At 45.5% G+C, this 136,894-nt stretch overlaps 20 protein-coding genes, 1 non-coding gene and 1 pseudogene across 21 annotated transcripts; 11 read left to right on the top strand and 11 right to left on the bottom strand.

The window, feature by feature from the left end:
• Positions 1-758: 758 nt before the first annotated feature.
• Positions 759-3,033, top strand: LOC127767751 (trans-cinnamate:CoA ligase, peroxisomal-like). Its single transcript, XM_052293189.1, has 2 exons — positions 759-1,074; positions 1,209-3,033. The coding sequence occupies exons 1-2, from the start codon at positions 877-879 to the stop codon at positions 2,745-2,747; spliced, it is 1,737 nt and encodes a 578-aa protein (XP_052149149.1). The 5' UTR covers positions 759-876; the 3' UTR covers positions 2,748-3,033.
• A 2,965-nt stretch (positions 3,034-5,998) lies between these two features.
• On the bottom strand, positions 5,999-7,294 carry LOC127768619 (uncharacterized). Its single transcript, XM_052294236.1, is given in 4 exon segments — positions 5,999-6,232; positions 6,234-6,257; positions 6,260-6,393; positions 7,006-7,294. Coding segments are annotated over 4 exon segments (681 nt in total).
• A 1,942-nt stretch (positions 7,295-9,236) lies between these two features.
• LOC127765826 (defensin-like protein) lies at positions 9,237-9,757 on the top strand. Its single transcript, XM_052290785.1, has 2 exons — positions 9,237-9,361; positions 9,442-9,757. Exons 1-2 carry the CDS (start codon positions 9,298-9,300, stop codon positions 9,621-9,623), a joined length of 246 nt encoding a protein of 81 aa, XP_052146745.1. The 5' UTR covers positions 9,237-9,297; the 3' UTR covers positions 9,624-9,757.
• An 800-nt stretch (positions 9,758-10,557) lies between these two features.
• LOC127769112 (U1 spliceosomal RNA) lies at positions 10,558-10,717 on the bottom strand. The gene has a single exon (XR_008016681.1). It is a non-coding gene; the product is annotated as a U1 spliceosomal RNA (small nuclear RNA).
• Positions 10,718-11,254: 537 nt separating this feature from the next.
• LOC127765673 (probable adenylate kinase 1, chloroplastic) lies at positions 11,255-14,448 on the top strand. The gene is made up of 4 exons (XM_052290615.1): positions 11,255-11,662; positions 12,741-12,881; positions 13,356-13,628; positions 13,979-14,448. The coding sequence occupies exons 1-4, from the start codon at positions 11,339-11,341 to the stop codon at positions 14,120-14,122; spliced, it is 882 nt and encodes a 293-aa protein (XP_052146575.1). The 5' UTR covers positions 11,255-11,338; the 3' UTR covers positions 14,123-14,448.
• A 428-nt stretch (positions 14,449-14,876) lies between these two features.
• On the bottom strand, positions 14,877-22,632 carry LOC127765672 (uncharacterized). The gene is made up of 13 exons (XM_052290614.1): positions 22,364-22,632; positions 20,886-22,170; positions 20,371-20,589; positions 20,034-20,248; positions 18,484-18,555; positions 18,238-18,309; positions 18,008-18,106; positions 17,830-17,901; positions 17,633-17,747; positions 17,448-17,516; positions 16,624-16,927; positions 15,838-15,949; positions 14,877-15,755 (listed from the first exon to the last, which is right to left on the bottom strand). The coding sequence occupies exons 1-13, from the start codon at positions 22,490-22,492 to the stop codon at positions 15,312-15,314; spliced, it is 3,207 nt and encodes a 1,068-aa protein (XP_052146574.1). The 5' UTR covers positions 22,493-22,632; the 3' UTR covers positions 14,877-15,311.
• Positions 22,633-28,043: 5,411 nt separating this feature from the next.
• LOC127768629 (GATA transcription factor 6-like) lies at positions 28,044-28,859 on the bottom strand. The gene has a single exon (XM_052294247.1). The coding sequence runs from the start codon at positions 28,857-28,859 to the stop codon at positions 28,044-28,046; it is 816 nt and encodes a 271-aa protein (XP_052150207.1).
• A 3,177-nt stretch (positions 28,860-32,036) lies between these two features.
• LOC127767240 (uncharacterized) lies at positions 32,037-43,458 on the bottom strand (annotated as a pseudogene).
• A 2,840-nt stretch (positions 43,459-46,298) lies between these two features.
• LOC127767422 (uncharacterized) lies at positions 46,299-52,359 on the top strand. Its single transcript, XM_052292761.1, has 9 exons — positions 46,299-46,677; positions 47,277-47,364; positions 47,459-47,546; positions 47,657-47,702; positions 47,816-47,914; positions 49,491-49,559; positions 50,220-50,550; positions 50,637-50,770; positions 50,914-52,359. The coding sequence occupies exons 1-9, from the start codon at positions 46,396-46,398 to the stop codon at positions 51,763-51,765; spliced, it is 1,989 nt and encodes a 662-aa protein (XP_052148721.1). The 5' UTR covers positions 46,299-46,395; the 3' UTR covers positions 51,766-52,359.
• Positions 52,360-59,488: 7,129 nt separating this feature from the next.
• Positions 59,489-64,441, top strand: LOC127767146 (probable serine/threonine-protein kinase PBL21). Its single transcript, XM_052292386.1, has 5 exons — positions 59,489-60,339; positions 60,427-60,596; positions 60,705-60,894; positions 63,021-63,412; positions 63,753-64,441. Exons 1-5 carry the CDS (start codon positions 60,252-60,254, stop codon positions 64,056-64,058), a joined length of 1,146 nt encoding a protein of 381 aa, XP_052148346.1. The 5' UTR covers positions 59,489-60,251; the 3' UTR covers positions 64,059-64,441.
• A 2,463-nt stretch (positions 64,442-66,904) lies between these two features.
• LOC127766560 (probable serine/threonine-protein kinase PIX13) lies at positions 66,905-69,813 on the top strand. The gene is made up of 5 exons (XM_052291638.1): positions 66,905-67,413; positions 67,846-67,981; positions 68,395-68,534; positions 68,629-68,752; positions 68,908-69,813. The coding sequence occupies exons 1-5, from the start codon at positions 67,048-67,050 to the stop codon at positions 69,309-69,311; spliced, it is 1,170 nt and encodes a 389-aa protein (XP_052147598.1). The 5' UTR covers positions 66,905-67,047; the 3' UTR covers positions 69,312-69,813.
• Positions 69,814-69,973: 160 nt separating this feature from the next.
• On the bottom strand, positions 69,974-75,073 carry LOC127766559 (protein NLP1). Its single transcript, XM_052291637.1, has 6 exons — positions 74,834-75,073; positions 73,573-74,523; positions 73,303-73,350; positions 72,193-73,222; positions 70,305-71,800; positions 69,974-70,210 (listed from the first exon to the last, which is right to left on the bottom strand). The coding sequence occupies exons 2-5, from the start codon at positions 74,425-74,427 to the stop codon at positions 70,905-70,907; spliced, it is 2,829 nt and encodes a 942-aa protein (XP_052147597.1). The 5' UTR covers positions 74,428-74,523; positions 74,834-75,073; the 3' UTR covers positions 69,974-70,210; positions 70,305-70,904.
• A 5,900-nt stretch (positions 75,074-80,973) lies between these two features.
• Positions 80,974-84,055, bottom strand: LOC127767714 (catalase isozyme C). Its single transcript, XM_052293145.1, has 6 exons — positions 83,877-84,055; positions 83,684-83,780; positions 82,052-83,196; positions 81,630-81,697; positions 81,424-81,517; positions 80,974-81,300 (listed from the first exon to the last, which is right to left on the bottom strand). The coding sequence occupies exons 1-6, from the start codon at positions 83,889-83,891 to the stop codon at positions 81,241-81,243; spliced, it is 1,479 nt and encodes a 492-aa protein (XP_052149105.1). The 5' UTR covers positions 83,892-84,055; the 3' UTR covers positions 80,974-81,240.
• Positions 84,056-84,902: 847 nt separating this feature from the next.
• Positions 84,903-89,693, bottom strand: LOC127767313 (ubiquitin domain-containing protein DSK2a-like). The gene is made up of 8 exons (XM_052292602.1): positions 89,290-89,693; positions 86,962-87,702; positions 86,645-86,853; positions 86,431-86,544; positions 86,304-86,362; positions 86,104-86,132; positions 85,470-85,553; positions 84,903-85,342 (listed from the first exon to the last, which is right to left on the bottom strand). The coding sequence occupies exons 1-8, from the start codon at positions 89,510-89,512 to the stop codon at positions 85,197-85,199; spliced, it is 1,605 nt and encodes a 534-aa protein (XP_052148562.1). The 5' UTR covers positions 89,513-89,693; the 3' UTR covers positions 84,903-85,196.
• A 2,286-nt stretch (positions 89,694-91,979) lies between these two features.
• On the bottom strand, positions 91,980-97,632 carry LOC127768699 (uncharacterized). The gene is made up of 14 exons (XM_052294325.1): positions 97,497-97,632; positions 97,302-97,386; positions 96,876-96,986; positions 96,243-96,340; positions 96,062-96,148; positions 95,830-95,966; positions 95,645-95,717; positions 95,505-95,550; positions 95,324-95,433; positions 94,733-94,840; positions 94,567-94,626; positions 94,154-94,215; positions 93,095-93,407; positions 91,980-92,802 (listed from the first exon to the last, which is right to left on the bottom strand). Exons 1-14 carry the CDS (start codon positions 97,584-97,586, stop codon positions 92,506-92,508), a joined length of 1,677 nt encoding a protein of 558 aa, XP_052150285.1. The 5' UTR covers positions 97,587-97,632; the 3' UTR covers positions 91,980-92,505.
• A 136-nt stretch (positions 97,633-97,768) lies between these two features.
• Positions 97,769-100,842, top strand: LOC127765554 (thiol-disulfide oxidoreductase LTO1). The gene is made up of 7 exons (XM_052290473.1): positions 97,769-97,938; positions 98,012-98,282; positions 98,606-98,862; positions 98,952-99,064; positions 99,450-99,597; positions 99,794-99,931; positions 100,299-100,842. The coding sequence occupies exons 1-7, from the start codon at positions 97,828-97,830 to the stop codon at positions 100,374-100,376; spliced, it is 1,116 nt and encodes a 371-aa protein (XP_052146433.1). The 5' UTR covers positions 97,769-97,827; the 3' UTR covers positions 100,377-100,842.
• A 2,077-nt stretch (positions 100,843-102,919) lies between these two features.
• LOC127766570 (uncharacterized) lies at positions 102,920-104,785 on the top strand. The gene is made up of 3 exons (XM_052291649.1): positions 102,920-103,583; positions 103,937-104,056; positions 104,521-104,785. Exons 1-3 carry the CDS (start codon positions 103,017-103,019, stop codon positions 104,530-104,532), a joined length of 699 nt encoding a protein of 232 aa, XP_052147609.1. The 5' UTR covers positions 102,920-103,016; the 3' UTR covers positions 104,533-104,785.
• On the bottom strand, positions 104,632-106,634 carry LOC127766569 (probable signal recognition particle 43 kDa protein, chloroplastic). Its single transcript, XM_052291648.1, has one exon. The coding sequence runs from the start codon at positions 106,413-106,415 to the stop codon at positions 105,249-105,251; it is 1,167 nt and encodes a 388-aa protein (XP_052147608.1). The 5' UTR covers positions 106,416-106,634; the 3' UTR covers positions 104,632-105,248.
• Positions 106,635-109,790: 3,156 nt separating this feature from the next.
• Positions 109,791-113,515, top strand: LOC127766568 (4-coumarate--CoA ligase-like 4). The gene is made up of 5 exons (XM_052291646.1): positions 109,791-111,144; positions 112,507-112,652; positions 112,760-112,827; positions 112,914-113,016; positions 113,156-113,515. The coding sequence occupies exons 1-5, from the start codon at positions 109,917-109,919 to the stop codon at positions 113,267-113,269; spliced, it is 1,659 nt and encodes a 552-aa protein (XP_052147606.1). The 5' UTR covers positions 109,791-109,916; the 3' UTR covers positions 113,270-113,515.
• A 5,330-nt stretch (positions 113,516-118,845) lies between these two features.
• Positions 118,846-120,565, top strand: LOC127765104 (expansin-like A1). Its single transcript, XM_052289933.1, has 5 exons — positions 118,846-119,086; positions 119,196-119,308; positions 119,416-119,594; positions 119,872-120,004; positions 120,094-120,565. Exons 1-5 carry the CDS (start codon positions 118,921-118,923, stop codon positions 120,340-120,342), a joined length of 840 nt encoding a protein of 279 aa, XP_052145893.1. The 5' UTR covers positions 118,846-118,920; the 3' UTR covers positions 120,343-120,565.
• Positions 120,566-124,101: 3,536 nt separating this feature from the next.
• On the bottom strand, positions 124,102-127,292 carry LOC127765593 (putative HVA22-like protein g). The gene is made up of 7 exons (XM_052290529.1): positions 127,031-127,292; positions 126,227-126,273; positions 126,043-126,141; positions 125,895-125,951; positions 125,738-125,801; positions 125,455-125,664; positions 124,102-124,925 (listed from the first exon to the last, which is right to left on the bottom strand). Exons 2-7 carry the CDS (start codon positions 126,256-126,258, stop codon positions 124,521-124,523), a joined length of 867 nt encoding a protein of 288 aa, XP_052146489.1. The 5' UTR covers positions 126,259-126,273; positions 127,031-127,292; the 3' UTR covers positions 124,102-124,520.
• A 4,170-nt stretch (positions 127,293-131,462) lies between these two features.
• Positions 131,463-132,452, top strand: LOC127768634 (uncharacterized). The gene is made up of 2 exons (XM_052294252.1): positions 131,463-131,904; positions 132,019-132,452. The coding sequence occupies exons 1-2, from the start codon at positions 131,463-131,465 to the stop codon at positions 132,450-132,452; spliced, it is 876 nt and encodes a 291-aa protein (XP_052150212.1).
• Positions 132,453-136,894: the final 4,442 nt, after the last annotated feature.

The raw sequence follows: 136,894 nt of genomic DNA on the forward strand, positions 1-136,894 counted from the left end.
ATCTTTTATCTTATTTAAAAAATTATGATATTATTATTTATTTCATTTGTGATTTGCTTTATTATCAAAAGTATATAAAATATGACTTATCATTTTTTATATCTTTGCTATTTTTTTAAATAAGATGAATAGTCAAATATTATAAGTAAAAAAGTCGAAGCGACCACTAATTTAGAACGGAGGTAGTACTACCAGTAAAAGACCATGATAAAAATAATCACAGATTAATTAATTAACCAACGGCCGTGCATTCTAGAAGTCTACTGCAGCACACAGTCTACCTCACGATCCTGATCCATGCCATGCCTACATGCCCAATTGCCACCACAATGCTGCTACTGCGACTCATACCATGGGGCGTGGTCACCGGGTCCCACCACCACCTCATCCTCCACGACGAACCGGAGGCCAGCTAGTCTCGCAAGCAGAAGCAGAAGCAGAAGCAGCAGCAGCAGCAGTCAGCATCTGGTCACTCACTCCGGCCTGGTCGTCCGTTCCGTGCGCGGTGTGAAAATCGCCGAGCGAACCAGCAGGTTTTGGGTCAAGAACCCCGTGTTTTCACTTCATTTTCCTTGCAACACCCCCTGTCCGACCCAACCCCAACTTATTTCCTTTTCTTTGACACCTCTCACACTGTTTCGTTGGCCCCACTCCCCCCCCCCCACACACACACATCGAACGCACATCACGTTGCAAACCACTCCCCAACTCCTATATAAACCCCATCCACGAATCGCCTCATCACCTCCCCTCGATCATATCATCCATAATCCTTCAAGCTCTTGTTGGCTTTGCTTAATTGCAGCTGCCACTAGCTTTGTTAGGATCAATCACATCCATCTACGTGTGTAGAGCGTCGTGACAGAGAGTTTTGAGATGGAGCAGCTTCCCAAGCGCCCGGCGAACTACGTGCCACTGAGCCCTGTGGGGTTCCTGCCGCGCGCCAATGCCGTCTACGGCGACCGCACCTCCGTCATCTACGGCCGCGTCCGCTTCACCTGGAGCCAGACCTACGCCCGCTGCCGCCGCCTCGCCTCCTCCCTCCTCTCCCTCGGCGTCCGCAACCACGACGTCGTAAGTAGATCGAATCCTAGCTACGAATATGAACATACATAGCGTAAGTTCAGATTCGTAGTCGGAAGTTGGTTTCGTTTCTTGCGTGTCAAACACGTGTGTGATTGTTTGGAATCTGTGTGTTGTGTGTGTAGGTGTCGGTTTTGGCGCCGAACGTGCCGGCATTGTACGAGATGCACTTCGCGGTGCCGATGGCCGGGGCGGTGCTCAACACCATCAACACGCGGCTCGACGCGAGGGCGGTGGCGGGCATCCTGCGGCACTCCGAGGCCAAGGTGTTCTTCGTCGACTACCAGTACGTGCGCCTCGCCAGCGACGCGCTCCAGCTCGTCGCCGACGAGGGGAGGCACGTCCCGCTCGTCGCCGTCATCGACGACATTGACGTGCCCACCGGCGTCCGCCTCGGCGAGCTCGAGTACGAGGGGCTGGTCGCCCGTGGCGACCCCGCCGCCGAGCTGCCCAGCCTCGCCGACGAGTGGGACGCCGTCACGCTCAACTACACGTCGGGCACCACGTCGGCGCCCAAGGGCGTGGTGTACAGCCACCGCGGCGCGTACCTGAGCACCATGAGCTTGCTCATGTCGTGGGTCGTCGGCGACGAGCCGGTGTACCTGTGGACGCTGCCCATGTTCCACTGCAACGGGTGGACCTTCACCTGGGGCATGGCGGCGCGCGGCGGCGTCAACGTCTGCATCCGCGACGCGCGCGCCGCGGACATCTACCGCGCCATCGCGCGCCACGGCGTCACCCACCTGTGCTGCGCGCCGGTGGTGTTCAACATCCTGCTCGAGGGCGGCGAGGCGGCGGCGAAGCAGCTCGCGGCCCCGGTCCACGTGCTCACCGGCGGGGCGCCGCCGCCGGCCGCCCTCCTCGAGCGCGTCGAGCGGATCGGCTTCCGCGTGACGCACGCGTACGGGCTCACCGAGGCCACCGGCCCGGCGCTGGCGTGCGAGTGGCGCGCGCAGTGGGACCGCCTGCCGCTGCCGGAGCGCGCGCGGCTCAAGTCCCGGCAGGGCGTCAGCGTCCTGTCCCTCGCCGACGCCGACGTCAAGGACGCCAAGACGATGGCGAGCGTGCCGCGCGACGGCAAGACCGTCGGCGAGATCGTGCTCCGCGGCAGCAGCATCATGAAGGGCTACCTCAACAACCCGGAGGCGAACAGCGACGCCTTCAAGGGCGAGTGGTTCCTGACCGGCGACGTCGGCGTCGTGCACGCCGACGGCTACATCGAGATCAAGGACAGGTCCAAGGACGTGATCATCAGCGGCGGCGAGAACATCTGCAGCAAGGAGGTGGAGGAGGTGCTGTTCCAGCACCCCGCCGTCGCCGACGCGGCGGTGGTCGCCATGCCGCACCCGCACTGGGGCGAGACGCCGTGCGCGTTCGTCGTGGCGAGGGACAAGGCGGCCGGGGTGTGCGAGGACGACGTCGTCGCGTTCTGCCGCAAGCACATGGCGCGGTTCATGGTGCCCAAGAAGGTGGTCGTCTACGACGCCATCCCGAGGAACGGCAACGGCAAGGTCGAGAAGAACTTGCTCCGGGAGGCGGCCAAGAAGCTGGCGCCGGCGGCCGTGCCGGCGCAGAAGACGAAGGTGAAGACGACGACGACGACGGTCGGCGGCCGCCGCGGCGAGCACCCGGTGGCGCATGTCATGGCCGTGTCAAGGCTTTAGGGCAATCACCAAAATGTCACCAATCTTTATCGGTGAACCGGTGATATCACCTTTTGCACGTAGGAATTTGGCACTACGCCTGCCAAAAATTTACAAAAAATAAGCATGGCGTGTGTTTGGAAGAGTTTTGGTCTGTCCAGGTGTAAGAGCGAACTTGGTGTATTGCTGGGCAGTGACCACTCCGGTGTACTTTTTTTTAACCTCCTTTTTTGTTTGTTCAGATTTCGCACTTGTGTACATTGTAAAATAACAGTGTTGAAATGTGGAGGAAGTTGTTCTTCTCAAGCTCCCATGAATTAAGTTGTTTTTCCACTTCAGTGCACATGTGCAGGTTGTTCTTTGCTCCCTTCGCTCCAAATGAGTAAAAGAACGGATTTGCCCCGTTCGAAGGAAAACCAATGGCAAAATCTTATAAATTCATAGCACATATAGGGAGGTTGGATGTGACATCCTTAGTAGCGGATCCAGAAAGAAATAGAAGTGGGGTCTGAGCAAATTAGATAGAGTTACAGTCCCCCCTACCATCTACATATACTAAAAAAATTTTAGTGGGGTCTTCGTGGGGGCTCTCATAGTCTTTACGGCAGTAGTGGGGGCTCGAGACCCCGCCGCCCCTGTGCTCGATCCGCCCCTCCTGACCTAATTAAGATATGGTATATGTGGCCATTAGCACTAGTGCACTACCTTATTAGTCTAGCAATATTGGAATCAACTTTTAAGATCTTGTCTCTTCAACCATATCACTTTTGATTAACCTTTTTACATGAAACGAGCATGAAAATTCATGAAAATGTAACTAAGAAATCTTTCTTTTCTAGTCGATTTCATCGTAAAATAATGGCATCTAATTTTTCAGTTGATGTTGTATAAAGTAAAGGCTACTTTGGCTGAAATTTCACCGTATTTTCAGAACTAAAATTTTACCGTATTTTAAGAACTAGGAAAAAACAGTTTTCCTCATAATCTCGAATTCGCCATAATAGGACCATAAGCTGCAACCAAAACTTAAATCTTAAATTTTAATTCCAAAATAATTTAGGTGTTTTTTTCATTACTATATATTTCAGCCTCAGTTTCTAAACCGCTAAGTGCTAAGACTATAACTATAAAAAGCATTGCCCCGGAAAGGTTTAATTTGTTTATCCTTTCTCGGCTTATATCTTTGTTCTAGAAAAAGTTTAGTGCTAAAACTAATGCATTGTCAAATTTCGGTACAGTAGATATGCAGGACATGTTTTTGACGTGGATCAATACCATTATAAAATAATGTAAGATTCCCCATAATAGGACCATAAGCTGCAACCAAAACTTAAATCTTAAATTTTAATTTCAAATTAATTAAGGTGTTTTTTTCATTACTATATATGTCAGCCTCAGTTTCTAACTCGCTACTAGTGCTAAGACTAGAACTATAAAAAGCATTGCCCCGGAAAGGTTTGATTTGTTTATCCTTTCTCGGCTTATATCTTTGTTATAGAAAAAGTTTAGTGCTAAAAATAATGCACAGTCAAATTTCGGTACAGTAGATATGCAGGACATGTTTTTGGCGTGGATCAATACCATGATAAAATAATATAAGATGGGAGCTGAATGTTTGCTAAATCATGATAAAAATAGTCTTTGCTGGATGTTTTTTTTTCCTCTTTTCGGGCTACCAAACAAACTAGTAGCCCTATAAACTCGGTGAATTAATCCCTGCTGAAATAATTCCCTGTCGTGATTCTCATTCCGAAAATCTTTGCACCTGTAATGCGCTTTACACGATGATGGCGACCACCATGGAACACCTCACCAATTGCGTGAGCTAAACACGTTATACACTCTCCGTCACTCACAAAGCAAGCACCTACGTACGAATTGTCAATTCGTCATCAACGAGCGAGTAAGAGTGAAAATTCTCCAACATTTTTTTCACACGGAACGACTAAAGAATAATCAATGCGGCATTCCTGGAAACCAGAACGAATGTTTCCAACTTCCCTGTCAAACATGCCAAACAATGAAAACCAAGAACCGAAAAAAAAAAGACTCGGTTCATTTTGCTATCACTTCCAACGGTTCATTTTATGTTTTCTTAAATTTTAATAGGGTAACAAACTGAACATACTTTGTCATTACCACTCTATCAAAATTTAGTATTTATAGAAGTTTCTTCCCATACAAACACTATCAAATTTTAGTAAGATATAACCCCTAAATTAAACTGAACAACCTCTATAACTTATGGCGATCGATCGATGCAGGGAAAGCTCTGAGAGAACGACGCAAGTTTGTGGAGACGAGTAGACGACCCAAGTGCAGATCGAGCCCTGCAAAAGAATATCTCCACAAGGAGTCAAGGACAAGAAGTTGCCTCTGTTTATGCATCGCAATATCGCATTGGACGACACACTACTGGGGCTCTCGCTTTCGTGGTAGCGACGCTGGTATCCGGCCACCAGCCAGTCGATCGGTTTTCGTACCGCGTCGCAATTCTGTTGAAATTTCGTGAATTTTGCAAGGTCAGCGAGAGCATAGGAGAAGTTGAAAGCTGTAACATCGTGACAAGCTTTTGATGCGACAATCAGAGGCAAGACCAAGACCAAACCGCTGTGTTCGTCAAGAAGCGTACGTGCCATGTGATGTTGGTCACAATTTTGAGATATTTAACTAACTATTTGTCACTCACATGTGATAATTAAAAAATTGCCACTAGATACACATGTAATAGATATATGAGGGTTCACATATCATACACTGTGGATGACAAATTCTTAATTATCACATTTTAAAAGTGACGAATAATTAAATGCACCCTCAATTTTCGTTTCGAGATGACTATCAACTGCATGCATATGGGTGAGTTGGGCTTCACGTATGTGTGGGTCTTCCGCTCCTCGGCCCATTGGAATTGGGACTCACGCTTCAGCCGGAACCGACGAGTTTTCTTTGCTGGGTCGAGTTGATGAAAAAAGGAATAAGTTCATCTGAGGTCCCTTAACTTGTCAACAAATCCGATTTTCTTCCCTCAACCGAAAAACCAGACACAACGGGTCCTTCAACTATTAAAACCGGTGCAGATTAGGTCCCTCAGCGGTTTTGAGAGCGGTTTTGGCTAACGTGGTGCTTACGTGGCTAATTTGACTCGGTCTTGACGTGGCGATTACGTGGCAATTCAATCAAGAAAAATAATAAACCCCATAGGACCCACATATCAGTTTCACAGAAATTAATAAAAATGGCGGGGCCCACGTGGGCCCCGCATGTCATTCTCACCCTTCTACCTCGTCTTCGAGTACATGGACCACAACCTCACCGACCTCGCCGCCACGCCGGGGCTGCACTTCACGGAGCCGCAGGTCAAGTGCTTCAGGGCGCAGATCCTCGTCGGGCTCCGCAACTGCCATGAACAGGGCGTGCTGCATCGGGACATCAAGGACGCCAACCCGCTCATCGACGGCGACGGGCATGCTCAAGATCGCCAATTTCGACATCGCCACCTTCTTCGACGCCGCCAGGCCGCAGCCGCTCACCAGCCGCGTCGTCACGCTCTGGTACCACCCACTGGAGCTCCTCCTCGACGCGTCCGAGTACGGCGTCGTCGTTGACCTCTGGAGCACCAGCTGCATGCCTGCATCCTCGCCGAGCTTCTCGCCGGCAAGCCCATCTTGCCCAGCCAAACCAAGGTAAATAAATACTACATCTATATTTTAATGTATGACGCCGTTGACTTTTTGTCCAACGTTTGATCATTCGTCTTATTAAAAAAAATGTAAATTATTATTTATTTTATTATGACTTGATTTGTCATCACATGTTCTTTTAAGCATGACATAAATATTTTCATATTTGTATAAAATTTTTGAATAAAACGAATGGTCAAATGTTGGTCGAAAAGTCAACGACGTCATACATTAAAATACGGAGCGAGTAAATATTACTCGCTCCGTATTTTAATGTATGATACCATTGACTTTTCGACCAATGTTTGACCATTCGTTTTATTCAAAATTTTTGTGCAAATATGAAAATATTTATGTCATCCTTAAATAACATTTGATGACAAATTAAGTCATAATAAAATAAATGATAATTACATAAAATTTTTTGAATAAAACGAATGGTCAAACATAGGATAAAAAGTCAATGGCATCATACATTAAAATATGGAGGTAGTATAACCTCTCAACTCTCCATCTATGTATCATGATATCATTATGCGTGGATGAAATGGATCGGCATCTGATTTGCCATTGCTGATCGATGCAGATCGAGCAACTGCAGAAGATCTTCAAGCTGTGTGGGTCGCCGTCGGAATAGTATTGGGCGAAGGCGAAGCTGCCGGACATGACGCTACTCAAGCCGTAGCGGCCGTACCAGCGGAAGATCGCCGAAACATTTAGGGACTTCTCGCCGCCAGCGCTCGACCTCCTCAACACGCTGCTCGCCATCAAGCCATCCGACCAGGGCACCGCGCCACCGCCGCCGTAGCCCTCAACAGCGACGTAAGCATGCACACCTTCTCCCCTCCCTCTCCTCTCCTCCACGCTCGCATGGATCTCTGACATGTCGTGTCCTCTACTCCTGCTTAGTACTTCAGGACAAAGCCGCCTCCCGCCGCCTCCCGCTGCCCCTTCCTCTTCCGCCCACAACCGCTGGAGACGTGCCTCCGCGGCTGCGCGCCACTCCCTCCTCTCCCGCTGGCCGCCGCGCACCGCTGACTCTCGATCGTGTCCGGAGAGAGGAGAGAGAGATGAAGAGAGGGGAAATGGGGAGAGAGGAGGAAGAAGAAGAGGGGTGAGAATGACATGTGGGGACCACATAGGTCCCACCATTTTTTATTAATTTGTGTGAAACTGACATGTGGGTCTCACGGGGTTTATTATTTTTCCAGATCGAATTGCCACGTAAGCGCCACGCCATTGCCACGTCGAATGAAGACTGAGTCAAATTAGCCACGTAAGCGCCACGTCAGCAAAAACCGCCCTCAAAACCGCCGAGGGACCTAATCTGCACTGGTTTTGATAGTTGAGGAATCCGTTATATCTGGTTTTCCGGTTGAAGGACGAAAATCGGATTCGTTGACAAGTTAAGGGATCTCAGATGAACTTATTTCATGAAAAAACAATTTTGCTATATCTCACATGAAAAAAAGAAAAGGAGAGGGAGAAGAAAATTAACTTTAGAGTGCAGTTGTGGATCGTTCTGATCTCGATCCACTGCTCTGCATCAATGCATCATATTTCAGATCACTTCAGGTTATAGCTATATCTCTTCTGAAGCTGAAGCCCTGCGAAATAGGCCTTTAAACGCTTTAAGGTTACTGGATGATCATATCGGCATAAGACCGGTTTAAACATGGTTTCGCTTTGTGAATCCAATGTGAGTCACGACGTGACACATGGCACGTCCTTGGAGCTTTAGACATATCGAATCTGAGCACTGGAGTGGCCGAGTGGGTGAGCGGCCAAATCCGTTTTAGACAGATCGCACTGACACGATGTTGATCATTGATACTAATACCATTTTATCAAGCAGTAGTGTTGAAAAAAAAACTTATGGTCTCTTCAACTGTGAGATTTCATCCCGTTTCAAGATGAACAAGCCATGCATGTGAGATGTGAACAGAAGGCAGAAGACAGTGGAAAGACAGGACAAATAAGTGAAGAGGGATCAAATCAATGGGCCTGACGGTTTCTGAAAGTTGACATGGAAATCGCCGGTGATCACCGGTTTATACGTTATTTAAATCTGCGATTTCCACTTTCGTTTGCTTTCGGGGTTCCAATTTGAGTCACGCACATATTCTTCATCGTGCTTTGGATCTCAGCACCGTAGTAACTTTTGGACAAATTGCATTCGCCGACACTAATAACATGTTCTTTTTATGCTGCTTTACATATACTGCTTATCCATACCCAATCCCATGTTCTTATATTATGAGATGGAGGGAGTAAACTTTGTTAACAGCAACATTTTTTGTATTAAAGCATCAACTAATTAAAGCACAAGATACGCATGTTATCTCAATAAATCTTCCAGTGCATGTATAAAGAAGATGTCGCCGCTAACTTAGATAATTTTTGTGACTTTTATCCTGGCCGGCATAATTAATTCTTCCGGAAATTAAAAGCTAGTTTTTCCATATTCATCAGTACAGACAAGACAGCATAGTAAGCGAAGCATACCTGACGTGTTAGCTCATTGTAACTCGATCTGGAACACTCGATGCTAGATACAGACAGACACTCCTCGTGATGAACGTTAGCATTTAGCAACATACGGTGATAAAGCAGCTGGGGATCGATCCATCCATCCATCGTCTTTACACGTACTTACCTTGCTAACCGCACTGTCGACTCTTGCATGTTTGCATGTAATCCAAATGGACCCCACGTGGAACATGCTCACAGTGCTTTGCAGCTGCTTTCCAAAATGCTTTCTTTCACTTCTTCCATTCCTCTGTCCACAAAAAAAGTAGTGTGTTCTTGAGCCTATATAAGAGAGGGTCACACGCTCCAGTCGACTCACCATCGATCCATCTGACGGTTAGTTCCAAGGGAAAGAAGAAATGGAGGCTTCACGCAAGGTGTTCTCGGCCATGCTTCTCATGGTGCTGCTGCTTGCAGCCACTGGTACGTTTGATTGCTCCTATGGCTTGGGTTTTCAGGTGAGAGTTCAGTACCATTTTTGATAGTGGTTGGGTCGATTGCAGGTGAGATGGGCGGGCCGGTGATGGTGGCGGAGGCTCGGACGTGCGAGTCGCAGAGCCACCGGTTCAAGGGCCCGTGCGCCCGCAAGGCGAACTGCGCCAGCGTATGCAACACGGAGGGCTTCCCCGACGGCTACTGCCACGGCGTCCGCCGCCGCTGCATGTGCACCAAGCCCTGCCCCTGATCGATGAACCAGCAGCTAGCGCAGCAGCTTGTGCCGCCACCTCGCGCATGTGTCATCGTGTCGATCGATCGGATCCTAGCTGCCCTATGAATGAATAAAAGTGTGTGGCTCATGCGTGGTTTTCTCTTGGAGAACTTTGGCTTTTGTGGTGTTAAGTTCGATCGTTTCGTGCAACCACCATCCATCCATCCTCCCATTCTGCTTGTTCTAAGATTATACTACTACTTGAGAAGGTGATGCAAATTGTGCTCAACAGTTAACAGCTAGTCTATTAATACTTCATCCGTTTCAAAATGTTTGACACCGTTAATTTTTTAGCACGTGTTTGACAGTTTGTCTTATTAAAAAAGTAAGTAATTATTTATTCTTTTTATATCATTTCGTTCATTGTTAAATATACGAATTTAGTTTATTGTTAAATATACTTTCATGTACACATATAGTTTTATATGTTTCATAATTTTTTTAATAAGACGAACGGTAATATGTTTTATATGTTTCATAATTTTTTTAATAAGACGAACGGTAATATGTGATGTAGTAATAATTATTACTACCTGAGATGATGTTTTACCACACACGATGGGGTATGTGTTTTTACCCCCGTTGGGTTGAAGTGTTGTCTAGCGATTGATGCTGCCCGGTGACACTTGCTGACTTGCATATGATGCGTACACGTGCTGAAGCCCGGCGTTGTGCGTGTATGTATTGGAGGGGGCTGAAGACTGGCCCTTAACTCTAAAGCATTTCTTGTTAAAATGGGCCGGGCTTCATTTTAACTAGAAAACAAACTCAATGCAAAAAGCACCCAAGTCATCAAAGGTTTGTTATGGACCTATTCGTAAACAAATAGGTCCAACATAATTTAACCTTCCTAGTGAACAAGGGCTTGTTCGTAATAAACACGGGCCAAAATTTAAATTAAGGGAATTGACAGGGGCCGCGCGAACGCGTACCCCCTCTATCACACATTATGACGTCCACTCTCCCACTTGGGGAGATGGTAAACCAACGCGCTCACAAAGTGCAATGTGAGCCATTGATCTAGGCCACGGCCCTTCTTGATCGGCCGTCGACCCCGTCCAGGTAAGTATGTTGCAACGAGGCACCACCAGCCAATTATATAGCAAGCGCTCCCACCCCCATCGCGTCGATTTGTCGAGGTGGTACTAAACGAGAGCTGGCCGTGCTCGAGCAGGATTGCTATTGCGGCCACAGGGTTGGGCCTTCGTTGCGTGGGCCTTACTCTTTTTGGTGGGCTTTCGCTTCGGACTCCGCAGCGGCGTGTGGACCGGCAAGGCGGAGTGTGCACTAGACGCAAAGGCCACGCGCCTACGTGAACCCAATCAAAGCGTGGTCCACCGAGCGGTGGAATATTCCCCCGCACCCGCTTCGGAACGAGCACGAGAGATGCGGATCGGTCGGACCCCCACGGTGACTGACGTGTGGGACCACGCACCGTACGGCGAGTCATGGGCCCCGGCGTCCGCATCGCCACGAGCCGGCTCAGCGTGAACCCGTTCCACAGGAAGTTGCACACAGACAGGTGGGACCGGGATTGGGTTCAGTATGGACCGGGTCCACGCCTCACCTCGCCTCGGGCGCCTTCTTCTCCAAGCCGCCGGCGTCGTCGTCGTCGTCGTCGCATCTGGGAGCTCCTACAAATAGGAGAAACGGTCAGGGAGACCAAACCCTAAAACCCCGCATCCACTGCCATGGCGGCCGTGCAGCGACTCCTGCGGGCGTCCGCCTCCGGTGGCGCGGCGGCGGCGGCGGCGGCGGCGAGGAGGCGCATGTCCACGGCGGTGGCGCCGGAGCAGACGCCTGCGGCCGCGGCGTTCCCGTTCGCGGCGGCGGCGGGGAGGGCGAGGCAGCGGGTGGCGGAGGAGAGGAACGTGCAGTGGGTGTTCCTCGGGTGCCCCGGCGTGGGCAAGGGGACTTATGCCAGCCGCCTCTCCCGCCTCCTCGGCGTGCCCCACATCGCCACCGGGGATCTCGTCCGCGACGAGCTCGCTTCCTCCGGCCCCCTATCTGTGCAGGTTAGGCCCTACGTCCATCGCTTTTCAGCCCGGATCAGACCATCCTGCAAGTCACTGATCTGGATTTGGTTTTTTCGTTCGAGTGGATCGGTGAGCTGCGTTATCAGTTTTTAATTGGGGATATGGGGGAATTTTTGGCTCGTATAGATCGAGGATCAGTCGAGATCTGTCTGAATTGTAGGTGATCTTATTCATTACAAGTGGTTCACGCAAAATTTAGTTTAAGCTTTGAATTGGATGGAATTGATTTTGTGGGATCCAGTTTATGAGTTGGACGATTTACTACATTTTAGCAGATCGAGATGACAAGTTCTCAACACTGAGATGTTGTGAAATTTGTTGTGAACACTGCCTTACTGCTTGAACTTGGTAGGCTAGAGCTTAACATTTCAGTGCGATAATGCAATCCAATATGCTTGAATCGCAGATTTGAGCTCATAATTTGATGGAAATGTTGGGTTTTGTGGGCTTTATAGGGCTGTGGTGTTGATTTGACTCGCAAATTAAATTCACATAGTTTGATAGTGAAACTTCAATCAGCTAGGAGATTACTACAAAATTCGTGTACAGGCGCCGAAAGATGCTATGTCTGGTTAGTGATGTAGAAAGGATGTAGTTAATTGATGTTATATCTTAAATTTCTAGCATGGTGCTGACTTGAAGTTTCTGAGCAGAATAAACTTCTGCCAATTGTACATGTTGCCGTGTAAAATTTACTCTGAATTCTGAAAGGAAAAGTGCAACTGTTTATTAAAGAAACTTCTACTGTTACCTCCATTGGTGAGTGGACTGAAAGAGTGAGATATTTTAATGCAAATGCTTCTGCTTAGTTCAGCTAAGCCGTTTACTAACCTCTTTGTAAGATGCCATTTGCTGATCATTAATGTGTCGTTAATTTTTAATTGATGGCAAACATGCATGTGGCTGCCTATCTCATGGTCTCATCGATATGTAGCTAGGGGCCCCTTATTCGCTTTTATATCTTGACATAGTGACGTTCACGTTTTGCCTTTTTTTTTCCCTGCTTTTGTATCCTGACAGGTGTACTAAATGATATAGCTTTTTATCCTTTTTGCAGCTTGCTGAAATTGTTAATCAGGGGAAATTAGTTTCTGATGAAATTATCATCAATCTGTTATCTAAACGTCTTAAGAAAGGAGAAGAGCAGGGGGAATCGGGATTTATTCTGGATGGTTTTCCACGTACTGTAAAACAAGCGGTGAGGATTTTTTGCATGTCAGAAGTCAAGTCTTAATCATCTTGATGTTTTGATTAATCTTTATTCTCTGATTGTTTTCTCCTCCGACTTGACTGTGCAGTTAGTAGTGTGATATGATATAGTTCAAATAATTCAGTGGGACTCTTATGTCAGTTAAAAGTGTGCTGCAAGTATTTAAAAGAATCTATATGTTGAGGCATGATCACATTAGCAGTTACTGCTTAGCTTGGTTGATACTTTTCTGTTGATACTTCACTGTCTGCTCCTATAAAAGAAGCATTTTTTTCTGGTGTTACTTTTTCTATTGGAATTTAAATAGCTTTCCCAGTTTTTCTGCGTTATTGTAATATTGCATGCAATATATTAATTGGTGATAATGATATTTTAAGCAAAATGCTGTAATCAGATCCTTCTTTGATGCTTCCACCTGATTATGGTCCACCCTAATGGTTTATGTATTCCCACCTTTGTCAGGAAATTCTTGATGGAGTTACTGACATTGATATGGTGGTCAATCTAAAGTTGAGAGAGGATGTCCTAGTTGAGAAGTGCCTCGGCAGACGTATTTGTGGCCAATGTGGAAAGAACTTCAATTTGGCCTGCATTGATGTGAAGGGTGAAAATGGGCTGCCACCAATCTACATGGCACCACTATTGCCCCCAAATAACTGTATGTCAAAGCTTATCACCAGAGCTGATGATACCGAAGAGGTCGTGAGAAATCGTCTTCAGATATATAATGACATGGTATGTTGCCCTACTTTTCATGAATTCTAATTTCTGTTCAAAATGGTTCCTACTTCCAGTTTTTGTTCAAAATGGTTCCTACTTCCAAATTCTATTCAAAATGGTTCCTTTTTGTTAGATTTAAATGCAATGTTGTAGATGTGCAAAACTGTGGCAACGGTTGTATATACAAAAGGCTGCATAGTCTTAAGATCATCTGATCTCTTATCTTTTAGGTATTTAACGTGGTTCTTGGAAGATATAAATCCTGCACCATGTTGATTTGCTCAGTAGGGGTATTGTTGTAATAATTTGCTTTCACAGTTTGTAGAGTTGTATAATTACGCTTGTCATTTTTCTGAACTTTGCAGAGCCAACCTGTTGAGGGTTTCTACCGGCAACAGGGGAAGCTTTTAGAATTTGATTTGCCTGGAGGAATCCCTGAGTCTTGGCCAAAGCTGCTCCATGTTCTAAATCTCGAGGACCAAGAAGAGATGAAGCTGGCCACTGCGTAAGGCCATGGGGCTGGCTTTACATTGGGCCAATGAATTTACACACCGCAATTTTGAATAATGGAAAAAAGAGCAAAAACTTATTCCATAATGTGTGCGTTTGTAGAAGTAAAGTTTGACCAAAAGTGATTCATTTTCGCCGGTGTTTTGATGAGCCGGTACACTCTAACTGTCATGTTGAGATGTTAATCTTAATTTCTTGTTTTGATTTAGCCTGCTGAGAACAGGACCGCATCAGGATATGATGCGAGAGCTATATTCATGATAGATACATTGGTCAATTATGACTATATAGTAGTAATGCATTTTCACTGTACTGTTGTCTTTTACTATTCGGGCTTGTTGCAAGTTTGCCGGAATTCATTTAGGTGCTGAGAATGTTGGAAATCTGTGCCAGCAATCGGCAGAATTCATACAAGGTGCTGAAAATACGAAAGCTTGTTGTGCGTTTGTTCTTATCTGGGACTTGCCAGATTGAATTCTTGAATTGCATGTCTTGTTGTTGGATTTGGGGTGTGTTTAGTTCACACTAAAATTAGAAGTTTGGTTGAAATTAGAACAATGTAACAGAAAAGTTGAAAGTTTATTTATGTAGGAAAGTTTTGATGTGATGAAAAAGTTGGAAGTTTGAAGAAAAAATTTGGAACTAAACACGGTCGTAATGCCACCTTGCGACTGACCATAGGCAGAACTGTTCAAGCTCTCTTAAATGATACTAGGATGATGCTAAGAAACCACTCCAGTGTACAAGCCGTGATAATACAGCAGGGAAAAAAACAGACTTCGACACAACAGAAACGCCGAAGCTGATCCCAAAATGATTTTACACATACAGATCGCAAACATGCTAAATCGTCCTCAGTTTCTTACAAAATGGTGGGAGTTTAGTAAACCAACTGTAACATTTGGTATGGTACAAACCAAGAAACAAATGGCAAACAGCAGATGATCAGCAGCCGTTCCAGAGATATGATAACTATGAACAAAAACAAACTCGGTGTACTTTACAAAATACAAAGGATATACCAAAACCTGTCCCCTTTGTACCGTATAATGGACAGGAAAAACGCACAAGGTGAATGGCCAACCTCCCACTCAAAAAGGTTCCACTGCATCAACGCGTTGGAGTTTCCTCAAAAGAATTCAGCCTTGTATCGACAAATGAATTCACTAAAAATAGTACACTGGTGTATCAGAATTTGGGGGGAGACCTGCTACCTGATGCTTTAAAGGGTCCACTTGAACCAAATGGATCGGCATCATCAAAAGAATCAAACCGACCGAAATTTGTTGAGCTTTTCGGTGAATCGAATCCAGTTACATTCTCACCTTTGGAGTTGTTTATGGAGTCAAACCTGGAAAAACGACTTTCCTGAGGGAAGAATCCGCTCTCCTGGGATCTGAAGGAATCGAACCTTCCAAAGTTATATGAGGAGCTATCATCGCGGCTTTCACTGAATTTTGGTGAGAATCCAGATGTGTATGCAGGTGAACTTGGAACAGAATCATCAAAGAATGAACTTTTCTTCTTTCCATAGGTACTGGCACCACTTGGAGAGCCCACCCTAACAGGATTTACACCAAAGTCATCTGACCCAAAGAAAGAGTTGTGTGCACTTCCATGATGGTCAGACTCCTGTATCAATGCAGCTCATAAGAAACAGAAAAGGGGTTGACATGCTCAGAAACCACAACTGGAAAGAAGCTATGTAACTCACGTTGTTCATTGCATTAGATCCCCAAACAGATTCAGTGTCTTGGTCATCAAAGTTCCAGGAGGTTTCATCGGCATATTTGTCACCAAAAATGGATTCAGAACCACCATGGTCACTGTGACAGAAATAACAATAAGTGACAAGACAAAATTTAAAATTACATGGTTCAATACTATCTAAGGTATGATCACAATTGAGCATTCTACAGAATCTTTTCCACAAACGGTCAGCACATGCACTCATACAGTGTAAAGACCGTGGAGACGCATTTCTAGGAAGTACGAAACAATGCTGAATATCATGCATTCCTACTATATTTTCTTTTGTTAAAATAAGGTGAGGGAATCTGGTGTACAGAAAATCTAATGTGTGAACGACATGGCATCCAGCTACCCATCATGATCGACTGCTGCTAAAGAAACCCTATGGATAATCTTGACTCATGCAGTCATGCTAGGAACATATGGAACTAAGGAAACCCTAAGCTTCCATCCATTGGAGAAAACCTGTCACAGCCTCGCAAGATGGAAGGCTTATAGCCAGAGCAATACATGAACTATTTACAAGTGGACTAGAATAGGATACTGAAAGTGGACCCATGTTGTGGCACCAGATGGCTCAGCACTATACTGCAGAGAAACATGCTGACTTGTTTCAAATTTGTAAATACAGCCCATTCTGTTCAATTAAACTATGCCTGGCATATCTCAGTTCTAGTGATCATGTAGGTAGCAAGTCAAACATTATAGAATAAGAATTGTGCACTATCCAAAATGGGAAAACTTGTACCTGTAGGTTTCCTTTTTGCTGGGAGATGAGTCATGCATCGCAAAATTTAGAGACACAAATGGACTTCCAGATGCACTTCTTCCAGCACTGCTGGGGCTCCTTACAGATTCCTCACCAAAATCATACCCTAAGTCACTCTCAGCTGCATGATCACCAGCTCTGTAATGTCTCTCAGCCTTGATGTGACCGTTCGAAGATGCAACAGGGCTCTCATCCATATCATTCCAGAGAGATGGCACTTTCACATTTTCAGAAGCAACTGGGTTTTCAACAATTGTACCATTGTCCTTTACAAAACCAAACCCTGTTAAAATATATGATTTAGTCAGATAAACTGAAAAAAGAGAGAATTAGGTTGACCAAGTAGAAGACACTAAATCTGAACGAATGAAGCTAATGTGATTGAGATGTGTGTTATCTTTACTACCAAACATGTTTACTGCCATACCATCAATGTTCTAGTGAGAAACATTTGTTACTGAACAGATTGCCCTGCTATCCTAAATATGAGCAGTGGGTAATCAACAGAATGATAAGAATACCGAGTAAATTTTATCTACATAATTTACATTTAAAAGTTGTACCACACACTATATAATAGTCATAAACACAGTCATGCTTTATTATTTAAGATGCAAAATAGCTGCCATTAGCAACAACTCAGAGAAGATAAATGGCAGACATTTAAATCATTCAAGAATTACTTACTGGTTTGGATTGAATAAACAAAGTTTTCAACTTCAATATAATAGGAAATCAATTCATTTCAAGTATTCTTAAGCAATAACAATATCAAGCAGGATGGCATGAAAGCGTTATTTTACCTTCATCCTCAAATTTGTCCCAGTCTTCATCCCACTCAATTGCCCCCTCTTGCTTCCCAGGTTCCCAACCTAACAAACAAGGACAAACTCGCAGATTATGTATCTGAAGAATGCAGGAAGTGAAATTGCACTAGGGCAGTATTTTGTTCTACTGATAACATGCCAGGAGTTGGATAGTGTAGTACCAAAAGGAAGCTCAACTGATGCAGATGGCTTGAACTGCAGTCCAAAGTGCTTGCACCGTTCACTAAAAGCTTTCTCCATCTCCTCTAATTGGTATTGGATTCGATCAGCTCGAACCTAGGAACAGTGGAACAGTGCACAGTGTTATTCAAGAGAGATAGGTGACAACACCTAAGTACCTAACAAAGTTAGAACATACCTGAAGCAAACCATCAACACTTCCACCTTGTACCATTTTAACTAATGCATCATGCAGTTCAACTTTCCTCTCCTGAACAAAAACCAACCAACTTTGATTCAACACAGAGAGACAAGAGATAAGAAGATTGCAGCAAAAAATTCAAGTGGTAATTTTATGCGGTGCAGCGCAGAGCAACCTGAACATCACGGAAGGCATGTTCTTCAACTGCCAGTTTGGAAGCTAACTCTGCCACTTGCTTGTATTTCTCTTCATACTTCTTAGCTAATGATTCCACCTGAATTAAAATAAAAATCGCCCATCAGTGTGTTACAAATTAATGATTCCTAACACCTGCATGCTTCCAAATATTTAAAAGCAAGATCAAACGGCCCCAAAAGGGGATAAAGTAATAAGCATGTTCTGTACCTCACGTTTATCAGAGGATGCCCTTTCTGTGATTTCATTCAGCCTGTTGTCACACCGACTTTTGTACAGAACCTTCGACAAGACAAAACAAATAAAGGAATGATAACTAAATCACATTAATAAATCAATTTTCAGCAACCTAGTTATGTTCATTTAAAAAATCAGCACATGTACAAGCCAGAATTACTTTAATTAACCAAATCATTTTGCACATGAAAACTAGTAAGAGATTACAAGTGTGCTTACAAGATCTTGCATCTTTGTACGGTAGTATTCTAGTTTCTCTCTGGAATCTAGGACTTGCTTCTCCACCTCAACCTTCACAATGCAAAAGAGACAAAAGACAATTTGTTTCAAAGTTCGTAAAAGAGCAAAATATAACATATATTAAGCAATACTTACGGCTCTAACTGTCATTTATAGGAAGTTGGGATGGAAGGTACAAAAAGATAATAATATCACTTAATCAAGAGAAAAAAGCTATCCTGAACTTGCAATCGATGAGTGCCAAGAAACAGAGTATCAGCATATATCAGTCAACTTAATAATGCATGGAATGGAAACTTGTATGGCACAAAGTCAGAATTTCATAAAGACATTAGTGGGGGATGAAATAATTTCATAAGGAGTGAAGTGCATAGGCGGTCCTTAAACTTGTACGGATGTATCATCTAGGTCCCTAAACTATCAAAATGAATTTTTTGGGTCCCCAAACTTGTCATGAGTGTCATATAGGTCCAAACGGGCTCCAACCCGCTCCATGAGATGATGTGGCATGTCACAGTGACACTTACGTGTCAGTGGATCCACATGTCAGTCATATAGAAAAAAATAAATTTAAAAAGAGAGGAGAGAGAGAAGAAAAGGATGTTTTTAATTTTGAAAAAATAAATGAAAAAAGAGAGGAGAAAAAAATATGTTCTTAATTTTTTCTTGTTGTGGCTGACATATGGGTTCCACTGACATGTAGGTGCCACTATGTCATCCCACGTCAGCACACGGAGTGGGTTGGAACCCATTTGGACCTACATGACACCCGAGACAAATTGAGGGACCCAAAAATTCATGTTGAGAGTTCAGGGACCTAGTTGACACACCCACACAAGTTTAGGGACCGCCCATGCACTTTACTCTTTCATAAACAACTACCAACAGAAAGTTCATACATAACTCTGTATCATATGTGGTATTTGCCTCTTGATTTAGCTACTATGGTTAAACTAGCATCTTTCCCATGTGTCGCAGCAGATCATAATGGTTCAGAGTGCATAAATGCAAATAAATAAATAAATAAATAAATAAGTAATTATCCTGGAATCTAAAAATTGTATATGTGACTACATGATACCGATCAACCATCTGCGTGTACTCGTGTGGAAATAAGCATTTTTCTTTGTAAAAATCTTTTGAGACAGTATGCATATGCCTACATGTTTGCAATCACAAAATATCTAAGTGGGGATTGAGTGTCGAACACACCATAACCCCCAATCACCACTTTCATAAGAGTAAAGATTGCTTGCTTCTTTCTTCAACAATTGGACGATTCCTCGTGTGAACAAACCCTACCATCCGCTACAACAAAGCTATTGCTAAATTATGTATGCAAGTATTATTTGGATATATCATAGAGTTGCGGTTGCTTGAATGAATAATAAGATGTCTTTAACCATTATATATGTGCATCAGCTGCTGTTTACCATTGAAGAATTAGCCTGCTCAAAGTGGATCAGGACTGATATTTAGATCACCAGTTCAGTACAGACAGTTCAGGATTTAAGGAAGTGGTCAAATACCTTCTTAGGGGCATCCTCCTGCACAGCTGAGTTCGCTCCACTTCCGTCATCTTTATTTGCTTGAGGTGCTGCATGGTTATCCATACCAGGCATGTGAGGTCTTGGTTGCCCTGGTCTGTTAGCACCATCCATCTGTGCCTGCAAATGTGGTGGCAAAGGTTGCCGCACACCAGTAGCAGGCATCCCAGCTGCTCCAGGACCCTTGTGTGGCAGTCCTGGCCCAACATAAAATACCTTATGAGCGAAGAGAGCACAACGAGAGGTAGACACAAGATATCATGTTGTGACAAAGTTATGAAATAATAATTGAAATCTGGTAGCCAGTATTATCACTTACCTTGATTTTGTTGCCATGACGGGCCGTTGTATGCTGTTGAAGGCAAGCCTGTTGCACGCAGCAGTACCTCATCATATTTAAGAGAGTCAGGAAGTGCTGGAGGCAAAGGAGTTCCAGCTCGGTGCCTCTCCATCAAATAAAGAGCAATGCAAAACTCTCTCAAAGAAAGCATGCCATCATTATCTTGGTCAGACAGGTCCCACACTTGCTTCAGAATCTCTGAAAATTATAGAAGAACATCACTTGCATTACACGTTTGCAACAGAACTCCATCCCAAGGGGATATGTTTGACATCTTAAGAAAACTATCATAGAAATAGAATTAGTCGAAATTATAACCTACACCACAAGTATTATGGCAGTAAACATAACAAATCAGCGTAAAACAATAAGCTAAAACAGAAAATGTGTACAAGAACTTCACAAAAGAAAGGAATTAGAGTATCTTACAGACAGAAACAAGCATTTGCATACTTAGGAGTTAGAAGAATTAAATGCTAGTCATGAGATCCCACCTCTTGGAAGTCTCCAACTGAGGAACAGGGTGCGAGCTTCCGCGCCAGTTATTTTGCCATCTCTGTCCCTATCAACATCCCCAAAGACTTTAGTGTACTTCTGGATGTCAGACTGAGTAACTTTTGGCCATTGAGAAGCTGAATTAGAAACTCCAGCAGAAACACCAGATACAGTTGGTGCTGGAACACTCGGCTTTGTGATGGAATGAGTCTGTTGAGGTTGACTGCCACCAGAACTCACTGTCGGAATACCTTGTTGAGAACCAAACTGAGCTAGATTCGACAGGTTCTGGGAGCCAGATGGTGTGGACATAAAACTGGATGAATTAGGAGCCATGCTCGTCGGAAATGAAAGTGTGGATACATTCGACTTAGGCTGAGTAAGAGCAGAGAAGATGTCATTGCTTGCTCCTAAGCCACTGGCAGAGCCATTTCCAGACAGCACCAAAGCTTTCGAATCTTGAGCTGATACAGCACTGTTGCTTTGTGGTGGCATTGACGAAGGAGGCGTTCCTTGTGCCTGTTGTCCGGGAGCCATGCCCATTGTACTAGACAATGTAAGACCAAATCCACCCGGTGTTGCTTGTTGTGGAGCAGTTGCTCCTGGAGTAGCTTGCGGGAGACCTCCAACGGAACCAACATTGCCTCCTCGCCAACCAGCAGGTGCTCCCATGCTGCCTCCTCCTAGTGGTACTTGATTAATCCCGGGTGCTTGGCCTTGAAGTGATGCTGCTGGAGCTCCTGGCTGAGTTGGCCTCATGAAACCAGTACTCGAAGGAGGAGGCTGTTGATTAAACCCCATGCTAGGCGGCTGTGATTGCATTCCCCTCTGCGTTGCAAACTGAGTTGGCTGCAGAGCACCACCCTGACTTGCAGCCGGCATCATAGAATTGACCCCTTGGGGTCTTGGCACGGCTCCGGCGTTCACCTGCTGCGAACCGCCAATTTGAGCAGAGCCCGGCATCATACCACTTCCCTGAGGCCTTGGAGCACCAGCAACATTCATCTGCGGCTGCGGAGCTCCAGCCTGCCCTGGAGCAGGTGACACCGCGGCATTTACCTGCGGCCTGGGAGCGCCCGCCGCAGCCATCTGCGGGGGAGCTTGCCCGCCGCCGGCTATCTTGGGAGCTGGAATTCTAGCAGCGGCAGGGCCATACAGCGCCGACTGCACTATGTCGGGCGTGAGCTGACGCCCGCTCTGCGCCACGGTGACGAGGCGCAGCGCGTTGAAGAACTCCGGCCGGCCGAGGAAGCCGGTCTTGTTCTTGTCGGCGTGCATCCATACCTGCAACACACGAAGTCCCGACACCAACAACCATCAACTCATTCGAATTCGCGGGAGCGAGAGAGATCTACTACTGCTACTACCATCCACCACCGAGATCACGCCTAAAATCGGGCGCACTCTCTCCCCAATCGGAGAGTGGCCATTAGCAGCGGCGGGGGCGAGGGAGGAGGGGGGTGTCGTCGGGACGAACCTGGGCGAGGACTTGCTGCGGCAGGTTGACGCCCTGGAAGAAGGCGACGGCCTCCTGGCCGCTGATGCGGCCGTCCTGGTTCAAATCCGCGCGGCGGAAGTAGGCCTCGAAGGCCTCCATCCCAGCCATCGCCGGGATCCGGGCCGGAGTCCACGCCGCGCGGATCTGCGGCGGCGAGCGGCGGAGATCTCGGGAGGGGGGAGCGTGTCGCGGGCGGCTGCAGCGGCAGGCAGGAGGCGCTCTTCTCCGCTCTGTCTGCGAGGGCAGTGGTTGGGGTCCTCCTCCTCCGGGTGTCGAGATGGTGAGCGTGCCAACTTGCAAATTGCCCCCTCAAATTTTTCATATTTGTTCGAATAGGGCAACTTTAGATAAAAAAGGAAAAGCAAAATTTGTTCGGAATTATTTTTTTTCCTCGAATTTGGTTGAATTCGTTTCAGCTTTAGCTGGAAAATCGCGTGGAGCTAAACTAACTTTCTAAATTCGTGAGATCTCGCATCGGATTTATGATAGAGTTGATACTCTTTGCCGGACAATAGATCGATAACGTTGCCATCACTTAAGTGAAATGAATTCATAGCTAAATGATACAATGATTTACCACGCTTTTATCTAAACCTGGTTATGTTTTAATTAGATAACACAAATATTTCTTTTGGCCTTCACATGCACACAACTGTATTATATATGTGGATAGGAAGATTTGAAGCCTAGTTTTGTTTTTAAGAAAGTAAGCATCTATGACTTCATTTGGTTGAAAATAACATGAATGCTAGGTAACTAGATCATATCCATTGCATCCGCATGTATTATTGATGGTCTTCTCGGCTGGACTATCCTTTGGCTTCACCAAAACTAGCACATTGCTGCTCTGATTGGTCGTTTGGGAACATCATGCTCTTTCTATATGGCCTTGTTAAGCGCTCAAGCTTGTAGACACCTCGCCACTCCTCCACACACTTGTTTAGTGTCGCGTTACATCTTCATGTGCGACATTCATCATCAGCTCCCTTTCCAACCGCCAACAAGACTTGATGCTAAGGGGCAAGGAGCTTATTGGGTCGGAGGTATATGTTCCCTGCCGTGGAACATGTTGTGCTCCTTCATGGTGTCACTAATGGCTTTCTCGTTCAACATGTCCTTCGGCTCCACTAAATGCATGTGTTGCTACTTGGATTGGTTTTTGGTGCCTCCTCGAATCTTGCATATGAAATGTGCCAACAAGCATCTCTTTCCATGTCCCTGAGCAGGACCTCGCTGATGCTCTAGTGGTGCTCCTCATCCTTGGCTTCCTAGAGTTATGGCTCTCGTGGAACCACCAGATAGCCGCCCTCATCACTCGTGGTTTCCGCACATTGGCAACTGACCTCTGCAGCTATGGTGACTCTTATTGATCCCGTGACCTACACCATCCTCTAAATCGTACGAGACGTCATTGTCCCCTTCAATCGTCTTAGTCTACCCAAGGTGTTGCCTTTTTTATGCCTTACTGTTTGATTCCTAAGTTCTTGGGCGCCACTATGAGTCTAAAGGGTCCTTTGATTCATATGATTGGTAGAGAATTTTCATAGGATCCAAATCCCTATGAAAAATTTTCTATGCGTCTTTTTTGATTCATAGAAAACTTTCCATATAATTGTATTCGTACGCTTCACCTTTCTATGAAAACTAGCAAGATATACCGCTTTAGAAACTTTACATTGTTTTTTCTATGGCACTTTCAAAGGTTTCATATCCTCTTTTTTCTTATGTTTTGATTCCCGTCGGATTGGATAAGCATATAGTATTGGAGAAACACACCACTTCAATTACTGTGCTTTTTGTTTTGTTTTTTTCCTATCCCACACGCATGCTAGGGTTGGAAGGTGGTGGTGGTGATGGGTACAACTAGAGTGCACAGGTGGCGTGGCATCACTGTATATTCAGACCATACATAGCGCGCGTTATCGTCACCCTTAGAATTTCCTCCAAATGGTTGGAACATGATCAACAAAAATGTGCCAACAAGACGCCGGTAAAACTAGTATTTTAGTACTGATAGGTATTAGCTCTGTGTCACATCCTGATTTTCGTTTCAGGATTTATAAATTATTTAATAAATTATTATTAGAATTTATATTAAATGTTCATTAATTTACAAGTGAAGTTAAATGTGGGAAATAAAATTTCCTAAATATAAAGCATGGATGGATTTAATTTTTATTAAATTCTCCATGGTTAATTATACTCTCTGAAATATTCTCGGATTTTTCGGAGCTCAATTCCTAATTTTAACCATACAAAGAACATTTCAGTAATTATCCACATATTAAATTAATCATTAAATGGTTTGATTATAATTTTGTTAAGTACTTTGAGTGTCCAAGTATTTTCAGGATTTTTCTTGAAACTATTTGAGCATTGGAAGTATTTTTAACAATTCAAAGACCATTTCAGTGATTATTTTAATTGGAAAAAGTTGTTAAATCCTCTCCTAAGCCGTTGGGCTGATTCAGCCTAACATCTCTCTCCCTCGCGCGCGTGCTGTGCAGTCCAAGTCGGCCTAGCCGAGCTCCCTCTTCTCTTTCTTTCTTTCCTTTGTTTTTCAGCCAGCCCAAGACGAAAAGTCTAATATGCCTCCCCATGTACTGTTCATCTTCAAGCTTGGACAGAAGCCCGAGCTGCCGTCCTGTGCTCTAGCCGACACCGCTTCCTCCACCAAATCCGCCGCATCCCGTGCTCCGTTTGCAAAATTAGTTGAGGGTAAATATTCCTCTTATCCTCCTCTATCTTTTCCCCTAAGAATCGGACTTTATCCCGAAGAAATCAACGCGGAATCGAATTCGTTTTCGAGTTTATCTCTCCAACTAACCCTCGGTTTTTCCGGCTCAAATCCTCTCGGTTGGAGTCCGATCTCTTCAATCCAAGCCTATAAATAGCATCCCCTAGTCGTCCTCTTCCGTTTGCCCCAAGTCCCGAGCTCCCCCATCGCCCGTAGAGCCGCCGCCGCCTTGCTCTAGCCGCCGCCACTGCCGGCGATCCTCCGGCCGCGTTGCGCTGCCGCGGCAGCCGTCGCCGCTGCCGTCCGTCGCCGCCTTCGGGTGCGCACGGAGGAGAGGAACCCTGTCCGCCCCTTCGCAGCCGCCGAAGACCACCGGAGCGCCATCGCCGCCGTCAAGCCGAACCGTGCCGCCATAGAAGCTCGTCGCCGGTCGTCATCCGTCGTCGTTCGTCGCAGTGGTTAGTACCGGTGAGATCGCGTTGTTCTCCTCTACGCGTAGGTACCCTCCAAAAGTCTGGCCGAGTCTTCTAGCGCCGGCGAGGTCGTCGCTGATGTCGAGTCGACATTGATGATGTCAGCGATGACGTCATTAATCCCTTTTTCTTAGTTTTCTCTATTAGATGAAAATCGATTAAACTTCGGAAATTCATAACTAAATCATCGTAACTCGGATTCGAGTGGTTCAAGTTGCTAAATTCATCTAAAATCGAGATCTACATGTTAAAAATATCCACATGTACTGTTTATGCTTGTTTTTGTACTGTTTATTAGGTTTTTATTAGTCTTTTTCTTCGTTTTGCGTGTTAGCTTGTCGTTTCCGTCATTGCGAAGGTTCGTGAGTGCGTCGGAAGTGTTCAAGAAGATTAATTGAAGACCGATTATTGCAAGGCAAGTCACACATATCCTAAACACAATCCTTTGAGCATGTTGATCCTATATTTAAATTTTCTATTTATTTCAACTGTGCATTTATTTTCGAATGTCACCGGGTGGTGTGAACCTATTCCTTTGTTATGGCCATTTGCATAGAATACCCTATTCTTTGATACCTTGGGCAATAAATTGATTAGCTTGAACATTATATATTGGTTTGGTTCAGCTAAATGCTATATATATATAATTGCTTAGCCATGCTTAGAAACATTATCACATAATTGGGATAACTAATGTTACACTATCACTTATGGTTATATTTAATGGTAGCTCACGATGGTTAATCGTGTTATGATAATTAATTGATAACTAAAACTTGACAATGGTGGGTTGTGAGCACATGGTTTTAAAGGTCGTGCTCATGACAATTAAGGACCGGTTCGCGAGCTACTGTTGTGAAACATTAACCGTGCCAACCACAAGCTAGCGTGGGCAACGGCTTTACCTTTTGTATAGCATGATTCATTACGGGGTGCCAGACTGAGAAGCGGCGAGAAGTCCGTGGGGGTCGCTGGGGAGTCCATGCCTCTGGTTATATTTATAGAGGGGGTGATTATGATCCAGGAATGGTGCACTGTGGTGAGTTGTGTTGTGCAGGGGGTATTGTCACAGCCTCTATTCGGGTACTTTCCAGTATCGCGACGCATGGTAGACATGATGTTGAGGCTATGTCTTGTGGGTACAGTGGTACACCTCTGGCCAGAGTAAAACTATTTGAATAGCCGTGCCCGCAGTTATGGGCGGGTTGAGCAATGTTTTTCGTGATTAATCTCACACCTCTCATAATAATTATGGATGTTATAACTGGTAATAATTTGCTTAGCTCCTGGTTTGGAGTTAGATCTGTATAGCCGGGTATGGTTGTTCAGAATGGTTGGGCCTGAGCAGCATGGGCGTGTTGTTCAGTATTGATTAAAATTAATGATTAAAGTACTCTACTGTTTTATTACTCTTAAATGTTTGCTAAATGCTGCTTTTGCAAATGAACCCTATATTATGCCATCCTTTGGTATCCTTGTGCACTTGCATATTTGCTGTGTGGCTTGTTGAGTATGTCATATGCTCATCCTTGCAATAATCATCAAACCTCAGTTGAAGAAAAAGGATCCAGAAGGATAAGACGTTTGACTTATACCCCAGTTGAGCTGCCTGTGGGAGTGGAGCTGAAGCCATCGCTAGACCGTTAATTCCGCTGCTGTTTTCTTTTCTTTTGTAAGTATGTAACGTTATTATTATGATGGATTTGTATATTAAATTGTCAGTTTGTGTACCTCGGCTGATTCCTGGACGAGGATTTTATACACAAATTAGTTCGGAAATTACTAGTGAATTTTTGGGCGTGACACCCTGTTACATATGTAGCAGGTTCATCATTCACACATGTATCAGGTTTCGTACCCACTTGTGCCTTTATATCAACCTGGTATATTCAAGTTTAGTACCGTCATATCATACCATGTACCAGACACGTACTCCACTAAAATAAACCAACCTCGTGCTAGCATGTCACACATTATAGTATAATGAATTAGTACATAGAGTATATCCAGACTTGTGTCACATCCTAGTATGAAGCTATATTCAGATTCGTTGTACTATGATGTATCACATTTTAGTATAGATGTTAGTTTATCTTAGGATAAAATGTATCACATTCTAGTACGAGATTGGTTTATATTGGAACGGAGGAAATAAGTATAATACTATTTTGGCCTATATTCTTTTTGAAAGAGGGGACAAGTGAATAAAACTCCATTGATTTGTAAAATCAGAACCAATGCAAATAAATCGACTGTCATCTCCTCGTTATAACAGCATGTCACACAACTCACAACAACTGCGAAAGGGCATGTAACTCGGTGATTACATTGAACTGAGTAGTAACTCAAGATTATGAGTGGTTACATATATCCAGTTGGATATAAAGGCTGGTAAAAAAAAACTCTCTCTAGAGAAACAACTCACAACTAGCCAGATGTATGCACAGTTTCACACAGGCCCAGAAGTTAGCGCCGTTGCGGTGGCGGCCAGCATGGCCTTCTTCCTCTTCTTCTCCCTGAGCTTCACCACCTTACTGTGGCGGTTGGAGTACCCGTCGCTCCCGAAGCCGGGGCTCGTCGACGGCCGGTACTCCGGCAGCAGGTGGTCCATCCTGTACCGGATGCCGCACGCGTTGCACAGCGTGCTCGGCCCGTCCGGCCCCACCCGCCACTGCGGCGTCTCCGTCGTCTGGCAGTGGCCGCACCTCTTCTCCTCGCCGCATTTGCGCCGCCGCTTGGCGGGGCGCGAGCAGTGTTCTCCTCCTTCTCCTCCGCCGCCGCCGCCGCTGGAAACTTCGTCGCGGCTGTTGTCGACGGCGGCGGCGGCGGCGGTGGCCAGCTGGGGGGATACCAGTGACCAGACCCTCTTGCGTACGGCGGCGGGTGCGCGGCGCGGCTTCCTCGCCACAGCCGAAGCTTGGAGCCACGGAACGTCGTCGATGGTGCTCGGCGTGCCCGCCTTCTCATCGCCGCCGCCTACTGCTCTCTGCAAGTCCAGCCCGCCGCCAACGTCGGCGTGCATGTGCTCCTCGCTCCTGGAGTCCACGTCGGCGTCGGCCGCGGGCGTCGGCGGCGAGCAATCAAGCTTGAACGCCGCCAAGAAAGGGTCGTCCACCGCCGAGAGGCATCTCATGACCTCCTCAAACGGGTCGTCGGGGCAGCACAGCCCCTCGCCGTCGACGAGGTCGTCGAAGGGGACGTCGCCGTCGACGAAATCGAAGGCGACGACGTCATGGAGGGAGATGTACCGCGTCGGTTTCCGCATCGATCAGGTGCAAAAACTAATTCGAGGTTTCCGCATCGATTAGGTTAAAAAAAATTAGGGGTAATTTGCGAGGTTTAGGGCTTGCAGAGGCGTCGACGAAGAGGGAGAGAGGAGAGAGACACGGTTAGTTTCGTCTCGGGAGAAAAACTAGCGATTTGTATTTCGAAACAAACTCTGATAACAGAAGGCTTCCGGAGAGAAACACACTCAAAATCGGCTACGACTGCTATCTTGTATTGACACACGATTTCTATTCTAAACAGATACAAATTTCGTTAAATAACGCCTGAGCGGAACGGGCCGGGAGAGATATCTCGGTGGGCTTAAACGGAAAGCCAGACTTCTCATTGTAAATGGGCCGGCCGGCCTCCAGAATTCGGCCCATGTCCAATTATCCATGGCAGTATCTTTTGCCCTCGAGAACAGAAGGGGAAACAGATGAGTTGTGGGCAAGATGAAGAGTAGTATTGGGAAAGTATTTTTATCCTTAGAGAGTATTCCCTTGTTTCTTGTACATCACCTAAATAAATATTATTTTCTTCTAAAAAATAATAAGGTATATTAATATAAAATATATCACACTTCCAAGAGTTGGAAGCTGTCAAACATCACCAGGCAGTCAAGTTGTAGATATGGTGAAATGTATGGAGAAGCTGCAGTCAAGTTGCTATATTAGGTGTAACAGGTGATTTTTCATCTGAAGACCAATCCAGAAATATTGGGACAATCTGACTGAATAACTGCTAATTATAACCAACGTTTTGCTCTAAGTGTTATTGGATGTTTTCATTAGTGGTATAGGTTGCTTATGTAAGTATGTGAGTTTTCTCTAGGTGATTTCTTTGTATTTCTTTCAAACTTGATACTGTATTTGTCACTGTGAACAATGTGAATATTTTCCTTTACTGTTTAATATTGCTTGCCACTAATCATGATGTGAAAAAATAACTGAGGCAAAGAATCATGCCTTTCTGCTATGCAAAATGTAAGCTTTATTCTGCGCAAGGGCTCAAGCATTTCATACATAATGTCAGGAGCCGAAGAGCTAGAAAATATAATATGCAGCTAGCTGATTTGTTATTGTCAGCTGTATTTGAGTAGTACTTAATTTTGTTTTCTATTGCATGCATTGCAGGATCAATGGGTGCTTGGTCAAGTCAGCCTCCTGCAACTATGTCGCTGGTAATATGCTTTCCTATAGCTGATCTTTTCCCTCTTCGGTCATGTTTTGTTATGTTCTGTTCTGCTTACCACACCTCTCCTCCTCCCCAAAAAATAAAGTATGGAACATCATTATGTAGAAACTAAAATTCAAGTTGACTCAAATTAAGTAGAAAACATGCTAGAAAAAAGAAGTATCCCTCCCTCACTGCTGACAAAAGGAATGAGTGCTTCAAAAGAATTGAGAGTACAGGTAGTGGAAGAAGGAAGCATATGGAGCAATAAATTTGTCTGCCTCTACTACTATTAGAGGTAAAGCTGAAAACGATTTATAATCTCATTTGGATACAGTTAGCATAAATATGTAAGTCATAAACTTACAACTTACAGTGGTGCTGTATAAATTTTTTTTGTATGAATTTTGAATAGCAACCTGATATGACATCCACGCACATTACATTTACAGAGAGCATATGACATGCTTGCAATGATTAGACTTCCGAAGAAATGTGCGGTGTTGTCGTTATGAGCTGTGAGGCCCAGCAAGTAGAGCAGATTAGTGTGATTACTGATTCTATATGTTAAAATCGATATACTACATCATGTTTCTATGTTTTGTAGTGCAGACTGCAGACTTTTTCTTGAGATAATTTGTGTATCTATTCAATAATATTTTTTTCTACAACTAATAAACAACAATGATGGGATGACTTTTATAAGCAGGACATAAACGCTAGAAAGCTAAATTGACACCCTGGTGCCTCCCGTTTATAGATGTCACCAACAAGTAAGAGTATTCCTCCTGTGTTTATATTGAAATCTTGTTGTTGCTTCTATCTGTAAAACCTGAAAAATCTGAAACCATTCCTATGCTGAATAATAGAAGATATAAAATGATATGTGTTGCCATTGCATTCTTATATTTATTTCTTCAATCCACAATTAACTATCTAAACCACTTTTTTTTTGTTTTAATTCACATAAATTATTTTCGTTGCTGGTTTTAGTATGAATATTTTGACATATCTCCGTGCAAAAAAGGATTTTGATATAGCTATATGCATGTGCATTGCCAATCGATTCCTTTCCAATATGTAACAGTAGTCATTGCAAATATACTTTCATATCGTTTCTGTCTGTTGGGGCAAAAACTCTGAAAAATGATATTTGGACTGGTTGATAGGCTCACCGGGTAAAAAGGTAGAAACCATGTTAGAAACACAAGTATCGGGGATTTGATGTATATATTGTTTAGATCATGAACATTTAAGTTTTGAACAGGTTTATTTACAATAGCTGACATATAGTCCCTTAATGTATTATGAAACCCACAAGGAATTTAATTTTGAAATAAACATCATACATTTATATCATATTTTTACTACCACTGTTAATATGGTTTGTGCATAATAAAAATGTTCTCTTGCAATATGATGAGTTTGATTTATATTAGTTGGAGAGGATATATCCGGTTTAATTGATATTGGCTTATACCTGCCTTGCACGTGCACGATCACTAGTCGTTAAATAATGCCTGAGCGGAACGGGCCGGGAGAGATATCTCGGTGGGCTTAAACGGAAAGCCAGACTTCTCATTGTAAATGGGCCGGCCGGCCTCCAGAATTCGGCCCATGTCCAATTATCCATGGCAGTATCTTTTGCCCTCGATAACAGAAGGGGAAACAGATGAGTTGTGGGCAAGATGAAGAGTAGTATTGGGAAAGTATTTTTATCCTTAGAGAGTATTCCCTTGTTTCTCGTACATCACCTAAATAAATATTATTTTCTTCTAAAAAATAGTAAGGTATATTAATATAAAACATATCACACTACAAATTCAAATTTAACATTTTATAAAGTTGTAAAAAAAATAAGAAATATAACTGCGAAGGTACGTTAACTATTTTCGATTTGATTTGTTATTTTTCTTGTATATATGTAGATATCAAATTTAATCTTACATATTTGTATAGTGATATATTTCATATATTTTGATATTTTTTAATAATCATTGTTTTTGTAAACTAGTACGAACCTTCTCTGCCGGATGCAAATGAAGCTGCATATGCAACTACAGTCGATTTATTTTTCTTCACTCCTTTTTAAGCTTCCTTATGCATTTGTGATGACAAATTCAGTATCCTTCAACACACAAAGCTTACGGACATTTTGCACTCACCAACACCACCTTGCCACAAACCCAGCAAGCACTCTGAAAAGCAGAGTTAAACAAAACGAAAAAAAAAAAAACACGCCCCAAAATGTACAGGTATGCTCAAGGAGTTGATCCACGAGACCGATCAGTCAGTCAATCAGTCGCCGACGTTGAGCAGCACGTCCCAGAGCGTCTCGTCGACGAGCTCGTCCAGTATCTCCGCCTCCATCTCCGCGCCGGCCGCGCCGACGTCCTCGCGGAACGGGCCGTTCCACGGCGACATGCTCAGGTCGCGGCCGATCAGCTCGTCCACGGAGTTGGGCGAGTCCGTCGGCGGCGGTGGCGCCAGCCACGCCTGCACGGTGTTCCACAGCCCGTCCAGTAGCCTCTTGCCGCCGGGGGATCTCCTCGGCGCCGCGCCGTACCACCTGCTGAACGCGCACAGCGTCGTCGACGCCTGGACGACCCGCGGCAGCGACTCGTTGATCAGGTCGAAGAGGAGGCGGTGGTCGACGCCGGTGGCCGCCGCGTCGCAGTCGGTGGTGGCCGGGGCTGAGGACGACGACGACTCGACTTCCTCGAACACCCACGCGGGGATCGGTTTCACCTCGCGGTCTGAGAAGAGTTGGTCAGAGCTTCGTCTCTGTCCGTACAGACCGGCAATGACAAGAATTGCTCTGATGTAAGCTTTGATGGGGTTATCTATCTCGTCTGTGTCGTCGTCGTCGTCGTCCTGGATTGGACTTGTTTCTGCGAGTTCTTGATCGGTTTGAGCTTGCTCCGACGATGGATGCTCTGGTTCTGAGAAAATTTATTTGGTCAGAAACATCAGATCAACAGTGCAAGTGCCATGCCTGATGGCTGCAAGCAAATTCAGAGAGCAAAGCTGCAGTTGCTACTTACCAGAAGCACTCGAACTCATGTCCCTAGCCGCCATCTTCAAGGGAGATCGGTGCTCGCTGAACGAAGCCTCCAATGGCGAGACAGGGCTCGGGTAACCTCCCCTGCTCATCTCATCAGGAGGGCTACTGCACCACGACGCCGGGCTCGGCGGCACCTCGGTGGAGTTCTCCTGCCACAAAACAAACAGCATTCTCATGTCAGATTGAGCTGACGCACAAAACAGAATCTTGAAGCAGAATGTGCTCAAAGAATTCAGATTTGCCTCACCTGGAGGACGCCGGGGTGGATGAGGACGGAAGGGTGGGTGACCAGCGTTCCGATCGGAGGGAGATCATCAGGGAACGGCGACTCGTCGGCGGAGTGGAGCTTCTTGCCGAACAGCTTCGCTCTCAGCCCCAGATTCTGCCTCAGGTTGGACACCCTGCCCTTGATGTTGAACGTGTCCTTCCTCCCCTTCCTCTCCTCCGACGATGGCGGTGGCGGCCTGCTCCCGTAGCCTTCCTGCTTGCGCTGCAGCCGTGCTCCGGTCAGCACCCGCGGCTCCTCCGAGAGAAGCTTCACGAAAGTGGTCCCCGACACCGGCGCCGAGAACGACCTGATGAGGTTCCTCGGCGACACCGGGTCGGAGTCGATCGCCGGAGTTGGTGACGCCTTGTGGTGGCCACGTCTGAAAGACCTGACGTCGGACTCGATCGCGTGCTTCTTCTCCTCCTTGCTCCTTATCTTGCCCTTCCTTGCCACCTCATGCCTCGGCTTCGGCCTCAGCTCTTCGTTGAACGACGCCGAGGCGGTTCTTCTCCGGTGAGACAGTGCCGGCGGCTCGGTCTCCGGCTCTCGTCGGAGCACATTCTTCAGCCTGTCGGAGAGGTGCTTCCTGGCATCTCTGCAGATGTAGTCCATCTGGCTCTGGCCATTGAGCGGGACGTCGCTGCGGTACGACCGCGTCGACTCCGACCGGAGCAACGCCGGGTGCAGGTCCTTGGTGACGGTCTCCCTGATCTGGTTGGCGATGCTCCGAGCAATCTGCTTCGGGTCAGCCGGAATGTCGCCGGCGGCGGCCCACCTGTCCGCCGCCCTGTCGTCGGAAGCCATCCTCCCTTCGAGCTCGACCTTGAGCCGCTTCTTCACCTCCTCGAGGAAGGCCTCCATGTTGTTCTCCTTCTTCACCATCTCCGGCGACCCCAACGACGACTCCTCGATGTCGTCGGTGCTCATCTCGGGACAGGGCTTCAGGATCACTATCTTCTTCGGCGACAGCAGCCTCTCCTCCTCGTAGTAGAATCTCGACAGCGGCAGCCGCGTCGAGCTGGCGTCCGCGCTCGTCAGGGAGAACGTCCGGCTGCCGGAGATCGACGTGCCGGTGCCGGCGCCGCTCTCCTTGCTCCTCCTCCAGTGCGCGTCGCCATTGGAGTGCGTGTGCTTCTTGCCGGCATTATCCTTCCCTCTGTGCTGGAACCTGTAAGGCACGATGTCAGTGCACCTGACGTCATCGTCGTCGTCGTCGTCGAGATGGCTCTCCAATTCCAGAGCTCTCGACTGCTCCCACATCCTGCTCGCCTGCCACGCCTCGAAATCCTTCTTGAACTTCTGCAGCTCCTCCTCCTGCGGGTGCTCTCGCGGCTGCGGTTTAGCCCATTCACTGCTGCTGATCGCCTTGCTCAGCTGACCAAAGAGCTCCATGCTGTCGTCGTAGGCACAGACCTCAGCTTGCTTCGGCGAATGCTTCATGGAGCCCTTGTGTTGCACGAAGGAGACATGCTTGGTTGAAACCATTTCAGAAGGATCTCTTCTTGGCATTGGCCTTGTGGAGGTTATCATGTCTTGCCTTTTCTCCTCCGTGTGGCCGGCGGCGAGCTCGCCGGCGGTTGTACTCATTGGAGGTGAGTCCATGCCCATCAACCTGGCAATGACACTTGGTCTCTTCTGAACTTCATTTGTTCTGAAGGATACGTCCTCATGGATGATCCTCTTGATTGGGGATGAGCTGTGGTTGAGACCAGCTTTTGGGTATTGTTGCCTCATGTTGCACGAGTACTGCACAAGTTACAGGAAGCTTAATCAGGCCACTGCAAAAGTTCTTGCCAGTTAATTAGCTCTTGCACAGGATGTAAAGTTAAACATTGGTTTATACAGCTCCTTATTTATTGATGAAAGATACAACTTTGTTTTCACGATGAAATAATTCATCCACATGGGGTTAGATGCCAAATAGTAACTTATGTACCCAACAGTAGCTGGGGGTCTACTGTTAGGCACCATTATTAATGGATGTTTCATGATGTCTTCTCATACAGCAACATTCGGGTACAGATACACCTAGCAGCAATGTTACTATGATGTACAGAAATCATAAGTAGGCATCTCATCTGTCAAGAGAAATCTAACTACTTTGGCTCCTTCGTGCAGAAAATGAACTGTTAGTCACTGAAAAGACAGGTTCTTTTCTGGAAACAGAAGAATTCACTAGATGCTTATGGGGGGACAAAACATGAAAGGAATTACTCTCTTACTACAGAACAGTGAGGAAATGTACAAGACTCACCGGGACATCCTCTTGGAAGACGCCATAGCTTTGTGGAGCCTCCAGGGTGAACTCCATGCTATTCCTTGGGGCTTCAAATCCTACAAATTCAGAGATGGCACCTTGATCAGTTATAAATTTGCTTCAAATTCAATTACCGAATAGCTGGAAAAACAACATAGAAGGTCTCAATGAACTCTTTTATTTCAAGTGTACGTTAACTCGTTAAGCATCAACCATCATTAAGGATGGGGCTTGTCCTGGTGACTTGGTGATTCAGAAATTAAGGCAAAGACCATGTGTAAGTTGGACAGAGAGAAATGAATCACCGTGTATCACCGTACCTTCGCCCTGCCTCTTGTGTGACCACTTCCTTGAGGTGCTAGCATGAGAGAAGTCCAGGTACTGCAGCATGGTGGCACTTGTTGCCAGAGAGATCCAGCAGTACGCTGCGATGGCAATATTAGGATATCTGAAGGACGAACGAGATAGACCTTACTATCCTGTAAAATTATGTGAGGTATCATGTCAGATTCTACAGAAAATCAGCCACACCAAAATATTGTAGTGAACACAATTTATTGATCACCATTACGACTTTTTTCCTGCAAATAAAAGGAATAGCGCACAAGACAGAATTCATGAAGACATTTGCTCATTTCAACAGGTCAATGCATATTCAGCAAGCTTGAATTCCTTCGAAGAATACCCCGATCAAGAACCCAAAATTTCCAATGTGTGAGGTGGAATTTCGTATCAGTAATCAACATGACCGAAACCACAGAAACATAGAGGGAAAAAACATCAGACGAACTGGAGGAGAATCTTCTGAGAAATGGTTTCTGGAATTCAATTCATTTCGAAGCAGCCATCCAGTCATCAAGACGGTTGAGCACATGAACAGAAGCAAATGATGATCCAAAAACGTCAAACATAATGAGCAGTTGAACCCCACCACGTGCAAACAGATCAGAAGCAACCGCATTCCTCCCAGAACCAAACGCATGAACTAAACGGACGGAACAGAGGGAGCTGATCAATCAAGCAAGAAGAACTGAGGAGAGGAAGCTACGTACAAGGATCCTCTCGTGCCTCCTCTCTGCAGTTAGCATGCAGCTCCCCGGCAACCACCGGCCGGCCGCCGCCGATCAGCGGCGAAACTGTTGCTTCTCCCACTGTGGAAATGGGGTCTCGCTGGGGTAAGAAGAGAAGAGACGCCGCACTGCGATGCTCTGCAATGAGCTGCAAGCTTCTTGCCAATGAGTCTGTGCTCATGTGCAGGTAGTAGTGGTATAAGAGTTACAGCCCATGAAGAGGGAGGAAAGCAGCAGCCGGGAAAGCGAAAGCTTCTCCCTTTGCCTCTCTTTCCCCACAACCACCCTCCCTTTGGTCTCCCTCCTTGCCTTTAATATTCCCTCTTGATCGCCATCTTCTCCTTGCCACTTCTCTTGTCCCTGATCTCCTCCTCTTTTTTAGCCTTTACCTCTTGCAAATTTTTAACAGATGCCGGGAGAGATGCCTTAATCTCTTCTTGGCTTGGCATTCTAGCTAGAATGCATGCATACCCAGCTGGCCTTGCCTACATGCTGGTGAAGAAGAGAAAGCCATGAAATGCTTAGCGATAATAATTCCTCCTATCAGAGAAAGATTATGTTTTTTGTGGGGGCTGCAGATCAAAATGACAGCTTTTCTTGTATGTAGCCATGGAAGATTCTCTTACTACAGAAGCCAGCTTCAGTAACGGAAGAGGAGAGCTTTTGCTGAGTTATTTTAGCTGGGATGACAGCTCAAGTACGCGAGGATTCTAGTTGGTGCACCACACGCTTTGATCTTTTCCGTTTTCCCTAACCACACGAGGCCGTTCCATTTGGCGCCATTCTGTTAACTGCCACCGGCCGTTCTGAAGAAGGCGTGGGATGCAGTCAGCGCCAATGCAATCTGTATCTTTCTTATCTCCCCCTGCGCTGGTCAGCATCATGTGGGAATTGGATGAGATGTTTCTCCCTTTAAATATTCAGTTAATCACATAATCCATAGGAGAATCACTTGACAGTTGACACCCAGAGTTGTACCACAATTTTACAATAACCAGTGTCTGAATAGACTGAAAGAATCCCTACAAGAAAAACTGAAGATGAATTGAACTACATAATTTATATATTAGACGTTAAAAGCAAACACAATATCTATTTAATTTCTCCATAACCCCAATATATACGCCTACACTACACAAGGCTATCATCGGCGAGACATTTTTTCACTAGAGAAATGCCCAAACTCATGAACACGATACTGCCCAAGGAGCAGACACACATAGCCCCTGTTTAGGGGAGCTTAAGTCATTATCGAAAAAAAAGAGGAGCTTAAGCTACTCTCAGATTTTCCAGCTTTTAAAACAATTCAGCTTCTTGCTCAAATTCTAAATCCAGAAATTAAACAAGGAGACAGAAGACGGGAGATCCATTTTCTTCTGATTCTCACAAGTTAGATACTCACTAGCTGCTTCTTAAAATTTTCCAAAGTCCAAACAGCACCATAGTGCTCTCAAGGAGGAGTGGATAGTTCTAAATCCAGAAATTAAACAATGAGGCAGAAGAAGGGAGATCCATTTTCTTCTGATTCTCACAAGTTGATACTCACTAGCTGCTTCTTAAAATTTCCAAAGTCCAAACAGCATCATAGTGCTCTCAAGGAGGAGTGGATAGGGTAGGCGCCGTGCACCAGCGGGAAAATCGACCCCATGCGTGAGGGCGACATCTGATGGCGAGGATCTCTCCTCGCTTGATCAGAAAATGTTGTTGGTGACGTCCGCATGCACATGCACGCCTAGCTAGCTTGACCTAGTAACAAAGCTACGACACTTAATTGGGGTTCAAGGTGTAGTACAGATGGGACTGGGAGGTTAATTAGCTGCCACTAGCTACCAGCAATGATATTACAAAACATCATGTAGATCTGATGGTCCATATTATTATCTGTATGCAGCACTGGCCACTGTATTATTGCCTCTTAATTCTTTCTCTACATGTCTCACCAAACTGCCAACTGAAACAGGCTATTAGGCTGGACGGACCCATGTTTTCTCCTCCTTGTCTCCGGTGTTTCATCCATGTCGACTGAATCTAGGGATAATAAAACGGCCGGCTTGCAGAATTGGAGACTAAGGGAACATGCAGTAATGGAGAGTTTACCTTCTGGAGATGGAGATCAGATCCAGAGGTGGGGGCTTGATGCTGTAAGATGAACAGCACACTGAAGCACAGCTTATTTAATTTGAAGGAGACATGCTTCTTCATGTTGGATCTTCTCCGGGACATGATCCTAACAGCATTCCTGCAGAGCAAACATGGCACCTTCCGTAGGGAGGTAAATCTTCTTTCTGCGGCTAAACTAAACTTAGTTGTGAGCTTATGAAATGGCGTGCATGCATGCATGCACAGCCATCATTCCTCACTACTAAAATAAACTTGCAAAGCAGAAGAAAAATCATATCTGCCCGATAAACAAGTTAAACTGTGACCCTCCTAGATGAACAGATCACATGGTGGGGCTCCCCATCGAATCAATACCATTCAGTTCCTCCACGCACTGCCTAAAGCAAAGAGAAAATAGGGTAATCGCTGGGCTGTCTGACTCACAAACATTTTCTCAAGAGTAGAACAGTGTGAAGTGTGAACATTTCAGACCAGGCACATTTGTATGCACAAGAACGGCCAACTATTTATGAGCTTCAATTGAGAATTATTATTATTCCCCTCAAATGACCACTCAGACCCATTGACGTAAATTTCCAAATGAAGAAACCTGTTACACTCGGCCCTGTGCCTCTCTGCTTCTTCCAGCTCAACATTATTACATTACACGTAGTGCACAGAATTTACAGATAAAATAGACCACCGTATCTCTTCAGAGATTGCCTTGCACTTTCTGCCTTCAAAAACATCGTCAACAAGTGTAAAGGAGCTTTCAATAGTTAAAACTCAAAAACTCTACTAAGATGGTCCTTCATTCACTTGCCATTTGCTAATTATAACCAAAACTCAGAGGGTTGGCATTTTATGGTGTCTTTCTGGAAGGGTTTTAAGGGGAACTAGGGCTCAGTGGGTTGTAAAGGGGTGTCATGATCAGTGCACTAAACTTTAATTATGTGCCCATCTCAATGAAAAGCTAGTGCATCTTTGGGTAAAAATTCCTGTGATCATTCATATCAAGTGCCCCCACAGGAACGTGTCATGTGAAGTTGCTGCTTGCTTGAAGGATAAGCCCTACTGAATTAGGTGGTGGCTTGGCAACAGTGGTCCAAAATGCTAGATGCATGGCAGAGAAGAGACCATCTTTGTCCATGAATTGTTTTTACATGGATCATAGTACGAGATTGAGAAGCCTAATCTATTTTTATACTCTCTTTTTTTTAATAGGTAACATCATTTGCATAGCTGCCGCTGATGGGATTTTGAGATATAAAACAAGTCTTCTATTCTCTTTTGAGTTTTGTAATGCATTGCCTGGGGTCTGCTTGTACTACACTTCAGGATCAGAGAAGATATATATGCATATAGAATCAGTTTTATTTTGTTAGTGAATTATAACCAGTGGCTTTTAAAATGGGGTTAATAATCTGCCAGCACAAAATCCAATTCATGCCGAAAAAGTGAGCGTGCCTCGACCCATGAAACTATATGATGCATTTAGAACTGAACTATCCCACGTGATTTATCAATCAATTCGTCATTACCATTTTAGTAGTCATATACTCTGGCCAAAAGAAACCAAAAGTTTTTTTTGGGGGGTAAGAATTTGCTTGAAGTCTCTATATCTAGTCATGTTTTGTGCATTTCTACAATTCAACATGAGCTCATCTAAGCTACCTGGTCATCGTTTAAAGAGAAAAAAATATAAATATTAATAACCAATGCAGTGCACACCGGGGATGCATAACTAAACTAACAGCCATCATGGATACAAAATGTGCAGCAATAATGACCTAGTAGCAAATGAATTGTGTATAGTGTGTGATACTAGTGGCAAATGCACTGCATGCTAAAGGCATTATCACAATTTGGAAGCAAGGGCTGTCTTGAGGATACAAATTTAACTGAATGAATTTAAATACATGGTCGAAGAACTAACAAATGCTATATGTTTAGATGTATCCAGTGAGTACAACAATATGACTGTCTGCTCACCTTTCCAAGGTCGGTGAACTTGAAAAAAATATTGAGGTACTACAATACTTTCTTATTTGACCAAACATTCTGTTACAAGGCTACAAGTTTATGGGGCAGTCACTAAAGGAGCACTCTTCTTTCGCATTAAGAAAAATGCAGTTTTATGCATTATAAAAAATACAAAAAGCAGCACACAGGGGGCAGCAAATCACCTTTTCTGCAACAGACTGCTCAAATGATTGTAGACACCTTCTCTCATGGCATCCCTATTACCAGTATTTAAGGTGTAAATAACTGCTCCAGGATGATTCCTCAACCTCGCAACTGCATTTTATGTGGAGAATATCTAGTCAGCAATACTTTATTTATTTATTTTTGCAAGTGTGTGGGTTCAGGAAATCAGAATAATGACTCATGTGTACATCTGAAGAAGGCTGTGGCACAAAAATGTTGTTCTTGTAAGAATATTGGAGTTATCCTTCTTTTGATGTTTGACATAGCATAGCTGGATATAAGGTAGAGTCTAAAAAAAATGTGCAACTTCATAATACACCTATAATTGAATTGGTATTTTAGAGCAAACCACCATGTAAATGGTACTTCGTAGGAGATAATGTACAGTTAGTAAAATCATTAATTAGAAGCTTCTGTCAAGATGTTAATTATTAAGTGATGGTACCTCCGGGAATGTCTCGGCCCAATCTTGGTACAGGAATTGTGGCTAGCACTGGAATGTTCGATTCAATAACTCTCATTACAGCAGGGAAGAATGCCGAACTAAACAGCTCCATTTTACCCACTTCATCAATAATGAAAAGATCAGTGTCGTCCTTGACCTGATGTGTAAAAAGAGTTATTAACTCCAGATCACATGATAAATAATTTTTAAACCAGCTATTCTGATCATTGTACAATTAATATTACATGTATCGCATGAATGTGCTAAAACAATGTGCATCCCTTACTTTATTTTATACATCTTTAGTCAGAATGGCTTACCTGCAGCTCCGGCAATGCTAGAGACTCCAGAGATGCTATATCTACTTTGTACCTCCCAACAGTAGGCCATCTAACAGACTCGCGGCTGCAGGAAAAAAAAACATAGATGACATGGACAGGAATTCAGTAAGCACACATAAAAATCGGATTGACAGCGAATTCAAATATAACTATTTAACAAAGGTCATAAGTCAAACCTTACAAATTTAGTTCTGAGATAATAAGTAGAGCAGAATGTTAGAGAGGACAATAAGGAACCGCGGAATTTCATGTACTATAAATCAGTATTTTGCATCGGAACTTTCAGAAGGAGTAATATCAAATTTTCCTGGTGATGGCCAGTGACATTAACTTTTTTTGCAACTACGGTGGCGATGAGAAGCGTGTAACTTTAATCCATTTTTCTAGTTGGATCATTTCCTTGCTATGTATACAATTTGTCAGTCAAACGGATCCAAGTTCAGCAAACAAGGGAAAATGTCAGATGGACATGAGGCTGCACATGATCCGAGACATGAATAAGTAGCTTAATAAGCTGGATACCAGCAGTGGGGCGATATTCTACCATCATTGTCATTGCATAAGTGTGCAGGTAAAAAAAATACAACAGATATAGGTAACTAGATTATACCGAGTTTATCCATAAGTAAGAAAAGGCGGCACTATTTAACATGGACATGGATGTTAGCTACCTAGGATTGCAGCTAAAGTGCCTGAAACTTGATCATATGCAGGAATACAGTACTCCAGATTTTGAAAACGAAAATGTCCAAACTACCACATCACAAGTAGGTGGTGGTGGCACAGAAAATTGCGAGCATTCTATCACATATTCTTTTAGCTTGTCACAACAGCCAGATGCACTTGATTTCAGTGTATGAAAATCTCTCGCTTCATATATGTCAGAAAGGGAATCATAATCCAAGCATGGTAGCAAGATGAACCCGACCTGGAAACCTTGGAGGAGGCGAGCGGCCCGGTTCGCCCATCGAGCGTGACGACCTCGAACCCGACCCTTTCCCCACTCTCCCTCACCTCGCCTACACAACACGAAAACAGGTGAGATTTCTGATCGCGAAACAGCGCGAGCGAGCGCGCGGGGGAGCTTCTGGAAAGGGCAACTCAGCGCAGTACGGGTGTAGAAGCCGCGAATGTTGAGATGCGGGTGGGATTCGCGGAGGGTTTCGAACACACGCGTAACCAGCGTCGTCTTCCCCACGCCCTGCGAGAGCGGCGGCGGCGGCGGCGGCCGTGAGGCGGTTGACGAAGGAAGGAGAAAGGGTTTAGCGGTTGGGGTTTGCGGGATGGGGATTCCTTACCGGCGGGCCGGTGACGAGGAGGCACCTCGACGGCGCGGCGGCCATCTGGTCGGTCGTGGCAGCCGGCCGCGGCGAGGGGCGGGTCACCGGCGGCGGCCGCAGCGCCGGCGTCGGAGGCAGGACGGGAGGCTGGTGGCGCTGCTGCGTTGAGATTCGTGTCTGTCTGTTTCGGTGTTTGTCTCTCTGCCACATGGGCGGATGGGCCACATGGTACACGGAGAGCGCGTAACCGGCCCAGCGAAGGCGTAAACATGAAATGGGCCGGATGATTGCTTCCTGGGCCAAAGTGTGGTGTACGTGATGTTGGGCCCAGCCGTCTGTACAGGACGGCCAGGTGGAAGAGATATAGTAATGCTTTGGGACTACTATACATTTGTCAACAGATTTTTCCTAAATTTTTTGACAGATGTAATTATAATACAATCGTAGTGTAATTACACTGTAACTTATATGTAATTACACTGTAACTTGCATGTAACTACAGTGTAACTTATATGTAAGTTTCACATAATTTTGAATCGTTAGATCTATTACTAGATTTGTTTTGGTGAGGAAGAAAACAAATCATAGCACACACATATATGAAAGAATTTGTTCCCACGACCTCCATTTTACCGAAATAACATGTTACGGAGAGATTTTTGAAAGTTACATACAAGTTACACTATAGTTACAGTGTAATTACATGCAAGTTACAGTGTAATTACACTTCAATTGATGTACTGTAGTTACATCTGTCAAATTTTTGGGGAAAAATTTGTCGACAAATATATAGCAAAATCGAATGCTTTTGGATGAAATTCAAATGCTGCATTTATTGCCTGCTTATCTGGCCTGCCTCATTTTGAATTGGAATAACTTAATTTTAGAATTAATTGAGGATTTTCTTGCTTTTTATATTCAGCTTTTGTAATTTTTGGCTGCTACGAGTAAAGGGCAGAGTAATTTGCACTCTGGGTCACATATTATTACCGAAATTTCACTTTTATCATATAAGAAGGTCCTTTTTCACTTGAACTAGGTATGCTTAATATATGTTAGGATGTGGATTCTCGTTGTATGGCCATGTCAACGACAAACTATTACGTCCAAAGAATTTGTATATAGGAGTTGCACTTTGAACTGGGTGGCCGCATGTCAATGACTAACCACCTCTTAGGTCTACGTGGGTCGCTCGGTTTAAAAAGTGCAATAATTGCCAACAGTATCTAGTTTAATGAGAAAAAACACTTCAAAAGGTAGTTTAAAATGGAACTCGACAAAAATGTAGTGTCTAGTGTGTAATTTATTGGTAAAAGCATAAAAATCCTATCCTAAAATTAGTTTTTACGTACTTTGGCTATGCCATTGTACTCATGAAAATAGCTTCCAATTTCCCAGACAAACGTGCATTGTTTCCATTTAGTGGGTCACGTGTCTTATAACAGACATTCTGGTTTAGCAAACGGTAAATCTAATTAGAGAGGCCTCTCTAATTAGTTTTAACCAGAGACATCCGCGTGCTAGTACTTTAGGAGTTTTGGTTGCTATCAATCCATTGAGCAAGTAGGGGAAATATTCCTATCATCTATGATTCAAATAAAATTTTCTCTTAAATTACTCATCCGATTTACAATCCGATTACAATGTTGTGTTCGTAATAATTAAATCTTTATAACAAGATCTCACATAATTATATTTTGATGAAAAATCACAAATTACTTTTATGATATGTCTAAATTACTTTTAGATTTCACTAAGTTACTTCTTATACATATAAAAGTAAAATCAGTAAAGCCTAAAAGTAATTTACATATATTATAGAAGTAACTTATAAAAAAAAAGTAACTTTAATTAATGCCTTTTTTCATTGAACAAATTATCACACATATATATATGTGTGTGTGTGAGAGAGAGAGAGTTACTTTTATATTTGATTAAAATACTTCCTATACATTCATAATGCTATGAGGTGATTACTTTTATTTTTTTAGTTAATTCCATAATTTGTGCTGATTAATTTAATTTCTAGATAGAGTCATGTTTTTATCTCTACAACGGATTTACTTCAAATAACGTGCTAAAGTTACATTCGTTTTGTTCTAAGTCACTTCTATAATATATGTAAATTACTTTTAAGTTTTACTGAATTTACTTTTATATATATAAGAAGTAACTTAGTGAAATCTAAAAGTAATTTAGACATATCATAAAAGTATTTTGTGATTTTTCATCAAAACATAATCATGTGAGATCTTGTTGTAAAGATTTAATTGTTACGAACACAACAGTGTAATCGGATCGTAGATCGGATGGATAGTTTAAGAGAAAATTGTATTTGAAGTATATGTGGATGGTGCCTCTTATAGATAGAGTGGTAGCTGGTTTAGACAAACCAGCTATCACTGGCTGTGTAGTTACGTCCTTTAGCAAACTGTTTTGTGTGTATGTGTGAATTGGTATGGCAGAGTTTTAGCATCAACTATTTGCACTATCATGCAGTATGGCTATTTTTGAATGTCATTTGCCTCGATACAACATGCTGAGACACATAGAAGTATAGGTATAGCATTAATATTTATCCGTATCTCCATAGTATACTACTATAGTATCTTCTCCATTTAACAACGGTGATCTTTTTCAGAGAGCACAACAGAACACGCACATGTTTTTTTCAGCCCTGAACACGCACATGTAGACATGTATTTAGACATGCAGTAACAACATCATGTCTCAAAATTTCGTGCTCGAGGATCTGCCTTCTCACACTCATTTTGTCTGATTAAGCACTCTTAATTAAAAAACGGTCTGCCTAAAACACCAGACGGAAAAATGTAACAAAAATTGCGGGTAATAGCAATATAACAGTTGCAAATGTCAAAATTCTTTTGTTCCACTGACATGTGGGCCCACGACATTCAGTAGCAGAAAACAAGTATACGTACGCGACCCCTGGAGCACCCACCAATCAGTTTCGCCCACGACACGCGGTGGACCGGTCCCACACCTCCCCCCCACCCCCACCAAACGCGCCCCGAGGCCGGCCGATCCGAAACCGTCTACACGGAGCGCTCGAGCCGAACCCCGCCTCCATGTGGGCCCCACGTATCCCCCTACCCCACATGTCATTGGGTAGGGCGATCCCCCGCCCGAGCCGGACGACCCCGCCGCAACCGAAAGGCCCCCCCCCCCCCCCTCTCCCAAAGGGAAAAAAAATACCAAACGCACGCAAAGCCACACGCACCCCGACCCGTTCCCAGCCAAGGCCACCCCCCGCCCGCACCACCACCACCACCACCTCCTCCTCCCGCCGCCGCCGCCGCGGCCTTCGATGGCGAAGACCCGGAAGGCCGCGGCCGCTCCGCCACCTCCGCCCCCGCCCCCACCCGCGGAGACCCCAGCGAGGAGGAAGGGGAAGAAGAAGGGGCGGCCGTCCCTCCTCGACCTGCAGCGGCGCAGCCTCCGCCTCCAGGCCCAAAACCCTAGCCCGGCCCCGTCCCCCTCGCGGCGGGACGCCAATCCGTCCGACGAGGACGACGACGGGGTCGGGAGTGGGGGGCGCCGACGGCAGAAGCGGCTCAAGAGCGTCCTCTCCAGCAGCGGCGGCGGCGAGGTCGGGCGCGCTCCCCCCCTCTTACCTGTCGCGCCAATTTTTCGAAATTTGCCGGAGGTTTTTGGGGGCCTCCCCGAGGAGAGGAGAGGGGGGTTTTTGCCGTGGGACACGCGGCGATGCGGTTGCCGTAGTGGTTGGATCTGCGATTTTGGAATTTTTTTGAGGGGGGTGGGTTTCGTGGTACGGCTCGCTCTCGTGGTGGGGAATCTGGCGGGAGGGGGAGATCAGTGCGACTGTGGGAGTGGCACTTGGGGATTTTTAGCTTCTTGGAGAGCGTTGCTTTTTTTGGGCGGGTTTGGATTTTTATTTGGTTTTCCTATGGAGTCCGGGTCTAGGGATCTTGACCCTGTCAGCGCTTTAATCCTTTCCATCGAAGGGAACAGTACGCGGATCTGACAAGTTTTGACGGATTTGACCTTTTTCCTCCCGGATTATTGTGTTGCAAGCGCTGTCCGGGGTTGAAAAAGCGCCAAAAGTCTTCGTTTTTTGTGTGCCAAGTCTGGAGTTTTGCAGCAATTCGCCCTGGCAGTCGCAAAAGGCTGACGTTCCTCCGTTTCCATGGCGAATTCGACTCTGACGGCTGCTGTTCGATGCTGCAGGATGATGAGGCGCCCGCGGCCGCCGTGGTGGTGAAGGTGGAGGTGGAGGAGAAGAAGAAGAAGGTCTCGTCGAAAGCGACCGGGAAAGGTGAGGCTTGGAGGGAAGCCAAGCATTAGTGTTGAAGTGGTTAAAGAATTTGAAATTTTCTCGGGTTAACGCCTCCTTGCGCTTGTGGGAGCAGGGGACGCTGCGTCGGATGGCGGGCCCACTACGGGGACTCCCCTCCCGGACAAAAAGTTGCTTCTCTTCATCCTCGACAGGCTCCAGAAGTGAGTGGCCCGGCCCCATCCTGATGTAGTTCTCTTCTCCCCCCAATAAGAGCTTGCCTCTGATTGCTTCAGCTATGTATGTGTGTATCTCTTCTTTGTACTGCTCCCAGGAAGGACACCTATGGAGTTTTCTCGGAGCCCGTCGACCATGAGGAGGTGAGCAATTCAGTTCTTGGTCTGCTGTGTATTTGTGTTCTGAAGTTTGGAGTGATGATGTTGACAACTGTTTTGTGTTTTGTGTATCTGTTGTTGTGCGTGCTTGCATGCAGCTTCCAGATTACCATGAGATTATCGAGCATCCTATGGACTTCTCGACGATCCGCGAGAAGCTGTTGAATGACTCGTATACCACCCTAGAGCAGTTTGAGGTATGATGCCTGTAGTTTGAGTTGCTGTCTCCTTGCGTGTTGTCTGTTTTATTGGCTTTTCATTCACTGACACTACAGATGTTTGCTTCTGTCTACTGTTCTGTACTTCACGTTTTTCCTATTGCTTTATATCTGCTAAGGCTAGTTCTGTTATTTTCCTGTAAAATCCTAGGTCTCGTGTCTAGCTTCACATGTCTTCTCTCTCTTTTGTTTGTACCACAAGTGTCTATGCAGTTTTAAGTCAAACTAGTTTATCTTCATAATTCACTTTCAATGAATTTGTTGATACTGGTTGTTGGTATTGTTTATGAAGCCACTGAAGTGTTTTCTGCATTTTGGTAACAATGTCAAGGAATTCCTGATTTGAGAAAGTACATTTGGTATATCCTTGTTCTTACACAGGGTCAAATTATTGTTCTTTTTATGAGTTAATGCCTTCATTAATGGAAAGTGCTCTCTGGATTGGCATGTAGAGGTCGCATGTGCTACTTTTTAATGATCATCGTGGACTGTAGCTAAGAGAAAGCCCAGTAAACTTCATAATGATTCCTCCTATTTTAGCTCCAAAGTTGTATCCATTCAATAACTACCAGTTACTTTATGCTCACTATTTATAGTCTTTCCCTGTTGATTTGCCCAACTTAGTGGTGGAAGCTTCGCATTCTTCTCGGCAGGCTAGCACATGGTTCATTTGTGTGCTAACTCAGGCTAAGAGCAATCCCAAATTTGATGGTTCTGTATACTCAAATTGGCTGCTTAAACTAAAAATATCAATATCTCAAAACACTGGTAAACCATAGTCCATATTGAAACTGTACTTCTTGGATAGATTATAACTCTATCTATCCCTTCAGAAGTGAGATTCAAGTTCTGCACTGTATGGTGTTTGAGTCCAATTTTCAAGTTCTGCATCAACTCAAATGATCTGGGGATGTTTGTAAATTTGTTTCTTTCTAGTAACGGATCTTCATGTGAAGTGGACTTCAAATAGCCTTCATGTTTTCTATTCTGGCACAAATGTTCTCCAGCCACTATTATATTTTCTTCATAATGTCTATATTTTGTTTTCAGCCCTATTTTTCTCTTAAAAGTTCTGCGCTTTTCTCTTGATAAGCGTTTCGGAGGAGAGAGTTTGTCATTTCAGGCCATTAAAAAACCTTTTAGCGACACACATATGGTTGCTTTATTATTTTGTTTTTGGGGTTTATCCATGTTTATATACCACTGAGTTCTATCAAAGGTCCATAATGTGCTGCTAACGCCAACTTGTTGATCTGTCATTGTGACGACTCGGTGGGATATTTTGTTCTTCCATTTTGTACAATGTATTGAGTTTTGAAAAATTGCTGTGTAGCTTTGCACAGCAACATTGTTAAGAGTTTTCCACTTGTCCTGCATATGTTTGCTGTATGGATTTTTTTCTTCTAAAATTAGTAAATCATGAAGCAAATCATAATGGAGTAAGAGTAACACTTTGCTTAAGTAGTTTGGATCTTCGCTTAAAATCTCTTTTTTTTTTGGCTTTACTAGTATGAACCTTCTCTTAATATCTAATGTTTTTTTAATGATTGTGCAGAATGATGTGTTTCTACTTACATCAAATGCCATGTCCTACAATTCAGACGACACAGTCTACTATCGGCAGGTATCTATTTTACTAATGCTGTAATGCATGTGCCTTTTGCAACAGGACTATGTGATCCATTTTGTAGATATACCGCCGTACTGTTTGCACGCATTCAATGCTTGGTTTATATAGGTTATTCATAACCCTTGCAAATTTCTTATGCTTGGTGCAGTTTCTTTTCGTGAGACTTCTATAAATTTGTGCACCTGTTACACAAATGGCACATTCTTCTTTTTGTTCCTGTTGTGTTTTTGTAGTTGGTGTTTTTATTACGTGTGAATATCATTGTTACACTAAGGCCAACTCAAGTTTTTTTTTAATCAACTTCCTTTGGTATTTTTATTTTGATACTCCTTTGGACTCTTAGAACATTGAAAGTCCATTGGATTTGTGTTATACTGATAATTTCTACAAAGCCAAGACACCTAGGTCGCTATCTTCCACAGTATGTTTCCCCAGCTGGAATTATACTGCAGCACAAAAGAAATCGATACACTTGCATAAATACGAGGCATTGTATGTAGGATAAATTCCTTCTCTTATCTGGAAACTGTTGAAATCCATTGACGTGATCCTTTCTGTTATCTTTTGTCTTAAGACTATTTTATTTTGCAAGTTAGCCTGTCTTTGTGGTCTTTTTGGCTTCCAATTTCCTGAGATGTTCATTTATCTACTTAGGCACGATCTATTGAAGCTCTGGCCAAAAAGGATTTCGAGAACCTGAGGCAAGCTAGTGAGCCTGAAGAAGAACAACAACCCAAGACTGTACCCAGAAGAGGCAGACCACCAAAATATGCAAAGAAAATTGAGAAGACTGAAAATGATGTTTCACCAGATTTATCCAATGCAAAAACAAAATCTGCAGACCATGCTGAAACAATTAGAAAAAGGTTGACTGGGGACAGAACTCGAAATGCAAATATCACAACAAGAGACTCACCCTTTCTTCAACATAATACACCTGGTTCTTTTGCTGGTAAAAGAACAGATAGATTTGGTGATTATTCAGGTTTGTTTTTATTGCTAATTGCTCGTATCTCTACAGTGCTGTACTTATGGAGCTTGAGCATGGCTTGATATCGTGGTATCTTTCAGGGCCTTCGAAGTACGGAAAGAAGACCACCCCGACTATTTCAGATGATGAGCGTCGTAGTACATACGATCAGCAATACTTCCATAGTAGTCCTCTGTTTTCTGCCCTTGATGGTGAGAGGAAAGTACTTGTGCCGGTAAGCACGTTCAGAAAATTTTGTCCTGAATAATTTATGAATTAAAAGATTTATAAACCTTGCCAACTTACCTACTGAACGTTTGCAACTACTACTTGGTGCATTGCTATCTCAGTGCTGAGTTATTTTAATTATGGAAACAGGTGGGACTTCAACAGCAACATGCATATGCTAGGAGCTTGGCGCGGTTTGCTGCAAAATTTGGTCCCGTAGGCTGGGACATAGCAGCAAAGAGAATCAGACGACTACTGCCTTCTGGAACAAATTTTGGCCCAGGATGGGTTGTGGATGGTGAGCCACCTGAGAACTCTCAGTGGCCTCGAGTTCCCATGCTCTCTGATCCATCCATCCAGTCTACTGGTGTTCCAGCTAGCAACGTAATATCCAAGAATGATGAATCCAATCAGAAGTCTGGACTGACTTCGAACGAGGATTCTGGTGAAGAGCATCTAGCTAGAACCGAGCCAGTGGCTTCTACATCTGCATGCGTTAACACAAACTCTGTATCTGCCACCAAGCTAGCTACCAAGTGTGAAAACGGGGCTAATGTGTCATGTGATGGTGTGGGTAGTACTGGACAGACACCTCCCTTGCAGCAGCACAGCCATAGTCGAGAGATCCACTCAAATATGAATGGCTTCACTGCCGTGCCAAACACAATTAGTCAATACGCAGGGCAAGGATTCTTGGGACAGATGCAGTTGACACATGCTCAAGTTCTTGGGATGTTTTCCGGAGTCAATGGCAGAACAAATGGCTTTATCCATGGGCACCCACTGGTGGCTAATAGCATTAAAGCACCACAAAATGGGGATGTTGGAAAGGTAGCAACTAATCCATCACCAGATGCAGGTCATGATTCAGAAGCTGCATTATCACAAACCATGACTAGTTCTGCTCCAAGTTTAAGTGCTGGTGTTCAACCATCAGGTTCCATGCCAAGCGGAAAGTTAGCAAATCCAAAAAAGCACCCGGACTTGGCATTGCAGCTCTGAAGACAATTAGCCATTGACATAGTTCAGCTTAGCGCTGTCCTTGATTGGAAACATGATTCAGAATCCCAGCTTCTCGAGTCCTTATTCTCCGCTTCTGCTATGCTGATGGATATTGTAGCAGCACACTGAGTGGTTCTGAGGGAGAATAACAATGGATTTCTCGTCGAAGAATAATTCATTGTGAGGCGAGGTCATGGGAAGGAGTAACTAGAGCCGATGAATCGTTTGACTCCCAGCAAATTTGTTGTAAAAGGGTAGGTAGTCTGTATAGATTCTAATCTTATTTCCGATGATAATGTTTCGGATGGGCAGCATCTGGCATCCAATGTGTAACATTATACTAGTGGAGGTATACAAGCAGGGAGGGAGGCAAGTGCATAGGTGTGCCTTTTTCCTGCGAGGATTGATCCGATTCCAGGTTGTATGAGACTGGCGGATGGACGACTGCTGCAACTCCACCCCAGTTGAGCTGAGTAGCAAGTAGCCTGAGTCACCAAAATCTTGCTCTGAGCCCCTGACATGATTCTGTGTTGACATTTTCACTGACATGATTATGTAGTGTTTTAACATTTGTTGATGTTGCTCTTGACTGTACTTCTTGCTCTGGAATCTGGGATACCCGGATACATATGCTGTTGATATTTGATACTTCCCACGGTGCCAGCATCAGGGTTCATGCTTTTGACGAAAACCGTAACGTTTTGAAGTTTTGACGTGGAGCTAAAGTAGATTTCGAGTGAAACTTCGAATGGTTTTTGAGAATTAAAATCTGAAACAGTAAATCTGGCTGATATTTTGTTGAAATTTGTTGAAATCCGTCGTACTATCATGTGGTAGGATACCCCGGTGCTCAATCCGAAAGGTGAACTCTGGACACCATTCTGTTGTCCTTGGTTTTCACAGCACTAAGGCAATGATTACTCACAGTTTCAATCACGAAGACAGCACGATCGGTCCAGTTGGAAGGTGAAAAAAACTGGGCCGTGCCATTGTCCTGCGGATCTGCATGGACATTGCATGATTCTTTGCAAGGTGGCCTCCATGATCTCCCGCTCTGAAATCCGATATTTGCATCCGTCCAGATCGCAGATGACGAAGACGATCGAGTCGTACCGATGCTGCTGCTGCTGCTGCTGCTGCACCCAAATCGCGTAGATTTTACTACCACAGCAACGCGGAGGCCGTATCAACACGTGAAAACGGCAACGAGGAGGAGAGAGCCCGTGAGGTTGCGCGCCATGGATGGCAATGGCGTCGCATACCATCATCATCATCATCATGCTTGGCGCCGCTGGCCCATTGATGGTGAGCATCGAGATCCGGTTGCCTGCCCCCGGCCATTCCATTACTTCCTCACAGTGAAACTGTTTCGGCCCGTACTGTCCTCCGGTACCAGTGTCGTCCACTGCCTCTACTGTTCCACCTCCACTTTCTCCCCCCAGCAAAAATTGCAGCTAAGCTTGCTGCTGTTTCCATGCCAAGTGTATATATTCAGTTACAAACAAAAAAAAGTACAGTGTCTATATAAACGGAATCCGTTCCTTTGACCTACTGACCTCTGTGTTAACACTGGGTGACTGATATATGGGTTCTCTAATAAGCGAGCCTATATGTTAGTCACCCATGTCAGGGGCGGTACGTTAGCGGAGTCTTATTTTTATGTACACCGGCTAACTTGACTATTTTCCTTCGTCTTTTGAGTTGCAAGAAATTTCCTTTTTCTTATCTATCCGAAAGTATCTCTTTTAATATGTGCTCAAAAGATAAAAGTAAGAAAATAATTCCGCGGAGTATAGTGCGACGCGGAGTGAGAAAGGTCTCTCTCTTCGGTTTATTCACTGATATGAAATGAAATTTAGCACTTGTTTTTTTATTGATTCCTGGGGCTAGACGAAAACCCAATTAAATAATTGATTCCTATTGAAATAATATTAGGGTTCCTTCGAAATGTACAATTGCGAAAAGACATGAATAGGAAAAAACAACTGAATAGAATCTCCTAGTCATTGTATTCTTATAGGATTTTAAAACATAGGAAACTTTCAAAATTACTGATTGATTGGCACACAGAAAAAACATAGAAATAGGGTTTCATAGTCATTGGGTTTTTATAGGATTTTGAAACACGAGAAACTTTCAAAATTATCGTTTGATTTGCATACAAGAAAAACATAAAAATTTAAGACATTGTAGTAAGAAAACTTAAGGTGAGCCCTCATGTTTCTCTTCGGAACTGTACATTAGTACTCTAAAATGATCCATTCCATAAGAATTTTAAAGAAATAAGTATTGCCCCTTGAAAGGAACAAAGGGTTGTTTCCTACTGGGAAACAAATCCTTTAGAATTTCTATGTTTTTTCTTTGTTTCAAAGCGGCCTTACGGGTAACATGAATTGAATCCGTGATAAAATCATGCATCCACGACCATATCTCACGCACAGTGATAGTGGTTTCCCACTCGACATCTTGGTTTTGTTGGAATCAATCTAGCAATTTTTGTCTATCATTCATCTGCTTGATTGCTATCCAGTAGGGATTGATTGGGACGAAAAGATTGGCTTGTGATCTACGCAAAAAACTCTGATAGACTGATCATGCCGAATCGTCAGCGGATTTGAGTGGTTTGCAAGGAATGGAAGCATATCTATATGTACTATCATGTTAAGACACAGCTTGGCTGCTTATGATCAGGCGTCCTAGGAACCTAAGTACAACATCAGCAACACGGAATACTAATGCTACCTTACGACCTGATGCAACTGCAAGTGGCCATTGCAAACGCTATAATTTCGCCGTGAATTCATCGAGCGTGCGCGCATGTGAGGCGAGGCATGCGACTTCACATGCATGGAGATGGAGACTAAAGCTACAATCGGTTCACATCCACTTGCCAATTGCTAATTATGCCTAACCTGTCATTCTGTCAAGTTTTAATCCCACATTTCGTCAGCCATTTGGTCCACAATTCTGCAATGGATGCGAGAGTTCAGCGTATGAGTTCTCCGGTTTATGATCTCGCATCTGTCTTATCCCAGTAATTCATATTATGTGTGTGCTTTGAATGACAGTTTCAGTGCAACTAATTGCACTATAAAGTATAAACAATATACTCTGTTTTTTATAATAATGAATAAGAATCCGATATCTATATTTATAAGTGAATATGAAAATAAAATTTACTTATAAATTTTTTTGAAAAAAAATGTATGGAGTACAATCAAGTAATCAACTACCACTTGTCGTCGCACTTACAACATAATGTTAAGAATTTATTGGTCACTCTCCATCCCTTTGGCTAGCTATAGTTCAGTTGTGACAATACTAGTCGGAGTATTAGGCACCAAAACTAACCAGGCACTTGACGCCACTGATTAATTAATTACTCCTAACTGACTGATAAATCAATCTCTTTATTGACGACTGCTCCTGCAGAACAGCACTCCAGCTCTACTAACTAGCTAGCTAGATCCGCGTCACCTGGTGCTAATGATAATAGGAGTACTAGTAATCAGTAATCACGAGCAGTGTGTAGCACTGTTCTGCATTATTGTCCGTATTCTATTCAGCCATTTGTGCGTGTTACACGATGACGAGCTACTAGCGCCATAGCTTAATTAGCCTTTCAGCGCCGGTCATGGGAGAGCCAAATACTCGTTGCTTTCTCGGCACAAATGGACAAATCACAAATGGACAAATAGTGTGATGCATTGCCTGCTTGATTAATTGGAAGGCCTGTATCGCTTAATTCTCTTTGCCATGTTAATTCGAGTTATCAATTTTTTTTAAAAAAACTGTTTAGATGGTTTTTTAAAGAAACAAGGGGACTTCCTCTGGAATGACCAAAACAGCTTCCCAGCCACCATTTGTGCATGAACACTCCCCTTGATTTGTCCATCCACTCTCAACATTCAACAACCACGATCACACGACATGTGTGACCGTACCTCCTCGCAGAGAAGATCATCAAAGAGAGATGAATTGTACAGCCAAAATGGCTAAATGGGCCCTTGATGAGTTCATGAACATGTTGAGAAGTTCATGGTCCAATTTAACAGGTAATAATACGGCAGTTTGTCTGCCCCGTTCCTGACTGTTGGATCATGCATATTTCCGGTTTCATAATTCAGACTGGCCGGGCCAGGGCTTTCATGCACCTTGTGTACGTATTTTGGACTACTGAACAGCACAAATTCGCACCTACCTCTCAAAACAAATCAACTTTAGACGAATCTAGACAAGTATTTTATACTCAGAATTTTTTTAGTGGAGAGAGTATACATTTCATCTCATCTTATCACATCATTAGAATCGATTACATAAGATTTCAGTTTGCTGAAAACCAAGCGAAAATCCATAAAAATAGATAACTTTCGATCAACTCCATAAGAAAACCAACTCCGCTCATTTTTCATAAAAATGATCCCCGGTTTTCGCTGTGTTTCGATCGGTATTGCAAACCCTTCGCTAGGACCATGACAAAACCAAAATTACATTAGGTTATTAGGGCCATTATTGGACATTGTTCGCACTGTTGCAAAGTTGGCAACTTTCCCTGAAGTCGCAGGCATGCACCGTCCATCATGTCATGCTGCATGCCCGGGCCAATGCATTGCATGACGCAGCTGCAATCCATTCCGATTCCTGTTTCGTCTGCAAAAGTTTGGACTTGCTCGATGGCGATGATGATACCCTACTCCTTGCTCTCTACGACCCAAATGATGAGTCCATGTTGCAGTTGCATAATCCCTCCGTTAAAAAAAAAAAATAAACCCTGGTTTCCATGCCCAATGTTTGACCGTCTGTCTTATTTAAAAAAATTATAAAAAAAATTAAAAAAACAAGTCACGCATAAAGTATTAATCATGTTTTATCATCTAACACCAATAAAAATACGAATTATAAAAAAATTTCATATAAGACAGACAGTCAAAGTTGGACACGCAAACCCAGGGTTTGCCTTTTTTTAGACGGAGAGAGTACATGATTATATATCCTGGTATACATTTATCCATCCAGAGATCATAGGTGATCACACTGACTTGTTAATTACTGTCAGATTAACTCCTAATTAGTTTACCGGAGGCACAGGTAATTCAAGGGCTCAGCTTTAATTTGCAGTACTCCTTTTTTTTTTTGACTAAAATTTTTTTTATTACTTGAACAGGATCTGTTCAATTTGCAGCACTCCTCATCTGCAGTTAGCTAGTTCAGACCAAGAGTTGGTCCCTTGATACAATTTTACATGTGAGATCACATTCACATGTGACCCTCTCCTCCACCAAATGCAATTCGTGGCTGAAAACCAGAAACCTTCAGAATTTTTTTTAAGCCTGAAACCTCCTCAACTAATTTTCTCTGAAGAAAAGAAGAGGTTTCTGAATTCTGAAACATGTTCCACTCCACACAATAGTCTCTGGTAGCTGTGTAGGGGACATGTCTGATGTCTCACCTCCATATTTTTCAGGTAGATATTGTATTATAGTCTCTATTATATGCCAATAATTGTTTTCAGATATTTTTAATATTGAGGAAAAATCAGGTCTGCTCCATATGATTTCTTTGTGGTACTTGTTCGATTTAGATCAGAGCATTACTAGTTAATTAATGCCACGTACCAAGTCCCATGTATGCGGGCTGTGGACCCCAAGCAAATATGATTGTAGATTCAACAGAGTTTGGTAGCAATTTTGTTTTGCGTCCATCAAGAGCTGCACTGAAAATAGCTTAGGAAAGCATTTCAGGGAACACTTCTCCCTGACATGGCCCAGCTTGGCAGGCCACATTTGACCTTAAGGCAATGGCTGATATGGAACTTGAACAAGAGGATAGAACAAGATGGCACCGACAGATTCTTTACCCACTGTCAAAAGTGAAAAGGTTAGCTATGGCCTCTTGTCATTTTTTTAAAAGGAAAAAAATATTTTTTCAGTATTTAATTGTATATCTAGATGCTCTTGTCTTGACTATGCATAGAAGTTGTGTCCAGCTCTTGTTGCATGTACATACTTCACCAGGAAGTTTGTTCTGTTTGGAAGATGCATTTGTCTCTCTTGGAGAGGACATAACAGCTTCACAATTTACTATGCAATCGTAGTATGCATCAACCCTGAACAGTAGTGCAGTACTATAATATGCAAAAGTTCATGTTGTTTATTATAATATGCCATATTGCATTGCACAAGCCACAAAAGAGGGGATAATACCAAGGATCAAGCAGGTTTTATCAACACCATTCTAATCCCACACTCCCTTGTAGTACTTGTGATCACCACCCCCAATTCAGAAATCACAGGCTCGTTTAATGTAGATTATTGGATATAGATTATTGCCACGGATCCATCAGTTGCATTATCTTCCCCTCAAGGCTCAAGCTGATGCATAGAAAACTAAACACAAGCACGTTGTTTCATAGTGTTTCTGAAACCCAAGGCACACACACATGCATGCACCAGCATCTTCCATGATTACTGACACGCTAACCAAGCACTGTTCCCCCATCTGAAGCCCTGCACTTCTTCATACCACATTTTTACCTCCACACCGACGCATTTGGAGAAGGGATATGAGCTGAGTAGGGCAAGTTCTCAGCTAACCAATGCAAATGCATTTAAGATTCAGCGTAACTTCGCCTGCCTGAATCCTGGTGTTCATTGATGCTTCATTCAGAGAGAGGCTGAATTTTATTTACGATCTCCACTGTTCGCATTGCACAATTTGCACTGTGAAACTATAGTGCAGCGACGTATAGTAGTGCATGCTACTTGAACGCCCTTGTCTCCTGCCTCTGAATGGAATTCAATCCTGGTGGTTGTACCATGTATGACTCTCTAATAAACCCCTTTGGTACAGACTGGGATCAATGGCCTGGTCGCCGTGAAGCTGTTCAACCTTCTCGCTTACTCACATGGGTTCAGGTCCTGGTCTCCTGGGACAAAATCTAATGAGCATTTCTTTGAGATGAGATCATCTTCATTGTGAGGGATGAAGTCGTGTCAGTATGAGACTATTCAATATGATTTAGATTTCGACGCTAACGAATACTATACGCACGTAGATACACTTATAATAGAATTATAATAAGATTAGTTATTTATAATAGATATCCGCCTCTTTAAACATATGTAAAGTGTTAGGGATGTATTGGCCATGGTGTGATGAGTGGTGTATACCCTTTATCTAAAAAGAATAAAATTTCCCCCGCAAAAAAAATTAAAATTTTGACTATGACTCTAAACAAATATTTATCCGAATTCATGGCTGATTCGATTTTTTATAAGGCGGATGAAGTAAGAGCAAGTTTAATAGTATAGCCCACTACTAGCTATAATTCATATATAACCAATCTAATAGCCAATTCATATAATAGTTGCTTACTATACTATTAATATATGGTCCCACCTATCATACATATACTGCGTCTTAAAATCCATGCTGCAACTGGCTACAGATTTGTAGCTCGCTGCTCTTATCTCTCACTTTTTATCTCATTAAAATATGTTTATAAATGGCTAATAGTCTGCTATTGTATCGGCTCTAACGGAGAAAAAGAAATATGCAAGCTATGTGACAGTGACACGTGGGATCCTCAAGGTCGTCCGTGGGACCCACGTGTCAACCTCGTGACGAGCGTCTCTGCTGCACTGACCTGGCTGGCCACACTCCACAGAGAGGAGTGAGAGTGACAAATACTCAGTACTATCTTGTACACCGGCGATTGCCGCGGTGGAGATCACGCTGGCGATGAAAGCAACGATTTTTACACAAACACATCACACACTACATCAGCAGAGCCAAGAACCCTCACACACACAGCCACACTCCATCCCCAAGCTCGCGGGAAAAGCCAAAGCAGCAGCCAAAGAAATCCACCTTTTCTAGACAAAAATTTTAGACGAGCCGCGAGACTGATGGCCGGCTTCCAAATCCGGCAGCCGGGCGCTTTCCCTCTCGATTCCCCGCTGCAGATGAGATGAGATGAGAGGAGAGGAAATCTCCAGGAAAATTTGGCAGGATAAATGGGTAGTAATTGATTGATTGGGGTGGTTAATGCCTTCCAAGATTGCTCCTCTGCTGCTGTGCTGCTTGGGTTGTGCGATTCGGCATGGGGACCAAACCAAAGGGGCGGGGGGGGGGGGGGGGGGGGGGGGGGGCATGACGACGACGACGCCCCCGTTGCTATAATTCCTTGCCCCGTTTCGCCAAATCCCTCGGGCTGTTGCCTCCTAACCCCGCAATCCCTCCTCGCCGGTTGGTGATCAATCCGGCTCCTGATTTGGAGTTTCTCTTGGGGACCCAGGGTGGCCGTTCCATGCCCGGTTTGCTCGTGCATTAATACTAGCCGCTTCTTGGATAGGAGGACAACTAGTAGTAGTTCTTCTCTCCTCTCGCTCGCTGTTCCTTGCCCCATTCTCTTGGCTTCTTCTTCTTCTTCTTCTTCTTGTTGTTGTTGTGGTTGTGTGTTATGATAAGAGTTCTTCGCCGTTGAGATGGGTTGCTTTGGGTGCTTCTCGCCGGAGGTGGACGACGACCTCAAGCCATCCAAGCCCAATTACCACTCTTCTGACGAATCATCAGGTTCTTGATTTTTTTTCCTCTCGTGTTTCAGACTTTCAGTTAGTTCCGGTTTTTTTTTGCTGGGATTGTGACTGTTTATCTTTGCAGGCGCCGACGCGAGGAGAAAGGTCGCGCCGTTGGCGACGGATGGGGGGAACGGCTACGCGCACAGCTTCACCTTCAAGGATCTGTCAGTGGCGACCGGCTACTTCAACGAGGCGAATTTCATCGGAGAAGGTGGCTTTGGGAAGGTGTACAAAGGCAAGATCAATGGGCAGGTGAGTTCAACGACTCCTTCATATTCTACTTCTTGAGATCTTTCGTGCTCCAAGATTTGGTTTTCACTTTATGTTTTTTTTTTAATGTTCTTCGTATGTGGTGTGTAGATGGTGGCAGTGAAGCAGCTCACCCGGGACGGCGTGCAGGGGAGGAACGAGTTCTTGGTGGAGGTGCTGATGCTGACCGTGCTCAACCATCCGCATCTCGTCAGTTTGGTCGGCTTCTGCGCGCAGGGTGACGAGAGGCTGCTGGTGTATGAGTACATGCCATTCGGCAGCTTGGAGAGCCATCTCTTCGGTAAGTTTTCCTCAAACTTTGCTGTGCATGATAGCCGCCTAGTTCATGTTGGGATTTGGTGTTTTGAAGAGGAGTTTGTCTGCTCTTGGCAGTTTACATGTTACTGTTGAAATGACTTTCCCTATCTTTTTGGCAGATTACGCGCCAGTGTTAAAATGCCTCATTTTTTGTACTTATTGTAGTTCTCTGCTTGTGATAATTTTTTTTTGCCTAACTTTATACTCGACTAGCTCTCCTTCATTCCACTCCAGTGATATGCTTTCTCAAAATTTTAGCCTAGAAGCAATATCCTGATATCTTTCCTCACTAATTGCTTGTTAAGTACTAATGCTGTGTTTATATGAGGAAAAGATAAAAGAAGAAATGGCATGGAACATTTATTTAGCTCAATATGAAATTATATGAAAGGAGAGAGAAACCCTGAACAAGCAAATCGTTGATATCTTCTCCTTTTCCTGGTTGAATAATTGGGTGCTTTTTCCTTCAGTTCCTGAAAAACTTTCTTGACATGTTTCTTTAGCTTTGCTGCTGTGTTTGTAAATGCTTTTACTGCAGCTCCCATGCTGCACTGAGTTTTACTCACTTATCAATATCGTCATTCTTATTAACTAAGCGACCATCATAAAAATGTATGTCTGTTCCACAATGCAAGGAAACATTTTAGGACTGTACAATGAAAGTAATCGATATCCATGGCGGGATCATAATAAATCCTCGTATGGTAGTACTAACTACTAACCAATAATCTTGTAGCATTGACGTTCTTTTTTAGTGTTACATTGTAGTATTAGCTCGTTGTTATTGTTTCATTTTTAATATAAGAGGTTATTGGTGCAAACAGTTATGTTCTACTATTGCTACAAAGCCTCACTGAAAATAAAAAAAACAAACCAATCATTTATGTGCTGAAAATTTTCACTGTGAAATAGGAGTAGATGACAATGATGATAAAGCTGAGATTATTGATGCACTTATAAAAACACAGAGATATAAACTTCAACTGAGCAACTCAGCTATCTGTGTTACTAGATTTCAGGATGATATCTATCTCAATTGACTATTGGTGCATCCACCTTATTAGTTCTATTATAATTGAGATTCTGCATTTAAAGATGTAAAATATTAGAATAAACAACAATAAAGGAACTATTCAATAAATATGCCGCAGTCAGTCTACACTTTCTTCCTAGTAAAATTTCTAGCCATATGTCTTTGCCTTTGCCATCTTTCTTGTCCTGTTCACATAAAGACCGAATATGTTTTTGAAGCTTTCAAAAACCATGAATGAGGAACTTTTATTGCTGGTAAGATGACAGGAAACTAGTTATCTTGCTGTGGGTTATCAACGTAGGTTTGTAGGCCAGTAAGCCAGTTACTCCCAACGACTGGGATGTATTTATTGTCTATTAAATGAGAACTAGGTTATTGCAAAGTTCGGAAGTTCTATTGTATTTGCAATTTAGATTGTGCAAACGATCCAGTTTTTGCAAGGGTGCAAAACTAAAGAAAATAAATCAGATCTATTATTCAGTCAACACAAAAGTTTTGTGATACTTGTTTATTTAATCTCCAACCAGAGAAGCCACCTTGTGTTGATCAACCATTTTCCTAGATGCCAAATTATTCAGCAAAATAATACCTAAGTCTAGCCAAACTGTCCCCACGGCTAATTATTAAAGCTCGTAGGCCTTCATGGCTTGTCTCATGCCTGAGCAGCACATGCTCTCCTGAATGATACCAGCATTAGCCTGCTAGGTAATGGACATGATGTGAATCTTCTTAACTTCTTTTTGAAGATTCCTCATTTTTGTAAATTTACAATTTGTTGAGATGAAGTGTTATTCCATATGATATCACTGATAATTCCCATCCCATAATGCGACTGTGAAACAATTGAATTTGCCATGCAATTATGTGATAGAATTTTGGAGCTGTGCATTATCAATTGCTTTTATTGATATACTTGATGTATTTTAGGCCACTGCTTAATGCTACATTCTGAAATTCCTTGTCAGCAGCTAGTTCTATATTCAGTAAAAATATCATCATCCACCCTACAATATTTTTTTATTCAGTATTCATCTTGTACATTTCATTGAATTGATAGAAATTTCACCTTTGAATAGATGTGCCTCTTGGCAAGCAGCCACTGGACTGGAATACACGCATGAGGATAGCTGTTGGAGTGGCCGAAGGGCTTTCGTATTTGCACAATGTGGCTGATCCGCCTATAATTTACCGTGACATGAAAGCAGCTAACATTCTGTTGGATGAGGACTACAGACCAAAGCTCTCTGATTTCGGACTAGCAAAAGTTGGACCAGTCGGTGACAGAACTCATGTCTCCACCAGGGTTATGGGAACTTATGGCTACTGTGCTCCTGACTATGTGGTGAGTGGTAAGCTTACCATGAAATCTGACATATACAGTTTTGGTGTTCTCCTGTTGGAACTGATCACCGGCAGAAGGATCTACGATGCTTCAAGGCCTAAACCAGAGCAGAGTTTACTAACATGGGTAAGCAGCTTTACCTTCTCCTAGTTTATGCTTCCAGTGTTCTATCTCTTGTTCTGCTGCTTCTCAAAATTGGCCCGTCATAGTTTTATTATTAGAAATTTAGAACATGAAGTATCATGGTGTATGCTGTCTATGCAAGTCCAATTATTTGACAATCCTTTAATTTCAATGTTTCTGGTTCCTGTTGGGTTGATACTGCTGATATAATCGCCCATATTGCCATGACATATTTTTATATGAATATGAGATGACACATTATATTCCTTGTAAAAAGCTTAAATTCTTTAAAGGATTTTAGCTCATTAATGCTTTCACTTTTTTTTGAAAACAATTTTTGCAGTCAAGACCATTTCTGCATGACAAGAGGAAATTCTACAGGCTCGCTGACCCAGCTCTGCACGGGTGCTATCCAACATCTGCACTAAATCAGTTGGTTGTGATCAGCATCATGTGCCTCCAAGATCAGCCCCACGTCCGCCCAATCATCTCCGATGTCGTAATCGGCCTGAACCATGTCGCAAGCCAGCCATATGTCCCTGAGCGCTCCTCAGTGTCGCTGAGTTCCCCAGCAAGGTGCGGGTCACCACAATATGCCGGCACGCCATCTAGAAGGCGAGGCGGCAGAAGAGTTGCTCAGTATGCATAGCCTAGACTATATCCTTGTCTCAAAAGAACAGCAAGATCTCAGTCTGGTGAGACGGGTAGATAGTTGAAACTGTCAAAAATGCCATATAGTCAAAGCCTTCTTGATTCAAAGAACCGGTCTTTAGCAACCCGATTGACACAGTTTGCTGTGAGATTGGTGATAGTTTGAAGCTGACCATGATGACTGTTGTTCTTTCATGCCTTTCATTGTTTTCAGTTCCTTAATTCTGTTGCCAGTGTACATAGCATCATCGGTTGTGCTCTGCTTGGGCAGCAGCCATCAGACATGCATCAGTCCGGCCTGGAAGCATGGGAACAATGTACTTAATTGGGATTTTGATCAAGTTATTTAATCATGTACAAAGCTCTCATGCCTTTGCTGCATATTACTGCCATCTTGTAGCTGGAGCAAATCTGAAATGTCTCTGTTAAGAGTACTGCTGCAAAATCGTCTCCTCTTCCTAGCTTTGTACTGAGAATTTTGTTGAATGAGAAATTGTGAGCTGTGCATGAGAAGGTTGACGCTGTCGATCTGAAGAAGAGGTCCTGGATGATGATGTCACCAGTTAATCAACAGTGGACTCTGATGAAGCTGAAGATTTGGTCCACGGAGCAGCCACGTCACGTAATGGAAGCACACATCATGCCAGCTATCATGTTGTCTTTTCTTCCTTCACCTCCAAGGATAGCCACGATTTCCTCTCAAAAGAGAAAAAACGGACAGCCATGATTTCATCTTGTACCATAACCCAAAGTCTGATCCCTTTCTTGCTGAAATAGCTTTCACTTTTCACAGTACTTGTCCGATTATGGAGTACTCCCTCCCTCCTTAAATAGACGCCGTTGACTTTTTTAAACATGTGTCGACGGTGGATACCCGTAAACCGGATACAGAGGGTATTGGGGTACGCTGGTACGAGGATCTACGTAGTACGACAGCAAACAAGCAGAAGACATATTATACTGGTTCAGGCCCCTTGATAAGTAATAGCTCTAATCCAGTTGGTATGGGATTATATGATGGAAACCACAGATTACAAAGGGAATAATAAGACTCGATGATACCGACGAGACCGTAGTCGAGTTGGTTCGACTAGATCACCCGGCGACTTGGCTCCTGCAGGCTCCGACTTCGTAGGCTGTGGTGAATATGTAGGTGGTGAGATTCGATGCCTTAGGTCCTCCCAGGGGGTCCCTTTTATATTACGGGTCAGCGGATCTCCAAGTAGGACTCGGAGATATCGGACCCCTCATGATACAATGACGACCCAGTCTTGTCCGAGTAAGACTTCTCTCGTATGTGGATTCTGCTTCTATTATGTGATGAATTTCCTTAACGTGTACAGGAAATATCCGTATACGCACAGGTATACCGTATCGGTATACAACATATATCCAAGGGTAGAGGGTATACCTTATCCGTAATCCTGACAACATGTTTGACCGTTCGTCTTATTTAAAAACTTTTATGAAATATGTAAAACTATTTATATACATAAAAGTATATTTAACAATAAATCAAATAATAGGAAAAGAATTAATAATTACTTAAATTTTTTAATAAGACGAACGGTCAAACATGTTTAAAAAACTCAACGGCGTCAAATATTTATGGACGGAGTGAGTATTTTGTTCTCCGGTTACATTTATTTTGGGATGGATTTTTTTTTTTTTACACATGGTCGTCACTCATTACGACCTTAAATCAGGACAAATCAATGGCTGCCCTAGCTGAGTTGGCCCAATGCAGAAGCAGAAGCAGTCGAGATGCCAAGAAATTTACACACATTTATAATCCTTTTTTCTCGTGTTAATATTCGGAACGGTGACGTCAGCGCGCCTGCACTGCGATGCAGGTGCAGCTTCCGGGAAACGGAAAAGCAGCTGCCGCGATGCGCATGAACCTGGGCTTTGCTTTGTTTAACGTAGGTGGCTAATCCAATCAGATTAGTGAAGAAAAAGAACTAATTGCCACCTAATCATCCACTGCCTGGTGGGCCCACGGCCCACCCGACTGTGGAGCCCACCTGTCAGTAGCGGGGGGTGCCAGTTGTCCAGCTCCGCGAAGTGAACAGCGCAATCTAGCGAGGAGAGAGAGCCACATGACGCACGTAAGCACGCACGCACGTACGCCGGCACGAGCACCTGCGTGGACCGAGTCCACGGACCAGCAGAATACACCTCCTGGAGCTTGTAGGGTGGGTATTCGGTTTGACCGAAATTTTTGATCTCGTTCTTCGGTTTTTCAGTTATTTCGGTATTTTAAAAGTGAAGATCGAATTTCAACGTAAAAATGTTATGATTGACAAATTCGGTCTCGGTCTTTTCCGTCTCGGTCTCAATCCTGACCGAAATTCCGCAACATTTTCATATATGCAAAGAAATAATGGATTTTTTAACACAAAAATCACGTTTGTCGGTCCTAACATTTTATTTTTAACACAAAATAATTTCGTAAGCATGTTTGAGTAAAGACTCTTATTAGATTGCATGTCTAGAAGAAGTAGGGATGTGAAAATTAGAGTTTAATCCTATTGAACTTAGTGGATTGTAGGTTGCAATTAGACTTTTTTTAAAAAATTCGGTCTTTTCGGTATATACGGTTAACTGAGGAGACTACCAAATTGACCTAACAAAATTCGGTCTTTCACTGTCTAGGACCGAATTTCTCGGTCTCAGTCTTTTCGGTCTCGATCTCGGTCTTTTCGGTTCGGTCTTTTTTCCTACCCCTAGGAGCTTGGGCCAGAGAGCGAGTGGCCTTCGTGCACCGGGTCCACGGAGCAGCGCACGCGACGACCAGTTCATCACTTGGCGCCAGCCATCTCAGTGTCTCGCGCTGTCCACGTCCACATTTCCGTGTTTGGTTGGTTGTTCTTTCTACTCCTTGCTCGCCAAGCTCACATCGTTTTTACCTATACAAACACGCGCACGCAGTCACGCACGATCCTATTCAAGAAGAAGACGACGAGGGAATCCATCCATCGATTGACATGGGAAATCGCTTGTGCTGTCATGACGCCGCCGATGACGAGAAGCCGGCGGCAGCGGCGGTGTCGGGCGGCGGCGGAGGAGGGAGGGAGGAGTACAGGCGGTGGCCGATCGCGGCGGAGAGCGGCGGCGGGGAGACGGGGAGGGTGCTGGACACGCCGCGGCTGAGGGTGTTCACGCTGGCGGAGCTCCGGGCGGTGACGCGGGGGTTCAAGCCGGAGATGGTGCTCGGCGAGGGCGGGTTCGGGACGGTGTACAAGGGGTGGGCCGACGAGCGCACGCTCAACCCGGCCAAGAGCTCCGCCGGCGTCGTCGTCGCCGTCAAGAAGCTCAACCCGGAGAGCGTCCAGGGCCTCCACGAATGGCAGGTACACCGCACTGCAACTAGCTAGCTAGCTCGTTGCTCGATTGATCTCGCTGTTCAATTTTCTTGGCTAATTTTGCGTTTCGTTTTGGCCATAATTAGCGAGATAGTTTCAAGAATGGCTCCTGTTCTTAGCTCTGTTTAGATTAACTCAACATTGTTACAGACCGCATATTTATTAAAATCTTTTCTTTCGCTTAAGAAAACATTATCTTTAACAGGACAAATGGCTTTTGTTTTAATTAACCTGTTGCTTTCTCCGCACAAATGGACAAGTCAACTGATGACCTGGTATAATGTGATGCATTGCTTGCTTGATTAGAAGGCTGCATTGCTTACTGTTCCAAGCTCACATGTTAATTCGAGTCTGTGTTCTCTGATTAGCCATGAACTCATCGGCGATTTCCAATTCTCTCTTTGTTTTGTGCAAGTACAGTCAGAAGTCAACTTCCTGGGCAGACTTGTGCATCCAAATCTTGTGAAGTTGCTGGGATATTGCAAAGAGGAGAGGGAGCTGCTGCTGGTTTACGAGTTCATGCCCAAAGGAAGCTTGGAAAACCATCTCTTCAGGAGTAAGGCTACGACCATCTATCTATCTCTGACATTGTACTACTACTCTCATGTCTGAATATCATGCTTCCACAAAATTGGTTCATTTTCAGCTGTTAGTCTCCCACTCCTACCTAACATAATTTGACGATTTCTAATACGAGTAACATTTAGTACCTGAAACTATCTTTATGTTTGTCCGAATGTGAACAGACAAACTTGCCCTTCGAAATTCCGGCTTGACTTCTGCAAAGTCAGTGCCGTACTTCACCGTATTGATCTGAACTTTGACAAACGAGGCCATCCTGCATTGGTTGATCTTAATTCTTAAGTACGGACTAGTCATACAGTAATTCATCAACATATCACGTAAATAATTTTGGGCAATAGTATCAAGCATGTCTGATTTGCTGGTCTGTGATCGATCTTTGTGCAGGAGGAGCATTTGACCCTTTGTCATGGAGCCTACGGCTCAAGATCGCAATCGGAGCAGCTCGCGGCCTCGCCTTCCTGCACTCGTCTGAGCGGCAGATCATATACAGGGATTTCAAGGCATCCAACATCCTCCTCGACGTGGTAAATTCTCTTCTCAACTCATCCTGAGAAATTCGCAGATCGATCGTGATCATCTTCTAAATTCCAACATTTTGACACGCATTTTTTTGATCAGGATTACACGCCGAAGCTGTCGGATTTCGGGCTCGCCAAGAACGGCCCGGTCGCCGGCAGATCGCACGTCACGACGAGGATCATCGGCACGTACGGCTACGCCGCGCCGGAGTACGTCGCCACCGGTAAGCATGCACAGCACCAAACTTTTTCTTAACTATGCAAATTCCATTCAAATTTAGCCAAAATCCCCGAAATTTCGGTTGTATATATCGGTGCAAAGGACTAACTGCAGGCTGCGTCGTCGTCTTCCTCGCGATCGTTTTCACTTTTTTTTCAGGCCATCTGTACGTGAAGAGTGACGTGTACTGCTTCGGCGTGGTGCTGCTTGAGCTGCTCACGGGGCTGCGGGCTCACGACCTGAACCGGCCGAGCCACCAGCAGAATCTGGTGGAGTGGGCGCGGCCGTACATCGCCGGCGGCAAGAAGCTGGCGGGGCTGATGGACCCGCGGCTCGCCGGGGACTACCCTGCCAAGGCGGCGGCGCGGGCCGCCAAGCTCGCCGACAAGTGCCTCTGCGGGGACCCCAAGAGCCGGCCGTCCATGGACGACGTCGTCGTCGCGCTCCAGGAGATCGAGTCCGTCGGCACCGCGCGGCCGCCGGCGGCGAAGCTGCCGCCGCGGGCGCCGCCGCCCGCCGCGCACCGGTCGCCGCACCGTAATCCTTATTCCAAGCCGCGATGAACATTGGGATTATCTGCATACTAACATGGATTTGAAATTGAATTGTATTGATTCTTTTTTGCTTTCTACGGCGCGTGTCATCTTTAAACAATCTCAGTTCGCAAATGATTACAATCGTCTGAAGCATGAGATTAGCCGTAGTGATGAACCAAACTGAGTCACTGTCCAGGAGAGCTACAAGATGACCCAGAGCTGTGCTTTCACGAGAAGCACATATACAGGATGTGATTTCTGAGATAAATGCAGTGTAAACTTAAGGACAAACACACAACGGATTTAGCTCTGAAACCATAACATGCCAGAATTTGTGTTTAGAGAATAGATGAAAAAACCAAAAAAACCACGGAAGATCACTATTAAGAGTTGATTACAAAAGCATAACAATTAGACGTCACTCCTGTGCGACTAGGAGATTAATTCAAATATATTTGCATACTGAAATTTGGGACACATATTTAACAACTATAAAAGGGAGAAAAAGAGAGCTTCCGATCTGTTCCAATGTCACAAAGGGTGTGTTTAGTTCACGTCAAAATTGAAAGTTTGATTGGAATTAAAACGATGTGACGGAAGAATTGAAAGTTTGTGTGTGTAGAAAATTTTTAATGTGATGAAAAAGTTAGAAGTTTGAAGAAAAAGATGGGAACTAAACCAGACCAAAGTAGCACAATTCTTACATTTCTACCGCACTGTACATGATATACAAAAAAAAAAAAAATCTTCACCCGTAAAAGAGCAGGTTTACACGAGCAACATCGAAACTACTCCAACATATAAATAACATTGTACTAACAATAATGCTAACACTGATCTAAAAACAACAGAATTCATCTCGACTTTGATGATGATCTTGTTTCATTTCCAGCACTGCAACTACTTTCTTGTGAACCCTTTCGCTTCTGCAATATGTGGGTGCAAGATAAGCTTACCATGCAACTAACGAGATGAACAAAGAAAGGAAAAATATACACTAATATTTTCATCAATACTTACACTGGTTGGAAGACATTTCAGAATTGCAAAAATGCTCCCATGAAGGCTGAACAGACACGCTGTAACGGGTAACCTGAGGCAGGCTTTGAAATGCTGAAACCTTGAAGTGAACACTTAAGAACTATTGAGTCAGATGAAACCCCAAAAGAGCTACAAACTTTTGAACTGTAACTGACTGCTAAATCTATCCCAAAGCTTCATTTCGACAAATGCCAATTATTTTCATCCTCTGACCTACTCACCTACAATTATGTACACTAGTTTAGTCTGCCTACACAAAGTTCCTATGGTTATGAAACTGAACAAAAGGCATACAGCTCCATCTTCTATTCCCGTGGACTCCACTGCATGAACTTCAGCATGCAAATCAATACCAAGCACCGACAGGGAACATCAACAATTACTTCATTTCCAATTCAAGAACACAGCACGGTTCAACTGCAACATCAACAGGCAGCTGTCCATTAATTTGCACCTCAGCCCAAGTATCCAAATCTGAAGCCTGCGTACGCCATCTTGACTTACAACCGAAGGCAGCGTCAGGCATTCTTTACCTGAAGGAGCAATGAGATGATTGTTTTCAGTGCTGCAATACCACTGTCAAGACAGACCAGTTTGACCGAAGGAAGCATTGAGCAACGGTTGAATGCTAGGATTAACCAATATTCTAACTGTTTGATTACTTGATGACTTGTATACATCAATACACTCCAGCAGGTCTGCATCACAGGTTAAAAGAACCCACTCAGATTCATCGTCCAAATACTTGAGGTCCACGTGAGTATCCTGAGAAATGCCGAACCGCTTTACGATCTCTTCTTTTAGCCTTTGAAAGCCCCAACTAGGCTGAAGACGGAATATACATCTTTCCTCGCCATAGATGGCTTTTATTTTGAGAGAATCAGACCTAGCCTTTTGCATGTTTGACAAATTTTCTATCGGTTTGTGTTCACTTAAAAGTACTTGACTCTGAGACCTAAATAGCATGGTAGGTCTTTCTTCAACAAACATTTGCAGCTCTGCCTCTGCATGGCTAGCAGATTTGATTAGTGTGGAGCATTGATTCTCATCCATAGATATTTCCTCTTTGACTGCAAGCTGAGGAGCACTACCATGCTGTTGCTGAGTCTTTGGAACACTGGAACAACCAAGGCTAGAATTTGAGCTCTGGCTGCAGGATGGGGAGATGGAATTAGAGCCAGAAGTATGTGAAGTGAATCTGCCCTCACACGGACGATCAGGAACTGAAGGTTCCAGCTGAAAGTTTTGCTCAGATGCTGGAAAATGGACATCTCCTTGTAACTCTCTTTCTGACCATGTGGTCTTGGTAAAATTTTCATAGAGTGAACTGAGCTGAACTGTTCCTTCAGGACCATGTACTGAATCAATGACCATTTGCAATTTCTTCAGGGAGTGCCCAACTTTCTTGATCTTTCGTGATGGCCAACGATTAATTCCATGCTGCCTGCATATTCTCTTCAGTGTAGTCGGGCACACTGGAACAAACGGTAGAAACATAAGATCAATAGTCAGCCACAGATATTGCAGTTTATATCTATGCAAATAGTGAATGAAGCATTAGTCCTATATACTTTCAGTTGGATCTATTGCAAAAACCAAGACATTTGAATTATCAATTTTATCTCAATTAATTACATTGTAAGTTCCCCGCCTGATTGTACACCTGTCATTTATTTTATTTTTTTATCCTGGAACTTATCTGAAAGGGTTACATGCACTGTAAACAGATTATTACTATGAGCAAACTTATCCCACTTCTTTTAAGCCATGCTTCAAGGAGACAAATGTACAGGAAAAGCTGCAAAAAAATAATTTTAAAAAAGGTAAGGAAGGAAGCCATTTCAGTGATCATTTGTCATTAAAATACCTCCTAAATTCTTTGCAGCTTCTTTCAGGCTACCAGCAAAATGCTTCCGAAGATCTTGCAGGCTAACTGTTTTCTCCGTCTTAGTGCGCCGTTTTTCTACTGCTTTGTCCGAGTTTGAATTGCTTGGATCACTGGAACAAGTGTTTTCTTTGACATCATAATCTTCATGGCACTTAAACCCTGAAAACATGCTACCGTCAGGTGCCATAACTGGAGAAGTATGCCAGCCAGCTGTAACACTAAATCCTTCATCATCTTGTTTGCTGAATCCGAATGGCAAGTCAACATCTATTTCTCCCTTTCCTCCCTTATTCTGAGCATCCACTAAGCTCGCTATCCATGATGATACCTCCTCAGATGCTTCCAATGATGTTGTCCTTCCAGGAACATTAATACCACTACAGAGCTCATCCAAGTTTTCATGCACAGACTTGGCATAAAATTCTGGCCTGGTTGGTTGACTAATTTCAAGTGGTCCATCATTTACCAGCTCTTTTGGCTTCACAACTCTTAATGTATAGCATACTTGTTGTATGGTATTAGATAAAGAATTGAGCATGGCCCTCTGCTCTTCAGTATTTATGCACTTCATTGGCAAGAAAAACTCCAAGACAAAGTCCAGGCTTCCAGTCTTGACACTTCGCAGCCGGATGGCAACTGCTGCCCTCAAGCCGAAAAGTTTGGCGTGATGCGAGAGAGGGTACTGGGTCTTGCTGTAGGTGGTAATGTCTGGGGAGAAACATGGCTCATTCGTCCCAAATGCCCTGCCGACAACACCCTCACCTCTGAACAGATGATGCTCGGAGCAAGCCTGGTGAAAGCCTAATACGGAACGATCACGGACATAACATGCCTCATCAACAGTGGACACACAATGTTTGTAGCTTTCATCAGAGTGGCGGCTTCCCCTCTTGGCCTGGCAGATGCACGGTATCCATGTCTGGGCTAGTGGCAGATTGTGGGTATCACAAACAGCTCTGAGAACATCCATGATCTCAGGTATAATTGCTCGGTAAGAAGCATCAACAACCTGGCATCAAGCGGGCAGCATCTGTTACTGAGAACAACATTTCAGCAAAGTACTCTGAACTTCAATATCTTTCATCTCACCTTGGAACGAGGATCACTTGAAACATCAGAGCTCCTGAGATCAACTTCCTGCAATTTTCCACGAAATAGTTTTATTAAGACAAGGATGACACCAAGGTAGGAGAAGTGAAAAGATTGATTACTTTGGGGATTGGTGTGCCCAGCAGTTATCACATCTTTTCCTAATGACATTTCATCGAATACGTTAAGAGCATAACATGGTGGCCTGAAAAGCATGGGCATTTTTTTCGGCTTTGGAGAATCAAATGGAGCAGTGTTGCGCAAATCTACCTTGAGAGCATTGCAGATGTTCTCGATCTCCGCACTGTAGTTGACCTTCTGCGTGGTCATGACGAGCTCCACGACGCCGAGGCAGGCTCGGCTCCGCGGCTCGAAGACGGGCAGCGCGACGCTGCCGCGGATGTCGAAGTATTGCGCGTGCTGGACGCGCGGGTACTCCTCGGTGGAGAAGTAGCGGACGTCCGGCGTCCACTCGGGGACGCGGCCGACGAAGACCCGGCCGGGGAGCCCCAGGTCGGCGCGCGCGCTCTCGTCGGCGGAGAACTGGTACTTCATCGACACCGTCCGGTAGCTGGCGAGGCGCTGGTTCCGGCGGTCCAGCCAGAACGGCTGCCCGCAAGTCGTCAGCACCTGCCGGTCGCCGATCCGCGTCGGCACCCAGACCTGGACGAGCAGCTCCCCGTCGCCCCGCTGCGCCTGCGACTGCGACTGCGACGCGATGCGCTCCAGCGCGCGGCGCAGCCGCTCCTTCACCGTCGGCTCCACGGCCACCTCCTGCGGCGCCGTCTGGAACGTCCAGCCGCGGTGCGCGGGGCTCACCTCGAGGCCGCCGCCGCCACGGCTGGGCATCTCCGCCTCGTCCCTGTCGTCCTCGCCGGCCGCCGGCGCGGGGGTAGTCAAGGTAGTGACGCTGCTGCCGATGTCGAACAGCGGGGAGAAGGGGCTCGCCGCCCCCGGATGCCAGAACTCCGACAAATCGAGCCCCGGCGTCGCCAGCAAGAACTCCTCCATGAGATCCAGGTCACCGCCGGCGATATTCCCCGTCCCGCCCATCCCGCATCCCATCAATCCATCCTCCTCCTCGTCGCTCCTCGGCGGCGGCGGCGGCGACGGCTTCTGCTCCATGACCGGACAAGCACCACCACCAACCTCACAGCCCTCGCATACCCCAAATCCGCCGAAACGCAGCCGCGCGGAGGCGAACAAACACGAGCCACGAACCTGGGATTAATTGAAAAACCAGAGAGGAAACCTTTTTTATGCCAAATCCTCTACGAATCCAAGGAATCGAGCATGGCTGCCACAGCGGAATCCACTACCACACACACACGCACACAAACGCCGCAAGACGCGAGCCTTGAGGAAGCCGACGAGACATCCCCATCATGGAAAGGAAAGGCACATCGCCATCACGCCACAATGACACAAACCCAAACCCCCCGCGATTTACTAGCTATAGCTAAGCTAGCCCAACACGCGAAAAACCACCCGGTTTACTGCAAATCGAATCGCGGTTGAGTAGTTGACCCACCTGCTTGCTATCTCAGAAGCAGAAGAAGCAGAGCATGTCGATCGAAACACAGCAACAGTGGGGAAGGGGAGGGGGGCCTCCAATGGAACAGTCAATTTGGCCACTCGGATTGGATTCTCGCAGCGAGAAAGGTGGAGATGAGATGAGAGGAGAGGAGAGGCGGTGGTGGAATCGTATTTGAGTAGGCCTCGCGCTCCTGTATTTTTGTTTGTGCAGAGCCGCACGACGGCGACGGAATCTGCTGCAGCCTCTCGGCGCGGGGTGGGGCCCACGAGAACTCGTTGTTTATTTGGCGGGAGGGAGGGGGAAATGGCGGGAATGGGCTTGGTGGGGGCCTGAGGTCAACCGGATTTGGGTGGGCCGGGAGGGGCAGGACGGGTAATTTTGGGTGGGGGAGAGGATATGCATGGGGACATGGCATGTCGTGCTCACGGGGAAGACGACGACGGCGACGTTCCGTGCGCTGTGCGGCTGTGACTTTCGCCTCACGCCCTCACCTGATCACCTATTCACCTGTACCCTCTCTCTCTCTCTGTGATCAAAATAAATCAATTTTCATATATAAATAAATCTCAAAATGAGCACTCTCTCCGTTTCATAATATAGTAAGCTAGGACCGAATATAGTATTTTATAATATAACGAATCTGAATAGAAGGGTGTCCAAATTTATTATACTATCGAACGTCTCATCTAGAGCTAGATTACTATATTATGGGACTGATGGAGTATTTTTTTATGTGCGTAAGATTGTAATAGTTTTTTAGCAATTCATTCTTGGCCAGATGGTACAATGTTTTTTGGAAATTGGTTTTCAATGCTTCGAGATTGAAATTTGTAGAAAAGTTTAGTAACAATCTTGAAGTGGAGAAATTGGTTTCAATCAACAAGATATAATACTTCAAGATTACTGGTTAATGTTTCAATCAGCAATATATATTGTACTTCTATTATTTTTCAGAAATTTGATGCCTGGGACGAATACTATGGGATTTAGGTTTGAAACCGGTAATCTTGGAAGTGGACAAATTGCATTTGGTTTAGTACAATCTTGAAACTATTCTGTCGATCGTATAGCACAATGTTTCACAGGAAAGTTTTGTTATTCCCTGATATTTTGATCTGACTATTTGCAATTGCAGTGGACTTCAGTGATTGCCCACGGATCCAGCGTATAAATTAGTACCAACTGCATGACATCAACCGGCCAATTTTTTTTTTTAAAAAAAAGTCTGTATAAATTACACGTACGCACATCCCTGTTCGTACATGTGTAGTACACTGATTGTTACGCGAGCTATTTTCCCTTCGTTAGCTGTCCTGAATCTCGAGACATGTTGGCGTTTCAACTCTCACTTGCTATCTACTTCCAACTATTATTAAAGGAGGAATCAAAAGTTTAATCCAAGCAAGCAAGAGAGCTGGTGTTGCTGACAGACTTAAGATCGATGTATGTGGCGTTGATTAAAATCTCCAATCAAAGATCCTCCCATGCTTTGATATTGACACCCCAAAGTTCAGCTCCATAGGGAGAAAAGATTCCGAATCAACCAGCTTGCTGGCCATGCTTAATTAATTTGATTAGTCTAGTAGTAGACTAGTGGTACCACATAAAATTTCACTGCCGAATTTAGCCCTGCTACAGGCATGAACTTGGCGGTAGGTGAAGCGACTTCCAAAACATGAGGGGGTTGGTGAGCCGAATTGGCCAGTAAGTCCCATCTCATGTGAAGAAGAAAAAAAAAAGGAGGGCCATGCAGGCTGCATCTGATGCTAATCACTGTTTGAAATGAACACATCATAATTAAGCAAAGTGACTTTGGGTAGGTAAAGTGTCATCCACTAATAGCAATGGTAAGCTGTAAAAAATTCCCTGATTGCAGCAGATCCACCTTGAAAATTAATGGGAGCAGATTAATTAAGCACCAGTTTTAACTTTTATATGCAAACTTGTGCAGACCACAAGGTCATTAGGGTTTTCACATGGTGGTCCATGATCCAAAGGGAACTTGTTAATGGGAACTTGGAATCCATTATTTGTGGTGTGTGGGGGTCTTCATGTGGGGGCAAGACTTTTTCCAAACAAAGATTAGGTTAAATTAAAGGAGCTGATGATGCAAGCAACTGAGAAGTTGATTAATTAGTGTCTGATTGAGCTTAACAGTACTGGTCAGTAATGCGATAGGCATGCGTTCTTGTTAATCCTTTGACGGTAAGCTATTGGTTCCTATTTGTTGTGAGCCCGCGGTACATGTGGATCGGCCTACTGGTATCTATCTTAAGCTAGGTTTGATTGATTAATACTTAATGGAGAAAGAACTGAAGATAGTTGCCCTAGTGGTATTGGACTGTCTTGTCAGTTTATTGCTGGATCCGCTCTGCATGTGTGGATATGATTATACTTGCTGCCAACGAATCTCTTGCAAAATTAACTGATGAATCATGCATATCTATATCTAATACTCGTTGCTAAGCATAATCGTTGCTAAGCAGTAGCTCGCGATAGTGACATTAGTGGTTTTCAAGTCTTGGAGAGTTGGAGTACTCTTGGTGCATATAGCTCTTGTACGTATTCTCAGGAGTAAAAAAGAGGAAGAAAGGTTAACACTAACTACGTTTGGTTGATGTGTGAACATATTCTTAATTTTCTTGTCTTACGATAGTACTAGTACAATTAATTTCTAGGATTCCAGTAGCAGAATTAGTTGTGATAATTAACACAACCGTGGGCGGCACGCAGGTTGCAAAAAGCGAAGGAATATTAAAATCACACTTGCGTCACTACATCGCTAACTGACAACTTGCTACACTGCTTAAATAATTCTGACTTGAACAAATTAAGCTGTAGCACGTAGCCAGTTTCTTGCTAGCAAGCACATAGATGGATCATATCTCTCCAACTCGATTTTTCTGAACTTCTCTAGACACAGAGACCGTGACATGTCCAGACATATCAAAAGTCCAATGGATCATATTCATATGAGAATTCAGAACAAAGATTCAATAAAGCTAAAGCTAGCTGTTTGTGCAAGAAATTTCTCGTCGCCTTGCATGATTAAAGTGACACATTTGCGCGTTGAAATTAATACCGATTAACTAACTAACGTCGTATCAAATATAGTTCCCTGCAGCCAGTAGCCAATGGTATTAGGTTCTCCCCTTTCTTTCTTTCTTTTTTTTTTAAAAAAAATATTCCAATTCCACAGCTGGTGGATCATGCATGGATCGTATATATTCTTAGTCTGAACAATCAATCCGTTTGGTACACCTGAAGCTAGGACCGTCTCATCCACAGCTTCGTGAGCACTAAGAAGTAATTGCATCTAAACAAATCTCTGCATTAATCGGATCACTAAATTCAGACATCATACAGATCGCAGATTCTGAATTTTAATTATATCATCAATGGACCTGATGATCGGGTTGCATGCAGTAGCAGAAATTAACCAAGATTCGAATCGCGGCACCAAAGGAACGAGGCGATCGATTGATAAGTTATCCCAACTTGGCGCTAACGCCTGGCGCACTTAATTTGTCCTGCAAACTCGCAGATCATACGATCCTGCCATTAATTCTCCGCTAAACCTAACACTCTTCGAGTTTGTTTAGCGTCTACTTGTAGATTCTCTCTGCATGCAGCACGCGTGGAATCCCGAATCCACATTCCACAGCCAAATCATGTACGGCCGGTCGTGTAGAGGTAAGTTCTTGTGTTCTTTCCAACTAGCTTAATAATCTACAATGACCTGAGTAGCACTTTAAAATTCTGAGTTCAAATCTCTATAGGAGCGAATTTTAGATTGGGTTATTTCAAGGGCTAAGTTTCCTATTTGATAGACTAAGTTCCTAAATTAAAATTGTTGCATATATCTGGTTGGTATAGAGGCGGGATAAAAATACCTTTCTCTAAAAAAAACTTAATAATCGAAAATATCTGAAAAACTAAGTTGGATTAAAGCAGAACAATATAGTTAATTGGATGATTGATTTATTGATGCATGCATGTACTTGGCATGTGTTTGGTTTGGGAATGAAATATGATAGGTCAGACTCATCATTGTTTTTAGGATGGGATCATCCCCACTATCCGTTTAGCATGAGGTAGGAGATAGTCCTAGTTTTTATGGGATGGCCTATATGTCAGTGGGAAAAAAAAGTAGGATGAATTGGTCCACCAGTTTTTGAGTGACCAATTTTATCTGGATCTTAAAAGAATATTTTTTTAGAGATTATCTTATCCCACCTATTCTCAAACCAGATGACTTGAAAAATAGGTTCGACCTAACCCAACCCACTTCATCCCTTGAACCAAAAACACAATTACGTGGACGGCTGGACGTGAGTGTCGATAGAGTAGGCTTCCTCTTAGCTCGACACTTCGACATGCAGACGCAGATAAGGATCGTGCTCGGTTGACGGCTTCGTTGGCGTCATGGCCATAACTAAAAGCAGAAGAGTGATGAAGAAATCGAAACAGCTCTACGAAGTACGAATGGGCGGTCGGTAATGCACTGTTAGTGCTACGTACACGTACGGCTTTTAAAAGGAAGCTAATGCTTTCTAGTGGAGTGCAAGAGAAGCGTACGTCGTAGAAATGCAACGTTGCACTTGTAAAAGTCACTGTGTCGGCACATTGCTATTCCTTTTTGAAACTCGTAGTAACCCAGGCCCCAGGGTCAATTTCAAATAGAGCTAGCCTATTGACCTTTTTTTGTTGTTTTTTTTTTAACAAATCTTTTGTTGTTGTTGTTGTTGTTTCTGTAAGAACGGAAAAAAGCTGTGCACAGCACTTGTGGTAGTGCCAAACTATCGTGTCCCAACTAGAACAAAAAAAATATATTATTGGGCTGTTGTTGCGTTGCTGCAAAGGCCTGAAATTTCAGTAGCCCAACTGATGGCCCACAAAGTAGGTTCATGCCCATCCCGGCCGCTGCTTAATCCATTAGAATAGGTTCGTTGTTAGTCCCTCTTATTGAGATCGAGTTTGATTTGCATCCTTAACCAAAATACCAGATACAACGCATCACTAAACTTCTGCTACCGGAGTATCTGAAGTCCCATGCCAGGATTGTGAGCTGTTACTTTATCTCCTTCCTCCCCACCGCGATGCCGTTTCTTCCAAGCCTCCTTCGCCGCCACAGCATCCACCACCGCACCCCGCGTCGGCTTCGCACGACTTCATCGTCGCCTTCGGTGAGCCCGTCTGTGATGTCCTCATGCACTTGCGCCCTATGAGAAGCGGAAGCAGCCCGGGGGCGCGCAACATGGTGTTTCTTCCTCCTCCCCTCTCTCCTCTTTTCCCCTTTTCTCTGACGAGGAAATCGTGGCCGCCCACACCGCCGCCTCTGCCTCGCTAGAGGCCCCGCCAGCGACAACGATCCAGTCCAGTTGCTCCTTGGCCGCCGTCGTCACCAGTAACAACATGATCGGCGACAGCGCAATGGCTAGCCGTGCCACCACCCCACACCAGTGATTTCAATTTCGGAATTTTCGAACCCCCCCCCCCCCCCCCCCCTCTCCTCTCGGCAAGTGATCATCTCGGGCAAATTTTTCTGTTTTTCTCATTCTAATTCAGTTAAATTATGTTAAAATTTCAAAAAAAATTGCTCCAAAAGTGCCCAAAAGTACCAAAATTTCGAGAATTTCAGTAGAACCGAAATGGCCGAAATTTCAGCTGAAATAGAAATTGGAAACCCTGCCCCACACAAGCTTCCCAAGGCCGGTGACGCCCATGGCGGGGCCAGCGCCGGCACAGCCGCATGCCATCTCTTCATCGCTACTCTGTGCTCCATTGTTTTTCTTGGTGGGGCTCTAACGAGGATGGTAGCAACGGCGACGAGGATGCGAAATTGGGGAGAGAGATGAGTAAAAAGAAGGGGTGAGGGAAAAAAATAAAGTGATGCTTGCATGTGGGGTCTATATGTGGGTCCTACGTTAACTCGTCGCCATCTCAGCCGCTCACAATACTGCCATGGGACTTTAGATACTCCGGTATTATAAGTTAAGGAGCACGTTATATGTGATATTTTCGGTTAAGGATGCAAATCAAACTCTATCGCAACAAGAGGGATCTAAAGTGAACTTATTCCCTTATGCCAATAAAGTGGCCATATGCAAGAATTCCAAAAAAAGGGATTATAATTAAATAATTAATTTACTGTATATAAATTATTGATAAAAGGTGTGCTTACAATAATGATGAAGTATCAGGAGAAACGTGTCTTCAGGTTACAGATTATTACATGATGGTGGTACACGAATTGTGCGGTGATAGAAATCATATATGTCCTCTTTCCAAAATAGACTCGATCGATCGGTATTGCTAGAGTATGAGTAGCAATTATTATCCGATAGAGTGAGGCTGAGGCCTTCCGTGACTGAAGCAGATTGCAACGCTGATCGATCTCCTTACATGCTCGGCTTCGCGCTAAGACGGCTCGCCAGTTTCTGACCCAGAGACCTGTCAGCCTGCATCGAAAGACATAGTAGATTGTTCAAGTTGCAGTTCAGAACCAAGAACAGATTATACAGATCATGTTGTACGTTTTTTTTTTTCAATTTATGGAACAAACTGTAATGTGATGTATTTACCTGAGACCAGTAGGAGAGCCAGATGCTCCTGATCTCGTGGGTGAGGCGAGGGTCAGAGAGTGCGTCGATCCATCTCTTGATGAACCGGTCTTGCCTGCAGTGCATTTAGCATTTGTTCATCAGTCAATCAGTCTAGTTGACTAATTCAGTTTAGTTCAGTCTCTCGACAGTTAATTCGGTTGCTGCATCTGCATGTGTGTACATACCTTGCCGGATCCCATGAACGGTACCTCTCCCCTGGCTGCTTGAAGTTGTTCTCCTTGGCAATCACCACCTGCACTCGCAACCCGATCGATCAAAACCAGTTAATAAATTGACTAGCTATTACTACTTCCCCGTTTCAGATTATAAATCGTTTTAACTTTGATAGTTTAATTTTAAATTTAACTAAGTTTATATAAAAAATAGTAACATTTTTAACCCATAACAAATATATTGAACTATAGATTTAATGAAACTAATTTGGTGTTGTAATTATTACTATATTTATCTATAAACTTAGTTAAACTTATAGTTTGAGATTGACTAAAATTAAAACGTCTTATAATCTGAAACGGGGGAAGTAGTAATTAAGAAAGAAAATATAGTGAAATGTAAAACCCAAACGCAAATCAATCAACAGAATTACCTTCTCGCGGCGGCCGGTGAGGGTGGCGGAGGGGATGGGGTAGCGGGGGGCGTGCTTGGCAGGATCGTAGCGGGATGGGAAGTAGTCGACCTCCTCGTCGCGGTGCATGAAGTTCATGAAGCCGTCGTAGTGGTTGTTGTGGTGGGCGCACTTGGGCGCGTTGGGCGGGAGCAGCAGGTAGTTTGGTCCGAGGCGGTGGCGCTGCGTGTCGGAGTAGGAGAAGATCCTCGTCTGCAGCAGCTTGTCGTCGGAGTAGTAGATCCCCGGCACGATGATCCCGGGGCAGAACGCCAGCTGCTCGTTCTCCGAGAAGAAGTTGTCGATGTTGCGGTTGAGCACCATCCTCCCCACGGGCTGCAGCGGCACGATGTCCTCGGGCCACGTCTTGGTGACGTCCAGCGGGTCGAAGTCGAAGCGGTCCTCGTGGTCGGGGTCGATGGTCTGGATGAAGAGCTTCCACTCCGGGAAGTTGCCGGCGGCGATGGAGTCGTAGAGGTCCTGCGTGGCGTGGCTGTGGTTGGTCCCGCCGACGGTGACGGCCTCGTCGTCGAGCAGCGACTTGACGCCGCAGGTGGGCTTCCAGTGGAACTTGACGTAGTGCGACTTGCCGGCGCGGTTGACGAGCGTGTAGGTGTTGACGCCGGAGCCGTCCATGTGGCGGTAGTCGGCGGGGATGCCGATGTCGTCGAAGAGGAAGGTGAACATGTGGAGGCTCTCCGGGTGGTGGGAGAAGAAGTCGAGGATGCGCCAGTTCTCCTGGACGTGCGACTTGGGGTTGGGCTTGAGCGAGTGCACCATGTCCGGGAACTTCATGCCGTCGCGGATGAAGAAGACGGGGAAGTTGTTGCCGACGAGGTCCCAGTTGCCCTCCCGGGTGTAGAACTTGATGGCGAAGCCACGCGGGTCGCGGAGGGTCTCCGGGCTGCCGCGCTCGTGGATGACGGTGGAGAAGCGGACGATGACCGGGGTCTGGACGCCCGGGGCGCGGAGGAAGTCGGCGCAGGTGAGGTGGGTGATGTCGTGGGTGACCTCGAAGAAGCCCTTGGCGCTGGCGCCGCGGGCGTGCACCACGCGCTCCGGGATACGCTCCCTGTCGAAGTTGGCCAGCTTCTCAACCAGGTGGTAGTCCTCCAGAAGGATCGGGCCTGAATTTTCAGTGTTCCCAGTTCAGTTCAGTTCATCGATCACCACTCGACTTGAATTAAACTGACAAACATGCTACGGAACACTATCGTAAAATCGTAATTAGTACTAATTTACTGTAGTGAATTGCTCCCCACGGAGTCTGGACCTAGCTGAGATGTACAGAATCGTATGAAATTCATGTGCTCTAACAAACGCAACAGTTTCAATTTGTAGGAGGAACTAGGAAACAATTCAATTTTCAAATGATTCCGCCTGTAGCTTGAAAACACAACAGGTTCTAATCTTCTGGACATGGTGTTATAAGTTGTAACCAAATACTATCAAAGTATTTTTTAGGAAAAAAAAACAAATGAATCCAGACTAGCACAGATTTACTGGGATGACGTTCTTTAATTTAAACTGGTAGCAGCAAAGGCTACACCACAGAAGACACAAAAAGTAATCTCAAACCACAGGAGGAAGGGGGATTGGCGTGGTCATACGTACCTCGGGAGCCGACGGTGAGCGAGTTGTTGTTGTTCCATACGGGGGCGCCGGAGTTGGTGCTCCACAGCGGGCCGTTGAACGAGCTCGACGGGCGGTGCTGCGCGCATCACACCAAATTCCGCATCAAAACCACAAAAAACCAACGCACTCTCAAACCCCTCGCCCCAGAAGCAGAGCAGAGCACGTTCGTTACCTTGTAGGGATCCATGGCTGATTAATTAACGACGACGGCGTCCGGCGCGCTCGGTCACGTTACGTACGAACGTCTCGCGAGGGTCGCCACACACCGCCCTACTTATAGCGGGCCACAAGAGAAAGAAGAGCCCTCTGGGTCGTGAGTTTTTTTGTCGCGTCCCGGATCTTTCCGGGCTCAAATGATGTGGAGTACGTGGGGCTACGGCGCACGCAGGCCTAGTAGTACGCGAGACGGCGAGAGACGTGTGCTTTTGCAAAGCGAGCGGTGGTGGATGGGAGACATGGGGGGAGCTTGGGATGGGTGGACATGGGCCGCGCCTCATCCACACGCTCCACCGCCGGCGCTCGCCGTCCAGAAAAATAACGGGATTTGTTTCTGCTGCGGCCTCTCTGCTCGTCAGATAAACGTAGCGATTTTTATTTTTTTTTTGGAACTGCACTAGCCTCTGGAATGTGAACGCGACGGCCAATGGGAATTTTTGATCGGGCTGCAGATGCTGTTCACATTGACCCGATACGTATAGTATATCCATGTGTGTGTGACTATTCCATTTCCCAAAAGGCAGGAAAAACATACGACAAAAGCCAGTTGAGACAGTATTGGTTGTTTTTTCGGGTACCACATGTGCAGAGATTTTTCACCTGATCCCGGCAAGGATTTTTTACACTCACTGATGTAAAGTATCTTGCATGCAGATGGAGGTATCTTGCGCCGCGCGGCCACTGGCACGCCAGACGCGAGAGGAGGATAACATTCCACAACAACAATAACAGATTGAGAACCGAAAGGCGCCCTCAAACGCAAAGGGGTCACCAGTTCGTCACCCGGTTGAGCTGCTTAACAATAGATTCATACATCCGGCAGAAGAGGTTAGAGCCTGATATGACAAAGGTAGCCAACCACCTTCCATCTTTCACTATTGTAGAGTTTTAGCTTCACAAGAGCCCCTTTTCAATCCAATAATGCCATCAACACATGAGAAATCAAATTTCTAGCACATCTTCAGTGAAGAGTTAGGGTATCTATAGGTTGTAAGAGCAGGCAAGTAAACATAAACAACGGTCATGTACACTGCAGTAACCACCAATAGCTCAATATGTATATACACCAACCCAAAGTACCATCAATACACCAATATCTCGATCACGACATGACAACCATGTATGGAAAGGTTAACCCACTTGACTCATTTATTCATCTAAACCATGTACCTAGATGATGCCTTTGAATCTGACGGTATAAAACCAATGAACCAGACAATCTTACAATCTGAGCTACAGGTAACAAGTCGAGGACATCTTCGATCACAACAGTCTATCAGCCAATATTCCCAAGAAGTCGCTCCACCGCAGCATGAACATTTCCCGCTGTAGCAATCAAAGCTCGAATGTTCTCCTGTGTGTCAAAGAAACCCATTTCTTGGAGCTGAGCTAGTTGTGTTGCATATAGCTCTTCTGGTGGAACTGCAAATATTGGCATTGCTTAATGAGGGCAAACCAACCGACTCCAACTCGAAAAGAATTTCAAAAAAATATTAATGTGACTATTTCTTGCAGTATTGCACTCCAAAATTTAGAGAAAATCACTTACCATTGGGTGCACTAGGAACACCTAGGCCACCACCAGCACCGAGCCCACTGAACATGCTCATCAGATTGTTGAGGTTAGTATTGCCTGGCATTAAAGTACTCTCATAAGTCGTGCCATTAAAGTATTCTAAATTAATTTCAATGAAGCACCAAAATATATACTATCAATAATTCAACAATCTAAATAAGACATCTGACCATGTTTAATATACTACCAGTTGACAAGATATGGTAACATCTTACATTTCACATTGATTTCTAATGATGAACTCAGAATCCCATTTGAGTTGGATGCCTGATTCAACTACCACTAACAAAGCAAACCAGGGTACAAAATATCAACAAATTAAATCACTAAAATTGTTTCCTAGAAAACTATATTTGGTCTGGAGGGCATTCATTTGTTTCATCTAGGTACATGATCGATATAAATATCTAAAAAGGCAAAATTTGAGCATCCTATTGCTCTCTTAGTAAATAAAAACTTATTGCAAGAAATGATATAATATGATTCTGCAATTTATCAACAAATATAAAAAAAATCTTAGCCTATATGACTCTCTAGAAGTTGACATATGTATCTGATAGTTCTGTGAAAGACAGTTCTGATAGTGAACATCAGTAGAGGAAGTTACCTGCACCAGCACCTGATTGGGTTCGCTCTCTGGTTCAAAAAAGAAAGAAAGAAAGAAAAGGATTCAATAAGCAGTAGTATAAGTGAGACTTACAAATAAAAATCTCTTGATTTTACACTCAACAATTAACTTAGAAAAAGAAAAGGTATACATAAACATGATGAGCTTAAACAGGTTAAGTTGAACTGGGGAATACTCACGGGCCAGCTTGTTGTTGACCAAGTTGTGACATCAAGGACTGCTGGAATGAGATTAATTGCTATACACACAAAAAAATCATCATAAGCCATCTGATTTCCATACACTACAGCAGTATAACTAATTTACCTGCAAAGTTTCAGGAGATGTCAACTGGCGAACAAATTCTGGGTTCTGGAACATCTCCCTCAACTGAGTGTTAGATTCCATCATATTACGTACATTTGGGTTGATATTAAGCAGCTGCAAGCAAGACGACATCATTAGATAATTAAAACACTGTGTATCATGCATATCAAGAAGCACAACATCAACTATTCCATGAAAGATTAGAGCAACGAACCTGATTCATGGACTGAGGATTTGACATAATATTCTGCATCATTTGCATCATTGTAGGATTTTGCAACACCTGACTCAAGAAGGAAGTATCCGAGCCACCACCCAGCATACCTCCCAAATCTGTAGAACTTAACCCTCCTAGGCCACCAGCTGTGGCACTCCTTGCATTGGTAACTGGAGAGGGCCTTGTTGCTCCCTGTGCAGCTCCAGCTGTTGATTTACGTATTAGTCAGAGAGAATCCCATCTGCGAATCTAGGATACCAAAACAGGACAAGAAAACATACACCAAAATAAAAAACAAAGTACACAAAACTTACCAGTTGTGCTCCAGGGATTTGGAAGTGGATTAGTGTTTGGAGCAGGAGAACCTGTTGTGGATTCTGAGGTGGTCGTTGGTGAATTTGCAGCTGGATCTCTGGCTTGGTTTGATCCATGATTTCCTAGGAGAGCAGAAAATGGGTTTGAACTTCTATCACCCTCCCCAGCCATCGTTGTTGCATTCAGAAATGGCTCTTGAACAGTTTCATACATGCGGCGGAGCATATTGAACCCTTCTGGAGAAGATTCAATGTTGCTCATGGCTCTGTCTGTGTTCCGCATCATCTCTCGCATAAGTTCAGGATTCCTAGCTGCTTCAACAGTCTGGCGGAGAATGCTCGGATCATTGAGGACATGAGCAAGATCTGGATTACGATCAACAATTTCACGCATTTGGGGGTTGTTCATAATTATATTGCGAATTAGATCAGGGCTATTCAATATATTCTGCATGAGTGGCATATTCATTATTTCTCTCATCAACGTAGGGTTCTCGGATAGCTGTTGTTGCATCTGGGATAGTTCTGGAAGGCCAGAACCAAATGAGCCCAACCCTCCACTGTTAGCAGAACCTGAACCCCCAAGACCATGCAACAAGCCTCCAAAACCAACTGCTGGTGAATTGGAAGCAGTGGTAGCATTAATGGCAGGAGTTACATTGTTGGCTGCAGGAGGTGCGGTTGACGCTGGTGGTGGTGCAGCACCACGGACCATGTGAATGGTGTGATCCGTCTCAACACCTTCAAGAGGGAAAATAGGCATAAGAATAAGCACATTTGGAAAATCTTTGTGACTCAAGGTTAAACATGCACTGCAGCAGTAAACTTGCTGCATTCAAAGAGTAATGATTTCTAAAAGCATTTGTCAAAATTGAGTAGATGGACAGCATATCTGGTAACTCATAAGTTGATGTGCACGTGAGCAAAATAAAAATTGGTACTACCTCCGTCCCAAAATATAACAACTTCTAGCCTTCAAAATTTGCCCCTAAATATAACAACTCCACCTACATTCTCTTCTCAACCAATCACAACCATCCACCATTCAAATTACCTACCTACCTCCTCTTCTCAACCAATCACAATCTTCCTCCGTTTAATTCCATCAACTTTCTTAATACACGTGTCCAATCCTAAAACTCCTTATGGGACAGAGGTAATAACACTTTAAAAGCACAAAGGTGGGCAAAGACTGCATAAGAGGATAACCTTCTTTCACGAAGACCAATATCCACACCCAACGTTGAAAAGAAAAACCAGAAACCTCATATAAATGATTCGGAAACACATGGGTGCAGATTTGAATAGGTTCAAATGCAAGAGGATATGATGGGCATGGATGCAGTAGGTGGGATCAAAACCCGATGCTCAGTATCAAATTTTACTCATTAATTCAATTCCATATAAAGCTTCATCTAGTGGCCCGAAAGAATCTGCAATAAACAGTACAACCCTCTGCCTTTTACTTGAAAAGGAATATAACATGCACCAAACAGCATGCATCACAGTAGCAGCTTTTGTAGTACGTTTGGAAGATTGAATCTCTTTCAGTTCTACACTGCTGTGGAGAGTTGCCCATGTGGATAGTGCTGCGCATTTAGCTTCTGTTGATGTCATAACAAGCCAATAATTAATGCTACATCATAAGGCCATGACCAGATGTACAAGTTATCACGTTACACGTGGATCATTACGAGTAGTTCATAACAAGCACTTGCAACGAATGACGCAGGACAATAAAAACAGCATTATAAAGCTTCCATATTCGCTAATCACTAAGATGCCATTATGCTGACAATATCCAGCAAGGAATGTTATATTCCTGCAAAAATACCCTAACCACGCATTACCAGATACAATTTCACATCGCACGTGTGCACTTAACAGTGCAATTGGTGGCTCCATGATGTTTGGAATCACTTTCATGTCAAGAAGGGAGGGAAGTGCTTGTTTTCCTTCTACTGCATGTTCGCTAAACTGCATTATAAATTAGAGTAGCAAGGCTCCCTGATACTGCCTTCCACTGCATCTTCACTGGGCTGCATTATAAATTAGTGTGCAAGTCTCCCTGATGCTGCTTACCCAATAATACCATCGTCTACCAAGTAATAACATGGAAAATCAAAGAGATAATTCACACACGGCATGAAAGGAGCAGCTTTCCTTCGCACTCCTGACTCCTCCTACAACAACGGCATTGGCGCATTGTATCAAACATACGAACTAGAATGAATCGGACCTAAACCATCGCATCTCAGGCACAGACCGAGCAAATCGCATCAACCACACAAGCTAGTTCTAACCGCACAGAAGAGGGCAGGCACGTACCGTAGCTGGCTAGGGTTTGCTCGTCCTTCAAGATCCGGCCCTTGTAGATCAGCCGCTGCTGCGGCGCCGGCACGTCGCAGCTCTCGGCGACGATCGCCTTGAACGCCCCGACGCTGAGCCCCAGGTCGGCCCGCACCGCGAGCTTGGAGCCGTTGGTGCACCGGATGTGCAGCGTCGCGGCCGCCGCCGCGGCGGCTGCCTCTTCCCCGTCCCCGCCGCCCATAACCCTAGCTCTCGATCCGACGCGGGGCTGCGCCTTCCCGATCCTTCGACGCGTGCGGTGCGAGTGCGATGCGGGCGAGAGGAGTGTGGCGTGTGTTCCCCTCCCCCCTCCTCTTCCCGTCTCGCGTGTCGCGTGTCGCGTCTCGTCTGCACGGGCTTGTGGGAGGGAGGAGAATGAGGGGGCGGGGGGGGTGGGGGGGGGGGGGGTGGGAAGAGGAGGCGGCGGAATAACTTTGGGCGGAGAGATTAACGGCGGAAATAAGTGCGCGACAGAGATGGAAGGCTGTGATTCCTTTGCGTCGGTGGGGGCCCACGGCGAGGCGGCGAGGCGAGGGAAGGGAGGTGGGGTGGGCCCCCACGTGGACCGGACTGTAATATAGTCGTGGGTGGATAGAAGGTTCTAGCACCGTCACAGTTTATCTTACGCGACCGCCACGCGAAGGCGTATTTGAGCATAATACGTATTCTGCTGTCGAATGTGTATAGGGCCCTGTTTGTGGGAGTCCAAAGATTCTGAGAAGCAGCCGGTAAGAAGGTAGCTGGTGAGAATCTGGAAAAGTTAGAAAACCCAGCTTAATATTTTGAGAAACAACTGAGGAGCCCCACATGTTAGCTTCCTCCTAGCTTTCTTCATCCTCTCTCCATGCGGCTGTCGAGCAGCGGGCCACACATGGCAGAAAGCACCCGATTTATAAGTTAAGAGACGCATTATATCTGTATTGGTATTACGGTTTAAGAACACTATATGATTCCCCGCGCTTTGCTGCGAGAATTACAAAGAAATTCTCAATATATTGTTTTCGACAATCAAGCTAGGAGTAAAAATGAAGCATCAGGTTTTATCAATGATAATCATGAAACAAACAAATGATACTGCGCCTTAATGTGAAACATATTATAAGTATATATTAGATCTTATTAAAATGGTAGATAGATTTGTTAAAATATTGTGCAAATGATGTGAGGGTGATGATTGGAAATGCTTACACATTGATTTGTAGAAATAAATAAATTGTAGATGATGTTGTATACTTGTATGAGGCTTAATATGTAATTATTGTTATTGGGTGATCGTATGATTGCATGTTGAGCTTTAGACTTGGTGGACTATAACTTTATAGAAAGTATACATACTCTAAAGGGACAATTGCTTATTTAACCCTATTTTAAAACCAAACTACCAGATTGACCATACTTTTTCATGTTTGCTCATTTGACCCCACTTTTCAAAATCGAAGCCACCGTTTGACCCTGTTTTCACTAGCCCGTTAGGGTTTCAGTTAACAAAAAGAAAAAATAAATTTACTAACATGAACGGACCAAAATGACCTTGATTACTTGTCCCAAGTTACAAATCCCTTCATCCCATCATCCCACGTCTCAGTGGCGTACTGGCGTGGCTGGCCGGGGCGTGATTCGTGGAGGAAGAGGAGGAGCGGTATCGGCGAGCAAAGGGAGGGACGGCGGTCGGCCTGGGCGCGCGGAGGAAGGGGCGGCATCGTGGTGCGCGGAGGAGCAGCGGCGCTGGCTGTGGCAGCGCAGAGGGAGGGCCGCACCGGCGCGCGGTGGAGCAGCGACGCCGGGTGCGGCCATGTGGAGGGAGGGAGGGGCGTCGGCTCTAGCACGCGAAGGAGAAGCGGCTGCCGGCGCCGGCTGCTGCCGCGCGGAGGGAGGGAGGGAGGGGCATCGTTGGCGCCGGTGCACGTAGAAGCAGCGGTGCTCGCTGCCGCGTGGAGTGAGCGAGGCGCCGGTGGCAGCCGTGCGGAGGGAGGGAGGGGCGTCTGCACGGGCGCGTGGAGGAGAAGCGGCGGCTGCTGCTGCCGTGCGGAGCGAGGGAGGGAGGGACGACGTCGGCGCCGACTGGTGGAGGAGAGGTGACGGATGTTGCTGCCGCGGAGGGAGGAAGGAGCAACGGCGCCGACTACTGTTGGATATGTATTTGGATCTGAAATTTTCTGTTCGACAATACGCTTGAAATTTTTGTAAAAAAATTGTCAAATTGAATCAAACGTTTCAAATTGAAGACAATTCTGTTAAACTTGTTTCAAATTTGTCAAGCTATGCCAAATTTACTACAAATATTTAAAAAGGTCCAAATGAATAAAAAAAAGCTTTGATATAATATGGTTAAATGAGCAAGGGCAAAAATGACAATTTGCTTCTGAGTTAACACCGTTATTGGGCCTTCACGGAATAGGGTCAGCTGTGATCTTCGGTTTTAAAAAACAGGTTCAAACGAGCAAACAAAAAAGTAAGATCAATTTAGTAGTGGGCTTCACAATAGGAGAATCCTCTCACCTGTCCTTCTCACGATTTGTGTCCAAGGCCAACAGGGACAGAGTATGCATGGGCTTCAGTAATTGGGCTTTGCCCCTTTTGCCATCTAATAGTCTCGGCCCATCAAAACAATATAGTACCTTACTGGTCCTCTAAGAAGGAAAAAAAAAACATCATAAGTCAGCAAGAAATCTTTATACCCAAATGGCTAGTTGTATGAAAGGGTATATATAACTCATTGCAAATCAGAAATCCAGTAAATATCTCATGGTTATCAAATCCCATGGCAGTTCGCTATGTTACATGTAATCAAATTACTGATGAAGTATTTTCAACCCAAGTAACCATGGCGACAGTTTCAAACTTTCAGTTCACCTAAGCTCAAAAGTTCAAAGGGCAGTACGACTCAACATTGGTACAGTACGCGGAGACTAACAAGCCAAAGTGAATAATACAAGGTTACAATTATCTGGTAGTACTATCTACGCACTAGACTCAGTTCTACTACAAAAAGACGTCAAGGCAGGCACTTGGGCAATAACATCATTCTCCAGCATCCACGTGAGTTTAGCTGCGGTAAAAGTTCGCCTGCATTGTATGGTGGCCAACTGACCATCCTGGACGCCCAAGCACTTCGATGCGCTGAGCGCGTTGATTATGGAATCATGGAATGGAGAGATCCTGGCTAATTTTTGTTGAGTGACTACGGCTTAGCCATCACGATTTACTGGAAAATAATGTGGACAGTGAAGGACGGCTTCCGTCAGCAAGATCATCTTCACTAGCCTCCATATTGAGCTGATCATACTCAGTGGATACACGTGGTAACTCCTCGCTCATAGTGTCCATGATTACTTGCCCAAGAACAAACCGGACCTCACCAGGGTGCCCATCCTTCAGTAACTTATAATCAATTTCCTGCATCCCTCTTGTCCCTTCATATGAAGTTAAGTCAGTATCAAGGCCCTCAAATATTCTCAACACTCTCTCCCTCTCTCTGCTAGATACAAGCACCTGATAACAAACCCAGTAACAAAATTTTAGTACGCTTTGTATGTATAATGTAAAAATTCATTTAGGAACAAATATGGGGCCAATTAAACAATGGTTCATGCATCGTTAGAACTGTTCCTACTACACAATATTAGAACTCCATTAGGTGGCTCTGAACAATGATTGATCAGTCAATATTTGCATGCTTACTTGCAGAAGAGCCCAAGCAACATTCAATGATTCAACTATGGATTTCATACCAGGAATTAATATGACAATTGGGAGTTGAGACGTATGCTAAAGAAATACTTACCAGTCCTGAAACTTGTGAAGCCTTTGAGTATTTGGCCAGTGATTGTTGGAGAGCATCTATAGATGTCAACATATCAACTGACGACTTGACTAGTGATGCTAAATGTGATGTTTGTTCCATGAGATTCTCCAGTTTGCTCCGAGAAGGCCCTAGTGTTTCTGGAATAAATGGGGCTGGTGCTCCAATGTCTTGATTCAAGAAGTTGACTGCGCCCTCCCATGATCCAAAATACATTAGTGCAGCAAAAGCCCTGATTACCTGGGCATCATGTGGAGAATTTACCAATGCACTGTGAAATGTCAACAGTGCTAACCTGTGGAATAACATGAAATGCCATAGACGTGACTTGCTCAAAATATACAAGAATTGTATTAGACACAAAATGGGAACATTCAACTGCAAATTGACAGTGGTATATAATACTAGTGTAGAAAAAAAAGGTAACACTCTAAAAAAAATGCAATGTGTGTGTCAGTGTGCATAGGTGCGTGCACAAGTGTGTGAGAAATTCCAGGGTGGCATACATAGATAATAAGATAATCCACTTTGTCCTTCGGGCTAGGACTCACACAAGTTATCCAGTATACTACTGGACACTCAAAATTTCACAGAAATCCATGCATATCTTCTAGTGATGAAAACTGGAAAGTCAGAACCGCTAGACTCACAGTGCACATCAGTGTGTCCCTAAGACTGCAAAGAAAGGAATATTAACTTCACTATACATCTCTATCACTCTGGTCAGTGCAAATCTTTAATCAGCTACACTTCTGGTTTTTGAATTTTGATGATTGTAGTCTAGTACTATGCATCTCCTGCAAAGTGTATATGTAGGACCAGCCAATACAAAAAAGAACACTAAGGCCTCGTTCGGTTTAGAGGGGATTGAAGAGTATTGGAGGAGATTGAGGGGGAATAATTCCACACCACAATAGGTGTGGAATAAATCCCCTCCGATCCCTCCTTCACAGGGATTAACCGAACAAAGACTAAATGATTTTCACACCCCTTTATATAATGAAGGTAAATGCGCACAGGCATTCATTTAAAGTTTCTTACCACAAACAGGAGGGGCATGGCCGATCAGCAGAGAGTAATTTATCAAGATTAGCCAGTAGTTTCTGCACATGTGAATGCACATCATTATACAGCATATATAAACACATAACGAGCCCTAGTCTTAAAATTCAAATATTACACTACTAAGTCACTGACTAAAGAAAAGGAAACCAGGAAGACACTACTTACATAGTTACATTAAGGCAACTAACAAGAAGTGACTGTCAAGAGCTGATGAACAGTAACAAAACTATAGAACTATGCAGCCAATACTTCATGTTCATGGATATTGATGCGTAACAACACTAGTTAGCTAACACTAGCCAACACATGTGCGTGGTTTAAATTATTTCACCTTTTATTATGAAGCAAAAAAAAATCATATAGTATGACACATTTCCAGAGTTACTCACCATGAGCATTAAATCTGTGTCATTTGATTTATCCTTCATCTGATCCGACATATATGCTGCCTAAAATGAAAATATCATTACATATGCAAGTAAGATAAAGATGGAAGTGGTCAGTACCACAAGCATGACTCTACTTACGCAATGACATTCGCGTTGCTCAACCTACCTGGAAAGGCAGCAAAAAATCGAGAAGTCCATATTTTCTAAGTAACCTAAGAGAAGAAGCTGCTGCCCCATAAGACAATAAATAATTCAATTCCATCATTAATCTTGCCTACACAGTAATGAGGTCAAAAGCATTAGAAAAAAAAGAAACAATGGTACATTTTGCCATCAGTGCATGCTCTAATTGTCAAAATGCCACAGGGTTTTTGCCCAATTGCTCTTATCTCATTGGATTCAAGTGTGACGCAAAAATGCTAGTTAGAGGCTAAAAATTGTCCAAATTCCCTTCATCTCTATTTTCTTTCTCCTCTCTAGCTTTCATTTTTCATAGGTGATTGCAAGTCACCTATGATTGTGCATAAAGGAAGAGAAATAACTTGTTTTTTTAATATGCTATCAAGAAGCCATTTCGGTCATAGAGACAGTCAAAAACCATTGACTTAACAGTGTACTGGCATTTTGACAACTCTGAAAGAAAAGTAGTGACATTTGAGCAATTACAGAAAAAGTGATGGCAGGTTGACAGATAGTGCAAGCCCTAGTGGCAATTATGCAATAAATACATATAGTTCCATGGTGGGATACAACAAACCTTGTCAATATCTGTTATGGACAAAGAAAGTTCCCGTATTGCAGCAGAAGTTTCACTGGAGAACTCAAAACCAAGGCGAGCAGCAATTCTCAAGCCACGCAAAATCCTGGCTGAAATAAACCAGAATCTAAATTTTCTGTGGATAGATTAAAGAAATGAGGAATATTCTTTGAATACCTACCAGGGTCTTCCTTGAATGAAACACGGGCAGGAATCACTGTAGACACCTGTTATCCACTCAAGGAGTTAGCCAAAGGGGGAAAAAAACAAGGATATTTCTGGATATCTGCATGGATTGAGATGAACCAAGCTAATTGTTACCTTGTTTTTGCTAATATCCCTTACTCCATTCACATAATCATAAATCTTAAAGTTAAATGGATTAAAGAATAAGCTGCCATGAAAGGATTACAACAATGTTAGTAATTACCTCCAGCAATGTTTCAAAAAGAAGTCAACAACATCTGTTAAACATTTCAGGCACAAGATTTTATTCAGAAGATTACCTGTTTATTGTAAAGTCTCTTTTCATAGAATTCTGCCAGAGAAGAATATCCCCCTCATCATAACGTTTAAACTCCTCTGGACATCCTATATTTTTACTTCCTTTCACATGATTTGCATTCGTGCTAAAGCTAGAAACCTGTTAGAACAAAAGAAATCCCAAGAAATAAGCATTTGGCAAAGTTGCTGCAAAGACAATTGTTCATAATGTGGATTTTCCTATGAATAACACACCTCAATTTTTGTGCCATACATATTAACCTGGCATATTGGAAAGCGTTTGCCAATAATTATACATCGTTGGAAAACCATTTTCTTAATCTGAAAAAAAAGCAACGTCTGTCAACTTAGCTTTTTTTTTTCTTTTGCTTTTATCCAGAAAATGAACACTTATGACAAATTAATGCACCAAAACCTGCTGGAGGCTTGCGGTAGTAATCACATCAAAATCTTTAGGTGCCCTTTTCAGTAGCAAATCTCTGACGCATCCCCCAACAAGATAAGCTGCAAACCCTGCAGTACAACTTTAATAGAGTAAGCATACATAAACACATCCCTATTCATATTTAAAAGTGAGAACACCACAAAATGTTCCATAAGTGTACTCTTCCGACAAGTTCAAGCAGCATATTCATGCTTCCCAAAGGATCCATAGTTAACATGAAGGAAGCTGAGAAATTGAGTTCCAAAACCATCTCACGTTACAATTTTGAACTATTGCTTGCCTTCACCTCAAACATGTTTCCGATTAGTGGGGATGCTTTAATGGATGGGCATGGCATCTGCACTATGGCACATTAAGATAGAAGTTCATGCATTGCCGGGACAAGTGTAATAAGATTACCTTCTTTTTTTTGCCTTTGGATAATATTACAATAGCTCACTTGGTGTAATGCAACAAAAAGGAAACAACCACTAATATATTGCATAATTTCATTCGTAGTAATACATGTTTTACCGTACAGGAGCAAACGGTGGCATGAGTATGGAATATCAATGCACAAAAACTCAGAAATATAAATAAGTGTTCAAGAGATTTATTACCCACCTTTTCGTTTTAGCATGTGTAGGACAGTCCAGGCATGGCGAGGTATATCCCCTCTAGTAATACCAACAACCCTCGAGTCAAAATATCTCCATGAAGAAGAATCAACAAATCCTGCACAAACACAAATCCTATTTTTAGGTTTCCCACTGTGTAACCAGTAGTTAGCTAAGGTCTGCCTGCATTATTCCACTAAAAGCAGAGATTTGATCAAAATACTAAACAAGTAAACAACTATGCAGTTCCCGTGTACCAACAAAGAAAGTACGCCATTTCCAGCTAAACGTAAACAAGCCACCGTGCAGCACAATCAATAGCATTTGCTCATTTGCTGAAAGGGCGAATTGCACATATGTGATTTACTGATCTACACGTGTGAGCATCAACCATCTGCTCTCCGGGGGCCATCACGAGTGATCAAAACATCACCTGGTCTTCTATTAGAAGAGGAACCGCCGTTGCGTGGGCCCATGTCGCCGCCGCCGCCTTCCTTCTTCGAGCTGTACGCCAGCGTCTGGAAGCAACAGAACGAAGCACAGTAAGACGAGAGGGATTCCAGCCCAAGCGCGTCGCCCGCAAGGCGCTCGACGAAATGCCCCGGTGGCAGGACCGCGAGAGACTAACCTGCAGACCGGAGGCCGCGGAGCGGAGGCGGTGGAGGAGGCGGCGAGCAGGCGGGGGCGATGGGTCAGCGCGCCGCCGTGGCGTCGTCATCACTCGCCCGCGGCCGCCGGCTAGGTGAGTGCGAGCAGGTTGCGCCTCCGGGCCGGTAGGTTAGACGTGTGCTACTGGGCTGGACGCAGAGCCGCATCTGGGACGTCGGCTCATGGGCCCAGAGAGTCAAGGCTGCGCGCATATCTTATGCACATGGAATAAGTTCATTTTATATCCTTCACCTTGACGCGAGGAAAGCCTCCGAGCTCGAGGCGACATCTCACCTCCTCGGCCGCCGGCCATGGCGACAATCTCCGCGACTCTCTCCATCTCCTTCCTCCCTTCATCAATTCGCTTCGCCGTCGCCACCACCTCCACCTGCACTACCTCCTCCTCCTCCTGGCGTATCAAGGTAAACTCCCCCCAACCCAACCGCTGCTTGCAAGAGCCTCCTCGGCGGCTCTGACTCTCCGTGGTTTGTGTAGCGACCCGCGCGGTTCAGATGCTGCGCGGAGCCCTCTTCACCGGAGCAGGAGAACCCCTCGACTCCGGCCCCGCCACCAGTGAAGCCTCCTGCGTCGCCGTCGTCCCTGTGGGGCATTTCCACGAGCACCTGGTCTGCGGGTGTCGCCGGGCTGGGGTTTCTGGAGACCGCCTACCTCAGTTATATCAAGCTCACGGGCTCCGAGGCGTTCTGCCCGGTTAGCGGCGGGGGCTGCGGCGACGTGCTCCAAAGCGACTACTCTGTCGTCTTCGGTAATCTCTTAGCGCTTTTGCCGATTACTTCCTGCTAAATGTCCGTTGAAACTGTGGAAATTCTGAATAACTATACTTTCTCCAATGTAAGGATCGAAGTGTGTACTGAAAGCCAAGTATAAGTACCAATTTCATCTGAAATAGTGGCTGATGATAGTGTTTCTCAGATATTCATTATTATATGGCTAATTATCTATCCTTCTATTGATATATCTATGATGGTGTTTTGACTAAACTTGATGTTTCCCGTTTGTTACCTTGATGAAAGCAAACTGGTGATGTGCTCTGTAGTTTTAACAGTTGGTCTCTCTCTAATTTGACAGGGATTCCTCTTCCACTACTTGGTCTGGTGGCATATGGTTTGGTTTTAACGCTCTCTCTTCAAGAAAATGGGAAGAAGTTCCTCCCTGGAATTGATGATCTGGATATTCGTTTAACATTACTTCTGATCTCTACTTCAATGGCCACTGCAAGTTCTTATTTCCTATATATTCTAAACACTAGATTTATTGGGACGTCTTGTTCATACTGCTTGTTGTCTGCATTTCTCTCCTTCACTTTATTTTCCATCAGAGTTAAGGTGAGCGCTTAGTTTCCCTTTATTTTTCATTGAGACATTTAGTAATTAAGTAACCTACTCAACTACTAATGTTTATTGTATTAATGCAGGACCTCGGTTTGGAACGTGTCCAGAAGTTTGTTGGTCTTCAATTATCAGTAGCAATTATTGTTGCTCTTGCTCTGACAAATTCCTACAGTTCAGCTACAACACAGTTAAACGGGTGAGGCTCTTGAAAATTTGTGGTGCCAAATGTATTTGTTTCTCTGAAATTGGTTAGGTCTTAAGCGTCAAATAATGAAATGCCTGACTAAGTATATGGCATCCTCATTTATTACATTTCGACTATGTGTTTTCTGTTAAACCTTTTTATTTTTTTTCTTTTATTATGGCATTTTGTTTCATATTCCATCATAAATTCTTGTTTGGAGCAGCTGTTTTGGTCTTGACAATTAAAACGCATGTTAAGAAAAACACTGCTCTTTCTATTACAATATTTTGTTGTGGGATTTCCCTGATTAATACCATATGAACTTTTATCTTACATATTGCATTGTCTTCATCACCAAAAGTGAGTGACTTTCAGTTTTCTTTTTCTATATATGCAGCACAGATGATTTTGTTTTAGAACGATATGATACAGAGATAACAACCGAATCAACCCCATTTGCTATTGCACTTGCAAAACATTTGCACTCTGTTGGCGCTAAGATGTATGGAGCATTCTGGTGTTCTCATTGTAACGAACAAAAACAGGTACAACACAAGCTCTTTAATCCACTGTACAGAATAACGGATGATTTTCTGTAGCTTCTTACATGCTCTACTCTAATGCTTCTGTAAATATGCTGATGCTATGATTTTTTATTTCGTTTTTTTATTTGTGTGCACAACTAAATCTCCAAACTGGAAGTAGAAAAGTTTTTACTTACCTTATCATGTGGTCATGCAGATTTTTGGTCGAGAAGCTACAAAAATTCTGGACTATGTTGAATGTTTTCCTAATGGAGCTGGCAAGGGAAAGAAAATGGCTCCTGAATGTGCAGCTGCTGGTATAGAAGGTTTTCCGACATGGATTATCAACGGCAAGGTACTTACCATATCTTTGATGTTTGTAAGCAAGCTCAAGATTGTGATGGCATTGTTTTATTGAGCCTATTATCCAGAAATATAATGCCATTGTATTTCTTCTTGCCGTACTGAAAATCTATATACTCCCCTATACTTTGATTAGAAGCACTTCTAGCATCCTGAACTCTGAAATTGCAGACCAACCCTTCTGAACTTTATAATACTGTTCAGATACTGGCACATTGCAAACTTTAGATGGCACGCTAAACTTTAGGTACTGTTCATGCAATCGACAGTTGCGTTGCTGTATCTTCATGGTCTCCTAAGACTGCTGACTGCTTATCAGCATTCGCTCTTTCTTGACAAATTGATTGACCTTCATGCAGGTTTTGGGTGGCGACCAGGAACTTCCAGTCCTTGCTGAAGAATCTGGTTTCACTGTTGAGGGAACCGAGCAATCATAAGGTCAGACACGAGAGCAAGTTTCATTCAATTGAAGGCGAGTGTTTTATGGTTTTAGTGAAGAACTCAGGTTGTGAAGGCTGACTACAACAATTCCACATGATATAACGTCACACCGAGGGAAGGTTTTCGTTCCACGGTTGCATAGCCTACCTAATACAGCCCCTAACCACTGTAATAATCAGTAAAAGCTGCTCTTCTCTCATACGGAGATTGGGAGATGATAGAAGAAGCCCAAATGAGAGGTGTTGTATAATCATCTTGTAGTATGTAGGTTGTGATGTAAAATGTAAAAGGGCGCATTGCTTCTCTTCCTAGGTACATAATGTAATGTATAATACCTTGCAATGTGATATTTGTACAGAAAAGTGTATTGTTCAGTCTTTTACCCTCGGATAAAGGCAGTTAATGAGTAGCCAGTTGACGAGAATCTAAAGAAGTGTTTATTTTGATGGAGTAATTTGAATTTAGCGCTGAAGATTTTAAGAGATGCTATAGCTGTCAGAACCGATAAGCAGTTTTGAAAGAAGCTGATGAATCTAACTAGGAAGAAGTTGTGCTTGTTAGAAGCTCGTCAAAGAGAACCGAGTGTGTGAAAGAACCGAATGAAGCAGAATGCTGCGTCCTAAATTAGATGGCTCCCATCGGTTGCCCATTCTGCCTAATAAGCTAATGGCTTTGTCGGTGATATGGGCCCGGAGGTATCAGGTTTAGAGGGAGGAGGCTGCCCCCCAATGAACATCTCGCACAGATGCGCGAAGATGGCTAGCGTCATCATGGCGTTGGGTGCGAGATGCAAGGCATGGATTTCATAGCAATCCAAAACCTCATGGAAGAATCCGGAGAATGGCAGAATCAACCCCGCCATAGCGAAGGACAAGAGGTGCACGGATAGCTCCAGATACCGCGGTCGCGACCGCGACTCCCCCGCCCTCACGACGGCGCCTTCCGGCATGATCTTGCGGGAGAGGATAAGGTGCCTATCCGCCGTAATGCGTGATGCCGGGAGCACTGTGTCGCCAGCATCTTGAGCCATGATGGCCGGCGGAGAAGCGGCAGAGGGCTTGGCGCGCGGAATAGTGTGAAGTGGCGAGAATGTTAGAGCTTAAGGAGCGAGAAGACGAGTGGGCGGATGGCGAAAGGAAGGAGGCAAAGTCCCTGCCTCCGTATCCTTTTATCTTCGCCTCACCCGCGCTCACCTCCTCGTTTCACGCCCCCACGATTGCCCCCACGATTCTCGCGCCCGCGGTTGTCTCTTCGTTTCCCGCGTCCACTCATCACGTCGCCCATGGAATCCGCGCCCCGCCTTTAGTGCGCCTATCAGCGGCACACTCGGAGTAAGGCGCGCAACGGTCATGGGCACATCCTGAGCGAACCGTCACCACTACCGCCGCAGGAGTAGCGGGCGAGGGAATCGAGGCGTGGTCTGACCGACCCCCTGATTTTCGCGCCTTAAGCATCCTCATCATTAGCGTGGTCAGTGGCGGCCAAACCACTGCCGTGGTTGGCACGCCAACCTGGCCACTCGGTAATATTTCCTTGGATTCCCTGCCAGGCCCACAACCCCAGCTTGAGAAGTCGTGAGGCACCACGTCAGACCGACCTCAGGAGGCCAATGTCTGATATGGTGCCAGGGCTACTGTCGGAGATATGGGCCCGGGGGTATGCGAAGTGAGGGGAAGTTACCTTCCCATCCAGGCGCGTGGCTCTACAGCCTGGCCCACTCCCGCACCTCGCGAAGTCACGGAAGCGGCCGCGGGGGGGGGGGGGGGGGGGGGGGACTTCCGAGCGAACGAGCACTTTGGTCTCGCAACCCCAAGCACTTGTGTTCTACACTCAATCAATCAAGCACAGGAGTAGGGTATTACGCTTCTTAACGGCCCGAACCTGTATAAACCCCTTTTGTCTCATCGTCTTTAGGGGGATTGAACCCCCTCAAGATCACACAGCTTCGCTCACCGAATCCTCGAATCTCACCCGCTGCCCCCGGCCGAACTCACAAAGGGGGGCCTCACGGTTCCCTGGTGGAAGAGTTCATTCCCCAACAGGCTTATTAGACGAAAAAATTAATTTATAAGTAAAACTTTTATAGATTTGTTCGTAGCGACTTAAAAGCCAACATTAACAAAAAAAAATTACGTTAAAAGCATCTCAAAATCAACTTCAAAATCAAGTTCAAAAATTTAAATTTTGGCTTATTCTTTAGCTGTTTAGGCCAAACGATGGGGCTTGATGTCGTTTAAATTTTTTCTTGCAATGTTTGACCATTTGTTTTATTTAAAAAATTAGTGTAAATATAAAAAATATAAGTCATGCTTAAATTTTTGATAACAAAACAAGTAACAAACAAAATAAATGATAATTTTATATTTTTTAAATAAGATAAATAGTTAAACGTAACGAACCAAAACTATGATGAGTTTTTTTTTTAACGTAGGGAGTAATGTTTCCGTATCAATATGTCACAACGCATTACACGTGTCAATAAATCGGTGGTCCGATGCATCTATAGGTGGAAGGGTTACGTTTAAGACGAATCCAGAAGCATCCGCGCCGCGACGCGAACCCCATCGCAGCCAGTTCACACATCTGTCTCGTCTCCTCGTCGCGCCGCGCCGCGCCGCCCCGCTCCGCCCGCCGCAATGCCGAAGAATATGGGAGTCAACACCAAGGCGGAGGCGGCGCGCGAGCGACGAAGCGCCGCCGAGGCGGATCGCCGCGACCGCGACGCTCGCGCCAAGGAGGAGGCCTACTGGCAGGCAGCCGATGGCCCCAAGTCGCGCTCCGCGCGCCGCCGCGAGGAGGACGCCGAGAAGCGCGCCGAGGCGGCCGCACGCCGCGCGGAGAACCGCCGCCTCGCCGAGCTCGAGCAGCAGCAGCTCGCCGCCGCCGCGCGGCGCCCCGACCGCAAGGCCGCACGCGTCGGCGGCCCCGTCGTCCCCAAGGTCACCGAGGCCGAGCTGCTGCGACGCCGGGAGGAGGAGCGGATCCGCCTCGAGCGTGAGGCTGAGGCCGCCAAGAAGCGACAGGCCCGCACCGCCGAAGAGGAGGAGTACGAGCGCGTCGTGCTCGTCGCCAACACCAACAGAGACGACTCCATCATCGAGGCGCGGTCAGTGGAGGACGCCATCGTCAAGATGTCCATCGCTGCCGAGCCTGCGCTCCCACCGGATCGCCACCCCGAGCGCCGCCTCAAGGTCTCGTACAAGGTATGGCACTAACCTATCTGTGTGTTTTTTTTCTTTCCATGGCAACTGTAAAATCCTCCTTGTATTTGTAGTACTCGGGGAGAAATTAATACTGACTATAGTAAATATTCTTAGAATCATTTAGATGTGACTGCAATTATTGCTGGATTCGTGGTTCATAGGCAGCAGTTGATGTACATAAACACAGTTTTACAAAGGCTGAAATTCTGTCCTAGTTTTAGTTGGTGCTATAGCGAGTTTGAGACCAATTGGCAATCACTGGCTTGATCTAACCAACTGGATTTCTTAGTGTGTTCTATCTAGTACCCTTTTTTTTTGTGCTCTTCTGATCAGCATATCCTATCTTAATGCAGGCTTTTGAAGAAGCAGAGCTAGCCAAACTCAAGGAGGAAAAGCCTGGGCTGACTCTGCATCAGTACAAAGATATGATATGGAAGTTGTGGAAGAAATCTCCAGACAACCCTCTCAATCAGGTTCAACCTTAAATTCAACCTTACTTCGTTAGATCATATTAAGCACCTTGTTCTTAAGATAAACTGAAGGTCTTAAAACCTGTTTTGCGATGATCTAAGAAGCACCCCAAAACTACTAAGTTTGTAGTGAAATGATTGTGAGTTAATGATCACCTCAGTTTGCATGAAGGTGATGTATGTAGTGCTAAGTGATGTGGAAGGTGCTAAGGAGCCTCTTGAATTTTGCCATCCTAATCATATGAACTGATAAAGAATTCAACATTCATCATTGGATGTACCTCTATGGCCTTCCTTTTCAAATATCGCAAATGCCTATTGATTCCTTGAAGGCTTATAGCTTTATGTGACATTGAAATTCACTTCACTTCCAGAGCTGAGAAAATTATAACGCAGCTCTAAGGGAATTCCATCAGTTGTGCTCTTAGCGCACTTGACTGTCTATAACATCAACCTTAATTTTGCAGGCTGCTGATTGATTTCATGATTACCTTACCACATTGGAGCCAACAACCTGGCATCTTTCTTTTGGTTCTTTATGAACACAAGGCCACCTGTAAAGTATTACTTTTAGAGTCAAATCTCCTTTTGTTTCTGCATCATTGGTGCAATTTAGCAAATGTGAGATCTGTACACCGGAAGAGTACAATGTGACATGCTAAGAGTGTTTTTTGATAAAGATATTTGATCTATTATTTATTCATTGAAGGAATAAACATATACTTTTATGTATGCTAAGAGCTGTTCCTTTCTATTATCCTGATATTTGGAGCCATCAGACTGCTAGATATGTTCATGTGGTCGTGCAAGGTATTGGCACTCTGTCAGACTGCAATATTGTGCCTGAATCTTATGCATCCTGTTGTGCAGTCTAGCTAGAGTCGTTGGCTTCAGCATGTCTTCCAATTGGATCGGCTGCCTTGATACGAGGCAAGCATTTCTTCTTCTAATCTTGAGAGAGTACTGAATTTTGCCATCCTAATCATACTTAACTGATGAAGGATCCATATGCATCACCATTTTCTGAAACTCTTCACATTCTCAAATTGCAATCTGAGGCTAAAGTTCTGCTCAACTCAAAAATTATCAAAGCGCTAATGATACATTTTGCAGCAGCACAAACATTTTATCCCGTTCTGTTAAACACAGCAAAACCAGGAAGAATCGAACACCCTCCGTCGACGGCGACACGCTGTCACCCGGCGACCGGCGGCGGCGGCGGAGCATCACCGCCAGCAGCCACCCCAGATTGCCGCTGCTCGAACTCCTGGAGGAGTTCGGCGTCGACGTTCTCCGCGGGCTCCCACGTCGCCTCCTCGATGTCCACCCACTTGACAAGGTACTCCCATTTCCCCTCCCCTTCCGCCGCCTCCCTCTTGTCGACGACGGCCTCCGCGACGGCGTACTCCAGCCCGGCGTCGAAGTCCTTCACCAGGTCCTCCGCCACCCACGCCGCCCTCACCCACTCCCTGTCGCCGCCGTCGCGCCACTCCACCAAGTACTCCCGCCACTTGCCCTCGCCGCGGCCGTCCACCACCTTCTCCACTTCGCCCCACTCGTACACGGCCTTCTCCAGCTCCTTCGCCGCCGCCTCCAGCGCCAGCCGCCGCTCGAACGTCGCCGGGTTGCCCTTGGGCGTCTTCGCGAGCACGTCCTGGACCAGCTCCAGCGGCGTCCGGCCCTGCCCGTCGGGGGCCTCCGGCTCGGCGCCCAGCTCCAGCAGCGCGCGCACGGCCGCCGGGCGCCCGTACCCGACCGCGATGTGCAGCGGCGTGAGCCCGCCGCCGGCGCGCTCGGGTCGCCCCACGTCGGCCCCGGCCTCGGCGAGCGCGCGCACGCACTCCTCGGATCCAAGCCCCGCGGCGAAGTGCATCGCCGTGCGCCCCTGCGCGTCCTCCGCGTCGGGGTCACGCCGCAGCGTCTCGTCCGCGAGCAGCGCCGTGATCTCCGCCGCGTCCGCCTTCTTGGCGGCCGTCCACCACGGCGTCTCGTACTCCGCCACCACGTCCGCCGCTATGGCCTCCGCCGGGATCCACGAAGGCTCGTGCCCGTCCTTCCACTCGACGAGGTACTCCGTGGCGGTGACCGTGGTGGCCGAGCCGTCCTCCGCGAACACGGGATTCTTGATGGTGCGGCTGGACACAATACGGTCCACCTCGCCGTAAGCCTCATCGTCGTCGCCTCCCTTGCTCGCTGGGTTTCTTGGGTTGGTCTGGTCCTGGAACACCGCCGCGGCGGTGAGCCGGCGGTGGGGGAGACGAAGCCGGAAAGGGACGGTGATGGAGAGGGCTGGAGTTCTCTGAGCATTGGGGTTGGGGGGTTTGAGGCGGGAAAGGGATGGGTGTCGTAGGACAGCCTCCATTGGAGTGGGAGGAGCTTGTGGCGCGAGTGGCAGTGGAGTGGAGGGAAGAGGATGATGGGTTTGGATTCGGGAGGGAGAAGAGGATAAGGTGATGGGTCTCTTGGATTGTGTGCGATCTGAGCCACTCGTTTTGTGGCATGGACGGTACAGATGGAGTAGTGCTATTCACATCCGCCAAACGGTCGATGATGCCCATTTCCCACCGGAGATCGGGGTTCGGGTCCCCGTTGCCGCGCGCGGAAACTAGCTACTGTAGCATTTAGATTTGCAGCTATACCGAGAGCCAACTACTTAAAAAAAAAAAATGACAATTGAATTAGGATGTGACACATCCTCTATATTTAAATTCGATATTATAGTACTATGGTTTTTTTTTTAAACGGAAGTGAGTACATATTAACAATTAGATGATTAAATTTGCATAAATATGTTAACATGTACAATCAAAAGTGTACTCCTTATTGGCAGTTGTGCGTTTGGTTTTATGCATGCTAGCTCATCTTTCTTAACCCAAATTTCCTCTCTCCGTTTCTTGCTAGACCAGATCACAACACCCTGTTTTAGTTTAAAATCGATTGACAACATAAACAAAAACTAGAAGTTAAGCTTGTGCAGCTAGGCGGTGCTTGATTTATGGCAGAGCAAAATCTATGGTGGGTCACGTCCAGAAACACAAAGAAGAAGCTCCATCCATGCATCGACTGGACTTGATTCCGGTCAAGAGGAGATCGATCTGGCGGCGAAGGCGCTGGTTCGCATGACGAGCTGGATCCGCCTAGTCCGATTTGTAGCTCTCTCCCTCTCTTGAAGGGGAAGTTTTCCGATGCTGACCAGCATGCCGGCAAGAAACCAAACATGCCGGATTTGACACAGAGGCCGTCAAGCAAGTTATGTGGCAGTGTGGCACAGGGGGAGCTAGAGTTTTGCCGTGGGGACTGAGCGAAAAAAAGGGCAACCAACGTGATGGCAATAATTTAGCAAGCATCGGCAAAAGAGATTGAGAGGAGTGAGATAAATGGGGATTGTTGGAACGACATGTGCTGATCTTGATCTTGACGGTGTTTGTTGGCACTGCCTCGTAGACCTGCTTTTTCATCTCCAGGCAATGAGTAGACCTCGTCTAAAAATCTCCCTCCTCTTTCTCTAATTGGGTAGTTAGATCCACACATTTTCTTCTTAAGAGCAAGTTTAATAGTTTTTTTTTAGGGACATGCAGGGAGCTCCTACAATTTCACTATAGAAGAAGAGAGTTGATATAAGAAAAATCAGACCCAAAAATTTTACAACAGCACGGTTAATTTTAGAAAAACCGGCGAAAACCCGGCATTGACAAACTGAACGCAAATAAGAATAGTCCAACAAGAGAAGAAACTCCTAAAATGAAGCCTTCAAGAAGGTAACGCCAACAGGACGGCGACAACGTCCGATTCTAACGAATCTAAGGTTTTCACTCGGAGAATTCCCTTGAAGTAGAGTTGAAACAAGGGCTTCAAAAGCAACGCCTTCAAGAAGGTGAATGGCACCCGAGGGCGTCGCCGTTGCTAGCACCGGAGCAGAGCAAGGTTTTCACCTCGGAGACCCTGTCAACCAAAGCATCCACAACGGAAGCTCCCAAATGCCACTTGCACACCGAAAGGTACCTGCAATATTCACACCACCTGCACGACGACCGGACTCCACACCACCCGACCCCGACTGTGGATGCGCTAGATTTGGACCTAGGAGCCCGATCCGGCCGTCCTCCTTGCACCACCATCGCCAGCCAACGCCACAAGGTAGCATCGGGCAATGGAGGCCGTCTGCACAATCCTTTCACCGCCGGACGCCGCGCCGTCGTCGGATCCACGAACAAACGCCACCGCCACCATTGTCCCCGTCGCCATGGGCTATTACCGCCTGGAGAAGCGCGCCCCTACCATCGCTGAAACGCCACACCGTTGCCGGATCCGTGGAACTCTACCACCGCCGTCGCAATCCTTGCCACCGACGCCGTTCCTGTCCCCGCTAGATCTGGGCGAAGCGGCGCTGATCTGGCGGTTTTTCGCCACCGCCTTCCTAGGTGACTCCCTAGGTCACCCAAGCACGTGAGAGATGAGGGGCCCCGCGGCGAGGCGGAAGAGGGAGGTGAGGGAGAAGGGGCGGCCGGGGCGTCGCCTCCCGTGCCGCCCCTGGGGGAGGACGATGTGAGAGGAGGAGGGCTTCTGTGTCTGTGTCTATGGTGCGTCACAAGTTTTTCAGCAAGTTTAATAGTAGAGCTCACTAATAGCTATTAGCATATTTTAAAGCCAACATAAATAATATATTAGCTATAAGATTGGTTTCAATTTTCCCTCCTCTCCCTTTTTCTCACTCATATATTTAATGTATTTGTATTTGAGCACGTGTTAAATTAGCTCTTACATGAGAGTTAACACATTTTACTTTTGTCACATCTTTCCTTCACATAAGCTCACTATTATCCTTGCTCCAAAATACCGTGTGTTCTATACTACGTACGCCTAACAACCTTGTGAGGCCACTTCTTTTCTCTATGGCGGCATCTGAATCTATGTGGATGCTAGGGCACGAGGCTAGAGCCATGCACCCTAAATGTCCTAAGGAAAAAAAATAATATCTCCAACCACCTTTGGTGAATAGCCTCATTGTATCTTCGTCGGTCGTGGCAATGCCGGGAGTCTAGCCACCGGTGCGTATGGATCAAGATCCTCTGCAGTCAATTACACCGTATCTTTATCACTGATATGTAGCCCGATAATCTCTAGGTTCACATGTCAGTAAAAAAAAGCACGGGGCAGTTACTGGAGAGGATCTCAATCCGGTGCGTATACACTCAGTATGGTAGCCGCCCCCATCACTCCACCGGTCCGCCCCCACCCTGCTTTTCCGAAAACGATTCGGCAGAACGGAAAGCGGGAAAGGCAGAAACACACGGCAGACGGCACCCACCACCCAAACTCGTTTTGGCAGTGAAGCATCGGTCCCCGGAGCAGCCGCGCCACTGTTACTAACCATTTGTAGTTGATGGCACATGTGTCGCCGTCGTGTCGGCCCCATTCTCCGGGCGAGATGCTGCGAGCAAAATGGTCATCCCCCTTCCTCCGCAGCTGCACAACCCTGTCAAAACTCAAAACGCTCTAGCGCTTCTCGAAGCCGCCGAGATTCAGGCCGCATGGTGACCGTTCTTCTCTCCTACAGGTGGTTCAAGCGCACGGGTGGGCCCACACGTCGGTGACCGATTCACACGTTAGTCTGACTGACCGCACAGTCTGCGTTCGATTTCGCACATGCCCGCACCGCACTATCCCCACGTGACGACGACGATACGGGCGATTCCACCTGCCGCAGGCACGGCTACTAGTACTACTCTACTAGCCTACTACCACACAGCAGCCAGGAACCAGCCACACATTCCACAGCCGCGACGCGACACCGGAAACAAACGCAGGTAGCAACTGCAAGGGGCGGTTGGCTGGAGCTCGGTGATCTGTGGGTCTGATCGCGATGGGACGCTCACCGGAGATGGAGGTGGACGCGCGCAGCGGCTACTGCGCCGCCACCCGCACGTTCCGGAGCAGGCGCGCCGACGTGCCGCTGCCCGCCGACCCGGAGGTCGACGTGGTCAGCTTCCTCGCCTCGCGCCGCCACTCGGGCGTCGTGGCCCTCGTCGACGCCGCGACTGGGCGCCGGATCACCTTCACCGAGCTCTGGCGCGCCGTGGCCGGGGCGGCATCCGCCCTCGCCGCGCACCCCGTCTCCCTCCGCAAGGGCCACGTCGCGCTCATCCTCTCCCCTAACTCCGTCCACTTCCCCGTCGCCGCCCTCGCCGCCATGTCGCTTGGCGCCGTCCTCACCACCGCCAACCCGCTCAATACCCCCGCCGAGATCGCCAAGCAGGTCGCCGACGCCCGCCCCGTCCTCGCCTTCACCACCCGCGAGCTCCTCCCCAAGCTCCCGCGTGCCCACGACCTCCGCGTCGTCCTCCTGGAATCCGCCCGCCTCCCCGGCGACAGCTCCGACCCGCGGATCGTCGCCACCATCGAGGAGATCTCCGCCACGACGCCCGACCCGGCGCGCCGCAAGGACCGCGTCACGCAGGACGATCCGGCCACCCTGCTCTACTCCTCGGGGACGACGGGGCCAAGCAAGGGCGTCGTCGCCACGCACCGGAGCCTCATCTCCATGGTCCAGATCATCATGACGCGATTCCGCCTCGAGGGCTCGGACAAGACGGAGACATTCCTCTGCACGGTGCCCATGTTCCACGTCTACGGCCTCGTCGCCTTCGCCACGGGGCTGCTCGGTTGCGGCGCCACGGTGGTCGTGCTCTCCAAGTACGAGCTCCCGGAGATGCTGCGCTCGATCAACGCCTACGGGGTGACCTACCTTCCGCTCGTGCCGCCTATCCTGGTCGCCATGGTGGCGCACCCGAAGCCGCTCCCGCTCGGGCAGATGCGCAAGGTGCTATCCGGCGGCGCGCCGCTGGGCAAGGAGCTGATCGAAGGGTTCAGGGAGAAGTATCCGCAGGTGGAGATCCTGCAGGGGTACGGGCTGACAGAGAGCACCGCCATCGGCGCGTCCACGGACTCCGCCGAGGAGAGCCGCCGGTACGGGACGGCCGGGCTTCTGTCTCCCAATACCGAGGCTAAGATTGTCGACCCAGATTCCGGCGAGGCGCTGCCGGTAAACCGCACCGGCGAGCTCTGGATCCGTGGACCGTACGTCATGAAAGGTTTGATGAACATTGTTTACATTTCATTTAGACTTGGCAGCATTTTTATTCCATTAGCGAGTTGCACGCTAGAAATTGTCTGTTTGTGGATCACTAATATAAACGCACTAAACAAATTAAAGTTATAACCCCGTCATTTGGACATAAACATATAAATTGAGCTATAACCGTGTTCTGAACTGTCATGAGCTTGCTGCCTGAACAAAGTTATAACCGCGTCATTTGGACGTAAACATATAAATTGAGACCCCTGCGTCATTTTTTTTTGACTAAGGCCACATGGTAGGTGCCAGTTCGTAGGACTTTGTTTAATTTACTATATCGATCGGGCGGTAGCTTTCCATGAGAATAAAGTTAGTGTTGGGAAAAGAATCGAAATACATAATGCATATGTATAGATTATACATTGTTTACATCTGATTATCTGTAGGCTTCCATGTGCATTGTGCAGTCAAACTATTATAATGTTGAGTGATCTTTTAGGTGAGATCTTTCGCGGGTGCTCTCTACCAGAACCATCGACTGAATGAATTGCCCCTGACATTAATTCCTGTTTGCATGCATATGCTGTTCGAGGCATTTGCCTTTGATTTAATCGTGAAGAGGAAATCAATTGTGAACACAGAATTATGATTTATATATTTTAGTGCGGCAAGTAACTTCACCTTTTTCTAGTACTAAGGATCATTGGCAAGTAGATTGGTTCAGTGAGTGGCAGAATTATGTTCATTATGTGGAACATCAGGTTCTTGTTCAATGCCATGAATATCTTGCTATGTTGTGGCATTATAGTACACTTTGAAATGAGTCGTGCATTCAGTTTTCCACACCTCAACATATTTTAGTGTATCTCCATTCTTTCCTTTACTTTTTTTTTAAAAAATATTAAGGTAAAGGATTTGCCTGTTATATTAACAAAGCATGTGTTCACTTGCAAGCATATTTATTCAGAATGAGTTTCATGGAATCAGCTAGTACTACGTGATAAAGTTATGCAATGGCAGAGCTTACATTTTACTTGCTTAAGAAACAAGAGGTGTTTCAGGCAGTTATACACAAGAGATTTGCTCCGGTCCAACAAAAAGTACCTCGAGATACCGGCACCTCACGGTATCAAATCATTTCCGATCGTTGGATCTAACAATGCCCCATGCTGCCAGCTAGATCCAACGATCGGAAACGATTTGGTACCGTAAGGTACACGTACCGGTACCTCGAGGTACTTTTGGTTGGACCAGAGTAAAAATCTCTATACACATGAGATACCCTTAGCCAGCTAAAGCTTGCAGTCAAAATTGGTGCTTTATATTTTCCTGCTATAGAAAAAAATAATGGGTGTAACTCAAAGTTGGTTCTCCTCAGGCTACTTCAAGAACGCAGAGGCAACACAGTCAACGCTGACACCAGATGGATGGCTAAAGACCGGTGATCTCTGCTACATAGATGAGGATGGATATCTCTTCGTAGTGGACCGCCTCAAGGAGTTGATCAAATACAAAGGTTACCAGGTAAAAATCACTAGGTGATATGTCTGATATGTTAGGTTTCCTGAAAGACTTTTAGGCTACGCATTTTCTTATATCTGTAACTCTGAATATAATTTGTGTATCACTAGGTGCCTCCGGCAGAACTGGAAGCTCTTTTGTTGACACACCCAGAGGTTACGGATGTTGCCGTTATACCGTAAGCTTCATATAGATGCCAGTTATCACTTCTATAGAAATAATTATGCTAGGTTCTCAATGGGTTGGTGTTTGGTTCTGTTGCAGGTTTCCTGATAGGGAGGTCGGCCAGTTCCCGATGGCCTATATAGTGAGGAAGAAAGGAAGCAACTTGTCAGAGCGCGAGGTGATGGAGTTTGTGGCAAAACAGGTTAGCGTGATTCGATCGTCAGATCCAAAATAGAAGTTGAAATGAAACATCATGTTCAGTGTTCAGTGTTCACTGTTGATTCAGATTTGGCTTACCAATCCCGCAATTTCTCTGAACTTCTGTTATATAATATACGCAGGTTGCGCCTTACAAGAAGGTTAGAAAGGTGGCGTTTGTGACGGACATTCCCAAGAATGCATCCGGGAAGATACTGAGGAAGGATCTTATTAAGCTTGCCACATCCAAACTATGAAATGCCAATCAATTATCTACTACTCCACAATATATTAAGCTTGTCAAGAATGCATTCGGCAAGATATTGAATACGTTTTGGAATTGGCATAGACACTTTAGTTGTTGTGTACCCTCTTTCTCAATATGGTGGGTATTTGTAAATGAAGATATCATCAGTCATGTGCATTTCTTCTATACATGATCTGGTAGAGTTACACTGTATCCATTCTTGTATAATCAAATAAAAAATAATTTCCGAGTTCGAGCCTTCGATGTACACTCATGTCTGCCCATCGCAGAAAGAAAAAAAGAGGAAAAACAGAGATACTCATATCTGTCCAAAATCCTGTTTTGGGTCTGATCAGTTCGGTGATCACCAGCTTTCTTTGCCTTGATGGGCCTCCAGCCTGTAATGGCGTATCAGGACGACCTTGTTTTTGGACAGTTTCAGGCAGACCTTAGTTTTTTTTTCTCAATAACGAAATAGAACATCCCGATCTTTACTCAGAAGAGTTACAGCCAAGACAGACCTTAGTTAGGGCAGCGATTCTAAGGTTTGAGCAATTTTGTTTGCCTATACAGAACACAACTTGTTACAGTTGTTTGAGGTGGATTGATCTACTTGTTCTAATTTGGAGGCGTTCACACAATTATTGAGTTTTTAATTGCCAACAACTCGACCGTTAGTCTACTAATGACCTATATATTCACTTGAAAATGGTACGGATGATGGTAGGTGGTCGACACAGCCGCCTGCATTTGATTTGTCCGTGAGAAATGCCAAACGGGAAAATAAGAAAGAAAAAGCATCAGACCTGAGCTAAGGAGTACATTGAATATTAGCCGGCCCTGACCGATGCTTTGCTGCTCCAATCACGCAAATTCTATGGCCCAAACATTCTTCGCACTACAATAGGATGATGGGCTGAGCATATATCTCACGCATGTCTGCTTCTGCTTTTGAGCCTTTTTTCTGTTCCCATTCTCCGACCAAGATAAAAGGTGAAATCGATTGGGACGGATCTCTTCTAGAGAGGCGGTTAAAGTGGCCTCTAGGATGTCGACGCAGAGCAACCTTTGGAACAGTGAGGAAAATGACTTGATAAAGGCGTTAAAGCAGGGGAGAGGCATTATAGGATTCGGTGACAGGGACAAACAAGACCACAATTCGAATTGTTCATCAGTCAGCCCATTAAGATCTCGTCGGATCAAGGAGATGGAATAAAGGATCAAACTCGGTACATGTGTGCATAAAAGGTACAAATAATGTTCTGTGCAACGAGCCAGAGAAGGCGTAACATTTTATTTGACAGTTGATAGGAGTATATTTCAATGCTAGTAGACGGAGCAGAACGTATACACACACACACCTGACAGCTCGATACAAAGATGTATCGCACGTATATAGTACTACTACGCCGTGGCCGGAGTTCATGCCTTTTGCCATGTGCAGCTCGCTGCCCGAGTCCCCGCGCTGACGTGTCACCGCGCTGACGAGCTACGAGGCCTCAGGCCTCGAAACTGGGGAGGAAGGCGGAAGAAACTGCGGTCTCGGACTCTCGGCGGACGTCGGAGGACGCCACGTAGTACGTGTTCTGGATACCTGCGCAACCAAGCGAACAACCACGTCCCCCAGTCGAGCGCACGGCCGGCCGCCCGTGCAGCGCAACCACGCAGATTCCACGGAAAAATCACGGACAAATCCCGCCGTTTCCTCGTTTGCCTCACCCGATCGACTCATCGACGCTCCGCGGCTCCGCGCACCTGCGGCCTGCCGACCTGAGTCCGAGGCGAAACCACCCGCTAGGTGCGCAGCCCGAACCGGGTGGAAGGCTGCAGAAACTGCGGCGGACGAAGCCACAGCCCCACGTGCGCCGTTGCGGTATCCGCGCATCGCAACCGAGCAAGCAGCCATCCCCCGTCGCGCGCATCGCCCGTGCAACCACGCAAAAGTACGGAAAATCCTCGTCACTTCCTCGTGTCAGCCTCATCCACGGGTGACCCTGCCGCATGCAGGACGCCGCGCCCGCGCGTAGTTTGGCCTGCACCTGCACGTTAGCCGGTCAGGATCGGAGAGCGAAGTGCACGAGACGGGGCAGAGTCCCATGATTAACCGGCCGGGTGGCGACGGGTCGCGTTGCTTGCCGCTTGATTTGCTGGATCCCATCGGTGTTCGCCCGGGGGTACGGTGGGTCGCCGCTGCTCGGCCTGGTCATCTGGCGCCCCTTGTTCGCTTGTGTCACGGGCCAGCGCCCATCGAGCTGCAAATTCCGTGACAAATTGACAGCTTAGCTGCTGCCTCATCACAGCGTACAGTAGTATACTACTACTAGAAGCCCTCTGATTCCTCGATGCATTCATTCGTGCATACCCTGGCTGAATGCGTGCACGGCTGTTCGACAAGGGACGGCATGGAACGGAATAGTGGATGCCCTGTGGTTATCAAGTTTTTAGACCCAAGTGGGGCAGTTCTACATCACCATCTTCTAATTTAAAGGACAAATCTTGTTTTTGTATGTTGTGATTCGTGATGATAGTATAAGACTTATATTATATGGACAAGTTAATTTTTAGAAACACCGACCAGAACGTGCTAGTATATATCACAAAGGACGTAACGGAAACTGTTGTTTACTGGAGCTAAGCTCGATTAAATTGAACACCAATCAGTCAATGGAGTTGTTAGCCTTTGTCAATTGCGACTGAGTTGCACGTCACTCCATTGTTGGACACCGGATACATGCATGCCATTGCTGGCTTATTTGCAAGTGAAGAAGAAAAGGAAAAGAAAAGGGAATAACACTGCACAAAACTAAGACTTGAGTTCCTCTTTGGAATTAAGACCTTTCTTTCCATAGTTGACGAAATTATACCGTCATGACTCATGAGCATCCTGGCTAGCTCCCAAGTCCCTTTCTCCATTCCTCCAATTATGTGGCCTACGAAATAAGAACTCAAAAATGCGGTACATGCTTAACGAAATTAAAAGCTTGGCATTATCCATCCAAAAACGTCGACCTATCAGAGGGGCCATACCCATACATGATGCATGCACTCATAATTCACATCTATGATGATATTATATAGAACAAAACGGAAATGAATTTTCAGCTAGTCAGTCAGCCAGTCTCGTGGTCGTGTGGCGTGGCAGCGCATCTCACCGCACCGGCGTTGGTGGTGCGTGCCGTACGAACATGATAAGCCCTAATCTTTTATCGGCTTTGCTTTGCTTGCTCTCCACATCATGCAAAGGCAGCCACTTCTGTTCCGTTCATTCTTATCCCCCAACCCCCACTACTCAGCATCACCTCAGCTCAGCCTCATTCTGCAACTCCATTCAACTGTCTGATCCCTTTTCTCGCACGCCCTAAATTCTTCAGATATCAGACAGTTGCTTCTTTCTTTGCTTTGTTTTTTTCTTTTCTTTTCCTACCATGTCTTTCTGCCATCCGTCTTATACTTTCCTGTAGGAAAATGTATATGTGCGTGCATGGTGACCACCAGTGTTAGTGATATGGGTATACTATTAGAAAAGCGACGATCGACGAGATGCGTACAAGTACATTATTATCTCTTTTATTTTTTGGATTAACACATGATTGGCTCTAGTTAAGGCATGCTTGGCTCATAAATTTCTGTCAACTCCACTGATTAGTTCGTGAGTTCTAAACGAATATAATTAAAACCGGTAGGTGATAAATCAACAGCTGATCTGCATACTTACGTAACATCACAAGAGATTTGAGCTGGGTGACTGTGTACTATTGAGGACTAGTCAAGTAGCATGTGTCGCAACGTGTGAACCTGCGGTTCGACTCTATGGAATAAGCATGCTAGCAGTACAGAGGTTTTTGTTTTTCAGTACTCCCTTCGTTTAACAATATAAATCATTCTAATATAAATCATTCTAGTATTTTTATATTTATATTATTTACAAAATACTAAAATGATTTACATTATGAAACGGATAAATTAGGAATCATGTCGTAACGACCAGTAAGTAAAATCTGCTGAACTGTGTGCGTACGTAATTAGTCGCAGATGCAGCGAGGGAAATGTCGATTCTGCGTCAAGATGATGATGCTGGTGATCGCTACCCTGCCCAAAATCTTGAGCCTGAAGGGTCTCTCTGATATTTCTTTTCTGCTCGCACATTCACCTGGAGTCACTGAACACTGGTCCAGCTAAAAAGAAATAATTGGACACATTCACCAACCCCCAACATCGTAATTTTTCAGTAGTGCGATTGCGCACGAACTCGAAGATCATACGGCGCCACTCACTCTAGCTATTATACTAATCTTTAATTAATTGGATGCCACAATCTTATAGTATTAATTAATTTGTTTGTTTGTTTGTTCATGGCCGACTTGAAACTTTTCTGTGAGTCACACAATAAGCTGCCCTTTTAATTGTACTAGTAGTTTTTTAAGTGATCAAGAAGCGATTGATGCAGAAGAGCGACAGGAGAGGACCAGAAACTGAATAAATCCAACGCTCTACAACAAGGGAAGCTCACCGGCCAACACCAGCTAGCAAAGCTAGGCGACCTACTCGCTCAATGTTCATCAGTAATACTAGTATTTGGTTTTTCTTTGCGTGGGACTCGACTTTTGTCTTGAGCTGAGATTCGTGAAATGCATGGTACTAATAATTAAAATCCTGGGGTTCTACACAAATAGATCTCGTTCAACGGAAACAGGTGATTCTGAATGCGCACAGATGCAGAGACAGGAGGGGTTAATCCGTTAGTATAAACGCCCCAGGATTAGCAAAGATCGATTTTCATATGGCGTCACGTAACCGTCAATATTAATTTCACAAGCACATGAAAAGGACAAATAGAATCGAAGATCATAGCGATTATTAATTATTATTTCCTCTCCAATTTGCAACTAGCTCTGCTAGCTGTGTCGTCCATATCCGTTTCCAGGAGTCGACGTCCAACCGTACTACGATGATTCTACGCTCCTAACGGAAAACAATCTACCGAGCTACGAAACGAGTGCACAAGACCACGCAAAATCTACTAACACGATTACCTCATAACCTCCCGTGAATTAATCGTTTTCAGATGGCCGCGTATCTCAAACCCCAGCCGCGCCCGTACGATTTGACACGAAACTTGGGTACATTTTTCAGCAGCAGCAGCGGGGCGTGGAGCCAAAATCTTATGGGTATCTCCCGTGCAGCGTCGAGAGATCGACCGCTCGATGCCGCATCGGCGCAAGCGGCCAAGCGGGCCACTTCGCGCGCGTGCCGCGCTGTCGAGTGGAGCCGGTGGCCGGCCGCCTCCCGTCCCGTGCGATCCCCTCCTTTTCCCTTCCATTTTGTCGGGCGCGGCCACCGCCTTTTACACACCCGCCTGTCACGACGTACACCTCCTCCTCCACACATACGCACGCAGCCGATTCGCGCGGGATCCGTACTTTTTTCTTCTATGTATATCTCTCGTTGTGGGATTAGTTATTGGTTTGGTTACTAAGTGGCGCCTAATTACCTACTTACAGTTGCAGATACGGGGTTGGCTGTGTGCGCGCGCGCGCGGGCGCGGGCGTGTGGGGGGGGGGGGGGGGGGGGTGTATAAAAGCAGTCGTCACGCACACGAATCCACCTCGGTCTCTCTCTTCTCCGAAGCGACCCATACTCCCCGTGCCCGAGCCAGAGAGTATGGCCGTCTCTGTCCGTTGCTGCTTCGGCTCCTCCTCCCTTTCGCACCACGCACGACTACTCCTCGTCATCGTTGCGTTGCTCGCGCCTCGGCTCGCTTCCGGCTGCGACCGCTGCGTGCGCCGCTCCAGAGCGGCTTACTACACCTCCTCGCTCACGCTGACTGGTATGTCGACACGACGGCTCTGTTTTTGTTCGTGGTTTTGCGTTCAGAGGGAGCGGCCGGATTATGGATCGACTGATTGATTCTGTTCGTTTGTTCTTGCGTGGCACAGCCGGTTCTTGCGGGTATGGCACGGCGGCCGCGACCTTCAACGGCGGCGGATTCCTTGCCGCCGCGGGCCCCGCGCTGTACCGGGGCGGCGTCGGCTGCGGCGCGTGCTACCAGGTAATCAAGCTCGATCGAGAAGGAGAACACAACCGAAGATAGGCAACTAGCTTAGCTGCATATGCCATGTCCATGGCTTCCCCATCCTGACTGATTCGCTGCTGCAGGTGAGATGCAAGGACAAGAAGCTGTGCAGCAACGCGGGCGCCCGTGTCGTCGTCACGGACCGCGCCAGGACGAACCGCACCGGCCTCGTTCTGAGCAGCCCGGCGTTCGCCGCCATGGCCCGCCCCGGCATGGCCGCGTCGCTCACCGAGCTCGCCGCCGTGGACGTCGAGTACAAGAGGTAAGCAAAGCTCACCAAGCTTTACTTTTTACCCAGCTCGCTTTCTTTTCACCAACCGCACCTTAGCTCGTGTTCCACACATATATAGATAAATATTAACTTTACCACTGTTCAACAGAGAGTTTCACCGGTCCGTTGCTGTAGTTTACCAGTTGCAAAGCGTACGTACGAAATGTTTGGCAAGTGCTAGGCGAGGCAATAGATAGTGAACACGTACGATTGTCCTAAGCCGGAATTGGAAGTCTGGCTCAAATTCGTCAGCGATGTGCATGTGCAGGGTACCGTGCGAGTACAGGCACAGGAGCCTCTCTGTCAGAGTCGACGAGAGAAGTCGCGGACCCAACGAGCTCACCATCAGCTTCCTCTACCAAGGCGGCCAAACCGACATCGTCGCCGTCGACGTCGCCCAGGTAAAAACACAGCACAGCACAGAACAATCATTAACAATCTGCAAGTGTTTGTGTCGCAGAATCTAACAATCGTGTGTTGGGAGCTGCAGGTTGGGTCGTCGAGCTGGAAGTTCATGACGAGGGAGCACGGGCCGTCGTGGAGCATGCCGAACGCGCCGCCGGGGCCGCTGCAGATGAGGCTGGTGGTGACCGGCGGCTACGACGGGAAGTGGGTGTGGGCCGACCGGGAGGTCCTGCCGAGGCGGTGGCGCGCCGGCGAGGTCTACGACACGGGGGTCCAGATCACTGACATCGCCCAGGAAGGCTGCTTCCCCTGCGACACGCACGAGTGGAAGTAGAAGCCCAGCCACACGTACTTCTCCTGTCGTCACGGCCATTTTGGTTGGGCTTTGATGAGAAAGAAGACGTCTCTCGGCTCGGCTCCAAGTAGAGATTTCACTGACCCGATTTAGAGTCCTCCTAATCCCTCGGCAACTTCAGAATTTCCTCTTCCGTTTCTTCTTCTTTTTCCAACTTTGTACATGAGCTACTAACTAATGTGTAAAGATAAAATTAAAGCAAGTTGCAAACCGTCCCGTCCCATTGGGACCCTAAACAACTAACGAAAAACGAACCGAATTGGCGCCGCCGTGAAGCAACAACTCTCCTGAGAACGTTTGCAACAACCAACGTATCGCAGTTTCAAAGGGCTCACATGCTGTTGCTGCCTCTGGCCTGGGTGTGTTGCTTCCGGCAACATTCCTCTCTACCCTGAGTCCCTGACACATGGCTTGCTCGGCTGCCTCTGCCTACGGTGTGCTTGGTCACGAAATGAAGGATGGTAGCACTTGCTTAATTTACTCTAGTTTAGATCAAATTTAAGCTGATGCGGATGTCTAAGTTTGTATTGAGAGGGTGTATACATGATAAGAATAGATAAGATATAGCTAAAAGAATTTTCTTAACCGGGTTACTGGCACCCTCCTAATATACAGCCCCTGCATGTTGCTCGTTGCTGTTGGTGGTCAGACTTGCTGACGGAGCTGGTCGTTAAACCTTATCAGAATTCTGCATGAAATGTGAGGTGATTACCGAACCGTTTCCATTATCTGAAAAAAAAAATGTGAGGTTGATTACTTACACGAGAACATTATGAGGGATATTGCAATTCAGAGTTTCAGACAAGTATGTGGTGGGCATCAGGGCACGGTAGGTGAGTGGGCCATAAATGGCAGTCACAGCCATCATGGACACCGCAACTCCACAAGTCCATGGTGTGAGGTATGATGGCCAGTTGCCCGACTGAACTGAATGTGCCGGTGAAAGTGAGCTTTTAAATTGAGATTTCCCTCGCATTACGTTGCCAGTGATCGTGTCTACGTGATGGTACAGGGTTGGATCAACACAGCATCTTCTGCCTTTCGATCTGAAACTAGGTACTAGCTGCAAGTGAACCAGTGATTCAGACTTCGAAGCACTTCATTTCTTCATTTCTGCTGCCCAAATTGTCCATTTTCTTTTTCAAAACTTGGCTGTCCACGCTCCACGGCCTAGGACCAGGTCATGGCTTCTAATCAAACAGCTCATGAACGCATATAAAACGATACGTTTGAACTAATTTTTTCACAAACAACAAAACCGGTGGTAATTGAAATCAAATTAAAATGGAGTACTTGAAACCGAGGGTTCTGCAATTCTGCTCAGCGCCAAAGCAATCAAACATCCGAGCAACTTTGCAACTAGCACTTGAGAAGGTTAGGTGGTCAACCGTACATCATGCGTGCAGCAGCATGGATCAATCGATTTGCAGCACCATCAGCCAACAATCTGATCCGATCACTGAGGCTCCAATATTTGTAGGCAAGCAACACGATGATCACTAAAGCAAGTATGTCATGTGTGAGAGCCTCGAGTGAGACAGAGCGGCCGGCCCGGCGGTATAATTCGCTGTCCCCTTGTGCTTAGCTTGCAGTAGGAATTCAGTAACCTCCAACACTTGGCATTTTGCTGCCGTATAATCAATCATCATACAAGCCGACCAGCACAAGAAAGAAGACTCGAATCTAGTGGTTAGGAGAACTCCAAATGAACAACTGAATTTTAATCACGAAGGGTAGTTTTGAATAGTTCTTGTTACTATCTCTGTTTGCTTGTTTCCACACATGAGCCTTTGGTTTGAGGTCCATGTTCTTGCCCAATTAGATTCAGAAGTACAATTCTGGTTAGGTGTTTCAGATGGTTGCTCATTTAGGTGCACAGAAATACTAGTGACAGTAGTATTGAAGAGCTGTTGCCAAGTTAGCAGAGGCAAGTCTTGTACTTAGTAGATATATATTGTCTTATCATGCATTCAGACATTAGGATAATCCTAAGAGCCGAAGCTAATAATGTTCTCGTTTGGTTCAGTGAACAAAAAAATGGACAGCTGATTTGTAATATTCTGATTCTGTTTCGGATAACAGAAATCACAGGTCAGAATCATGAGTACTGTGCATAGTTCTGAGCTTCTTATCCATTAGTAGGACAGGGCGTTCTTATTATTATTTTTCTTTATCTAAAAATATTAGGACGCAACTAGTGAAACAGATGGGGCAAGTACGCATCAGCTTCATGAGTGGATTTATTTGGGAGCCATGAACTCCATCTTGTGACTTGTGAAGAGAAATTGGTGGCCTACCTAAACCAACGGTATCTCCATTGTAGTTTTGTAATTGTGCTAACACCAATGTGACAGTTATTAGGTGACATTTTTGTTTTGATCATGACAAGATAGAAATATATATCATGCAACCCCAATCGAATATAACTACTACGAACAGAGCCAAGTGACAAAATGGTTGCAATATTTCTTTTTCACTTTGTTGGCTAACGAATCACCAGCATAAAACTGATAGTTTATTTCATCTGCCGACGTAGGTTGCTAGCCCAAGTATTCAAGCTGAAGTTTGCAAAGATGCTACTTAAATGATGACGATAGCAACTCTATATTAGATTATTGAGACGATGTTTCAGAGAAATCGGTGATGTTACTTTCTGAAGGATGCGGTGTCACACAATCACGAATAAGTGGGTCACTGTTGTTCAAGCAGGAGGAGTTGGTGGCGACTGTATTAACAAAACCTGAAGAGAAAATATGAACAGAGAGCCTCTTAATTTGACTGAAGACAATTTTTAGTTTTAAAAAATTGACTGAAGTGTGAAGACATAAATAACGATCTGACGTTTGCAGAAATTTTATGTGTATGCATGATATCAGTAAATACTATGTTGTTATGGCGACACATGTTGTTTCATCTTCAGTATGACTTGGGTTCAGATTCTCAGGACCCCAACCAGTGTTCATAGCTTGACTAGGTAATACTTGGGCCAGCAAAAACAAAGTAACAGTGAATAGGGCAATGATTGATTTTAGGTGGTGTTTATATTGTAAAACATAGTGATAAGTCAGGCTCAGACGTGTTACCTCAAGATGACATAGCCACATCATGATAAATCTCGCTTAACCTAGACGCTCGGAAAGAAAGCTTTGGTGTCGTTGATCAGCACGCAACTACCTTGCAGAAGATGCTCTCAGATCACATCGACTATAGCCTTTGTGCATATATCGGCCTACTATCAGCCACATGGCAGGGAACAATTTGCCAACTCAGATGAAATTTATATGGACAGTTCAGTTACCTGTTACCGCATATATATGAAACAAAATATAAATACCATGTTCTAGACAGTGCATGAATCTCCATTTGGAACACCTAATTTCAGATGAAGCAGTTTAATCAGCAGAAGAATCTGGAAAAATATTATTGATCTAAACCGGAATCTGGAAAAAAAAACCGGGCTTAGGTTTTTCTGGGCCTTAATCTACGGATTACAGCCTGCAGCCAGGAGGATACAAACGTTTTGACGTCAGTGGGCCAAGATATAACAGTACCATTGAGAGGCCAAGAATCCAATACTTATCCGGCCTTTCAAGATCCTTGTCCGTTTATGTGTTGAGGTTTGAAAATGACTGGTTTTGGCTGTAGCCTGTACGCAGTTACTTACCACCGATATGATTCATCCAAATTTGGCTTGCTCACGTTAGTAGGAAATCAGACAAAATAAGAGTACAGGAACAAAAAGATCAATTAAAAACGAAGGGATCAAGATCAACTATACTAATTACCCATTTGATTTTTGTGATGATTTTCGGCAAGTCAGTCACGCATACTTTGGCATGTTGAACTTTTCAAAATTCAAATATGACGGACCTGACTCCTCATGGACAAGTTCGACCCATCTTGATGCATTCGACATGCCAAGCTACTGATATGTGTCATCATTGCCTCTATTATGCACATTTGGGAGTAGTGAGACGACAGCAACAGGCATCACATCAAGAGGAGGAATGTGTGCGTTCACTACAGGAGGATTTGAAATATTTGAATCACTTTTCACCAACCCAGCATTTCCTTCTGTTATCAGTTGAACGCCCGAAGGTGCAGAATCATCCCAGCATAGAGCGAATGGTGTGTCGAGATCACCCTTGGTGTAGGTTCTAACTTGGCGGAGGTCCAGACCCGGCCGTGCGCCTCCTAAGCCGGCCCCTCGTCATCCGAATAGCCTCCTGGATGAGCGTATCTTCGTCTGGTATTGATGACTGACGTGCGTTGCTTGTTGATGGACCAGATGGATCAATCTGCATAGCTTCAGTGTTCTGAGGGCCGTCGCTGGCGTTAGCTTGAGGAGGACCAGCATGTGCCTGTGGCTGGGCAAGAGACTCTGCACCAGGAGGAGGAACAGGAACTGGAGTTGTATCCTGCGTTTGGTTCCTTGGTGGAGCAGAAGGAGCTTGGGTGGGTTGTGGTGGCAGTGGAGGCACCGAAGGTGCAGGAACAGGCTGAGGTGCAGGGTTCACTTGCCGAGTCTGTGCTGGTGGTGGGCGCTGCTGCTGTTGACGTGCCTGCAGAATAGAAGGGTTGCAGTGAAGTCAGTATGTCAGTCACACAAATATAAACTGTCACACATGCTCGCTACTCCCTCCGTCCCATAATATAAGGGATTTTGGAGAGATGTGACACAATACATGGTCCTAGGATGAGTCACATCCCTTCAAAATCCCTTATATTATGAGACGGAGGGAGTAATAAATATATAGAGGTGCAAACAATCTTTTGAATCCTACAACTGGTAAACAGGACATTAATACTAGAACAGTAAACATCACAATGTGCTCAAATAACAACTCTATCGTGCACTAACAAACAAAAATTGTTGACACCGCCTTATAAATGGCATGGTTAAAGAGTGCAACATTTAGTAATTCAATAAGGAGGTAATCCAAGCTTCTCAAGTCACCTACTGTAGTAAAATATCATAACAAGAATGAGGCTAGTGTTAATATAAAAAAAATACCATGAACAGATCAAACTATACTAGAAGCAAAAATACATAAATGGACTGGGGAGTAACATCAACGTTTTAAAAGATACCTGTGGGCGAGATGTTTGGGTTTGTGACTGTGAAGCAACATATTGCAAGATTTCATAAAGCCTTGTCTGACCATAGTTGGAAACCTTCTGGAAGTAAAGAACCGCCATGTCGCAAGCTCTAGTCCTCAACTCAAGCAGATTGTGATCGATATCAGCTTCGTATTTTGCAATCCACGGTTTAAAGAATGATTCATACACATAGGCAGTCCCCTGAAATCAACCTGTGTTACCAACAAACAAGAGATAGATTCTTCTAGCAGTTTGAAATACTAGAGTACCATACCAGTGTTTTGGGATACCACAAAAATACGACAAATGCCAGCTTTGCTTCACTGTACATTGGCAACCTACACGCAAACAAAATTATCATCAGCAAGCAGGTAAGATTTCCCCTTTACTGTTACACCTGAAAAAAATACAATTCCAAATGGTCAACTTACCATGATACAAAATTATCCCCAACTCTATCAAAAACAGTTAGAACAGCAAGTAAAATCCTGCAAAAGCCATGATCACACAGCTGAGATCAAGCATAAGAAATCCAAGAATGATAGTCCAAAATAAAACAAAAGGGCATAAAAAGCATACCAGTACTGACACCAGAACCGCAACTTCTCGATCTCAGGCTTGTTCAGTTCCACCGTCTTGTAGCAATCATAGGCTGGGTATGCATATCCAAGAATAAGCCTGCAAAATAGGTAATAACAAACATGTAGCAGACCAAAACCATTACCTACTGCAGTACTTTTGTACAAAAACTGCTGCTACTTACATTAAAGCCCCAGTAATGAATGAGCCAGCCATATTGACTGTTGAGGCCTAAAGGTTAAGAAAACAAACATTTGTTAGAAACACTGTTTAACAGCCAATAACAGCATCCATAAACAAGGATGTCCTATGAGCATCGAATCTACAGCAGCAGTTACACATAAACCCTCATCAAGCTCCTTCACAACACAAAACATAGATAAGCAGATCATTATACCGCTTTGGCAGTTTTCAACTTTTGCTCCCCTTATTAATACAGTCATCATGCGTTTTAAAAAATAGTATTCAATCATGACTGCATCGTAGATTCATAGTAGCTTTTCGGACCCTTAATTTATAGATTTCAGATTCTCTATACCAGATCCGTTCCAAATAAAAAAAAAAACTGCTATACCAAAGGATGAAGACAGTGGGGGGGAATCTATATGAACAACCTACTTAGTAAACACTAGTGCTAATTTGAGGAGTTTGATAACGGATCGACTTGAATCCCCAAATAAAAAATCAAACGAGCTGCCAAAATTGCTTCGCTAAATTGAGGAACTACCTAGACAGTAAAGCAACCCCCTACAAAGGCAATCACTACGTTTGTCTCGCAAATCTCTCCAAAATCCAAATGCAAGCTGCTTACACCAACATGGAAACAGAGTGCAGAACATACAGCAAAAGGATCACATCTCAACTGCAACAGCAGCCTAATCCCATATCTGACAAACAACCTGATGATACTCGTAGCGTGTATGGAAAGTTGGAAACACTTCTAACGGGCCGCGAAGCTACGGAAACAAATCGAAACGAGGGAGTATACCTTTCCTCCGGCCACAAGCAACGGCTCGATCGAGCGAGCGAGCGAGACGGCGGCGTCGGTGCTGACCGAAGGACAAGAGGGCGGAGAAGCTCGTGTCCCCTGGGCCCGGGGCTCCGACGAGGATGGCGCGGTCCCGCAGCGAACTCGAGGGAGGAGGATGCGAGGCTAGTATTCCGGCGTCTCCCGTACTCCCAGCCGCCGCCGCCGCCCGCGGCTCGCCGGCGTAGTGCGCGAGCAACCGCACTGTTTGCGCACGAGAAGTCGGCGACGGTGGGTGTTTCGGCCGGCGGCTGGCGGCTTGGGCTGCTTTATATTGGGCCGTTAGTGGGTCGTTATCTTGGGCCGTTTTAGATTGGGCTCTTACTTCTGAGACCTCTTGTTGCTCGTGTTCAAGCCCACCTGTTCTCCGCTGCTTGCACCAATGCCAATTTCAGTCTCAGAAATTCAGAATCCACACACAAGTATGTTGTCATGTTCAGATTACTGAAAATGCAGGTGTGCAATTAGCCACTAAGCTTTAATTAAATACTAAATTTGATACTGGTATTAGTTAATTCTTTGCACTCATGCAGATTAGTATTGTCGGTTACAATTGTTTGCACTCATGCAGATCTGGCGATCTCCTGCTATACCGGGATACCAGTTCTCTAGTATTGTCAAGCTTGATAGCTGCAGCACATGGCTGCATTCATCGATAGATTTTTCCGCTAGACGAACATGCTCACATTCTAGAGACAGATGCCGCAGCCGTGATTAACTAACTCAGCCGACCAAATCGGCGGCCGGTGGCGTTTGACATAAAAGAATCTGCATATTCATTCTAGTCGCTCTCTCACAGTCACGTACTCTTGGCTGCTTCTCAAACTACATGCAACGACATTCACGAACCCCAACCAAGTCAATTTGGCTTCACTGCAAACGATGGACGATACGATTGGATTTCTTGTCGACTACTACTGCAGACTTCAACGTTCAGGTTGGAGATTCTATCCGCTAAGAGTGTGTTTATTTCACACTAAAATTAGAAGTTTGGTTGTAAAATTAAAAGTTTGGTTGAAATTGAAACAATGTGAAAGAAAAGTTAAAAGTTTGAAGAAAATATTTAGAACTAAACGAGGCGTAAATGATCTGAAGCTAGAAGCTGGTCTGGATAATCTTCAGTCATGTCAGTAACTTCTGCGGTTTTGGCTACGAAAAGCATTTGCAACTTGAGGTGTGTTTAGTTTACATCAAAATTAAAAGTTTGGTTGAATTGGAATGATGTGACGAAAAATTTGAAAGTTTGTGTGTAGAAAGGTTTTCATGTGATGGAAAAATTGAAAGTTTGAAGAATAATTTTACAACTAAACACGGCCTAAGCTTTAATTCGTGCACAATATAAAGTACTAGTACTACGTATTAGTACATAAATTTTGAAAAGAAGGGTGTGTTTAGTTCGCGTTAAAATTAAAAGTTACATTAAAATTAAAATGATGTGATGGAAAAATTAGAAGTTTGTGTATAGAAAAGTTTTGATGTGATGGAAAAGTTGAAAGTTTGAAGAAAAAGTTGAGACTAAACCAGGCCGAAGTAGTACATAAATTATCCGGTCTCTATAATGCTTTACATCAGCATCTCGTGATCCTTAATGTGCGTAAAGAGGGTGTCATTAATTAACAGGTCGTTCAGCTGATCATGCTGACCAATTTGATCAATGATCAATCGATGATGATGATGAAGATAGTATGTCACCTGCTAAGTGACAAGGATGGATGGCACTGCTGGCAGGAGGACACGTCGCATGCTAGCTTTTAACATCGAGAGCCCCACTCTACAAAAACACCTTGAGATTTGTAGATTAATCAGAGCACAGTTAGCGTTCATTAAATTATTTGCAGTGCAATGCATCTGATACACGGTTATTGTACCGCCTGTTATGCTCTTCATTGTCCCTGGAAGGCCATGGTGCGGCAATTCTTTTGTTGCACGCTTTCATGTGTGTAGATCTATCTGTTTATCTGGAGTATCTCATTGGAATCCCTAAACAAAGGTTGAATGATGCAGGCAAGTACTAAAAATCACGAGCATAGGTTGTAGACTTGTAGTAGCACAAAATCGTAGTGGTATAATATAATTTGATCCATACATAAGAGCAAACGGCCTTTGTGTTGGTATATCAGCCGTAGTCTGCAAACACTAACATGTGGTCATGGATTCTTCCTTCCAGATTCAGGGGGAGTCAAATGCATCGTCAGTAATAAGCAGGACATAGGAAAACCTGGAAAATCTTAGTGCGGACGTGCAAACGGACGAAAAGGATCGTGACAGGGCAACGGGAGATGATCAGCTATCTAGATACTCCAACCACCCTGCATGCAGGGGAGCTTGGAAACAAGCCTGCAGCGAACTAGTTATGCACAAATAACACCAAAGGAAAGAACACCAAAGGTCTTGATCTATAGAGTTGATCACATCGACCCAGCCAAATAACACCAAAGGAAAATAATAGTACTACGCGAGATGCATGGATTCAGAAAGGGACACCAACCCAAACCCAATGATTGATTTCATCGTCTCACAGTCCGATCGATCAATCGATCCATGTAGGGATGAACCCCACATGGAACTATCGAGGACGGTATGGAGTAGCAGCAAGGCCAGTGCCAGCGGCTGGCAAGTCGATCGCAATGATTTGCTGCTCGTACGGCCCCGCCCCCCTCCATTTGCATTGCACCAGACGAAGATGAGTATTGAAGTCGCGAGATATGGCGATCGATCGATCCCTCTCCTTGCAGCGCAGGCCAACCGGTGTCAAACGTCCCCATCGCACGAGCCCGAGAGGCCCCGCCCCAGATGGGACGCTGCGCCAGTGCGGTGCACCCATCCGCATCCGTTCCGCCCCCACCAATCGATCGAGGCGATGGCAATGGCGAGTGCACATATTGGCCGGGACAGCGGAGCGGAGGGGCCCCGGTGCGGAGGAGGAGGAGGGAACTAGGGGAGCGACCGAGCGAGGAGGCGTTGTGGCGCGCGACGCCGACGCGCGCGCGCGGCCATGACGGCATTGAATGTGGGACGGGGGAGTGAGCTGTGATGAGCGAGGTGGGCCGGCGCGCGCGAGGGGGCGCGGGTCCCCGAGGCACGCACCGGCGCATGCACGTGTCCGCGCGTTGCGCCGTGGGGCGCCACACGCCAGGTGCTCCCACACCGGGTGGCAGGGCCCGCGCCACAGGTACTGGCCCTAAACTAACTTTACTCTCCGTGCAATGCAAGATAGATGTGCTGCCAATTTGCACCTGTATACTACTACCTGTGTAATCCAAACAAGAGTCCAGGACGCTTGGAGCGAGTTTGAATTTGTTATTGGCCTTTGCGAATTTGAATTTATATAAAAATATTTAGTCCAAAAACGAAAATGACCTATCAATTCAAGCATGGCGCAAGCGTGGATCTGAAATATTTTGAAGTCCGGACAAACCTCACTATAACTAGTACTACTATTTAATATAGGAATTCTATTTGAAAATTTCTAATTATATGATATTTTAATGGATTATCCGTCGATAAGCCCGGGCATCTGCTCGGGGTGGCCGGGTGGTAGATCCGGCCCAGGATTATCCTACTTCCTCATATAGGAGAATCATTTACATCTATGGTAGTATTTTCTAGTACATGTGAGCAATTTTTACATGGGATATTTTTTATGTTACATGTGATATTTTGGTACATAAGAGTTACTCCATGTGCTAATATAGTAGGAGTATGTCGGTCGTGAAAAAAAAAAGGAGTTACTCCATCTAAGTAGCTACAAAACGGCATTACTGTTTGCAAGCCACAGGACGTTGGCACTGACTTTTCAATTTTCACTCTCCATTCAGTTCAAAAAAATTTTCACTCTCCATAATGTACTACCCTGCTGCACAAGCAAAGGAAATGAGGCCACTGCAAATGGTTCGTTAAACGAGAAAATTTACCCTAGAAAGAAACAAATAAACTTATTGAAGTGGCCCAGAACAGTAGTACGAAAAATAGGCACAGTACACTATCGTCCTAACTGGCCAGATTACCAGAAGAATCCTGTAGTCCGCTGCTCTCCCTAGCTTGTTGAACACGGTGGTTATACCCTTCAGGACGGACTTCAGAATCTTGTATCGTAAGCTGATGCTGCCCAAAGCTCACGGGGGGAGTGAAAAATCCAACTCCTACTCGCGCCACTCCGCCACTGGCGCATGGCTAGCTGCCGAACACAGTATACAAGACCACACCCCCTCCCACCCGTGCGGGCTCTACCAATCCACACCACACCACCCTATAAAAACGGCCGCGATCCACTTGCCACACCACGGCCACCACCACCAACTCGATCGCACAGCAAAAAGCCCATACTGCCACCGCGAGCGCCGGGAAGAGCACAACAGCTTCTCGAGCAAGCCGGAGGTGCACGACGCAGCAAATGGCAGCGGGATTCCGCCGACGGCTCACCGCGCTCACCATCCCCAAGGCATCGTCCTACCTCCGCCGGACGAGGCACAAGAAGTTATCGTACTCCCGCGCCCGCTCCGCTAGCCTCCCCGGCCGCTTCCACCCGGTCGTCACCGGCCTGCACGAGTCGGCGAGTGCTCTCCTCGGGTGGACTGATGAGGCGCCGGCGCAGGCTGGCACGCAGTGGATCGGCGAAGGGGTCGGCCACCTGGTGCGGCTCTTGGCGGGCTTGACGGAGCTGCTCCACCACCCGCAGGCGCAGGACCCGCTCCGGCCGCCGCGCAAGGCGGCGCCGTGGACGGAGCGGCTGCTCGACGACCTCCTCCTCCTCGCCGACGCGCACGGGTGCTTCCGCGAGGCGCTCCTGGCGCTCAAGCAGCTCCTCGCCGAGGCCCACGCCGCGCTCCGCCGCCGCGACGCGACCCGCCTCGCCGCCGCGCTGCGCGCGCGCCGCCGCTCGGACCGCGACCTCTCCCGCCTCGCCTCCACATTGCGTGACCTCTCCTACCGCTCCTCTTCCGCCGCAGCGACGTCCGACTCCGGCGAGGCCGCGCTAGCCGAGGCCGTCGGGGCCGCCACGTGCGCCGCGGCGGCCGCGTCCGCCTCCTTCTTCGCGGGCCTCGCGTCCGCCTCCGCCTCCTCTGCCTCGCGGTCGTTGGCGTCCCCGACCGCAGCCTCTCCCGCAAAGGTAGCGGTCGCGCCGGTGTGGTGGGTGGCCGACCTCCTGCGGTGGCGGCGGCGCACGGTGTCGGTCGCTGCCTGCGAGTCCGGCGCAGGCGCAAAGGAGACGCCATTGGACGAATGCATCGATGAGGAAGAGGAGGAAAGGAAGGCGGCCATGGATCGGCTGCTCAGGCTGGAGGAGTGCGTCGTGGCGGCGGAAGACGGCTGCGAGCAGGTGTACCGGGCGCTCGTGAACGCGAGGGTGTCACTGCTCAACGTACTGACGCCGTGCTTTTGATCTTCTCTGGAGGGAAATTCCTGGAAGATTAGTGATCAGGACAATGCGGATTTGTTTGACATCATTCTTCTTAGTTTTTGGTAGGTTGCGTACATGATGTATAGGGATCGTTTCACAATGGAATGGAATTGTGTTTAGGTGAAATATTCAGTAAAATTTAGTTATTAGCTTTCAAATCAAATGTCTACACAACCTCACTTTCATGGATTACCTCCAAATTCAGAGGTTGCTTTCCTGATTCTTAAGCGACAAGCAGCAACCATATAAACTTATGTTAATTAGACCTTGATTTGGATGCGAGTTAATGTCAATTGCTAAAATACCAAATGGTATCTGGATTCAGCTGCAATTTTATTCCCGTCTCATTTTTCAGCTATACGCAGCCATGCAGGGTTTGGCTCTGAACTGAAAGATAACCGTTAAGCTGAGCATGTGAGGCCTCTGCTTTTTATTCACATGCATTTTTCAATCGCAAAGATGAATCTTTGTTAAATCGCGTAAGCCGTTCGGTCGGTTTGGCATCACATGGAATTGGGTCAAGGAGTTAATGTATCACGTTGGAATCGAACTTACCAAATTGTCTTTCTATTTAAGCTGGCGTTTAGGTCCTTTGATGCAGGCTTTGCGGCTGCATTCTATAGTTATGTCTTTTCAGTTATTTTTAGCACTTAATACTAATATACTGAAAGGAGCATTGAACATTTAACTATGACATTGTCTCAGTGCTTAAAGTAGTAGCAGAGTATAATGTACTAGCTTCGGTTTGCAAAGAAGAAACACAAATGCAGGCACCGTTCACTGTTCGGAAACGCAGAATCAGTTCCTCTTTCATCTTGTTAGATCTTTCAGATAAGTTGGGTGGTTGTGAAGGTTAATGCACCTAAAGCCAGAATCAAGATCGTCAGTCAAGAGAAGCTGCACTTTTAAGCCGGATCTTTCCTTTGCAACCAAACCAATACAGTGTACATGCCCCAGCTTTAGCGTGCTCATCAAACCTGTGCAACCTATAATTTATCTAGCTAGAAGGTCGCGATCTAAACTAGAATCGGAAGCATGCACGGATCCGTATAATTTGGCGCATCTGAACGCTGAACTTGCGTCGGCTCTGTACTGAAAATCTGAAACCCAACATCTCTATAGAACTAGTCATGGTTGGTCACTAGTTGTGTTATCAGAACTTAGAACTAGTACAATTATTTATTTTGGTGACTAATTCTCCAATCATTTTGCACCACTTAGGGTCGAAATGGACAAGCTAACGGATCGGTTGTGTTGTCCTTCTTCCCAAAGAAACAACAATGTCATCGCTCGTTTCTGTCGTCGTGCATGGAAGCTTGGTGCTACTTTCGTTTTCGCTACTATTGGGCCCCAGCAAGATGGGCCTGGAAGCCCCACTTATTGGAGCCCACTACGATCCAATGAACCATCACGAGATGCAGGGAGATTTTCTGCACGTTGTTAGCGTTAGTTCGAGGACGTAACACGGTGATCATTTGGGAGTTAGTAGGACGGACACCGGTGCCTATCTAATCGGATCACTCTTAATTTTCGATGTGATCGTTCAGGCAAACAGGACAGCTAAAGATCGGAAACGTATTTCTTATGTGATTCGTACTCACCCGTGTAAGGGGTGTAAAGTTTTGACGTGTTACATCAGATATACATGTTCGATGATATTTTGTACACCTTTTTTATTTTATAAGAAATGGGGTGCGTCAAAATATTAATTCCGAGAATGACAGTACAGTAGTAAAATTAGTGATTAATTATCACCAATGATACAATCTGGCGTACATGAGAATGTTATATGACATGTGCAGTGCTGCCCAATTAATATACGGGTGCATATATACTCACGTGTATATATATATATATATATATATATATATATATATTTAATGATGTATTTCAGCCAGGATAGAATATATAAATATATGCATGGAATAGATGGTAGAATAAATGGCAGCACAGCTATAAACGATATCACTGACGAAAAGAAGAAATGACGGTGGATTGATTTTGGAAGCATGCCACTGTAGAATCATCATTAGAGAGCAATAATCACGTCATTTGCCGGCAGTTGATTTCCTATCGATGATTCCATGGAAACCATGGACACGCACGTATGCTTAGAAACCAGAAATTGCTCTGACAGGAGAATTCCACACCATATACAGATTGCACGCATATACGAATATGAGGAAAATGATCCCTCTGTATCATTCCAAATTGGAAAGGAGATCGGCCAGTGTAACTCAGACGGAATCATGCCGAATAAGGATCTCGGTTAATTGGAAGAATCACAGAGCATATGGAAAGAAATGCTAATCGCTAAATTAGGCAATTGGCTGATCACGCATGCACTGATCGAGCCATGCACGTACTGGCTGGAACCGCCTTTCTTCACTATAAAAGGCCATGCCATTTCACACAACGGACACACAGAAACGGAGGAACACACAGACAGAATACACACACGCGACAGTCACAGAGAGAGAGACACGCACCATTTTGGCCGGAGAATCTCGGCGTCCGGCGGGAACACGTGCGCTCGGCGGCCGGTGACGTTGGCCACAGTGCCTCGGCGTCCGGCGAGGAGGCGCGTGGAGAAGGAGACGATCGCCGGAGCATGTACTCAGCCATTGCCATGGGTATAGCTTATTAGCTTTCTTTTGTTTTTCCTGCTTTTCTGTTTAGATCGTCATGCATGCACAACACGGCGACGAGGCGAGTTTCTGGTGATGCCCGGCATGCTGGAGATAGCGTCCTCTCCGTCTGTCGGAGGCACTGCCGGCCGGAGATCGCGTCGCTCCCTCTCATCAGAGATGTCGGTCGCCGGCGACACATCTACCTCTGCCGCGAAGTCCTTGCCTCGCCGGCCACAACCTCTATCCCACGACGTCTTTACCTGGCGATGTGATGTCACCGAGACGTTGGACGTCGTCGCCTTGCCGGTCGCAGCCTCCCCTACACTACATCACTGACGTCCGCTCGCTCTCGTCGACGTTACCATCTTCTTCGAACTCATCGGCTGGTTGCTCGAGGAGAATGCCGGCCGGAGCGTCACTACTCGGTGCCCGCAAGGCGTCACCAGCTCCAGCCACGTCGCAAGCCATCTCGTCGGAGTTGTCGGGGACGTCGTCGAGCCGCCTGAGTCCGTAGACGACGCAACGCTGCCAAGCGATGCTCGCCATCATCCGCTGCTTGCCGGAGAAGGTTTTTTGTCATTTTGCCTCACCGGAGCACGCCAAAGGGAGTCGAGGCAGCCGCCAGGGCGCTACGCCGCAGAGCCGTCCTATGTCGCGGATGCTAACTGTCTTGTGCATGCCATTGTATACGGTGGCAAGCCAACAAAACAAGACATGCATGCATGCTACTGTACATGGTGACAAGCAAAAATGAGTTTGCAGATTCATACTCATTTGGGGCTGCTCCATATTAAACTTCCAAGCCACGACCAATTTGGCTATTATTCGCGTTGATCATTTTACTTTTATAATCTAATTCCGATGCAATTTCTACGTCGTCGGGTCATCCAAGCTACACAATTCCATGCATGTCTTCAACAACAATATAAACCAATACGTCGTCCAAGGCCGATGAGGCTAGACGGCAGGGCGGGCGGAGTCGACACCAAGACAACGTCACCAACACCGGCGTGCGGACCGACGAGGCCGCGAATACCGCCGGCGCCCACTCACACACATCTACATCACCATCACCATCATGCATGGGAGAACGTGAAGCGAAGACAGACGACGACGACCAGCGTAGCTTAATCGGAGGTATCTCACGGGTTTAACCCGCGAGAGTAATTAACCGGGTGTCTTCCGAGACCCCGGGAACCAGGAGATCACAATCGCCAAGTCAGATCCACCTTGCTTATGGGCCGTGGAGCGTATTTGACCAAGGATTCTGTATTTTTGTAATTCTTCGAGAATTATAATAAAATGCATTTTTCCTTCGTCCACTTTATTTTTTTTGTGTACTTAGTACACTGGCACGCCCGCACATTTTTTTTATTTTATTTCCCTGGGCAGAGAAGAAAAAATTATTTTTTTTCTCTCTAAACAAAATGGCACGCCCAGTGGGACATGGTTCTCCTCCCATCTTTGCTACGTGCAAATGGTCGTCGGACTCGTCTTCGCTCGTTCAAGCCCACATTCTGCATCCAAATGCATGAAGATCACTCCCTGAACAAATATGCTAATAAGGATATCCTTATTGCAGGGGAATTTTTCCACTCTGACAACACACCGGTGCCAAGGATGATTCAGTTTGGATCACTTCCTCCGATGGTGGTGTTCGAGCAAGGTTCCAAGGTGTTCTTTCACCAGACTCAGGAGATGGCTCAATTTGAAGTGATGCAATCAAAGAAGGCTCGGAAATGGGCTGCTACTAAGGCAAAGAAAAAGCGTCGTACACTTATGCTGGAGGCTCGC

This window comes from Oryza glaberrima, chromosome 3, assembly GCF_000147395.1.
Source record: "Oryza glaberrima chromosome 3, OglaRS2, whole genome shotgun sequence".
NCBI lineage: Eukaryota > Viridiplantae > Streptophyta > Magnoliopsida > Poales > Poaceae > Oryza > Oryza glaberrima.

Coding starts and splice junctions, on each gene's coding strand:
- LOC127767751 (XM_052293189.1), top strand. CDS start 877: ATGGAGCAGCTTCCCAAGCGCCCGGCGAACTACGTGCCACTGAGCCCT. Junction 1,075..1,208: donor GCGTCCGCAACCACGACGTC/GTAAGTAGATCG, acceptor TTGTGTGTGTAG/GTGTCGGTTTTGGCGCCGAA.
- LOC127765826 (XM_052290785.1), top strand. CDS start 9,298: ATGGAGGCTTCACGCAAGGTGTTCTCGGCCATGCTTCTCATGGTGCTG. Junction 9,362..9,441: donor GCTGCTGCTTGCAGCCACTG/GTACGTTTGATT, acceptor GGTCGATTGCAG/GTGAGATGGGCGGGCCGGTG.
- LOC127765673 (XM_052290615.1), top strand. CDS start 11,339: ATGGCGGCCGTGCAGCGACTCCTGCGGGCGTCCGCCTCCGGTGGCGCG. Junction 12,882..13,355: donor CACGTACTGTAAAACAAGCG/GTGAGGATTTTT, acceptor CACCTTTGTCAG/GAAATTCTTGATGGAGTTAC. Junction 13,629..13,978: donor TTCAGATATATAATGACATG/GTATGTTGCCCT, acceptor TGAACTTTGCAG/AGCCAACCTGTTGAGGGTTT.
- LOC127765672 (XM_052290614.1), bottom strand. CDS start 22,492: ATGGCTGGGATGGAGGCCTTCGAGGCCTACTTCCGCCGCGCGGATTTG. Junction 17,902..18,007: donor ATGCCTTCCGTGATGTTCAG/GTTGCTCTGCGC, acceptor GTTTTTGTTCAG/GAGAGGAAAGTTGAACTGCA. Junction 17,517..17,632: donor ATCAGTTGAGCTTCCTTTTG/GTACTACACTAT, acceptor CTTGTTTGTTAG/GTTGGGAACCTGGGAAGCAA.
- LOC127768629 (XM_052294247.1), bottom strand. CDS start 28,859: ATGCGGAAACCGACGCGGTACATCTCCCTCCATGACGTCGTCGCCTTC.
- LOC127767422 (XM_052292761.1), top strand. CDS start 46,396: ATGGCGAAGACCCGGAAGGCCGCGGCCGCTCCGCCACCTCCGCCCCCG. Junction 46,678..47,276: donor CCAGCAGCGGCGGCGGCGAG/GTCGGGCGCGCT, acceptor TCGATGCTGCAG/GATGATGAGGCGCCCGCGGC. Junction 47,703..47,815: donor AGCCCGTCGACCATGAGGAG/GTGAGCAATTCA, acceptor GCTTGCATGCAG/CTTCCAGATTACCATGAGAT.
- LOC127767146 (XM_052292386.1), top strand. CDS start 60,252: ATGGGTTGCTTTGGGTGCTTCTCGCCGGAGGTGGACGACGACCTCAAG. Junction 60,340..60,426: donor CTCTTCTGACGAATCATCAG/GTTCTTGATTTT, acceptor TTATCTTTGCAG/GCGCCGACGCGAGGAGAAAG. Junction 60,597..60,704: donor AAGGCAAGATCAATGGGCAG/GTGAGTTCAACG, acceptor TGTGGTGTGTAG/ATGGTGGCAGTGAAGCAGCT.
- LOC127766560 (XM_052291638.1), top strand. CDS start 67,048: ATGGGAAATCGCTTGTGCTGTCATGACGCCGCCGATGACGAGAAGCCG. Junction 67,982..68,394: donor GGAAAACCATCTCTTCAGGA/GTAAGGCTACGA, acceptor ATCTTTGTGCAG/GAGGAGCATTTGACCCTTTG. Junction 68,535..68,628: donor CCAACATCCTCCTCGACGTG/GTAAATTCTCTT, acceptor TTTTTTGATCAG/GATTACACGCCGAAGCTGTC.
- LOC127766559 (XM_052291637.1), bottom strand. CDS start 74,427: ATGGAGCAGAAGCCGTCGCCGCCGCCGCCGCCGAGGAGCGACGAGGAG. Junction 73,351..73,572: donor ACATCTGCAATGCTCTCAAG/GTAGATTTGCGC, acceptor GGAAAATTGCAG/GAAGTTGATCTCAGGAGCTC. Junction 73,223..73,302: donor CAAGTGATCCTCGTTCCAAG/GTGAGATGAAAG, acceptor GCTTGATGCCAG/GTTGTTGATGCTTCTTACCG.
- LOC127767714 (XM_052293145.1), bottom strand. Junction 83,197..83,683: donor GCTCACCGTCGGCTCCCGAG/GTACGTATGACC, acceptor CTGAAAATTCAG/GCCCGATCCTTCTGGAGGAC. Junction 81,301..81,423: donor GGCTCTCCTACTGGTCTCAG/GTAAATACATCA, acceptor CTTTCGATGCAG/GCTGACAGGTCTCTGGGTCA.
- LOC127767313 (XM_052292602.1), bottom strand. CDS start 89,512: ATGGGCGGCGGGGACGGGGAAGAGGCAGCCGCCGCGGCGGCGGCCGCG. Junction 86,854..86,961: donor AAATCCCTGGAGCACAACTG/GTAAGTTTTGTG, acceptor GTAAATCAACAG/CTGGAGCTGCACAGGGAGCA. Junction 85,343..85,469: donor TGTTCCTAGTGCACCCAATG/GTAAGTGATTTT, acceptor CAATATTTGCAG/TTCCACCAGAAGAGCTATAT.
- LOC127768699 (XM_052294325.1), bottom strand. CDS start 97,586: ATGACGACGCCACGGCGGCGCGCTGACCCATCGCCCCCGCCTGCTCGC. Junction 95,551..95,644: donor GGGATATTAGCAAAAACAAG/GTAACAATTAGC, acceptor AGTGGATAACAG/GTGTCTACAGTGATTCCTGC. Junction 92,803..93,094: donor CTTCACAAGTTTCAGGACTG/GTAAGTATTTCT, acceptor GTTTGTTATCAG/GTGCTTGTATCTAGCAGAGA.
- LOC127765554 (XM_052290473.1), top strand. CDS start 97,828: ATGGCGACAATCTCCGCGACTCTCTCCATCTCCTTCCTCCCTTCATCA. Junction 97,939..98,011: donor CCTCCTCCTGGCGTATCAAG/GTAAACTCCCCC, acceptor TGGTTTGTGTAG/CGACCCGCGCGGTTCAGATG. Junction 99,598..99,793: donor ATTGTAACGAACAAAAACAG/GTACAACACAAG, acceptor GTGGTCATGCAG/ATTTTTGGTCGAGAAGCTAC.
- LOC127766570 (XM_052291649.1), top strand. CDS start 103,017: ATGCCGAAGAATATGGGAGTCAACACCAAGGCGGAGGCGGCGCGCGAG. Junction 103,584..103,936: donor GCCTCAAGGTCTCGTACAAG/GTATGGCACTAA, acceptor ATCTTAATGCAG/GCTTTTGAAGAAGCAGAGCT.
- LOC127766569 (XM_052291648.1), bottom strand. CDS start 106,415: ATGGAGGCTGTCCTACGACACCCATCCCTTTCCCGCCTCAAACCCCCC.
- LOC127766568 (XM_052291646.1), top strand. CDS start 109,917: ATGGGACGCTCACCGGAGATGGAGGTGGACGCGCGCAGCGGCTACTGC. Junction 111,145..112,506: donor TGGACCGTACGTCATGAAAG/GTTTGATGAACA, acceptor GGTTCTCCTCAG/GCTACTTCAAGAACGCAGAG. Junction 112,653..112,759: donor TCAAATACAAAGGTTACCAG/GTAAAAATCACT, acceptor GTGTATCACTAG/GTGCCTCCGGCAGAACTGGA.
- LOC127765104 (XM_052289933.1), top strand. CDS start 118,921: ATGGCCGTCTCTGTCCGTTGCTGCTTCGGCTCCTCCTCCCTTTCGCAC. Junction 119,309..119,415: donor GCTGCGGCGCGTGCTACCAG/GTAATCAAGCTC, acceptor TCGCTGCTGCAG/GTGAGATGCAAGGACAAGAA. Junction 120,005..120,093: donor TCGCCGTCGACGTCGCCCAG/GTAAAAACACAG, acceptor TGGGAGCTGCAG/GTTGGGTCGTCGAGCTGGAA.
- LOC127765593 (XM_052290529.1), bottom strand. CDS start 126,258: ATGGCTGGCTCATTCATTACTGGGGCTTTAAT. Junction 126,142..126,226: donor TTCATTACTGGGGCTTTAAT/GTAAGTAGCAGC, acceptor CCTATTTTGCAG/GCTTATTCTTGGATATGCAT. Junction 124,926..125,454: donor CCCAAACATCTCGCCCACAG/GTATCTTTTAAA, acceptor TCTATTCTGCAG/GCACGTCAACAGCAGCAGCG.
- LOC127768634 (XM_052294252.1), top strand. CDS start 131,463: ATGGCAGCGGGATTCCGCCGACGGCTCACCGCGCTCACCATCCCCAAG. Junction 131,905..132,018: donor CCACGCCGCGCTCCGCCGCC/GCGACGCGACCC, acceptor CTTCCGCCGCAG/CGACGTCCGACTCCGGCGAG.